The following is a 144,179-nucleotide window of genomic DNA, read 5'->3' as shown; positions in this document are numbered from 1 at the left end:
GTAGAGCTCTCAGTTCCACTGAAGGCAAAACTTAGGTCAGCCTTCCTGAACCTGGCACCCTCCAGATGTGTCAGACTACAACCCCCAGCATCCTCAGCCAGCTGGCTGAGATGCTGGGAGTTGTAGTCCAACATATCTGGAGGGTAGCAGGTTCCGGAAGGCTGCTTTAGCTAGAATAGAGGCCATATTAATCCAAGCAGCTGTCTCTAGCATCCTTTCCCGTCCTGGCACCATCCAGATGTTTTGGACTACAGCTCCCATCAGCCCCAGCCAGCAAAGCCAATGGCCAGGAATGCTGGGAGCTATCATTCAAACAGCTGGAAGGCACTAGGATGGGGAAGGCTGGTCTATAGTAAAAGCCTGTAGAATATATTGAGTGCACCTATAGAAGGACACAAATAAGACTGCCACTTGGGGCTTAGCCATAATTAAAGACTACATCGGAAAAGAGAAATTGTCTGGGCTCAGTCCAGGGGTCCACTCCCTCCCTCCTTGTGAACACTGGCATTGCTGGTATAATCCTACCCTTAGGCTATGATCCTATACATACTTAGCTGGGAGTGAGAGTTAGCCAACTCAATGAGACTTGTTTTTGAGTAGACATGTATAGGATTGCATTGTCTGGAGTGGTTGGGGAGGTGAAAAAAGAGGAAGACAAAGATAACAAGGAAAAGACTGAGGTGGGAGCTAGGAGGAACAAGAGGCAACTCATAGAATCATAGAATAGTAGGGTTGGAAGGGGCCTAAAAGACCACAGAGTCCAACCCCTTGCTCAATGCAGGAATGTAAGTCAAAGCATCCCTGACAGATGGCTGTCCAGCCTAGACTTGAATGCCTCCAGTGTGGGAGAGCCCATCACCTCCCTAGGTATTCGGTTCCACTGTCATATTGCTCTAACAGTCAGGAAGTTTTTCCTGATGTTCAGCCGGAATCTGGCTTCCTGTCACTTGAGCCCATTATTCCATGTCCTGCACGCTGGGATGATCGAGAAGAGATCCTGGCCTTCCTCTCTGTGACAACCTTTCCAGTACTTGAAGAGCGCTATCATACCTCCCCTCAGTCTTCTCTTCTCAGGGAAGTCTTCTCTTCTAACTCCATAGTTAGGACTTGGCAGGCTTCCCACTGGAGGATTCCTAGTGCTACATTTGAGAGCAGACTAGTTATTGTGGTTGTGGTGGTGGTAGTGTCTGCCTTCAAAGCAACAAAAGTTTGAGAGCAGACTAGTTATTGTGGTAGTGGTGGTGGTGTCTCCCCCCCCCCAGTTTTTGTCCCCAAATTCCACCCCCTGCAAGGGGTTTTAAAAAAGCCTTCATTGGAGGCTTTTTTTTTTTCTTCTTTTTTGAACCCTACAGGGAGAGTTGGAATTTCCAGACAAATACCAGGAATAAGGTTTAACCACCACCCCTCTCCCAGAGCATTGTGGTCCCAGTCTGAATCAGGGCCATGCATGCTTATACAAATGTAAATTAAACTACTCCCCGCCCCCAGCCGGATGGCTTCTCTCATCTCCATGACTCTGTCGCTCTGGGAACTGGAACAGCTGAGCCGCGCTGTTGGAAAGGTGAGGGAAAGTCTGGCTGTGGCTGTTCCTTCTCTCTTCGGCCTCTCTCTGGATCTTCCGCACTGCACAGGCTCAGTCTTTCTAAAAGACAACAACACTGACTGGGCATTGGCTTCCTCGCTGCCCATCATGATAAGAAAGGAATAAAAGCCACCCTGGGTGGCTCTCCCATCAAGTCCTTTGCTCCCAGCCAGGGAGTACTTTTGAAAATGGTCTGGCTTTCGGGGGGCAATCAACAGGCCACCCCTGCCTAAAATCCAATCCCCTAGTCTGTGCAAGTGAATGTTCACCATTACAAAAATAACCAAAAAAATCCACACACAGTATTTGTTAGGGGGATCATCCTGAGCAGGTGCAGCTATTGTGCATGCTCAGAATGATCCTTTTGCGAGCAACCGAGAGAAAAGAAGAGGAATTGTTGCTTCTGCATTTGCAAAGAGACTTGGGGAGGTAGAGAAAGAAGGTAGCAGGGAATGAGTCAGTACCCCACTAGCCCCCACCAGCCAGCCATGATTGGTTGCTGGTGATCAACAGTGGGAGAGACTATTGCCCTTTTGTGCTGTTTGTGGGCTTCCCATAGTCATCTGGTTGGCCACTGGAGTAGATAGGCCTTTGGTCTGATTCAGCAGGGCTTTTCTTGTGTTCTTATATGTGTGTATAATCAATATTTAGTTTTAAATTTGAAATGTTTGAAGGGATACTGCTGCATTTATCCCACAAGAGATCCTTTCAACCCTGTCTGCACACAGTTCCTGATTAGCTAGAGATAAATACAGAAAAGCCAGCTTTTACACACATGTATCTCCTAGATGGATTGTTCTGAACCTGTAAGACTATCATTGTACATTGCACACCTTTGTGGCTTATCCATTGTGCTGCAGGAAAAGGGTGGCTCGTAGGCTTCTCCAGAGCAGCTGCCCACCCTCTTTCTCAGTCTGAGGACCCCCTCAGAATGATACAGAGGGTGATGGGCTCTCCAGAGCATCTGCCCATCCTCTGGCTTGCTGTCAAGGGGTCCACAGAGTGAAACAGAGGATGGGTGATGCTGAGAGGGCCCTTCCTCAGAGCCAGGCATTATGGAAGGGGTGTCCCAGGAGATCACCTGTGCTGCATGTGTTCTTCCAGGACACCTCTCCTACAATGCCTGGCTCTGCGGAAGGACCTCAGAGCCAGGCATTTGGGCTTGGCTGATTCTCTGAAGATTCGTGCTGACCGCATTCTCTGGCTGATGCATCAGCTGGAGAGTGGGATTCTCAGAGTGAGCCAGAAGGCAAATGGCAGCAGCAGTGTTGGGGAGTAATGGGGGGGACAAGGCAGTGGCAGCACCACCTGTATTTTCCTGCCTCGGGTGTTAAGAGAGCTTGCTCTGTCATTGTCCAACAACTAGCTATTCTCATTGGACTGAAATCTCCATTTTCTACATGGGCCGATAGAACAGGAGTAGACATTTGATGATACTTGGTATGCAAAGATTCTTAACAACCCTTGGCCATCAGCAGCTGTAACTCATTGCAACACCCCTAGGCAAAGATGATATTATAAACAGCACGGGTCCTGACTCAAGCATTTCCTTCAAAATACAGAGAGATTTGTTGTTTGGGGTTTTTTATTTTTTAAAAGTCCCATTTTTATTCCTCCCACACTTGGCACTTTCAAGACCCTTCCTTGTTTTTTTAGTAAGTTCTACAAAGACACTTTTTCCATTTAGAAATGGCATTTTTACCTAAAAGTAGGTATTATTTTTCTTAAGTTTTAATAGCTTTTCTTTTCACAGTTTGTTCCATTAGATTCCCACATTGTGAATATCTAATGTACACAGACCTCACACTTACCTTGGAACAAAATAAGAGGCGCTGGTTGAAAAATATACATGTGATCAATGTTTTTTTAGAATGAGTAATTTCCATATAGCCATTGTTAGCTCTTCACATCTGGATGTAAAAACAGCCTACATGAAGCTCCTGCAGAGATAAAATGTTTCAAGTGACCCTACTTTGCCATCCCCTAAGTCACCGAGCATCCCATTTTCAGTAGTTAATTGTTGTAATATGTTAATGGAACTTACTCACCATCATTTAGGTAATCTATCAAATTTACAAGTTAACATCAAACAGTAGTTTAGTCAGGGCTGGTGCACATATTACAAACTTTATCCCACAATGTTGAATGTGGTTACACACTTCTTTTTTTCCCTGCATAGAGCCTTGACAGGAAGACACAACACATACACAAGACAGAAAGCTGCAAACGGCTCCCCACTAGATATTCATCATTAAAAAAAAAAATACATAGCTGCTTCAAAATGAGTTACACCAGCCTTCCTCAATCTGGGATGTGTTGGGTCTACAGCTCCCATCACTCCCAACCAGCATGGTCAGTTACGGGAGTTGTAGTCCAGGGCACCAAGTTGAGGAAGAATGGGTTATATCATGGCTGCTTTCAGCCAGATAGCTCCTAGCACTACCCAATCATTGCTCTTCTCTTGCAGAACTGCAATTGACTTCCCACACTATTGAAAGTATTACACTTTTTCTATGTGTACATCCCACTGTATTTCATACACATCAGTGGGCATGACACAGCTGCTGTGGGTGGGGCCATTGGAAGCTCAGCACATTCATTTTAACCCTTGTAGTGGGCACCTTTCTAAGTCCCTGTTTATTTACTTTTAATCAATATTTTAATTAGCGCTAACACACTGTTCCGGCTATGTATTCTTTTTTCATGAAAGAGTGAGATAGTAGTATATAACAACATAAGGCTATAATATTATGTTTTTTATAATGGTGTTGTGGTGCTATAACAGTGTAATATAATAATACTAATTTTATTTTATTGCGGGGGAGGATTTAAATGTTCGGATCATTGACATTTTAGCAACATGCTGATAGTGGTGACTGAAAAGGCTCTCTAAAAATCAATTTTTAAAGTTAACATTATAGCATTGTAGTGCTATAGCCGTAGAACTGAGAAACAGAGCTGTGTGTCACTTTAGCCCAAACCTCTGGATGGCATCTCCCAGTGTCTTCATGTAGATGTTAAAAAGCATGGGGGACAAGATGGGACCCTGAGGAACCCAAAGACCAGTGACCACGAAGCAGAACAGGAGTACCCCAGCATCACTTCTGGGTTCAAACCTCCAAAAAGGGCTAGAGGCACTCTAACACCGTCTTCCCCACCCCCAGTCCCACCACAGCTAGCCAACCCAGAACACAACATGGTAGATAGTATTGAAGACCACTGACAGATCCAGGGTCACTAACAAGATTGCACTCCCCCTATCCATTCCCTGGCAGAAGTTATTCACCAGGGTGCCCAAGGCTGTTTCTGCCCCCAAACCAGGCCAGGAAACAGATTCAAATGAATCAAAATAATCAGCATCATCCAAGACTACCTCAAGTTGCAAGGTCACCACCCCTTCCAGTATCTTATTCAAGATACAATAAATCAGGGGTGGGCAACTTCTGCAAGGTCAAGGGCCATTTTTATGTTAGTCAACTGCCATACATCTGAAGGGGGAGTGGTCAGAGCAAGAGTGGGCGTGGCCTGAAACAAAAGGGGTGGGGGCTTGTTGGGGGCATTGTGAGCAAGATCTTCCAACAGAGGAGGTCAACTCAATTTTGTTCTCAGGTTAATAACAACAACAACAACAACAACAACAACTCTTTTTTCTTTCTCATTTCAATGCAATCCTTCATCAGTTGCATATAAACCATCTGTTTCGGACCCATTTATTCAGAAAAACTGATATTATAAAACAAGAAGATGGGTGAGTGAACATTCACTGCAAGTAACTAGGATTAACTTGCAAACATAAAAGCTAAGACTGATTTAGAGTGCCAGCATGTAAAGCATCTAGGAACATTATCTCAACTCACCTTAAATAATGAAGGCTTCTAACACTGAATATTATTGTTGGGGTTTTTATTTAATTAAAAACTCTACCCTTTGTGGCTGAGGTAAATCAGGGATTTCCATGATCAATGCAGCAATGTCAGAAGAGTCCTGGTGTCCTTTAAAGCAAGGCCTGTATCAAAGGTTTCACATGAGCCAGAACTCATCAGCTCTGAGCTTTCCAAATCCAGTTTTCCCTATCTCAGCCCAGCACTGGAACAGAAGAAGTAATGTTAAGACTGTACCCTGTGCACGCATAAACTCTGTGCACAAGGTCTGATGAACACATGGAAATCAGTGGGGGCAGAGGTCACAGTCCAGACCTCTGTGTGCTTAGTGAGCATAGATAAGTCACATGTGAAGAGGGCTTGGGAAGCCACACCAAGAAGTTGCTTAGCACCTTGCAAAGGGCTTGTCCTTCAGATGCAGCAGCCCTTAGGCTCCACATCCGTGTAGTAGGATCAGAGGAGGATTTGTGAGCCCAGAAACACTGCACCACTAGAATCCATCCTTAACACATTGGTCCAGACTTAGCTGGGACATCCAAGGTGTTATAAGTGAGTTACAAGGCCACCTTACAGGAATGCTGGTGAGAAGCTTTACCAAGGCAGAAGTTGTCAAGCCATATGATAAAATACTCATAAAGCCATAGCATTGCACTTTTGTACTCTAGCTAATGAATCTGAACTAAGCCCCTGATTTTATACTCCTAATCACTGTTGAGGATTGTGAAGAAGACTGTGTACCCACAAACATACAGTGAAAAGGGGGGGGGGAATCCATCCTTTTCTTATTTTGATCCGACACTAACAACATCATTAAAAGATGTAAAGAGGAAACTAATGCATCTACCAAATTCTCAAGTGGTCGCTGTAGCAGTGGAGTTAAGAGCAGCTTTATCTACAGACATTAATTGGGCCTGATCGCATGTAACAACAAGCCACCATGGATTAATTTACCCATGGGGCTTGTTGTCATGCACTGGCCACGATTTTTAAAATGCAAGCCACAGCAGGGGCACACCGCAGCTTCTTGTGTCATGCGAAGCCAGCCAGGGTGAGTTGTTGCCATGGTTAACAAACAACCCACAACCCTAAAACAGCCCATGGGCCACCATCTGCTGAAGACACGCAAGGGTGTTTCCTTTCCTGCTTTTCTGCTACCTAACCTCTAGGTGGTGCTGTGGTACACCAGAATAGTGCAAATACACCAGCAGGAATTCCCCTTCCTTTCACTTTCACAATTAACTGCAGTGTTTTCCTTTCTACTAAGGGACTCACTGAAAGTGCTCATTAGACACAGAAGCAAAACTAAAGGGTAACAATGTCTTGTAAAGAACCCATAAACAACCATTAGTAGATAATGACAAACACATGATAAATGCCTCATGTAGAAAAGCCCACAACTTCAGGCCAGGCCATTTCTTCTGGTCAGTTGGAACCACTAGGAAATAATATTGAATATCTACTCTAAACCCAATTCCTCTCCTTCCTGCTGAAGCTATTTGATTTGTTGGCGTGGCACCTTCTCCTTAGTGTTCAAGCTCTCTGCTTGTGATATGCTGTGTTTTGGTAGATTAGTGGCAGTGGAGTAGAGCTGGTGTGTAGATGGGGCCACTTTTGATGAGGGGCCTTCTGGGTTGCTTCTGGCTCCAGGATTCAAGCCTGTAACCTCCCCTGGTCTTTTTTGCAATCTGCAAGATCTTTGGGTGGGGAATTAGGATTTTCACCACAACTGAACTAGGAAAAGGTGGTTATCTTATTTCCTTTACTTCAGAAAAACTCTTGCCAGAGTCTAGAACCCCGTCCTCTTTTCTACTGGATTATAGTTGGCATTCCGGCAGAATACCACGCATCTAGCATATTTAAGGTTCTCAAAAAGTCAGACCCTCTATCCCAAAGGTTTGCAGCAAAACAATGCAGATTACTTTCCTTCATATTAAATAGGTGCAGAGGGCGACCTCCTGCGAGCTGAATATTTATGAAGATGCGTCAGCAGCCGAGGGCAAGGACCTCTGAAGGGAGAAATCAGAGAGCTTTCTACATGTTGCTTGAGCTGTTTGCAGAGAGTTTAACGTACACTGAGGGCCATCTGAACTTGTTTTTGTTGGCATCTCTTGGCACAATACAGAACTGTACTTGGAGCTTAGGGACACACAACCGCATACCACAAATTATGCAGTCGAGTTTCCCGCATTTGGGGAAATCGCAGAGGTCAGCATGGGGAGGGGAAACTTAGTTCACTAGCACAAAGTGTAAACTCTTTCCAAATGAGGTGACTCAGGTAGATGGGATGGGGAGTAATTTTAATCACTTTGAAGAGTTCTCTGACCATGAACCATGTTCGTTTTCAAAGAACAGGAAGACGATGGAAGAGAAAATGTACCTGTTGCATTGCTGCCTTTCAAGAAGCTTTCTAAGGTACAGGAGTCCTCCAGGTAAGAAGGATGGCACCCCTACATAGGGACAGCTGGTTTCCCAATGATCACTGGGGTTTAGTGGCTCTGCACACCTGTATTTGAGGGTTAGTGGCCAACAGGGGTCCTCTTTCTCTAAACTGCATACTTACGCTGAGCCCTTTTGGTAAGAGATAATGCTAAAGCAGGGGTGGGGAATCTCAGGCCTGGGACCAAATCCGGCCCTCTGGGTTTCCCCAGAGGCCAAACACCCTTCTTCTGGCCTCACCCCCTTTCCACCAACCATTAATCTTTTGGTGGTTTCCCAGCTTTTGTACAGTTTTTCCCCATTCCAAAAGGTTGAAATGCCTCTCCTCAGTTAGTGGCAGTAAGAGATTTAAGCTAAAATATGCTTTTGTATTTTGGGGGGTGGGGGTGGGGGGTGCTTTTACCGCCTCCTTGCACATGTTCACTCCCCCCCCTCTCCTTCCCACCCCCATCCCCCAGCATGCTCTCTTCCTTACTCTTTCTCTACCCCTGCCCCATGCTCACTCTCCCTGCTTTACCAGACAATGGCACCTTTTCTTTCTTTCCCTTCCTTTCAGAAAAGTTCGCGCACACTGCAGGACGAAGCTGCAGTCCGGCCCAGCCTCTTCATTTCCCCAGAGTGCCTCAGGCCCTTTATGGGGGCACCTGCAGGACTTCTGAAGAAATGAAGGTGCTGGGCATGACTGCAGTTCCACTCCACAGTGTGCCCGACCTCTTCTGGAAAGAAGACATGTCAACTGCATTGGGGGGCTGTCTGGGCTGTTGGGCTCCAGACCTGCCCTCGGTGGTCCAGCCCTAGCAGCCACTCTGCCAGCAGAAGGGGAGAGGGCACGCCCCAAGGATACGTAAGGTGTTCATGAAGCTGGCCAGTGCCATGATCTTCCCCCACCAAACACCAACTCCAATCCACCCATGTCTCCCCTTGCACCAGCAGCTGGTGTCGCACTTACCCTGTCTGAAGGTTACATAGTTGTGTGTAACATCATTGCTGCAGTGTGACATGGAGTTACGCCACCTTTAGGGATTTAGTAGCAATCCCATGTCATCCAGGCCACGTAATTCATGGACAGGACTGCACTGTATATTCTACCCCTCACAGCTGTGAAAAGTAGCAGGGAGTTTATATGCAAAGCCCAAACTACCTGATCTGTAATTATTCTTTTTTCCATCCAAACCATCGTGAAATCAGCTCTGGGAACAGCTCAGGCCACAGGTCGTTAGGAAAGGTTGCCATGCTCCTCATTATCAAGAAAGAGCAACCACAATTTTTTAACATTATGGTAATGGCATAGCATTACTTCATAAGGTCATCAGTTAGAAATGGAGACAATATCGTAATTAAATTAAGATTTGCAGTGCACTCCCACACATGTCCGTTCAGAAGTAAACCCCACCGAATTCAATGGGACTTACTCCCAGTAAGTGCAGATACAGGATAGCACCCTTAATGATTTAGGGAGTAAAGAGCTGGATATGCCTGATCTCAGAAGCTAAGCAGGGTCAGCCCTGGTTAGTACTTGGATGGGAGACCGCCTGGGAATCAAGCTTCCTGCATTGAGCGGTGGTTGGACTCAATGGTCTTGTAGGCCCCTTCCAACCCTATGATTCTATGTATAACATGTTACCTTAACTGCATAGTTCTGGCCTTGGGTACAGGGTTTTGTTTTCACAAATTGCCAGTGTGGGGGCCTGATGTGGGTCAGGACCCTAGTGTGGGGGAAGTGGGATTTAAAGGATCTATCGAAACAAATGGATCTTTTTTTGATGAAGTACATTGCAGGTATATATACCCCTGTATGAAGGAAGGAGAGGGGTGATCCAGACTGGGGCCATAGAGGTGCCAACGGGTTAAAAAAAAAAACCTACCCCTCTGCTCACATAGCAGAGTCCTGATCTTGATCACCATCTTCCCCATTCTGGTAATTTGTAAACAACAACACCCACCGTGCATTCAAGACCAAAACTATGCAGAAAAGGTAACGTGCAGTTTAGCCCTTAGTCCATCTATACTTAAGGAAGAGCCCCACTATTCCTTTCTTAGGGTTTTCCAGAATCATATCTGTGACTTCCAACTTGTCACGGGCTTTTCCCCAGGTAAAATATTATCTGACATAGAAAACAAGCAAGTGGATCTCTCCCCCATGCCAAAGTGTATGTTATTTAACAACTTCAATCTGGAGAACTGGGATTTGTGTTTAATATAAGCAGCCATCTTCTCCAGTTATTGTGTACTCTATCATCCTTTTCCCCACTCTTTTTCATAACTGATAAAGTCCATGGGAGGCTAGACTTCCAACAGCAAAGATCGTTTCTAGATATCCAAACATTCTTATTTATAATGTATTCGAGAATGTCCACAAGGAAGTTTCCCACATGGCTAGTGTGGCACTTTAGCACCGACAGGGACTCTATGGCTTCAGTCTAAGGCTCGGACCTAGCTTAGTGAGCTACCCAGGACTCTGCATGCTCAGGCCTTGGAGTCTGCATCAGGTTCAGAAGAGAATTATAGAGGTGTACAACACCAGCTCCTATGATAGGTATGCAGTCAAAGTTAAAGCCTTTGCATTAGCTAGGTCTGATCTAAGTACCAGGAACCTGGCCTTTTGCTCTTGCCTGGACAACACAGACCAAAAGCTTCTGTCTACTGCACTTCACATTCCACCATAAAGCCCAGTTCTGGTGCCAGCAACTTTAAACTTACCTCCAGAATCCTGATTTGGAGAACACCCAGACCTAGATTCAGGAATGGCTGCCCATGGCCTGGGCCGGTACCTGATAAGTACCAACAGAAATTGTGGGGGAAAGTACTAGCAGAATTGGGGCACTGTGTTGCATGGAATTTAAGCAACTCTTAAATTTCTTCTGTGTAACCTGTGCCACCTGCACCAGTCCCCTAGATATTTAGGCCTTCTATGTGGACTACCAAAGAAATCGGCAAAGCATAGCTGCTGTGTGGCTGTGAAGGTATCGGCTACACCAAATCATAATCTAGAGTGGCCATGTGTCCTACTGCACAGAGGACACTCCTCTGTTTGAAGGTATCCTCTCTTTGAAGGGCTGTGCAGTCCAAGACCATTTTAAAGATAAAGAACCATCAGAAGGGAGAGCCGAGCCTTGATGTTGCCCATCAACAGCACCTGGACAGCAGACAGAATAGGCAGGCACACAGGTCACCTGGAACATCTCTACACAAGCCTGAAATCCTGCATTAAAATCGGGGCTTTCTGCTTCCATTTTAAATGTAGGATCACAACAACTCCTTTTTCACGCACTTCCTTTCCTCCCCTCCCCCTTCCCCCTCCTTCTCCCTGTAGCTGAGTTTTCCATTATCTTTCATTGATCTCCTCTTCTTGCTACTTTTCCTCTTTTCACAGAGGGAACTCAAGCAGAACAGAACGGAGTAATTTCATGGCTCATTATCTGCAATCTAGTTAAAAAAACTTTTAAACTGTGATCTTTTAAATTGTTTCTATTATTGTACATCATCCAGAGTGGCTGGGTGACCAGCCAGATGGGCGATTAATAAATTTAATTGATTGATTGATTGATTGATTAATTAATTAATGGAACAAAAGGCATTTAGTGCAGGAGACGCCCTGGAGGTTCACGGCATCATCTAAAGAGCCCGCAAACGTCTGTGATTGAGCCGTCCCAATATCAGGATGAAAGCTGATCCATACTTCAGTCCCTTAGCCACTCTACTACACCTGCCCTGTCTTTCTCCAAATTCACCCCACCCCACCCCACAACATCCTGACCCTTTTCAAGTCCATTTCATATGTCAAGTGACAAGCAATTTATTTCCTTCTGACGTAAATTAGTTCTTTTCCAAGTTTAACTGCTGCACATAGTGCTCTGTCCCACAAGTTGATATTGTCAGCAGTATTTATCAGTCACTGAAAACATTATGATTAGAGACATTCCCACTTAGAAGAAAAATTGCAGCCTTTTTTATAATGTCAATATGTTGAAAGAATTCGTTTTACTTTAACTACTTCTAATTGCACATTTTAACTCTTTCAAAAGTATCAGGTTTCTTTTGAAGTCCTCTGATTAAATCAAGCAGGGATTCCACATCTCACTCCATGCACAACCCTCTGCTATCATCTGCTTCCACTTTTTCTAATCCCATTGACACCTTGAGGAATCCCTACAAATTCTTGAGGCCATGGTGTGGTGATGGTGGAGAATTCTGCCATGGACTCCAATGAGGCCGGATTCTAAAGAATCTGCCCCCCGGAGTCCGTGGCGGAATGGACCACTCACCTCCACCTCCCTGCGGGATCCATCCAGGTTGGATCCCTGTCCACGTCAAACCTGCGGAGCCGTAAATGGCTGCATTTAGGCTAATCAACCAGCTTTATGGCCGCAGATAGCACCCACTACGCCATTTGCATCTGGGAGACTGACTTAGATAGAGATATGGCATGGCAATGGCTGCCGGCCATATTAACTTTCTCCAGCCCTGCGGAGCTGGTGGCCGGCTCCGCAGGTTCCATGCAGAGCCAGCCTGGACGGATTCCAGGGGGGAAGGAATGGATTGCCTCCCGCCCGTTGAGGATTCCGGGGGGAGGAACGGATCACCTCCCCCCCCGGCGGGCCCCCCCACGGATGGCAGGTAAGGGGATTCATACATCCCTGCCATGGTGCGCCTTCATTTGAGCTATTTTACAAGATACTCTACATATTTGAATGCCTTTCCTTGGATGCTTTTGCAGTGGAGTAGTAGTAAATTTTGAAGTTCAGGCACTGATCACAACAATCTCCATAGCCACAGCACCAAGTAGAGTCCAAACATTCAGACTGTTGTGTTGATCCATGGGTGGGTTTGAACGTCATGCTAAGCCAACCTGAGAATAAGCCGCCATGGGTTCATTGTTCACTTGCTAACATGACAGATGATTGGATGCTCTATAGCTTGCCCTGGCCCTCTCAGGCCTCCTGCTGGTGCCGGCATGTATCCCAAGAGTCTTTGCAGCAGAACTCATTTCCTCAGTCATCATGTCAGCAACCTTTCTGCAATTGGACTTGGGTTGCCAGCTCTTGAGAGAAACTCCCCTCTCCCCTGAGATCACAAAATGGAATTAATTTTTGGAGCCCTTATGAACATGGTAATGCATTCTCAACCTTAAAAAAAAATCATGGTTTTGCGCTCTTGCACAAGAGTGCCTCTCCGACATTTAGCCCAGCATACTGATATCCCCTTCTTGTCAATGTCCTTATCGATTTCATCTTCCATTTTGGTGCTTCTTGAAAACCTTTTCTTTGAAGGTTGCTTGATGTTATACTGAAGTAAGAACACCCACCCCTAAATCTCCTTTTCTCCTACAGCCATCAGCTGCTTTCAGCTCCCACACACACACATCAGATCTCAAAAAGGAAATAATTTTGCAGGCCCTTATGGATGCAAGAATGCATTCATCAGCTTTTGGGTTTGTTGTTTTGTTTCAGGGTCTTGCACTCTCACACAAGACTGCCTGTCTGATATTTAGCCAAGCATATCCGTATCCCCCACTTGTCAATGTCATCTCCTTCAGGGCTTCGCTTGCTAGTGAACACCTTTTCTTAAAAAAAGGGAAAAAAAGACTGCTTCACATTACATTGAAGTAGGAACACCCACCCCCAAATCCCATCTCTCCCACACCCTCCAGCCACTTTCAGCTCTCCCCCGCCTTCATTCTTCTCAACTCCGTCTACTGGTCTCTGTTGCTAGCTGTCACATATACATATGGGTTACAGAGCAGTGAGCCGGATCGCTAAGCATATGCCAATGTCATGGCAAAGCAGTAACATGGAGGGGAGAATTGCACACATCTCAAGGCAGAGCAGTAACACAGAGGGGGAAATTGCACAAATCTCATAGGGGAGCAGTAAAAGGGGGGATTTATGCAAACATCCTAGGAGCAGATATTTCATAGAATAGTATGGTTGGAAGGGGCCTCTAAGGTTATCGAGTCCAACCATTGCACAGGACTGAAAAGAGATAGACAGACAGACAGATGATAGATAGGTAGATAGAATAAAATGTGAGTGCGTTTGAGACATTTGTCAGTGTCCTTCTTCAAGAACCCTGTGAAGAAACATTAAAATTCCATCCTGGGGCTGAGAAGAGATGAGGGACAAAGGCAGCAACACTAGTGAGATTGTGAAGTACAGCAGGGGATTTTGCTGCTCTTGCTGGGCAGCTTTCTAGCCATTCCCAACAACCCATGATGAAGTTGCCCTGCCAGGTTCAGATGACATGAGAAGCCACCATGGGTATGAACAACCCTAAAACAAGCCATGGGTTCTCAGGGTGGCTTGTTCATGAAAAATAAACCATCCTGCAGAAATCATGCTGGGTTTACACAACATGATTTCTGTCTCCAAGCTGAGCAGAGCAGAAGACGCTGCTCCAGGTGGTTTAGGGGCTATACAAGCAAGCAAGCTCCCAGAGAGTGAGCGATCAGAGCAAGCAAATGGAGAGCAAACAGGAGTTTGGTTGGGGAGTTAGGCAGGAGAGGTCAAGGGGGAGGCCCCTAACCATTTTTTAAAATAATTCTTTTTCTTGTAACACACTTCCATACCAGTGGAACTCTGTTGTTAACCTCCAGTGAATAGAGGACAAAGCACAGGCTATCCCAGTACAATAGAAAAGCTAGAAACATAAACGGAATAGAGACTATGGAAGGAAAAGACTCTCCAGTGGTGGTGACCTGCAAGGTCTGTGCAGTGTTTGTTTTCTTGCCTGAGATCAACACGGCCTACATGTGCAACAAGTGCAAGTTGATTACACTGTTGGAAGAAAAGGTAAGAGGACTGGAGTGGCGAGTGGCAACCCTCCAGGGAATAAGAGAAGATGAAGAGTTTTTAGACAGAATGATGGAACTGCAGCAGCAAAGCGAAGTACAGAAGCTAGAAGAGCAACAGCAAGCTGAGGCAAAAACGGAAAATGCTGAGGCGAGGAAAAATGAAGTAGAGGATACTCCTTGGAAAAGGGTAACAGTTAGGAGCAGAAGAACTAGAAGCCACTCTGCACCAGTGGAAGCAGTGGAACTATGGGACTGTTTTCAGGTACTTGAGGATGAGACTGGAGGACTGCCTGCAGAGTGCAGACGAAGAATTACCAGGGAACCTGCATGAGAGCAAGCAAGAGGCTGAAGGTCGGTCAAGCAGAGGCGATGATACCAAGGCCTACAACAGCAAGAAGAGTAGTAGCTGTGGGATACTCCTTGCTGCATGGGATCGAAACCCAAGTATGTCGTGAAGACCCATGGATGCACCAGGTATGCTGTCTCCCAGGAGGATGGTTTAGAGACATGACTGAAGGTCATAAAGCCCACTGTCAGGTATCCTTTCTTCTCATCCATGTGGGAATCAATGATACCACCAAGTGGAGCTATGAAGAAATCATGCCAGACTTTGAAGCTTTGGGAAGGAAACCCAAGAACTTTGGGGCCCAGATAGTTTTCTCATCCATCCTTCCAGTAGTTAGAAGAGGGACCGAAAGGGAAAGAAAAATACTCCGGGTGAATGACTGGCTATGAAGGTGGTCCTGGTGTGAGAGATTTGGATTCTGGGACCACGGGCTATACTTCCTGGAAGATGGACTGTTGGCAAGGGATGGGTTGCACCTCACAAAGGCTGGGAAGAATGTGTTTGGCCACAGCATGAAGAACTTCATCAGGAGGGCTTTAAACTGAATCCTATGTGGGAGGGAGACATGAAGTTGGGGAAAACAATGGACAAGGGCTCATGCACCGCAACGGAGAGAACAGCTCTAATAGCACCCAATAACAGTCTTCAAAAACATGTAGGAAGAAAGGCAGACAATAAAGCACAAGGTCTTCAATGTCTATATACTAATGTCCAGAGTATGGGAAAGAAACAGAACAAACTTGAACTCTTAATATGGGAGGAAAATTATGACTTGATAGGTGTAACTGAAACTTGGTGGGATGACTCCCATGACTGGAATACAGTAATTGAAGGATATAACTTGTTCAAAAAGAACAGAAGGAACAGAAAGGGAGCTGGAGTTGCACTATATGTTAAAAATACATATCTCTGCACAGAAATACAGGAGGATGAGCTTGGTAGCCCCATCGAGAACATCTGGGTTAAAATAAATTGAGCAAAGAATAAAAGGAACATGGTGGTCAGAGTCTACTACCAGCACCCCAATCAAGAAGATGAGGATGAAACTTTTGAAAAGCAAATAGCCAATGTTTCAAGGAAGCATGATGTAGTAGTAAAGGGGGGCTTCAATTTCCCTGGTATTTGTTGGGAGACAAATTCTGCAAAACATGGCCCCTCCAAGAAATTCCTGACTTCTGTTGTGGATAACTTTCTCCTACAGAAAGTGGAGGAAGGAACTAGAGGATCAGCTATCCTTGACTTGATCCTAACCAACAGAGATGACGTAGTGGATAAAGTAGCAGTTACGGGAACTCTGGGGGAAAGTGACCATGTTATACTTGAGTTCTTGGCTCTAAAGGAAGCAAAAGCCAAGTGTAGCCAAAGATGTACCCTGGATTTTAGGAAAGCCAATTTTAATAAACTCAGAACTGATTAGTAAGGTCCCATGACAAGTGACTTTAATGAGAAAAGGAGTCCAAGATGGGTGGGAGTTTTTAAAAAAGGAAATTCTCAAGGCACTATTACAATTCCAACAAGAAAAAAGGCAGAAGGCAACAGAAGAAGCAAATGTGGCTTCACAAAAAGCTTAGAGATGACCTGAAAACAAAAAAGGACACATATAGAAAGCAGAAGGAAAGCCAAGCTACAAAGGAGGGTAGAGGCAGGTAGCACAGAATTGCAGGGATAGCGTCAGGAAGGCTAAAGCTGAGAACAAGCTGAGGTTAGCTAAAAGCAACAAAAAGGCTTTCTTCAGATACATGCATACTAAAAGACAGCGGAAAGAAATGGTGGTTCAAATATTAAATAAGGATGACAAAATGATAACAGATGACAAAGGCAGAAGTGCTCAATTCCTACTTTGGCTCAGTCTTCTCCCAAAAGAGGGTCTATGACCACCCTGGCTAAGGCGAAGTACAGGTTGAAGGGACAGGATTGCAGCTTGAGATCGATAAGCATATGGTCAAGGAACACCTAATTAGTTTGAATGAGTTCAAATCTCCAGAGCCAGATGAACTGCACCCTAGAGTAATAAAGGAACTGGTAGAAGAGCTCTCAGAACCACTATTTTTGAGAAATCATGGAGGACAGGTGAAGTGCCAGATGACTGGAGGAGAGCTAATGTTTTTCCTATCTTCAAAAAAGGGCAAAAGGAGGAACCTGGAGGAACCTGGGAACTACAGACCAGTCAGTCTGACATCAATCCCTGGGAAAATTCTGGAGCAGATTATAAAGCGATCAATGTGCAACCACCTTGATAACAATGCACCTTGAAAAAAATCCACCTTGAAAAAAATCCTCGAAGCCAACATGGATTTGTCAAGAACAAATCTTGCCAGATGAACCTGATCTCATTTTTGATCAGCTAACCTCCCTTGTGGACTGTGGGAATATTGTGGACATAATATACCTCGACTTCAACAAAGCTTTAGACAAACTACCTGATGATATCCTGATTAGTAAACTAGCTAAAAGTGGGCTAGGTGAAACAACGACTAGGTGGATCCACAGTTGGCTACAGAATCGGACTCAAAGAGTGCTTATCAATGGGATCTTCTCAAACTGGGGAGAGGTAATGAATGGGGTACCCCAGGGCTCAGTCCTGGGCCCAGTGCTCTTCAACATTTTTATGAATGACTTGGATGAGGAGGTTCAGGGAATACTTATCAAATTTGCAGATGACACAAAATTGGGCAGGATAGCTAATACCTTGGAAGACAGAGGGCCGATCTACACTTATATTTTTTACACTTCCAATGAGGTTTCGTCCCCTGTCTTTCACATTACGCCGTCCCTGCTTCGTATTGGAACCGCAATTTCCCGCTTCCCTGCTACCGCTTTCAATACCCTGATGATCCAGTATTTCCCATTCATGTGCTCTGCTCTTCTCTGTTTGTCACCATGTAAGGTCGTAGTCCCCTCCCATGCCTGCCCATATATGGCGGTGTTTGTATTTCCCTCCTGTCCAATCACAGCTCTCAACGCCCCCATGCGGTCTTCCAGCTACTAATTGCATAGCTTCCTCAGCACTCAAAGTTTCATCACCAACAAGCAAAGGGCTGGATGTGTGTGTGCTTGTCTGATCTCAGAAGCTCAGCAGGGTCAGCCCTGGTCAGTACTTGGATGGGAGACTGCCTGGGAATCAGGCTTCCTGCATTGATCAGGGGGTTGTTCTATCCCTTCAAATGATGCTAAGTTTTACCTCCTTCTATCCCCTGCTTTGGCTTCTTTTTTAAAAAAATTAAGGCATTATCTTCTAATCTTTGAAGCATAGTAGCTTCTCCAGCCTGATTTCTCTGCACACTTGCCTGGGCAAGCCCAGGCAAGCATAATTTTTTTCACAGTCCCCTCCATGCTCACAGCACAGAAAGAAACGCACACACATATCTAGGCAGACAGTCATCACTATTCATGGACTAACATCAATAAAAATGTCAATGGACAATTTCAACATCATCTCATGAGCGGCGGACAAAAACAGGGCAGTCTTCGAAGCTTTGAAACTTTGAAGATGCTAGCAGCCCCGCCCCCAAACCTGAGCGCTGGGTGCTGCTGCCGCTGCCCCTCTTCCTCACGCCGGCTGTCAAGGGCTGGTGTGGGGAAAAGTGCCTTGGCAGACACCCCCCAGCCTCTCGCCCTGGCCTCCAGCAGGTGGGGAGGGGGAGAAGAGATTAGGTGCCTCCTTCTTCCCTCCACCCCCACCTGCTACAGCAGTGGCGGCAAGGGACAAGCTGGTCATTTTCCCTAAGGCCAGGAGAACTTATGGGAAACGACCAGCCTCTCCCATGCCACTGCCTCTGTAGCAATGATGGGGGGAGGACGAGAGGTGCTGCCTTCCTCCCCTCTTCATGCTGAGGGAACTGGTGTCCAAGGGCAGGGGGCAGAGTGGCAACTTCTCACTGGGCTTCGAGCCCCAAGAGGATGCTCGCGCCATCCCTACACACACACACACACACACACACACACACAGGGATAGAGGAAGAGAGGGATGGTGGGTGGGGAATCAGCAGAAACAGGAAGAATTTCTGATCCTCTAATGAGAGCCGCCTTCTTTAAGAGCAGGAAAACAGCACAGTGCTCAAGTGTGAACCATGCTTGCACATACAATAAAGTACTGGACCAGGGAAACGGTGAGTGTGATTAATCATGTTTTAATGCGATGGCATTTAACTCGCCCCTCTACCGAATTCAATGCACTAGTAGACACAATGTAGAACCTCCCAGAAACAAAATTCAAAGTGATCTTGATAGACTGGAGCGCTGGGCAGAAAACAACAGAATGAAATTTAACAGGGATAAATGCCAAGTTCTGCACCTAGGAAAAAGAAACCAAATGCACAGTTACAAGATGGGGAAGACTTGGCTCAACAATACTACAAGTGAGAAGGATCTTGGAATTGTTGTCGCTCACAAGCTAAATATGAGTCAACAATGTGATGTGGTTGCAAAAAAGGCAAATGCTATTCTGGGCTGCATTAATAGAAGTATAGCTTCCAAATCCCATGAAGTAATAGGTCCCCTCTACTCAGCACTGGTTAGGCCTTATCTGGAGTACTGTGTCCAGTTCTGGGCACCACACTTTAAGAAGGATGCAGGCAAACTGGAGAGGGTTCAGAGGAGGGCAACAAAGATGACCAGGAGACTGGAAACAAAGCCCTGTGAGGAGAAACTGAAAGACCTGGACATGTTTGGCCTTGAGAAGAGAAGACAGGGGAGATATGATAGCACTCTTCAAGTACTTGAAAGGCTGTCAAAGAGAGGAAGGCAAGGATCTCTTATCGATCACCCCAGAATGCAGGACATAATGGAATAATGGGCTCAAGTGACAGGAAGCCAGATTCCGGCTGAACATCAGGAAAAACTTCCTGACTGTTACAGCAATACGACAATGGAACCAATGACCAAGGGAGGTGGTGGGCTCTCCCACACTGGAGGCATTCAAGATGAAGCTGGACAGCCATCTGTCAGGGATGCTCTGACTTACAATCCTGCACTGAGCAGGGGGTTGGACTCGATGGTCTTTTAGGCCCCTTCCAACCCTATGATTCTATGATAACCCACCATGGCTGAGCAGCCATGGCAGGTTGTCATGTGAAACAGGTCCATGTGTCAACTAAATGCGTAGAATGGGAGGGGAACCACACACATGCTGACCCCATTCCCCAACCGCATTTATTAGCAGCAGAGTCTGAATGCCTGTTTGGATGATTTCTTGAAGTGCTGAAGTAGCCCACTGTGTGTTGCTGGTGAGCCATCCCTGGCCATCCATACAGGAACAGACTATTCCAATATGGCTACGCACCTTTGGTTGAAGCATGTGATTGATCCCGATATTTTTATCTGGGAACTAACCATGCGATTGAGGCATATGTACATACAAGTTTATGCATGTAGACTGTATATGGGCAGGCCATTCCTGTCTCTATGGCTGGAGATGGAGTGGGCCAGCTCAACTCTTCAAAAGTCCATGCTAGCCAAAAGGGGCACCTACGTCCATAGAGCTGGAGGCAATGTGCGCTCCTTTCAGACCTTCTGCCTCACACATGGAGGTTGCCCCATGTGTGGGGTCCTGTTGCCCCACCCCCACCCCACCCGACACATTTACATGTGGAAAAAACAACTGAAGGGAGCTAAATCTCCTGGGAGGGGGCAGAGACACCTATCAATCAGTAAAGGTTTTTTTGCCTGAATATTCCTTTTGTCCCCAAACTGCAATTATTGTTAAATGATTCTAATAGTCACCTTCAGGTCTCTGTTAAAACTGCTAGACCAGTATCCCCAATCCAGGGCTGCTGTTTGGTTCATAAACTGCAATGGCCCTGCAGAGAGATCAAATTATTTCATCCATAACAGTTTCTTCAAATGGCTGATAAATGTTTTGGAATTCAACAGCTCGCCTGCTACTATTGCTAGTCAAATGAAACCTTGGATGAACGGTAGATAGTGTCCTGTCATTTACACTTTCTAGAATATTTTGACTTCAGCGCTGACAGGGAATTCAGCCAGCCTTCTCCATTCTGCTCAACACTCTCAGCACTTCAGATTTACAGTCAATTGGGATAGGTTTAACTCCAATGGCAGGGCCGACCCTACCATTAGACAGAGTGAGGCAGCCAGTGTTGGCAGGCGAGGAGTGGCAGCAAGGTGTGGGAAGACAGAGCTGTATGTGCCAGGCAGCCTGCCCTGCATTCCCTAAGCTGGTCTGCTGCCCGAGATCCAGTAGAGGACTGTGTCCCCTCACCAAGGTCAAATCAGAATGGCCATATACCATGGGAAGAGAATACTGATGGCCATGGCAATGAGTTGTGCCTCTTCTCCTAATCTGATTTCACCTGTCATTCCCCCTTCAAATCCCTCCCTGTAAGGATTTCCATCAAGCATTTATATTAACCCCTTAGTCCTTATCCCAAAACAAAATGAAGGATACATAACTGCACCTGCTCAAATTCAGGCCCTGTTTCTCTTCTTGCATATCTTCCCTTGACAGCTTCTCCACTAGGCATGCTGACATTGACACCATTTGATTCTGGTGAATCCAGATTATGTCATCCCCACATCACTTCTTTCCTGTATTTTCTTTGTCATCATTCTACTCTACTCTCCCCATCCTCATTTCTGCCAGTTAGCTTCAAATGGGTTTGCAGTGCAGTCCTTGCATATGTGAGTAGGGATGTCAGAGAAATCTGCAACAGATTCAAATGAGTTCAGATTTCTATGAATTTGACCTACTGATTCCACAGTGGATCACCTTTTCCTGAGTTGCACGGATTCTGTTTTTTAACTTTTGGCATGCGGGGGGGGGGGATTTGCACAAATTCACTAATGTGCACTTGTGCAAGTGGAACAAAATTCTTGTATATCCCTAAAAAAAAACCTGTTTCCTTTCCGTCAATAAGTAGACAATGGAATGAAAGATGCCTGACAATCCACGAAACAAAGATGAAACAGATATAACATTTGTACATCCCTGCACAGGGACTGTTGTAGCACTATTGACTTGACTTCTATGGAGGAGTGTTCAGTGTTGTGGTTGGTGATGGTATCTTTTTCTCCCACCCTAATCCAGCTCCCTGCTCAGTTCAGGAAATCTAGAGCTAGAGTATCCCCAAGATGGCTGACCATATGTTTTTTCCAGATTTTTTTATAATATACATACATAGATTTGTATATATCCATAGCAATGAATATATATGAAATGCATACATATGAAAATACAACTTTCTAGCAACTATACATAAGTTTCAACAAAAGCAGACCAGATATCTAAATAAGTATCCATTTGAAGGTGGCATCTATATGCCACCCATTCAAATACTGAAAGCGTTGCAAGGTCTTCAATCCATTGCATTATAGGAGGTAAGTGTTTATCCTTGCAGTGTTATAATATCAGCCTTTTGGCTGTCAAAAGGGTGTGGCATATCCATTTGCGCTGACTATTCCTTGATTTCCAAGAAGCAGGTAATTTAAAAACATAACAAAACATGTACATCAGCAAATATTAAAGACTGTTCCAGTACAAAATTTATCTGTACAATAACCTCCTCCCAAAAAGAAGCAACATTGCCAAAACATATGTTTAAAAGAAGTATTAGCTGCATTGCACTGCCAGCAATTAGCTGAATTAGACAAACCCTTACTAAAGAGACATTGCAACATCCAGTAGACATCAAACAAAAGGTTTTGCTGAATCAAACACAGCCTAAGATCCACAGACACAACAGGTATAGACACCAAAGTGGTGATCCATTGATTTGGCAAAATGGGACAATTCAGTTCCCTATTCCATTCTTGCTTAAAACCCTGTACATATCATTTATTCACCAATATCAAGAATTTACAGACAGGGCTTGAGAGTCACTTTGTGTGACCAGCTTCAATAAATGTTTCCAGTAACGACAAAGACTCTGATGCTGTAAAAGCAGCTGGGCAAAACCTAGATACTAACAAATGCTGCAACTGGAAGCATTGCCATTCAACTATAGCTGGCCACTTGAAGGCTTTCAGCCCACCAGCCTCCTTGGTAATTAGTTCCATTGCCAAATCGCTCTTTCAGTTAAAACATTTCTTCTCGTGTTCAGCCAAAATTTACCCTCCCGTGACTTAAGATCCTTAGATCTAATCTATGCCCTGTTCTAAGTGGCAGTCCTTCAGGTATTTGAAGGGTGTTATCATGTCCCCATCTCAGGCTTTTCTCATCTCCAGGCTAAATATATTGGGCACCTGCACTCTTTCTTCCTAGGACTTGTTTTTCATAACCCTGACCTCCTCTGAACCCATTCCAATTTGTCTACATCCTTCTTAAAAGTGTGGCACCAAGAACTAGACATATACATAGTGATGGTATACATGCCTATCTCATTACTAGTCACAGCTTCTCGGTACTGGTACACATAGAGATACATGTGCAACTGTCACGTGTCTATCTACACACTTTTCTCTACATTAAGTACTGTCTGTGGGCTAAGCTAAACATTTACTTACTTGAGTGCAAGCACACATGGCCCTGATTCGGATCAGGCCCATGGCTTGGGAGGAGAGATTTAAGCTTCCCCCTCATGTTTTCATCCCAAGATTCCACCCCTGCCCATGCGGGGGGGTTGTTAAAAAAAGAAAAGATGTCCCCATTGGAATCAGTGGTCCTGTGCAATAAATTAATAATTCTTGAAAAGTGTCTTAGATGCTGAACTAGCTCTCTAACAACACTCTTCGAGTAGCAAAATCAACTAACAGCAGCATATCCAGGTACTGATCATTCTGTTTGATTTCTGGTTGCTTCCATTATTGAATTTCTTCTCACTGTGAAAGATCCATTCTGTTGCCCAGTATAAAACTCTATAAAAACAAGTGTGTCTCAAAACACAACCAGTTTGTTATTTCTAAGACTTTGGCTTGCCACTCTGTCCAGTTTCAGTTCTGGCAAATTTCTCCAAGCTTGGAATGAAACATTTCAAAATGACAGCAGTAATTTGCCTTTGCTAACCTGGTTTATAAAATTCTGCATGCTGCTTTATTTAGAAGCCTATGGGCCGAAACAGAAATTACTTTAAATCCATATCTAGCAACTCAGTCTTTATTTTAAATTTATTTTTACTCTAGAGTAGATGCAAGGAGTCTGGTCCAGATTGGAACCCTAGTGTGGAGGGTAGGGAGGCTTTTAAGTTCTGGAGTAGCCCCCTTACACCTACTGTAGAGTAAAAAAAGAAGAAAAAAAGACATAGCTGATAGATATGGATTTAAAGCAACATCTGTGTTGGCCACAGTCTATAAAGTGCTTTGTCTTTAAGTCCTCACGCACAGGCCTATGTAGTCTAACTTTTAAGCATGTACTGTGTTAACCTAAGTGACTCTCATATAGAAAACCCTGAAAATTGCAAATAATTTCTAGCAGAGCATAAAAGAAAAATTGATTTAAAAAACTAAACACACATTTTCCCCCACCCACTTTTAAATTATAGCTGGACAATTACTTGCAAGACCCAAAAGGACAATGCATTTCTCATATCTCTTTTTGGCATTACCTTAAAAAAAAAAAATTATAAATATACTTGATAGTAGAGAGGAAAAGTGGAAGGAGCATTTAACTCCACAGGCTGTAGGTGTTACCTGTAACTAAAATTTTATATCACTTATTTTCAAGAATATTCTGAATCTGGATACATTTAAAATGTCTGAATTTTTGAGAATTGCAAGTCTAGTACTTAGATGTTTCTCGAGCAAAATTGCCAGTCTCGTGTGACTGAACCATCTTTTAGTTCTCACTTCTCATTCGATTGCAGTACACTTATATCCCACCTTTAATGAAACTCTATATCTGGGGTTCCTGGGTGGTCTCCCATATGACCTGCCCAGACCCAGATCTGCTTAGGTTTAGCAAGGTGGTTGCATCCTGTGGCTTCAAACTGTAGCCAGGGACAAAATGTCCAAAAACAATGGAAAATTATTAACCTATTAAGGGCGCAATCCTACGGCCGCTAGACAGTGGCTAGACGGCCATAGGATTATTCGGTTTTCTGGGAACTGACCTTGGAGTCAGCACTCCAAGGTCGGTTCCCAGAAAACCACCTCCCCAGCCCCGCGCTTGTAAGAGCGGCATGGAGCAGGGGAAAGGGGTCGTTCCTGGGGGTGGGGAGGTGAGGGGAGAGTGGAAGTATTGTTATGATGCTTCCTATGCACCGTCTGGCCTCCCCCGCCCCCACCCACCAAAATCGGCCATCTAGCCACTAATGCAGGGCAGCCGGAGTGCAGAGGAGAAGATCCCCACTGCACTCCACTCTCCTTGCATTGGATAGTCAGTCACCTCTGAGTTCGGAGGCAGCCAACTATCCCCATTGGATTGTACCCTAAGTCTACTTGACAGATATCATATGTGGTGAACGAGTGTGGTGCAGTGGTTAGTGTTGGACTGGGTCTCAGGAAATCCTGGTTCTTGACCCCACTTGGTCATGAAGCTCACTGAGTGATTTTGGACCAGTCATAATTCTCAGCGTAACCTACCTCACAGAGTTGTTGTGAGGATAAAATGGGGAAGAGGAGGACCATGTGAGCCACCTTGGGTTCCTTGCAAGAGGGAAAAAGTTGGGATAGAAATGTAATATAATAAATATGCTTTGGTAAGGGATATCAGGATACAATTTTCCAGGAAATTAACCAATGAAGGTAACATATTTTGGATACATTATTGGCTGGAATAAATGAGCATGAAAGGTTTGGCAACAGGTTGGAAATTAGGATCTCTCACTCACTCACACATGCATATGGGGAGATCTGTACAAGAGGAGTTTTAAGTGGAGAGACCATCATTTAGTGCAGGGGTGACCTTCCAGATGATGCTGAACTCTAATTTCCATCAATTCCAACCAACATAGCCAATAGACAAGGATGATGGGAGTTGCAGTCCAACATCATCTGGAGGGCCACAGGTCCTCCCCCCTTGATTTAGTGATGGGACTCTTGCTCTATCAGTAGAAGATTCCAAGTCTAATCCCTGGTATTCTCCAATAAAGAAACATTCAGGTGGAGGGCTAAGAAAGAGCCTCTGGTTAAAACCTTGGAGAGCAACTGCAACTCAGAATAGACCAACTGTCCCCAACCTGGTGTGTGCCAGATGTTTTGGATTCCAACTCCAATCAGCCCCAGCCAGCATGGTCAATGGTTGGGATGCTTGGAACTGAAGTTCAAAACATCTGGAGGGCATCAGGTTAGGAAAGGCTGGAGTAGATAATGCACAGCTAGGCAGATCAACAGGCAAGATTATGTTTTTGTCAGTGTACAACCAATGTAAAAAAGACAACTTGGTGTCTTACTTACTTACAAAAAAAAGGACTTTTTAAAAAGACAGTGTCTTACTTTCTTGCAGTAATTATATGCCGCCCAATATCTTGGGTTCTCTGGTCATTTTACAACAAAAAACAAAACCAATAAATATAATCATCAGTCCATAAAATCTAATGAAACATAAAACCAGCAGAAGAACATAAAAATCAACAGAACAAAATTCACAACAGCATCAAAATATCACATATCTTCAAACTCCAGGAATATCCAAAAGATCTAGGAATCGCTAAAAGGTTTTAAGATGGAAAATAAAAAGGGTTTCTCTTAGCACACAACATGGGTGCCGGACTAACCTTTTTGAGGAGGGCATTCTATAACCAGGCCACCACCACTGTAAAGCCCCTCTCTTCTGTAGCCATCTGTGGCACCTCATCTGGTGGGAGCACAGAAGGGCCTCAGCAGATATCCTGGGGGTCAAGGCAGGTATACAGTATGTGGGGCAATAATCCTGGCCCCTTGGAAACAAAAAACATGTCTGTTGTATTGGATTTGGTTTTGGAAGAATGGCGAGGAGTCAGATGTGAACATACACAGAGTCATATTCAGTGTCTACTGGCATATGTATACTTATTTAGTAGAGCAGTTGGCAACTGTTACGAAATCAGAGTTGGTTTTCATAGCTGTACTCACATACAGTGAAGGACAGTGCTTTTTGCTACTAACGTAAGTCAGATAGTACACAGTAGCTGTCTTGTACAGTCTATACCTTCTGTCTGATAAGAACACTCCTTTCTTTGCTGTGAGAACCTTTCTTTCCTGACAAGAAATTAGGGGAGGGGGGCGACTTAAGACAGTCTTTGACTCAGGGAGACAGGCCCTATAAAATCATGGGCAGACTGGCCTGCTACCTGTTCTCACCTGAGGGGGGGGCATGCCACCTGCTCAGGAAAACAGCCCTGGAACGATGCCCCACTGCATGCAGGGAACCAATGCAACACCATGTCAAGGGCTCCTTGGAGGGCTCTCAGTGACTCTGTCTAATCCAGTAGCCAAGTCCAGACACAGACAAAGGGATTCTTTTCAAAGCTTTATTCTTCTTTTACAACTTAACAGCTCTACAGGTAGCAACTAGATCTGAGCAGCAGCATCCCTATGCCCTAAGTTAGAACAGTTGGTCCCCGTTTGAAGGGCAATTACTGGCAGACCCCTGAATATAAGGACTAGGGAGAATCCCTCCCCTTTTCCCTTGGATCCTCTGGGCGCAACTGTTCTTTGTGCGCGAACCATTTGGCGCCACTCTCTGCGTCTGCGCCGCACATCCCCCCTGGTCTGCTATCTGTGCTGAGTCACTCCCTGGACTGCTTTCTAAACTAGGAATGTGGGTGGGAGGAAGCTCCGTCAGCTGTTGGTCCTGGGAAAAAAGGAGCGCGCTCCTCTCCCGAAGGAGCGACTGCTCTTCCTCAGCATCAGAACTACTCTGGGATTCTATGGGCTCAGTGTCCACCCTGACACACCAATTGAGGGGATTGTGATCTACCAATAGAGGTGTGTGTAACACACCTTTCTTTGCTTTTATTATCTGCATCTATTTTCTATCAATAAACTATATCGTCCTTTCACACAAATGGGCATGAGTCATATTGGTACCTTTGAATCTGTTTAGTGTGGGCCCTGGCTGGATCAGGTCCCAGGTTTAAGACATGTAGATTAAATACTATCATTATTGTGTAACAGCAGTTACCCATAGTAGTCAATCACATGGTGACATGATCTTGACAGTCCTGCACCTGAGGATTATGGTGTGTTGTCCTCATCAAATGGCTTGCACCTGTGTGAGGCTCTCCTACGCTTGACGGAGTCTGAGTGGCTCTTCTGTTAAAGAAGAGCCAGGAAGACAAAGTAGTTCTGTGCCAGATGGCATTAGAATCTCTAGTGAAAAGCAAAGCTTTCAAAAATAATTATGTTGCAGTGACTGCTTTATGGTTTTTCTAGCCTTGGATTCACTGGCTGTTGGACAAATGCAATTTGGCTCACAGGTTGTGATCCAGTGATGGAATGTGTTAGCTAAAGCAGCGTCAGCCCTAGTTAGTACTTGGATGGGAGACCGCCTGGAAATCAGGCTTCCTGCACTGAGCAGGGAGTTGGACTCGATGGTCTTGTAGGCCCCTTCCAACCCTATGATTCTATGAGATCTATGAACATACCAATTCCAATTAACTTATTAAAGATCTTAATAATCTTAAAACACATATAAGACTGACTGACCCGCTTGTACTGGCTGCCTATGTGGTTCTGAGCTCAATTCAAAGTGCTGGTTTTAACCTACAAAGCCTTACATTGGCTTGGGACCACAATACCTGATGGAGTGCCTCTCCCGAAACAAACCTACATTCAACATCTAAGGTCTTCCTCTGGGTGCCTCCTCCAAGGGAAGCTCAGAGGGCGGCAACAAGGGAGAGGGCCTTCTCAGTTGTGGCCCCCACCTGTGGAACAATCTCCCTGATGAGGCCCACTTGACTCCAACATTATTGTCTTTTCAGCACCAGGTTAAGACCTTCCTTTTCTCTCAGGCATTTGGCAGCACAAGATGAGTTTTTAATGGGTCCTGGATTTGTCTTTGGTTATGACTAATGATTCAAAGTTGTTTTTAGTCATACTTTGTCTTTGTGTATATTGTCTGTATGTTTTATGTAAATGGCTTTTAAACTTTGTATATTGTATTTTAATGTTTTAATTTCTGTAAACCACCCAGAAAGCTTCAGCTATGGGGCAGTATACAAATGTTATTGTTGTTATTTTTATTATTGTTGTTGTTATTTATTATTGCTAACCTTTCCAGAAAAGATAATGGAATTGAGTTGTATGGATTACTCAGATTCCCTTGTATTTCTTTGGCCATTATTCTAGAATGCTTTTAAGGAAGGAAAGTTAGGAGCTTGTTTGCTTTGAACAGTGGAGACTGGTGGCTCCGATTCTGGTCGGGCTAGAAATCCATTCTGGTTTGTCAGAACCAGCCAGAATTCCAAAGGAGCTGTACAAAGTGCTGCACCCCATCCCCAAAATAGGTTCATCACATTGGGTAGCTCCTTTAGAGTTCCAGCTGGTTCTGACTGAAACCCAGAATGGATTAACTGCCCCACCAAAATCGGAGCCACCAGCCTCCACTGGTTGAGAGAGAGAGAGAGAGAGAGAGAGGCTGACAGCTGCTGTTATGCCAGGAGTAATTAACTGCTCTGCTTGAGACCAAAGAACGTTTGCCCTGTAGGGAGCAGCAAATGTCTGTGCATGCATCCTTCCCCTGCTTGGGCCTTGCATGTGCAAAAGGATGTTGCATAGGGGGGCTGTCCCTTCATCCTACACTCAGGCTGATGTGTATGGTAAAGTTTGCTAGGTTGGGATAACATCTGCTGATGGATGCAGGGCTGTCCATGCCAATAATTACATGCTTTTGCTTGGGCCTGAGTCCAGACATCCCCTCCTCTGTCCCACCATCTGTCAAATCTGACAGCCAATTATCTGTTCAGTGGGAGAGTTCCTCCCACAAAGGTGCTTGCTAGGATCTCTAGTTCGAGCCTGTGTGTCCATCAGTATAATTAAGATTCAATTTGCAACTCTTAATACTGCCATTTCAGAATCATCCCTTCCATGATAAATTCTATAAAAGGATTGTTCCTGTAGAGTCAGAAACAGCTGCACTGTAATACAGAATGTTCAAGGACAATACCTTAGGTACAAGTTCCCCACAAATCCTAGGTTAAATGCCAAGCCAGAAATTGACTTTTTCCTTACTAACATTCAGCTGCTTTTCTGTAGCCCGCAGCAGATATATGCTGAAGATTACCACCCAGACCAGTATTCATCTACATTGTCTAAGCTAGAGGTAAGCACAGCAGATCCTTTCCACCTGACATAAAAGCTGTTCAAATTCACTGCATCACAAGGGCTCAATTTAAAGTTTAGTCAACACTATTTTAATGATAATAACCTACACTCAAGGCATGAGTCATATATTTATGATTTACTCAATGCATCTGTTAGTCTTTAAGGCAGGGCTGGACAACTTGTAGGCAAAACATCTGGAAGGCCACAACTCCCATCATCCTTCACCACTGGCTATGCTGGCAAGGGCTGATGGGAGTTGTAGGCCAAAACATCTGGAGGGCCACACGTTGCCCACCCCTGCTTTAAGGCATAGGCAACACCAGTGGGGGAATGGAGGACACAAATGAATTTCCAAGTAGCTCTTAGTCATGGCTAGGAATGGACAGTTCAGTCTATTTCTGGTCCATATCATGGTCACCTGCAGTTATTCATAAATCCATTCTGGATCTCTTCAGTTTTCTTTAAGGTTAGACTTGTTTCTAAGCTGCCCAGAGAAACTCTGTTATGGGGCAGTTATATAAATGTCGTAATACTTTTGTGCATGCATTTCACACTACAACACACATTTTTCTATGCATTTAGGCAGTTTTGAGCTGAGAACTGCAGTTTAAGATGTGCAGATCAGGTTGGGCCACTTAGGGCACAATCCTATGCATGTTTAGACAGAAAAAAAGTCCTACAAATCCCAGCATTCCCCAGTCATCATGGGAGAGAGAAAGCTTTGCGTATTGTTGCCCCCGTTGACAGGAAGAAAGACAAACAGCTTGAGATGCAGAGAGATGTATAGGGTGGTGAGAGGTAGAAAGAGTAGTGTTAGTTGCCAACCTTTCAAGTGGCCACTGTAGCTATGCCTTTAAGAGCACCTTGATGCACAGACAGCAGTGGGTGATGGTGCCTAGCTCCATGTTGTGGAAGAGTTTTACCTGCTGAGTTCTGCATACCAAGACACTGTTACAGACTGAAAAGCAGGCTACACTGGTTTTTTTACGGTCAGTTGACAACCCTAGGAAACACAGAAAGGGGGAGGGAAATGCATGGGTCTGCAAAAAGACATGTGAGTAGAGAGTAAGAGAAAAAAGATGTAACAAGTGTGCAGAGAGACCTGTAGTGATAACAAAGAGTATAAAGGGCAGCATACTATGGGGCAGGGCTGGGGAATGCGTGGCCATCCAGGCATTGTTGGGCTGCACCTCCCCTCACCACTGGCTATGCTGACTAGGGCTGATGGGAGTTGCAGTCCAACAGCATCTGGAGGCTACACATTTCCCAGACCTGCTATAGAATACAAAAAAAGAAAGGGGAACAAGAGCCATGAGGTGATGACAAGGGGTAACAGGAATACAGACAAAAAAAGAGCAAACATAGCATGAGACAGAGAAAAGTGTATGATGCGGTGAAGAGGGAGGGCCGAGGAAGTATGAAGAGGGAAGGAAGAGCATGTTTTGATGTGCAGACAAAACAAAAGGAAGTTAACAAATGCTTTTTTGCAGTTAACCGGTCCAGTCCCTTCGAGCTAATTAAAGCATCAAATGGCCCTGGGACAATTTGACTTATGCCCCCCAGACCTGTATACTAATTGGTTGTTGGCCTAAATTACTGTCTGGGTTATCAGGCAAGCAACAATCCCATCAATAGTGCCTGTGCAGCAGATTTGGAAGACTGGGTTAAGTCATATGTGCCCTGGAGTCTGTCAGCCTTAATTCATGAAATAAATAGCAGAACGAATCAGCTACCACACCTATCTGGAGAGAAGTAACTGGGCAATGTCTTCACTCTCCCAATATATAGCAAAGGATTTGGTTTGGTTTTGTAAACTGCATTAATTGGGGAGGACGCTGGTGTTGAGAAAGGGTTGCTTGCATGGGAAACATTCAGTTTTATTGTCCTCCTGTCTTCCCATAATGAACTTTTAAAACTTTGATGCAGCAGATACAGATTTTTCTGTCTAAAGAAATAAACAAGCCACGGGCACGCAGATGGTTCCTCTGCTTGCATATCTTATACTAGAGGTGCTCACCAACCACAAGATTTGACTCAGACCCCAATTTGGTGCTTTAGAAAATGGCCCGATTCTGCTTGGACTGTTTCGGAGGCTATCCACTTCGATTCAGGTACCGAACCCAAGTCAAGATTCAGGCTTCTTTCGATTCTTACAATTAAGGGAATTAAAAAGAAAAGAAAAGAATGAACAGAGTTTGCCCAAGAGTTGTTGGCAATTCACAACTGAAGAAAACATTCTGTCCTTAGGTGAATCAAGATCATTCAAAATGTGGCATTACTTGACAAACTGAGATGTAGATTCATGGTGCTGCCTGAGAAAAGCAACAGACTCTGCAATGGCCTTTTGAAAATCAGCACTCCACTCCATAGGGGAGGGGGGGGTACAAGGTCACCTATCTTTGGATAAATGGTTGCTAAAGCAACCAGCACTGGCTGTTAGGATTAACCATTTTGTTTATAATATATCTTTATGGAGTGGTAATTTCATTGATTCTCCCAAATAGACTTTGGAGTGTACACAGCTGCTTACAGGCAACAACAGACCCTTACCAGGACCTAACTTTTAATTAAGATTTAATAAGCCTTTTATCTTAACTGCAGTAATTTTGTCATACCAAGGCATCAGTTACTGAAACACAGATAACGTTGGGAAAGCCAATCAAGCTTCACAGAGCCTTGCAATAGTTTTAAAAAACACACACCAAAAACCCCAGAGGGAGGCTGATTTGGCACTTGCAAATAAATTAAAAATCAAAGTTGAACTTCTAAGTGCTACATAATGAACCTACTCCAAAAAGGCAACAAAAAAGGCCGCGTCAATAATGAATAAAAAAACTCTTGCTCTTCTTCACACTAAATTCTTTACAACAACAAAGAGTATTTTCGCAAACAGCAAGGAAGGTGCAAAGCTCAAGCACTGATTTCATTGGTTTCCCTAAGTTCTAAAGACCCTGCCCAGGGGACATTTGGATTACAACAAGCACGTTGTTTAGCATTTTTACATTGCGCAAAATTCAGTATTTAAAAAACACACCAAATATCCTAAATATTGCACAAAATCTACAGCCATAAGATCATTCAGATAAGGTCACTATTAAATTATAACAAACGAAGGGAAAGAGGCAGTACCTCACTGCAGTCTGAATGCAGAAAAGACTTTGCAGGATCGAGCATATAAAATAAGAAACCACCACAACACTGGAAATTGGAAACTGGAAAACAGAGTCTGGTGAAAACGGAATGAGGCAACTAAAAATGAGAAGTAGAGAAGTAATAGCAGATAGAAGGAAACAGGAGAATGTGATGAAGGTAGACACTTGAATTTCAACAGGAAGGAGGCTGTCTCAAATTAGGCACAATTCTTGAAAGCACCCATTACTGCCTATCATATTTCAGGATTAGTGGACAGACAATTCTTGTTCATTACTGCCATAAATGAGACCTTTATTCCACCACTATCCTTTTCAGGAGGATCTACTCATCCCGATAGTGTACCATACTGACAGGACTTGACTGCTCCATATGACACAGTCGCATCACCTTGCCTGCACTGTCTCAGGACTTACATTTAGATAGCTTATCTGAACTCTGTTGATGAAGCAGAACTGTGAAGGAGGAACTATATACCCTGTAAAGAGAGGGAGTATTTGACAAGGGTCATAACTTTGGGCACTGCTGAGCAGTAGGAGCTACAAAAGAACAGGTAACACACCAGTTAATGTTCAGACTAGCTGAAAGTGAGGAGCCATGAATAACCTTTGTAATGTTCCCAGAAAAAAGGGCAGACAATAAATGTTTGTACCCAGTACTGACTGGCTGTGTGTTAACTCCACCCACATTTCAAGCAATCCCAACCTATTGCTTGAGAATAACCATTATCAAACTGTGTGTTACAGGATATTTTCAGGAGAGGCTGGAATTAAGTGAATTCACCCACGGCCTGAAACTGAGGCTCTGATCCTATGCACACTTACTTGGGATTAGGCCCCATTTTCTTCAGTGGGACTTACTTCTGAGCAAACATGCTTAAGACAAGGCTGTAAGTAACCTATCTGCTTTGTGATTCAGTGAACTGAAGGCCAAATGGTAGCAGGACTTGTTATGAGATCAGGGCCGGCATCAAGAGTAGGCATGGTCAGGCTCCTGCCAAGGGCCTGCACCCCAGCAGGGGCCCACTGACAAGAGTCCTGTAGACTTTCCTTCTCCTCCTCACCATTGCAATTTGTGTGTTCGCCTGCCCCTTGCTCTGGCCCAGACAACAGTGGTGGTGAGAAGGAGGGGCAATAGATACCCCTGCCTACTTGCTCACTGGGTCTCTGCCTACCAAGCAAGAAAGTGGTGGCACTGAGGAGAAAGAAGATGAGTAGCAATAGCAGCTAGGGACAAGAGAAAGGGGGCCCATTGAAGGAACCTCGCCCAGGGGGCTCAAAAACCTCGAACCGGCATTGTAGATCTCCCACTTCAAAAAGCAGTTCAGTAAGTGCAGTTGAACAAAAAATATTGGTTATTGGGCAGATTTTTAAAATAAACAAAATAAATAAATAATAGTTGCAGAGGGGTGTGTGTGTGTGTGGGGGGGAGAGAATTAGGATCTCAGCTGCGCTGCTTTTCCCCTGCACTATTTTCCCCAAACACAATTATCCCCACCCAGAACTGCTTTAGTTGTTTGTGCTCCAATTTACTTATACTTTAGCTTATCAGTGAGAGCCAGTGAGTGGTTAGAGTGTCAGACTGGGACTCAGGAGATCTGGGTTCTAGTCCCCACTTGGCCATGAAACTTACTGGGGGCCATTGGGCCAGTCCCTGATGCTCAGCCTAACCTACCTACAGGGTTGTTGTGGGGATAATATGGAGAGGAGGTAGGCCATATAAGCTGCCTTGGGTTCCTTGCAAGAGGAAAAAAGAAGGCATATAAATGTAATAATAATAATGACAACATGTACCATCAGTTGATCGCATCTCTTAATGCTAAAGCTTAAACATGCGTATCAGATTCTATCTTGCTTTCCTGCTGCATCAGGTGAAAGACAAAACATCCGCTACTGTTTAAGCTTTTCCCAAAGTCTAATTACATAATTATGGAACTGGAATGAGAGTTTCTGGCCAGCAGAATATCCTGAATATGAATGTATTGATTCTGAGATAGACATGTTGTTAATTGGCTGTCTAATGATATAGCCTATACTAAACTGACAACAACTTTGGAAAGACAAGATAAAATAAAATGGATGAAACAAGGCAGTTAATGGATCTTATTATATATGCTTACTGACTGAAACTTTTAAATGAAAATGCCTATTGCATCCCTAAGTAGACCTTGTGTTCAGAATTTAGCGGTCATGGTAATGGCAAAAATCTGTAGCAGAATGCCCCTTGTTTTGTCATTTCGATTTATATAAGGCATAGCATAACATGATGACTATCTCAGAGACAGCTTTATTTGCACTGACAACTTTCTGTGAATTAGAATCTGCCTACTCAAAGTTTCATTTAGTGTGCATGCATCCCACAGCATCTACTGCCACAGTTTTAATTCTGAAAACCAGGTCTGGAATAAAGGGCTAACATTTTACCAGTCTAGTTTACGATGGAACGGAATGTGCACAAAAATGTCACATAGGGCCCTAAGGACCAAAACAAACATTACTTTAAATCTGTTTCTAGCTGCTATGTCTTTTTCATTTTTTCTCTAGAGTAGGAAGAGGGGCTCCAATCCAGATCTTAAATGTTCTCCTATCCCCCACCCCCATACTAAGGCCCCAATCCAGATTGGAGGCCCTGCACCCCCTCTAGAATACATATTGGGGGGAGGGGGGAGAGACAGAGGTGCTAGACAGAGGTGCTCTGTTAATGTTTGTTTTGGCTCTGAGTCTGCCATCTTAGCTGATGAGGTCATGTCTCTGTAGTCTCCTTTTTCCAATTTGTTGCTTTTATTCACTCCTCCACTACAAAATGGTGACATCTGTACTGAGCTTCTCTCACCTTTTTTATGACTTCCTCCACTCCTCTACTTGTTATACATTTCTCTACTTGTTATAAATTTGTTCTACTTGTTATACATATGTTATACATCTCCTCATTTGTTATACAACTTTACATCCTGGTCAATTTTATGACAAGACTGAGATCATGTTTCGATGATACTCTCTGGGTACATGAAGCGGTGAAAGCTAATGATGGGTGAGAATTTAGTTTTTGATCAGAATTTATCAAAATTTGCACATTTCTTCATGTTCAGGACAGAAACAACCTGGGATTTTTAAAATAATGAATGTGGCAGAAACTGAAATCCAGATTTTTCCATCCAGGCCCAGGGCTTTGATTGGTTAGCTCTTCAGAGACTAGGTTTGAATCCCTGTGCATTCAATACTGCTTTACCAAAATGTTCTTCCACATTATTTTAAATCACTCATCCAATTTGTTAGAAATTACTTTTGAAAAAAATGTTTAAGAATAACATTTCAAATACATTCTCATGGTTGGGGTTTGGGGTTCTTCTGCTTGTTTACGAGGTGGCCAAGGAGCATGTGAGTGTCCTGTCTTTCATTGAACAATAATCTCTCTGGCAGCCTCCCCATCTTTCTGCACTTCAGTTAAAGCCCACCAGAAGGGAAAGACATCATGAGAGAACTCCAGCCCCACAGGGCTTTTTCAGAGCAGGAAACATGGGCAGCCAGGGAGTCTGCAGAATGATGGTGAGATATGAGAGAGAGAGAGAGAGAGAAAGGAAGGAAGGAAGGAAGGAAGGAGGGAGGGAGGGAGGGACGGAGGGACACACAGCACCCTCAGCCACCTTACAATAATAAGGCAAGCTCAAAAACACCACCAAAATGGTGGCAGCACAAAAAAGAGAAAAACCATAGGAAAAAAAGCTGGCTACAACCACTGCTAATGGTGAGCCCACTTCAAGAAACTGTTGGAGAATTTCTGATCTCCCTGGAGAAATTTGGTGAACCCCCCCCCCCCCAATTTCTCTGCCCACAAATAAAGTGGAGAATTTTGAGGGGCCATTTATGCACAGCTGTAGTTTTCAACCATGTTTGTGATACTGAATTAGAGTTGCCACCATTTTTTCTGCCAGGCTCATTTTTAACATCTGTATCGAAGGCAGGTACAATTCTAGCTCTACCTGTTGAATTTGGCCAGCACAGATGGGTGAGAGTTTTCATTTATTTTGATAAGAATTTACCAAAATCCACAAATCTCTTTATATTTGGAGATTTCAAAAATTCAAATCCAGGAGAAATCGAAACTGGCAGATTTGTCTATTCCTAGCAATAGCCAGAGCTTAGTTGGGAGACAAAACAGTGATTGTTAAGGAAACATCAAGAGAAAATCCATACCCTGAGCACTAATGTATATATTGGGCAACAAGTGCAGAACCAATAAATCCCCTCTTCACCTCTGTCACGAACTTACTTGATAGCCTTTGGATAAATCACTATTCACAACCCCAACAACCCCCCTCCCTCCCCAAAGCTGCAATAGTGGGATGATGGTAATAGTGAGCCACCATCCAGCGTTGAAAGAACTGAAATAATGTGAGTGCTCAAACTCATACGAATAATAAATGGTAGTATTGTTCATTATTATGCATGCCAAGGGACAGACCAGCCATTTCATAACAACGCCCTAGAATGAGAGTCAGAAATAAACAACGCCCTAGAATGAGAGTCAGAAATAAACCTTAAGTGGCGTGTTGTGAGGAGTCTTTTGCATTTGGAGGGCATAGAAAGAGGTATTATACTTATGTAAAAAGGCTTTCTGCAAAAAGCTTATTTTCTGACATTTCTTGTTCAATTATACTTAATGCAAACTTCAACATAGCATTCTTTCATTAGACAACAGTGTAGGTTTTCTACTGTTCATTTTACTTTCATAGTATTTGTAGTTATTTGGTGGAATCATGAAAAAAAAGGAAAGGTTCCTCCTGTGCATGCACCAGGTCACTGCTGACCCCTAGAAGGACGCTGCTTACGCTGGCGTTTTCATGGCAGACTATAGCAGGGTGGTTTGCCATTGCCTTAGCAGACCTGGTGTTGTTTTCCTTCCTTTTGTGCAGCCAGCTTCAAGCAACATTAAACATGAGGTTTTATTATTCTAAAAGGGTGCCTTTGTAGAACTGACAGCCATCTTTGTTGGAAGGTCTTTTAACAGCACATTGTTGCCCAATAACAATGGGAGCAATAAGGAGCTGGTAATTTGAGCAGTTAAGGTTGCACTAAATGTGTTTCAAAGGAGGGAAATCCAGAGCATGTGGAAGGAGCTATATTGCAAGTGTTCATATTTAATATATTTACCTAATGGTTGAGACAGACAGCTTGGGAGAGGGGGAGGGCATGAGGAATGCTTTTATGGAGCGTCTACCTGACTCTTTGTATAAAGGATTCCTGGACTGGGGCTTTTTGTACAGATTTCAAAGTGGAGAATGTCAGCTAGCAGGTCTCCTTGCTGTAACTCAAATATGGCAGGTAATTTTATCCATCACATGTTCATCTCACCTTCATCCAGTCAGCTCAGAGTGGTGTATGTGGGATGCTCTCCTGTGTCATACCATACAGCTATGTTAGGGGGCTGATTAGGCTGAGATATGATTAGTTGCCTTGAACTACCCAGTGAGCTTCATGGTGCCTGCTCCTGACAGAGCAGGGGTGTCAGCTTGTGGCCCTCCAGATATTCTGGCTTACAACTCCCAGCAACCCTCCCCATTGGCTATCCTGGCTAGGGCTCATGGGAGTTGTAGGCCAGAACATTTGAAGGGTCGTAAGTTGTCCACCCTGCCATTGAGATCCTTTAGTCTCTTCATATCACATTCCTCCATTTCAAGTCCAACATAGGCCAAGTATTGCAGCAGGTGAGATCTGTCTGCCCCCTGGGCAGTGCTCCAGAGACACCATGACCCACCACACCTGGGAATGAGCTCTACTCCCCACCCAGCACATCCCACTCTGCAGTGCCTTTTCCAGTGGTAACCACTGAAAATTGGTGTCACAGCTGGAGGAGGAGGAGCATTCCAAGACCTGGTAGTGAAGATCCATCTACTTCCTGGGCAGAGCTCCACAGAAGCAGCCATCAATCCCACTCACCTTTACAGCACATTTAGCAGGTGGCTGCCTACAAAAGCATTGTCTTTTGGATGGCTTTTAGACTGGTCATTAGACTGGTGCTCCAGGTGTTTTGCTTTTATTTGGCTTTTTAAATAGAAATGTTACGTTTACATTTCCATTTCATTTGGCCTATTATCCCCCAAACCATTTGATCGCCCTAGATTGTGAATCCCTAAGGCAGCCTTCCCCAATTTGATGCCCTCCAGATGTTTTTGACTATGACTCCCAGAATTCCTGACCATTGGCCATGCTGGCTGGGGCTGCTGAGAGTTGTAGTCCAAAAAATCTGGAGAACGCTAAGTTGGGGAAGGCTGCCCTAGGCAGGGTTAGAGAACATGCAGCCCTCCAGAGGTTGCTGGACTGCAACTCCCATCAGCCCCAGCCAATGGTGAAATAGGATGAGAGTTGCAGTCCAACATCCTCTGGAGGGCTACACATTCCCCATCCCTGCTCTAGGCAGATAGTTCTATCAACTTTGATGAGAAATTACCAAGAGAGTCCATGGGACAGAGCAAAATAAAAACAAACAACTGGACAAATAAAACTGTGTATTTTCACAAACTGATCAGAATCCAGCCAATATTAGATCATCAAATTTCTACAGCCACCCAAAGGAATCCTTATATGCACAAGCTACAAATGGTTGTTTTATATAGTACCATCATTATATATGGTATTTTCAAAAACCATAGAAACAAAGATGGCCTTGCCCCAAGGAGTTTGCCATCTAAATTAGATGAGAGCTTCGGCTACTGGGCGGTATAGAAATGTAATAAATAAATAAGCCCTATATTTAACACCTTGTCCGATAGCCCTAGATGCAACCAGGACTTCCATGCAGGCATGTGAGCGAGCTGGTTCTGGTGGAGGGATGGAACTCCCTCTTCTGCCAGCCCACTTAGTTTCTGTGCTTGCTACAGAGGAAGGAAAGACACTTCGTTTGTGACCAGCGTAGAAGCCAAGCAGACTGACAGAGGGAGGAGGGATCACTCCCTGCATTTCCATCCTAGCTGCAAAGGAAGGAGCTTGTACTGACATAAAGCTGATTTAACCTAGTGCCTAAAACAGGTATGGGCAACTTAATACCCTTGAGATGTTTTGGCCTACAACCCCCATCAGCCCTTGTCAGCATAGCCAGCTAGGTGAGGGATGATGGGAGTTGTAGGCCAAAACATCTGAAGGGCCACAAGTTGCCCACCCCCGGCCTAAAAGATAGACAAGATTAAGTAACATAAATTTCTCTTGGGAGGGAATTCAAGTCTGGGTGACACAGGAGAAAAGACCCATATATGGTCACCACTTGGCTAGCCTCTGATGGGAGGGACACCCGGAGGAAGACTTCTATTGATAATTGTTCACACATGGCTAGGTTGAAATGGGAAGAGATCGCATGTCCGATAGCCTACATCCAAACTAGTTTGTTATAGGGTTTTACCCATTTTATAGGTCAAGACCAGTCCTTAGAACAGTGCCTGGAAAACCAGTGCACATCTTTAAGCAGCCCAGCTCCTGCATTTGTACAAAGTTGTAGCTTCCAAATGCTTTTCAATGGCAGCCCCATGTAGAGAACAGGTTGGTTTTCTCATTTGTTTGAGACATCTAGCATTCTCTAGCAGTTACTTTGTATCATACATGTAAGCAGTTCAGTCTTTTCTTACAATGGGAGCAAATCAAAACCTTGCTGCCGTGCTTATTATATTGCTGTAAAGTTGATTAAAACAGCACATTACCTGTTTGACTGCACATTAACTACACTGATAGCCCAGTGTATCTGGTTAAAAAAGTCTTAATACACACTTGGGCTGCAACGCCTAGCAAGGTTTCGATTAACAGTTTAACAATGAAAGCAGTAAAGCTTGAGCATTTGTTCTCTTCTCTCTTTTGATACGCCCTTATCACAGCCAACCAATATCCCAGAATGACCAAGAAACGAGAAGAGAGATGGTAGCTCCAGAGCAATGTGCCTGCTTATATCACCAGCAAACTGATTTTACCGTAAATCTCGACATTGTCATTTGTCAAGAGAACAACTCATATTTTATATTTCTGAAGCTTAGCTTGTGTCACATTATAGATTTTAGAAAACCAGTGCTTTTGCACATTGCATTAGAGTGGGTTAACAAGCACCAAAATGTCAGCAGGGGCTTTGTGGCTACATCAGTGTCCCCTATAGCCATTCCTTCTAAAAGCAAAGAGGCTGGCCCTGCAGCAGGGATTGGCAACACTGACTGCTCTGAAATAAGCTGATGCTGCCTTAGATGGCAGAGTGGGAACATGGACTGATAAAACACCCCACAGCCCTGGGGCTGGGGGAGTGCATGGTAAAGGGGTGGTGATGGTAGAGACGACATGAAGCTTGCAAGGGAGTGTTTGTAGAGCAAGTGAGTGGACAGCAGAGTGAGGGAGGAGAGAGGAACGGGAGGTGGAAAGTGAGACCCCAAGGAAAACACATGGGGATGTGTCAGATGGAGAGCTAGTGTGAGGGATAAAAGGAAATAAGGGAAGAGAAAAAAGCCAGAGAACACTCCCTTCCCATCTCCCCTGTTTCTGAACACTCCCTCCCTCACCCTCATTTGTGGACAGGGCCTAATGAAGCCTCTGATTTTAGAGGGGAAACAACACATCAGCAACCATCAGAAGAAACAGTGGCAACAGCAGTACCCCACCCCTTAACCCAGGGTATGGAGATGTGTGTCCATTCAAGGAACACCAAAAAAACAAGGTTGAAGTTGTTTGATGTGAACATCACAGAATCTCTGGGACATAAAGTCCCTGTCATTCTGTCAAGGAAGTGAAACCACATAGCCACTCTCCCATAATCGTTTCTCCTACACTGATGGGGAAGTTAGTGGGTTACCTTCTTACCACAAGAGTAACTTACCCAAAGCTATGCAAAGCTGATTAAATCCACTGGTGATGAGTCCTAGTATCTTGGGGACAGCAACTTTAGCAATTACTGCATAGTGGAACCTCTTTGGAATTGCTCCTTTGAAATCAGTCCATAGTGTCATTTTTTGCTGCTTGTTGAAAAAGCCCTATTGCCTCATATGAGGGATACCTTTGTAGTCATATTTCACACTTCACTGAAGGAAACAGTGACATCATCATTATTATACATTTTGGGGAAATTGAAGGGGTGGCTGGCGAGGGAGAAGAAAAGCCATCCTTATCTATCTGGATTGATGAGAATTTTTAAAACAAGTAGTTTCAAAATAAAGTTTCTTGCTACACATTTCTAGGCCTCAACATGCCACCAAAACACAAAACAATCCCATACAAGCATTAGCAATTGTGAGGGCCCCTACAGATTAATGAAAATACATGAGTGAACTACTATGTAGTGAAGTGGCTAGATCACAAACCTTTCTGTGATGTTCTAAATACGGCTGCTACTCTATTACCAGAGCTAATGTAAACTAGCATTATTCTATCAGGCAGACCCAAAAAAAGAAAAAAGAGATGGACTCCAGAAATACGGATCAAACGATTCTATGTGCAAAGCACTTTTCATACCTCTCGTTCATCCTCAAAAGCCAGAGAGGTAGGCAATTGTATGTCCCCGTTTTTTTTAGTAGAGACTGATGCTGAGAATTTGCTCATGTCAGCACAGTGCAGAGTTTGAACAAGCTACAGCCCCCACTCTACAAAGTATATACCTCATCATAAGTTTTTGTAAGCACAAGCACAACAGATTCGGACTGCAGACTCAGGTTAACCCAGTTAGCTCCTCTCAAGTTGTTTAGGTATCATTTGCCTTAGAAACTTCTGCATTCAGTGTAGGATTGCCAGCTTCGCAAGTTGACCAGGTCTCCATGTTGATGCCACTGTGATCTCTCACACTCAGTGTGGTCCAGTATGGTCAGTGGATGCAAAAAAAATTTTAAAAGGCAAACTCAGAACAAAAATATTTGTCTAAAAATACTTTATTAGAGCAAGTTTCCCAGGAAACAAATTTGATACATAAGATGACACCCAATGCATAAAACTTTGCCATTTAGGTCTTATGTGGAAAAAACAAACACACACAGGTGACAAATCATCCGATTCACAGAAGCACCATAGCCAAGACCATGCTGCTTTGGTTAAAGTCATGGCTTTAAGGGCCTGACACACCAATTCACCAAGTTTTGAAGAAAAATGTTTACAGAGTAACCATCGTTTCATATGTTTTGTTGTGTTCATTCATGCTCAGCTCACAAAGATAAAACCCTTTGAAGATAGGAAAACAAATGGTTTCAGCATTAGATGCCAAAACATACAGAAATCTTAATACTAATTTACAACATAATACAACATTTTTTATTTTTATTGTTTACAAAAGGTTTTCAGGCTTCCTATTCAGGCAAGATGCTACATAGGGCTAAAACATTTTCAAAGGATGTGTAGAACATTGACCACATTAGAGGAATGCTTTGTCCTGACTGCAGAGGATGACCGTTTTTAAAGGCTTGTCCTATGGCTCAACATTCAATGACACCAATAAAATTATAACTGGAAATAGACACTTCTGTTCTACAGGTTATTTACAAACTTCAAACCAGTAAAAAGTTTTAAAAGGGGCGGGGGAACCAACACAAGAAGCACATAATAAAAGTTCCACAAAACTGAAAATCAAAGGGGTGTTTCATTTTGAATTTCCATTCTATCCCATCAGCTTGATTCTGGTAGTTATGATTACAACAAAGTAACAAATTGGAATTTGACTGATCTATAACAGCATAGTCAGAAGCCAGCCCAAATGCAAACTCTTCTCAAAGATACTCAGGCTCATAGCAAGGCTCCAAGGGAAGGAAGCTTAATGGCTATGGGCCACTGAATACACCATGAATACTTCTGTGTCCTTGTTGTCTGGGCATACTATATGGATAAACTCAAGAGGGCACAAAGGTTAACTATATGGCCTTTCTGGTCAGACAACTACTGCATTACTCAGACACAATCTTGCACAACCCCCCTAAAATGTAACCCTTCAGCTACAGCAAAAACTTATTGTGGGCTTTAGTTGGTGAACCTTCACATTTGTTTGCTATTGGCCTATCTCTAAACCAGAGGAAAAAGGACACCAAAAAAGCATTTGGCCTCCTGGGAGCAAGTGGGTCCCTGGTCATCATTACCAACCTGTTATTCTGTAGTCCCCAAAACATGTTCCCTTGCTCAACACATAAGTATGTTCTGAAAGTAACCAGGGGGAGGGACCTAGGTTTTTAACCATCCAAAAGGGTGATTTACAGAAGAGTAAGAATTTCTAATCAGTGTTGGGCTTACATTAACTGGGGAGAGCACAGCAACAGGTATCCTACTTCCAGATATTCACCACCACCAGCAGCAGCAGCCCAAATGACATCCATGGAGCAACTGAAGGTATGGTGTTGTATGCACCCAACTCTGGTCCTCACTCAACATAGTCATTTCAACATCAGGATGGCTCCTTGTGAACAATGTCCTCAAGGGCAACTGAAGTCAGATGAATGGAGTGCTCTCTTGGAGCATATGTCAACTATGCTAATATAATTCTAGCAGTATGACTGTATACTCGTTCATGACAATCAGTGACTGAGAACTTTATGTGCAAATATATATTTATGGACATGGGATGGGATGACACCACCCACTGCTTACATTAACCATCTTCATGGGGAATGAAACCACTAAATGTTACGCTACAACTGGCCCTTCGGAGTCCATTATTTCTGAAGCAAATCAAAGGTTCTCCTAGCAGAGTCTGCTTAAAAGTTATACCTCCCCTCACATAATATTTTTCATCACATCTTGTTCAAACCACAAGCCAAGAACATCCAAGGAATTTTTAAAGTTAAAAAATACTGGTGAATCCTGGGGTCTATGATTCATAAAGAGTGGTCTTTTCCATTTCTGCAAGGAATTCTCAACTAATTTAATAAAGCAGAGAGGGCTTCATTTACACAGCAAAAGGAAAAAAGGATAACCTATGTAAAAATAGAACAGATTTTTCATGCCACACCTACAGGTACATTTTGTTAAAGTGACGCATCCATTTATGACCAAAGTAAGAATCCAGATTTTTCTATCAATGTCAAAAGGGTTTTGACATTGTAAGGCTTTTACATATTTTGTTCCTTTTGCTAAACCAGCTTTTCAAGTATATTTTTTATTATTTAATATAATGCTTTCACATTCACACCATAGAGACATCTCTTGAGTCCAACTTAATGACATTTTAAACTGTGTAAGGTTCTCTGTGGACCACATAAGCTAAGCGGGGCCAGTGCCCGATAGTGAAGAAGGCATGCAAAAGTTTCCCCTCCACAGCATTCCTTGGGCACAAGACTTACATTAAATACTCATTCAAGCTGGGCTTCTCCTGAGCGCTAACTTCTCAGCACAGCTGCATCCAGTTTGGCTTTATTGACTCAGTGGGAAACTCATCCACAGAGGAGAGAGGATCCCCTAGGTATCTCCACATGCATGGTGCTTCTTCACAGAGAACACATGAAAAAATAGCACCTTGTTATTAGCTTCTGATTCAAGAACAGAAATAGAAAGCCAGGATCCAAAGTCATCACTTATGAGGTACATATTGCTGCAGATAAACTGATACCCATAATGCAGTGCAAACTACTGCAGATTAATAAAAACTTATGTTCAAGCTTTAACAGAGTTGAGATTAAAAAAACAACTTTATGTGTGAATGAAATATGCAATTCCACTTGCCTTCTGAAATGGTACAAGCAATGAGTGTAAAAAATTGACTTCAAGTACCTTGCTGCCCAGAGGTAAGTTGCAAGTACAAGCAAAGTTTCAGCCAAACTCTTACATCTATCAGAGCAGCCCAATACCAAAGTATTCCATGAACTTATTACTTAAAACCAGAGCAAGCATCTCTCTGTACTGCCACAAGCCAACACAGCAGACATGAGTGGACAAACTGGCCCACAATATCTTGCCAAATCCTTCAACTGTTGTGTACTAGCCTTTCAACTCTGAATAGAAATCACATGCTGGTATGGCATTCTGTTTAATTCTCTGCAATCACTACCAGAGCCAGCAAAACAGAATCAATGTTTAGATTTGTGTTAATACTTCTTGTGTGGGAGGGAACAGGGAAAAATTACAGGTTTCAAGCTTATTTTCCTAAATGTAATCAAGGGAAGTAGGAAGATCTTGTAACTTTGCAGCATGTGTAACCAAATCACAGTTTAGGAGACTTTTTGTGGTCTGTAAAGCAGAGGGGGCTGAACGGATGAACTATATCTGGAATGTAAGGGGTCTGTCGCATGAGATCGACTCTTGGAGGCAAACTGTTTTGCAGAAAGAAATACTGCCATGTCATCATTGTTTATTGAGCAAAAATTTTGGACAACTCCTAATGGGCACAGACTTTTAACTCAGCAATGTTCACACATTGAAAAAAAGTGCAAAAGTTTCTTTCAGAGGAAGCTGCTCTTTTTGGCTACCAAGTTTTAGTAAGCAATTATCTTTTTTTTAAAACAAAAAAGGAATATTCCTCACAGGATTGCCAAAGAAGAACTTGTCAAGACCGGTCACATTGTTCCAAGTTAGCCCCAAAATAGCAGCAAACAGACATTTTATTACATGGCAAGAAATAAGTCCAAACTCCTCTTCTAGGTATAGTTTGCATCAAAGAACCTGAGTATCAGTAGAGCCGACCCGAGCCTCAGGATACCCTCTCTTCCAACTCCGCTCCAGTGTCCACTCCTATTGGGAATAACATACTTCTAGTATAGTCACTATCTGCATCCTCTTGAGCTTGCACATGATGATGAGCCATCTGAAAAAGTCAAGGGAGAACTATTTAAATCTTTTTTAATACATTTTATTTATTTTATCTTTATAAATGAAATAAACAATACCAAAATTACCAACAACCTGATCAATACTACAATTTCCCAACAATACAATATTCTGATGAGGACACCACAATAACAAAAAGAGAAGGAAAAAGAGAAGAAGAAAAAAAGGAAAAGGGAGGAGGAAAGGAAGTGAAGAAAAATGAAGATTCTTTTCCCTTCCCTCCGCCTCTCTCTCCCCTTTAAAGAATTAAGTTTAAACTCCAATACCCCCCGGCCTCTGAAGCCATTCTATTTTAAAAACTATATCTATAACCTTCATTCTATTTTAAAAACTATATCTGTAACCTTAACTATCTTACAATTTAATAAACAACCTTACATTTCAATATCTTATCATCAATCTTATATCAAAGAAACAGGTCTACAGTTCATTCCCAGTAGCCTAGAAGAAGAAGAAGAAGAAGAAGAAGAAGAAGAAGAAGAAGAAGAAGAAGAAATATAGTGTTATATAATAATAAAACTTAAAATAAACCTTCAACAATCAGTAATATATTTTATATATAAATGCATGTGTACAATTACCCTCAAACAATAAATTTAAATACAGCATATCATATCTATTTTGAAATAAAAAATATAAAGAAAAGCAAGAAAAAAAGAAAGATGAAAGAGAATAAACGAATGTATGTATAATCATTTTTCTTCTGACCTAGCCTGGATCATGTAGACTAAACACAAGCAGTTAAGAAAGCTTGTTTGAAGATTCCCGTTCATGAGGTTGTAACAGAATTCTCACGCATTTTTACGTTCAGCCATGCCGCCGCCATTTCATGATTTAGAAACTTCTTCATCTGACCTTCTGACACAATACAAAGTGTAGCAGCATATTTTAAGTAATATTGTAAGTTCATCTGTTTTGCCATATTTTTTGCTTTGATAAATTGCCTTCTTTTATTCGCCACCTCTTTGATGTAGTCTGGAAATAACATAACTTTATCTTGGTTCCAGGAAAGGCTTCCACCCTCTCTTGCCAAACGCAGGATATAATTCTTTGTGGAGACTTTTGCAAATTGGACTATGATCGTGTAATCAGTCCCTTTAGCATTTGGTGCACGAAATGCCTGCTCAATATCAAGTAAATAATCAGATGGGATAGGAAGTATCTCATGCAAAAGTTTATCCACAAAAATAGGCAATTTTACATCATTAGACAGATTTTTAATCCCAATAATACGTACATTGGATCTCCTCGTGAAGGCCTCCAGTTGAGAAATTCTATCAGAGGCATTTTTTAAAAAAAATTGTGTCGTATTTTCATTTCCTGCCACTCGGTCTTCGAGCTCATTAATTTTCGTCTCCATTTTTGCCATGACGCATTAATTAAATCTACAGCTCCTTGCAAGGCGGTGATGGAATTTTGGATTAAATCCAGTCTTTTGGCTTGCTCCGTAAATTGCGAAGATAAAGTCTTTATCAGAGTAAATAATTCCCCTATATCTTCTGTTCTCGAAACTTTTGACACAGGGGGTGCGGGGGGAATTGATGCCGGCTCCTTTCTTCTCCTCGGCGCAGACATGTTTCTCTCAAACAGGTCTTGCAGGTCCTCAGATGTTCTCAAATATTGTTAACATTTCTTAAATCATCCCTCAGAAGTTGTTGACATTTCTTAAAGCATATATTATTATGGAACACGTCAGCCCTGTTTTCTCCTATAAAATAGGAGCCTTCAGTACAACTTTTTGCGTTGGTAAAGCTCTGGAGAGATAATCCTGGAATCCAGCCCCCCCGCCCACTATCTTGAGGAGGATAATTTTCTCCAAGATATTATCCAGATGTTGCCTTGCCCCCCCTTTAATTCCAGGGGAATTAAAAGGTTTTTCAACCTTTTAAAAAGCTGTTTGAGAAAGCTCCCATGTGAGTGCCCGTGGGATGCTACCAGAGCGACATTGGTTCCAACCGGAAGTCCAAGGGAGAACTATTTAAATCGTCCTCTTCCTCAGAGCCCTCCCACCGTGCCCTATATTTCTAAAAACACAACATCCCATCCACCCTACTATGTGTACACATGCCCTAAGAAACTGAAGACACATCCCCCCATGGGCCAAAAGCGGTACGTAGATTACAGCTGCACCATACATCCCCAAAAGCCACATTGCACAACATGTTGAAATAGTTTCATAGGTTAGAGGCAGCAAGGACTGGCCATCCAGCTGTTCAGTACAAGGGACCTGAAAGCTCATTTGGCCACTTTGGTATCTTGGGTTCACCATTAACAGGGCATCCATTCCCTGGTACCACACCACTAAATGGATCATTTCAACCATCCCATACTAAGTTAAGGTTAGAACTCCTTGAATAATGTCTTGGTCATGCTTGGAGATCTCACTAAGGGGAGTCATACCACACACCCAAGTGTTACAACGGCCTTCCCCAACCTGGCACCTTCCAGATGTTTTGGACTACAATATTTTATATGTAAACTGCTTAGAGATTATATTAAGACGTCTATAAGTATACAAAACAAACAAAATGACTCCCAGTATTCCTGACTGTTGCCTACCCTGGCAGAGGCTGATCCCCAACTTCTGAGGGATGATTTAAGAAATGTTAAGTCCAAAACATCTAGAGGGCCCCAGGTTGGGGAAGGCTGTGTTATGGGTTAAGACTACTAGTGATGTTGAGGGAAGTGGTATGTTGGAAAACTGGTTTTTCATACAAAGTTCTATTTTGAACCTAACCCCGCTGCAACTTTTCTGTAATCCAGGTTCCAAGTTGCTATACTCAAGGCATCAGAGATTTACTTCGCAGTAGTTGTCAAGACGCAGCTACATGCCTCACTGTACAAAAGAGTGTACCGTGGTTAAAATAAATTTACTTTGGCTGTTTACTTACTGTACGTTAATTCTTCTCCAGCTCTTTTACGTGACTGGTCACCTCTAAAAAAAAAGGCAGGGGGGGAGGAATTACAGAAAGTTAGCATGAAGCCTGATGTCAGCCTAGACTCCAAAAACCACACAGCTTAGAATACTTCTTACTAATCTCCATATGGGCCTTCAAGAGCAGCAATTCAAGGAAAATGGGTATCATAAATAAATGTATCCTGCATAAAGACAAGCCTTGGCTCTACTGTTCAGGGACGGTTCTTGCATCACCTATGAGGAAGAATGCCATTTCTGTACAGTCAGATTTTACCAGACACTAGTAATGTTTGAAGTGAGGAATCGCATAGGATAGGCAAATGATATAGTTACTTCCAATGCTAGCACCACATCTCCCTGCAGATGGTAACACTGGCATGGGAAGCAGTGACATAATCTATCCATCCCATGTGAACTCCTCACTTCAAAGGTTACCAGTGCAGTGTGGGATTTGTCTATGAAGTAGCAGCAATCCCTCCAAAAACATAAACTGGATGTCTATGGCAGCTTCATTCCAGAGGTGGATAGCAGCTTCAGAGAGGGAATATCTTCATGAGAATCACAGCAAGGAGAGAAAGGGTTTAAAGCACATGGTCCAAAATCCTGCCATTAGGCACAGTGAGGCAGCCTTCTTCAGAAGCAAAGTTTGAGATACCGTTAAAGGGAAACAAATGCTCAACTATGTAGTATATTAACTATATTTTGCCATTTCCCCCTACTAGTGCCAACTGGTCTGATAGTTTTGATTACCAAGACAACTGCCTGTTTCCATTCCATGTGTTATCAGTGGATGGCAAAATAAATATTATTCTGATAAACTCATGAATCATAGTTAAAACTATTCTCTATTATAAGTGACCTTATAGTACTGCAGACAAATTATCTCCCTGGAATGTTGCCAGTGCTAAATCCCAACCCCAAGGCTTAATCTACCACGGGTCACTGGGGAAAAGCAATTTAGAATTCTAAATTAAAATGAAACAAACCACTTAATCATATTTCAAGATTTGAGTGATTAGGTGTAATTTCAAATATTTGTACTGGCAAGCAAGAAACCTACAGTCATCTGGCAAGGCTGGAAGAGTTAAAAATAAAACCTTTTAAGGAGTGTACTGAAAGAGAGAATCTGGTAACAAGGGACAGTTTGACAACACAAAGAAGTTACAGTTGCCACCCACTCCTCCATCAACCTATTGCTAATTTTCTTTATACAGAAACTATTGGTCATATCTGGACCATCAAGTAAATCTCTATGTTTCCTTACTAATATAAAGAGACAGTGCTGTGGCACCTTGGGGATCAGCTGGTATTAAACATGAAATGAAAGTTTTACACTTGTATTATTAATATGTGGACTAAAAGAATTTTTTAAAAATAAGGAATTGTAAACTTTTGGCAAATGGCTGGTGCAGGGACAACATGCGTGTCTGAAAAAAATCTGTATTTTTTTATGCATTGTGGCATGAAAAAGCCTCTGTAACATAGCATCCAACTGCAAAATTCTTTGATTAGGAGGCAAACAGAAACATAAGTTTCCTAGAAGTTGTTAAAAATGGAAACTTGCCACATTCCTATGAACTGTAGTGTAATAATTGCAGTAGCTGCAGCCAACTGTTCAAACACTACAGCTGTGGGCAGACTCTGTTCTGCATTTTTAATATTTGGTAATATGCTTCGTTTGTGGTTTTTAGGCACCATATAAATTAGATAATTGACTTATTTGTAGATGAGCTGTTTGGCTGCACAAACCTCCTAATGATAACTCTAACAAATGTCAGAAAAACTCTCACTGCTTAACTTTTCTGCTTTGCATACAGTAGGCATGGGTTCCCTATTCAGCCTGCCAGCTTCTTCCCCTGCCCCCTCTCCCCTCAAGGGGAATGCTCTTATCTTTGACCAGCAGCTGACTGGAGATAAGAGTTTTCCCCTGCTGAACACTGAAAAGGTTTTGTGATGTCTATCTAGTGCATAATCTATAGACCCTGCCCCCATCCTCGCCACCAGCATTAATTTGAGACACATACTGAAAAAACCTCGACCTAAATCTTAAAATGGTAGGGATATTACCTGGAAAATCCTTCCTGAATAAGTTCTTGTTGAAGTTTCTGGTCTTGAGCAGCATATTCCTCAAGTTCAGCTTCTACAGCAGGAGGGAGGATGTTTGGGATAAATTTAGAAAACAAAGCTGGTGCCATCTGAACCCATTCTGTGTGGAAATGGAAAGCAATAGCAATGAAATAAACTCAATTTAACAGGAGTTAAAGTCTGTGTGTCTGTCTGTCTGTCTCTCTCTCTCTCTCTCTCTCTCTCTCACACACACACACACACACACACACACTCACTTAGCCATTAGATTATATGGCAGTTCTATGAAATCCTAGTACAAGCTTTGGCATGAGAAATATATTTAAATAGAAGAGTGAAATGTAACATACTAATTATGTTACATTTAATAAGCTGAATAAGCTGAAGCTGAACCCTGACAAGACCGAGGTACTTTTGATGGGAGACAAGAGGAGGCTGGGAGATGCTGACCTGGTGTTGAATGGGGTATGGCTACCCTTGAAAGACCAGGTCCGCAGCCTGGGGGTCATTTTGGATTCCCAGCTGTCCATGGAGGCTCAGGTGTCAGCTGTGAGCCGGACAGCGCTGTATCAACTCCATCTGATACGGCGGCTGCGCCCCTTCCTTCCCGACCATCTGCTCCCATCGGTAGTACATGCCCTGGTCTCCTCTCGTTTAGACTACTGAACAACAACAATGCACTCTATGTGGGGTTACCCTTGAAGACGGTTCGGAAGCTGCAGCTGGTACAGAACGCGGCGGCTTGCCTGATTAAAGGCAGCCGCCGGCGAGATCACATCACTCCAGTGCTGAAGGAGTTGCACTGGTTACCAGTTGTTTTCCGGGCCAAATTCAAGGTGTTGGTTTTGACCTTTAAAACCCTATATGGTTCCGGCCCAGCCTATCTTAAGGAGCGCCTCCAGCAGCACCAGACAAGCCACTTAACAAGATCAGCCTCGGATGGCCTTCTCTCTGTCCCATCAGCCAGGATGGCTAGACTGGTGGGACGAGGGAGAGGGCCTTTTCTGTGGTGGCCCCCACTCTGTGGAACTCCCTCCCTAGGGAACTCCACCATGCCCCCTCTTTAATGAGCTGCCGCCATGCATTAAAAACGTGGTTGTTCAGGCAGGCATTTGGGGTGGGTTAGGGTATTTTAGAAAATGTTTTTATTGTAGAATTTTATTGTTTTAAACTGTTTTATTGTACGTTGTACATCGCCCAGAGTGGCTGGGTGACCAGCCAGATGGGCGAGTAATAAATTTAATAATAAATAAATAAAGTATTAAATTAAAATGCTACAGAAGATTACCTGGAATCATCATGAAAGAGGCTCCAGATCACTTGATTTAGTGCAATAATAGATATTAAATATTCAAGGAGCAAGATGGTGGTTGGGTGGCATCCTGGTGGGAACTATTGCCAATGGCTGGGTAGCAAACATTATCACAAGTGCCACAGAGTTTAATATTTACATCTTGAAATTAATGACTCTGATCTAGGGCTCCATATGGAATTCCAGCATCTCTCTAAAATATCTGGTGTAAATGGACCTGAGCACAAACCCACGTATGTCTTTCTAGCAGACTTTGTTATGGAGATATGTCCCAAAGATACAGCTCCTGGGAGAGTTCAGAGGAAAGCCCTTACATTGTGGCCTACATACATCCTGGACCAAGGTGTCAACAGCAAAGAGATCAGACATAAAAACATAAGAAAAGCCATGCTGGATGAGATCAAGGGCCTATTTAGTCCAGCATTCTGTTCACACAGTGGCGAACCAGCAGACAACGGAACAAATCCTACAGCCAGATTTTGCCTGGACTTTCTCATCCCACAAATTACATAGCAACCAGTGCTGTATTCTGTGTGTAAGTGATTCTAACCACCTAATTAAGGTTGTCTCAGATACTGTGAGACAGCTGCTCAAATTATTTTATCTCCAATTGATTACAAACATATCAGCATTTCACACGACCACATTTAAGATCTTTTTACTAGAAGTCTACTCAGTGTAGGGAGAGAGCAGGAGCACAGCAATACTTTGTAAATATCAAAATGTACAAAATGGTATCACCCTGTTTGTTGAATAAATGTCTTATTAAACACTATCCCCGTAAACAAATCAATTCAAAAATATTATCAAAATGAATGTACTTTAATCTTTTTCCTTTTTGCAACATACACCAAAAGGAAACAATAAGGAAAACGTATGGGTTTTAACTAGAAATCCTTTAGCATAAAAGATCAAAACTCACTTTTACTATAGGATAAGTTATCACATGTTACTGTAGAAATCTTTTCTGTCACCACTATTTCACCAGAGGAAAATATCTGACAAATTGCAGAAATATTTCAGCACTTGTTTTGGTTCACTGTTTAAACTTACAATGGTAGAGGTGTGTGTGCGTGTGTGTGTGCGTGTGTGTGTGTATAAAATTGATCATGTTGAACTTGGGAGATTTACCAGGTGGATTTAAGGCAAGCCTCAGCCATAGCCCCAGACTGGTAAAAATGAGAATAAAATGGCAAGTTTCACATGAGAGTTTTGAAGAAAAAAAAAATAGAGTACTGTTGTATTTTTTGGGCACATTATATAAAAAAGAATAAACTATATCCTCTTCAGGCAGATCAAATCCCTAATACCAATGTCAACAAACAAGGCTGCATGCTTAAGCACAACATTTAATTATTTGTTTTACCCTTAAAGGTGGCCTAAAAATAATTTTAAATAAATAAAACAAAATTTAAATTAATCAATTAACTAATTATTCATACTCCATTGGCACTGTATTTTGTGTCACTATGTAAGCACAGCTGGTGCTCAACTCCAACCCTAGAACTTAACTAAAGTACACGTCCAGGACTCTGATTTTACGATTTGTTGCATTAGCACATAGAACATGGACTTGCAACGTATATCTGACATCTTCAAGGAATTACATGTAGATTTTGGCAAGACTAGCAGAAGCCTTGTTACAACTTTCCACTGATGTTTCACCATGTGATGCACTCAAAGTATCTGACACGCAAAGTATCAGGTTTCCAGGAATATCTGGTACCACAATATAAATTATAGACTATTCAGAAAAGGATAATTTACCTGGCCTAAGCATATACAATCCTTTCACAACGTTTGCCATAGTGGAAGGGTTTATCCAAAACGGCGTAGACTGGGCTTCTAAAAGTAAAGCTGAAATGAGAAGAGAAATTCATTTACAAATTAATTATATGCCAAGTATTCATTTGACCAATATTTAACACTTTGTAGCATGGACTAATAAAAGCAAAAAATTATTGTTCTAGTCTACCAAGTGGTTCTACGCCAAACAACTCAGTATAAATTATTCTTAAAGACTTGCAGAACCTTTCAACTTATTTCTGCAGATATTTGTCCTCCTGAATACTAGTGCTACATTTTGGGGATATTGTTTTCCTAAAGCAGATATGCAATTCTAACAGTTTCCAAATAATTACCACGAATCGTTGGTCACTTGCATGTTGCTCCCCATTCAAAAACATTAGACCTACACAATATAATTTCTATCTGAATTATAGTTGCGCATCACAATGTCAGTGCTCCCCTCCCCTGTGCCGCCAATTCATTAATACTATTAGCAACCCTGCTATCTGGGACACTTAGCTCCAAAAGTCAGACATGGGCAACACCTCTATCCTTTTTCACCATCCCTGCGGTACCCAACTCGCCGCTGTTGCACCACTGAATTGCCACAGAGTTTCATCATTTGCAGGGACAGCAAGAAAAAAAAAAGCCACATTTCCGCTTTGAAAAAAAGGTGTGCTGGGAGCATGCGCCTTGCTATAATGCAAAATCAAGTTCTCCCATGGCTTCCAGGAGCACAATGTTGCATTAAAACAAGGTGCGTGCTCCCTATGTAACATGTTCCAAAGTGGAAGTATGCCATTTTTCTCACCACTGAACTCTCACTGAAATTCAGCAGCGGCAGTAGGGGATGTGGCCCTCAGTAGGTTCACAGGGTGGAAATTGGCCCCTGGACCCGCCAAAGCTGCACGCTCCTGCCATAAATGAAAGTGTCATTATCTCACTGAGAATGAAAATCACAGATATTCCCGGCACTGCTACTGCCCTGTAAAGATGTGGTTATGTTGCTAAAAATACAACATATTCCTTGGTAAACTGCTTTCAGCTACTTGGGTGTGATAGTCTATAATCATCTAAACTGGGGGAAGGGAGAAGATGGATAGGGCAAGCTGTTCCCCTCAGGTGAGAGATAAGATGGAGGTAGCTGTTGTTGACTTGCAAGCTTCTCGGTAGCAAGGTGATGACAGTTAAGAGTGTATGGCTGGTTTTCCGCAAGACTGAAGTGTGTAACATTGCTTCAAATAATCAGCTAGGAAGCACTACAGTAATCTAAAAAAAATCTTAGCCTATAAAGGATATTCAGGACAATTCCTCCAGCAAGGATGTCTGGGAAGGATAAACACACATTTAAAGGTGTACTGACCACCCTGCTGTGCAGTCGACATCCTAATCAAGCCTGTCTAATTTGTCTAGGTTAGTATTATAAGAACAGCTCCCACCTACCCTAGTACTCTGCTAGAATGGGACCAATGAAACCTGTAGGGCTGAACTACTAGGTTTGTTTGTGTGTGTTAATGAAAGAAACTTCTGAATATATAACTTATATGGTCACAATAAGAGGAACCAAAAAAGGAAATAAAAACAAAATTGTTTAAATTAATGTAGATCACTGTTTACAGGAGCCTTTCAAGAGTACTAATGGCCTGTCCAAATGTACTTTTCCAGAGGGGAATATGAGTAGCAACAGTTCCAGGACTCCTTGTAACCCTGGAGAGTTCATAAACTACAGGAAGGTATCAGGCATCTAATCAAGTTAATACTACACTCTGGTGTTACGTTGGAACCATAACATTAGGGGTGAGAAAAGCAGTCTTCCAAGTTGTGTCCAATTCTCAGCTGACTGGTTTTATGTGGACAAGCACCTAGCAAATTGTAATCCTTTATAACGAACTTTTGATGTATATCTATGAGCTATGTCCAAACCACAAATAAGCTTTTCTCTATTAACACATTCCAACTGGCCAACTTTGTGCGATCCCCCCGCCCCCCCCCCCCCACGGTTCATTCCATATCACAAGAGCAGAAAATGTTAAAACCAGTGTGTGTGTTTTGCATGCCCAAACATTACTATTCCAAGACTTCTCATTTATTTCCCTTTAGTTGATTTCATCTCACTGTGGTTATAGCTAAAGTGATCATGAGCTGAGAATACCAACTCTGCCAACAACCTGTGATAATTTACTCACACCATGAACAATTAATTTGAAATCATCATGCATGAACATCTGAGACTTAATTCCATGAAATTTTGAGAATAGGTCCAGGGTTTGCCTTTTATATATTTATTTAATTTCTATACCACCCAAAAGCTGAAGCTCGCTGGGTGGTTCACAAAAACTAAAATCACAGAGTGCAGCATAAAACAATATAGTTAATTCACTATCATAACGGGTTTCACAAAGCCATTAAGTTATCTGGAAATTCCACATCAACATGCTGCTGTGGGCACAGATACAGGAAGAACTCTATCTACTTAAGAGCTCTGTCAGAATATACGAAGCTGCCTTATATTACAGAGCCAGATCACTGATCCACCTTGCTCAGTAATGCCTACTTTGACGGGTAACAGCTCTCCAAGACCTTTCACGTCACCTGCTAGCCAAGACCCTGTAACTGGAAATGCTGGGGAATGAACCTGGGATCTTCTGCTTGCAAGGTATGTGCTCTATTACTGACCTGTCCCCTCTTCCACATGAATGAAATTACAAACGCTTGTAACTTGAACTTTATGCCAAGTGACAAATATTTCTTCTTGTGACTGGGATCAAAGAGTTTGGGCACAAGCACTAGGCAAGTTTGTAGAGAACAGATGGGCACAGAGTAGAAGTCAAAACCGTTGGAATATATGTAGACTCCTTACAGTTACCGTTTCTATAAAATAGAGACAATACATGCTGAATTAGGTGCAATGATCATAAAGGCAGATGCTCTCAAGTTAGCCTTGTTTTAGTTGAAGCTTATTTTCAGAGAGGCATCTGAATTTACACTGGCTGCAGATGAGATGGGCTCAACTTCATGGAAGCAAAAGATCCTCCTGATTAATTTGACTATGGGGCTTTCTACATCCTTCTTACTACCCCTACGCCAAGTGTGTATTGTTACAACAGCTGAGGGATACTGAGAGACAGTCTCAAATAGCCAAGATTGCATGTTGTACATCTAAACAGTTATATGCCTATTTAACTCCTTCCCAGCTTATATTTCCAAAGTACTTGGCTGATTTACCTAATACTAAAATGAAAGTAGCTTTTTCTTGGGCACAATTGTCCTTCCCTTGGCAGGTTAGGAAAGACCTCTCAAGGGTATCCCTAAGGAGGGTGTTGTTTGTTTTTGCAATTTGTTACGCATCAAAGATATTATTTATTTTGTCATTGAATGCAGTACTTATCATGACTTAAGGTATATCTTACCCTTGTTGGATTCGGTGAAGGGAACATTTTCCCTTGCAAAAACGTGTTTTAACTGAATGATGTCAATAAATATGTAACATTTAGAACCGCAAAATTCCTTGTGTTAGCCCTCCAGTTAAGGAGGGTTAACACTTATGTTTTTATGTTTCCCTGCAGTGCTACTGTATGTTCCCTGTTAGTATTAATGTCTGGTGTATAATGGCTGATTGCTACTTTACAATAAATCTGACTAGGACTTTGGAATACAAGGGATGAAGACTGGCACACTGAACAGGGGGAGGGAGGTAGTCTAACTACTCAAGTTTGAGAGCTCCCGCAGAGATGCCAAAAGGGAGCTGACTATAATGCCCAAGACTTCCAAGGATGCCATTTCATTTGTGCAAAGGTAAGCCATAGAATTTCCTGCTTCCTCGGAGGCAGCCAGTCTGAGCCTGAGTTATTACATTTCCAATAGCTGAAGCTGTCTGGGTGGTTCAGTTAAAGTGATTGTATACATTTATATGGCTCCACCTTATGTATGCATGAGGACCTATTATGAAAAATACAGATATGCGCTCTTCTTTGCATCCTCCATCTTGTAAAGTAGGGGTGGGCAGCAAGTAGATCTCCAAATGTTTTAGACAGCATTCCTGACCATTGGCCATCCTGTCAGGGGCTTCAGGGGGTTGAAGTCCCAAATATCTGGAGATCTACCATTTGCCCAGCATACTCAAAACTGGTAACTCCTAAAGATAATAGCTCGCTTCAACATTCATGAGCCAGGATTGGAAGAGTAGAAGGTGCCTGACCTTCCATTAGGAATGTTGAAGCTAAGTATGCAGGAAAACTGAGAAAGCAGCACTATTATATCAGTGTTGGTATGCAAGATGCTGGGATAAAGGCTCTATTCATACAGCTCATGCAACTATTACTTTCATCCTCTTACAGACTAGATATGTAAAATAGACACACACAAAGATACAGTCAGGACCAGAAATATTCGAACAAGGATAACTGTTTTGGCAGTTGGCCTCTGTACACCACCACACTGAAGTTGAAAGGAAACACAACCAGATGGGAGCGAAGGCAGGACTTCCAGCTGTAATTCAAGGGGTTTGACAAAAGTGGGGCACTAACCATTCAGGAAGTACAGCCAGTGGTATACACCCACACACACCCATCATTGATGGCTCATAATTTAGAAAAACCAACATAATTTAAAACTGAAGGATCGCCTTTAATACCTGGATGAAAATCCTTTGCAGTCAATGACTGCCTGAAGTCTGGAACCCATGGACATGACCAAATGCTGAGTTTCCTCCCTCGAGATGCTTGGCCAGGCCTTTACTGCAGCTGCCTTCAGCTGCTGCTTGTTTGTGGGACTTTCTGCCTTCAGTCTTGTCTTCAGTAAGTGAAAAGCATGCTCTATTGGGTTGAGATCAGGTGACTGACTTGGCCACTGAAGAACATCCCACGTCTTTGCCTTGAGAAACACTTGGGTAGCTTCTGCTGTATGTTTTGGGTCATTATCCATCTGCAATATGAAGCGGCGTCCTATCAGTTTGGCAGCATTTGGCTGAATCTGAACAGAAAGTATATCCTATACACTTCAGAATTCATCCTGCTGCTTTTATCAGCAGTCAGGTCATCAATAAACACCAGTGACCCGGTTCCATTGGCAGCCATACATGCCCATGCCTCAAGACTGCCTCCACCATGTTTGACAGATGTGGTATGCTTTGGATCATAAGCTGTTCCTTTCCTTCTCCATACTTTTCTCTTCCCATCATTCTGGTACAAGTTAATCTTGGTTTCATCAGTCCAAAGAATCTTATTCCAGAACTGGGCAGGCTTTTTTAGGTGTTTGCTGGCAAAGGCTAATCTTGCCTGTCTGTTCTTGAGCATTACCAGTGGTTTGCACCTTGTTGTGAAGCCTCCGTATTTACATTCATAAAGCCGTCTCTTGACTGTAGATGTTGACAATGACATGCCTACCTCCACAAGAGCATTCTTGACCTGGCTAGATGGTGTGAAAGAATTCCTCTTCACCCTGAGCAGAATTCTGCTGTCATCCACTTTAGTTGTCTTCCATGATCTTCTAGGCCTTTTGCTGTTGCTGAGCTTGCCAGTTAATTCCTTCTTTTTCAGGATGTTCCAAATGGTTGTACTGGCCACTCCCACTGTTTTTGCTATCTCTCTGATGGATTTATTTTGTTTCCTCAGCCTAATAATGGCCTCCTTCACTCCCATGGACACCTCTTTGGACCTCATGTTGGGAGTTCCAGTGAACAGCTACCAAATGCAAATGTAACATTCAGAACTACCACCACCACCACCACCACACCTTTCATCTGCTTGATTGGTCATGGGGTACCCAGGAAACAGGCCACACCTGGCCATGCAGGTGTGTCAGCCATTCGTTCCACTACTTATGAGCCACCAACGATGGGGGTGTGTGTATGCCACTGTCTGTATTTCCTGAATGGTTAGTGCTCCTCTTTTGTCAAACCCCTTGAATTATAGCTGAAAGTCCTGACTTCGCTCCCATCTAGGTGTGTTTCCTTTCAACTTCAATGTGGTGGTTTACAGAGGCCAACTGCCAAAACAGTTATCCTTGTTCCGATATTTCTGGCCCTGACTGTATATATGCATGCTATTACAAAACTAAGACTGGGATCCCAAGAGTCCCATGCACAAGCAGACACAGCCTCTGCTTGTACACAGGTGTGGAGGGAGAGAGTACCAATTCTCTTTTCTGAATGTTGCTCCTCGTAGTGTATCAAATGCTTTTGTGAAGGGCTCTGCAACATCCAGAAACAACTTGCCCGGCCCACAAACAGAGGCAGTAGGGAGTCCAGAAAAGCACTGTGCATGTGTAGAACACGGCACACGGACCTTTTGCTTTGATGTTCCTTTTCAATAAGACAGAATATGCCTGCAGCATCCCAGCCTTTTATGATGATATCTCCACAATATATGCACAAAGAGTTTACAGTATTTCCATTTCATTGATGGGGATCATTGGGGAGCACAGCAAGGAATTTACCTTTTGTGATCTTGCTTTTCAAATCTCATGAGCTATGGAAATTAATATGGGTCTTCCAGACAGCATTCAGCATGTCTCTTTGCTCCAACTGCTCACCTGGAATCATGCCAAATTTATGATAACTCTATCAGGGTTTTTACTAAATATACCAACCTTTGGCAAAGAGCACTTCTGGTCCTTTCTGCTCTCTATTTCTGATCTGGCTAATCTCTTAAGTGGTTAGGTTTGGGGTATCCAATCTCAGTGAAAGTAGGTTGAATTAGATGAGTCATAAAATTGAAGGGTTAAGTTCAGCCATTAATATCACTGAGGAAATGTCACTCTTACTTCTCATAGCCATTTTGTAGTGCAAATTTATTTACTTTCAAATACTCATACTCCTTCCCAAGGGAATGTGAAATATGAATTTCATCTCCTGGCCTTCCAAAGAAGAAGACTCCAGTGAATGAGAAATATTAATTAATTTAGACTTTAAAATGTAAAATAAGATATTCATATCCTAATCTACACTAGGAGTGGGCAGAAGGTAGATCTGAATCTACTGGTACATCTCTGGTCGATTGGCAGCAGATCAGCAAGTTCCTAATTCTTTTAACAACAGAAGCAACAAAATGACTCCCACCTTCCACCTCCAACACCTCACTCTAAAGTATACTGCTGAAGTGAAGAAAGCTTTGAATAACCAGAAGTGGATGTTTATGTGGAAGGCTGGTGAGCTCTATTCAGTTCTGGTCCTCAAAACAAATTATTCAGCTTAGAGTTCTTTAATTCCAAGTGTATATCTTTGAACCAGACCTCAGTTGAACTCTCAAGGTTCTAGAAAAAAACTCTTTTATTCCAACAGATATAGGCTTGTTTTATAGATATCTGGCCACTTCAACACTTTAATAAAATATGGTCAACTTTTGTGTGTTGACATTTCAGCTTGAAAACACAAGTTTTAAAATGTAGAATTAAATTGAAAAATTGACTTCATTCCCTAAAATATTTATGTGTTGTGGGTAACTTGTTAAACAGTACAAATATACATTCTTTCTGAGCGGCAATAGCAAGTAATGCTGCCATACAAATAACCTTTTCAGAATTCAGAACTGTATGAACTATAGATCGCTAGTTCAGTACTGAAGAATGGTCTATTTTCCAACAACTTTTTCAAATATGCAGTTACTTTGTCACCTTAAAAAATTACTATGTAAAGATATTGACAATGATATGAAAATATTGGCTCCTACCAATGACTACTGATATACCACGTGACACAGCAGGAACCTTAAAGCTCGTCAAAAACTTCAAGATTTTAATTAAGATTATGAAAATATTTTAATCCTTAAAAAAATCAAATTAGATAAGAAGTTTCATTAAAATTGCATCAGAGGAAAAAGGCATTAAAAAAATTATACAACGAGACGCTAAACAGAACAACTGAAGGCTAGTCTGGAGTCCTATGCAGCAACTTGGTAGGCTCTCCACTTTCTGCAGTATTGTGTTTATCTCTTCATCTTCTCATGCAAGTTATACCTAAGTTCTCTCTTATGTAACAAGAGAGAGGAGAAAATGCAAACTTCTCCAATCTGAAGGCCTACTGGATCACACCAAGGGTTTGTTGAGTTTTCAGCAGTGGCCAGCAAGATGCTTACAAGAAGCAGGGCATGAAAGCAACAGCCTTCCCCCGTTTAGCCTCAGAATCAGAGGCTGGCAACTTCTGAACATGGAGGTTCCACTTAACTATTATTTATGTACAGCATGTTTACCCCACTCTTCAGCCAAGAAAGGTTCCCAGAGAGGCTTTCAACAATGAATAAGGCAGTCCCTGTCCTCAGGCTTACAATCTAAAAGACACAACACAAAAGGAAAAGGGATTGGGAGGCAGGAGGAAAAACGCAGAACTCAGGCACCAGTTCTTAAATTCAAAGTTGTCAAAGGTGTTTTTATGGCAGGGAAGGCCGAAACAAGCTCCCTGCAGCTGTTTCTTCTCATGGCAAAGGGGAAACCAACCTGGTCCTATACATCAGCCACAGAGGGAACTGCTGCAGGGAGCTCACTCCACCCCTCCCTGCTCCATGCAGCTCCAACTGACAGTTCCCATCAGCCAGAGAACCAAGGGCCACTGGGAAGCTATACTCCCTGTCTCCTAGAAAGAGCATTATGGCAAGGGGGAGGCCAACCTAGCCCAATATATGGGTCAGCAATGTATTTGCTTTCTTTCCCCTCCTCAAAGGGGAAAAGTCAAAGGGGTCAAAGACGCATAGCAAAAGATGCACACAACAGAGGCATCTGGGGAGGGACACTGTGTATAGGTGTTTCTATGCAAATGCTAGAAGCCTCCAAGACAAAATGGGAGTGGGTGTGCTTGGTTTTAAAGGAGAACCTTCATATAGCGGGCATTACAGAAACCTGGTGGAACGGAGAGAACCAGTGGGATACAGTCATCTCTGGATATAAACTCTATAGGAAGGGCGTACTGGGGGAGGTGTTGCCCTGTACATCAAAGAGATCATAGTGTCAAGCAGAGTAAAACACCTAAAGGGGGTAGGCCCTTCCACAGAAGTCAAGGACGAAGGTGCTTTCCACGTCTGTTGGACTGCACTCAGCAGGGCTGGAAGAAAAGGGATGGCCACTGGTGTGGACAGGGCCATTGCTACGGCATCAAATACTGGATCGTGAATCTGTTGGGGAGGTTGTTGGACCCTGATGCCCAATGACTGCGCCATCCTCAGCACTTGTTTGGAGAAGTGGCCCACGTCTTCAGAGGGCAAGGCTCTATCTTGTGTCCCAACGACATCACCTGGTGATGAGAGAGATGGAGGAACCGAAGAATATGAGGAGGGGTCAGACTGGCAGTCCTCGCCAGATTCCTGTGATTGAGTAGGTCGTTGAACCACAGTGGAAGCATGAGGTGGAACAGGAGGTGCCGGAGCTTGATGGTCCCGACTGGATTGGTGTACCGCTAGGCTAGGGACGTCGAACGCCTCGGTACCAGAGGAGGAGGGCAGAAAACGTCCTGGGTGTTGAAGCCAGAGCATTTTCCAGACTGAAAAGGAGCATGCGATGGTAAAGTAGCTCCTAGGTCGCGGGAGCAATCAAGGAAGAGATTGCGGTCCCTACGGAGTCTCCAATCCACATCTGAACGCTGTCGGGGAAGGAAACGATGAGGCCGAAAAACAGTCCCAATCTCGGGATGGAGAACATGAGCAATCATGGTCGTATTGTCCCGTCCAATTATCCCGATGGTATCGATCCAGAGATCGGTACCAAGAAGGCTATCGAGGGGAAAGCGCGGGTCAATATCGAGGTGACTCGATGTCATAACGACACAGTGTTGGAGGCCTGGATCTCCGTCCCCTGGCTGTCTGAGTTGGACAGGGTAGTGGGGTTGGTGTATCACTCAACTCACCCTCTGAGAATGTAGAGGCAGGTTCCAGAGTAGTCGTGTGTGTGGTGGGCACAACACGAATAGGAGAATCCAGTAAAGAAGGAGGAGGTGGGAGATCCTGCTCCTTCTCCTGTTGTTCAGAGGATTTCTTTTTCCTCTTCTTTTCCGGTGCATCTGCCAGCGATTTAGGGCGTTTTGCCTGTTTTGAGAGCTTTTTTGCTGCTGAAATGGCCAAGCTCCTTCCCGGAGTAGGTGGGTCTACTCACACGGGCTCAGTGGTGAGTGGGGGGGAAGACTGGGTCGCAATGACCACTTCAGTACTTGTAGAAGGGGCCGCAGAGGGCTGGTCCCTGGGTGTTTGTGCCTTAAGCATGTCAACCGCCTGAAGGGCCTGTTGCCACAGGATCGCTTTCAGTCGATCGGACCTGTTCTTGCGAGCCTGTTTTGATAGCAGTTGGCAGCGGTGGCAAGTTTCAACATTGTGGGGTTCCCCCAAACAAAGAAGACATAAGGAGCGGCCGCCTGAAGAGGTCACCTTACTGCCACAGGCCGTACACCTTCTAAATGGAGGCTTTGGGGCCACAGGCCGAGGAAGAAAAACAAAACAAAACGCGATGTTGCTGAGGCGAAAGACATTCCCCAACACCACCGACAATCTCCATCTCTCTCCTCTCTCTCTGCTCTCTCTCACTCTCTCTTATTTTGAAGATAAAGAAGACAAACAAGATGAAGAAATGATAAGATAGAAATACAGCATGACAGAACGTTGACAGCAGTTCCCCATGAAGTAACGCTAAGGCAGTCGACAAGGAACTGAGGGGAAGGCGGGAACCCACGTTATATATGCCAGAGACAGTGGGGAAGGGGTTCCTGCCAAAAACCTATGCAGCTTGGAAGTTTCCTGAATGAGTCTCCATGCAGGAGCAGATCCCATATGTGTGATGCACAGAGACCACCAAGAAGAATGTGCTATCGTCACCCAGACCAGAATGCTCAGAGTGACCTTGAGAGGAAAACAAAATCAGGGAGGCCTCCAAACAAGGAAGTGTTGCAATAATGGGCAACTTCAATTACCCTCACATTGACTAGATAAATGCATGTTCCAGTCATGACAAAGAGGTTAAATTTCTTGATGCCTTAAACAATTGTGCCCTAGAACAGTTGGTCATGGACCCAACCAGAGGGGAGGCGGCCTTGGATTTAATCCTAAGTGGTGTGGTCCAAGACCTAGTACGAGATGTAAACGTTGTTGAACCAACTAGAAACAATGACCACAGTGCTATCAGATTGAATATATATTTAAGTGGAAAATTGCTCAGGAAGTCCAACACAGTCACATTTGACTTCAAAAGAGGAAACTTCTCTAGAATGAGGGAACTGGTGAAAAGGAAGTTGAAAGGGGGAGTCAAGAGGATTAAATCCCTTCAAAATGCTTGGCGATTACTCAAAAGCACAATAATAGAAGCCTAGCTAAAATGTATATCACAGGTAAGGAAACGTAGCACCAAGTCCAAGAGGTCGCCAGCATGGTTAATGAGCAGTGTTAAGGGAGCTATTAGAGAAAAGAGAGCTTCCTTCAGAAAATGGAAGTCTTGCCCAAGTGAGGAAAACAAAAGGGAGCACAAGCTTGCACAAAGGCAATGCAAGCAGACAATAAGAGATGTAAAAAAGCATTTTGAAGAGCCTATCACTAACACTATCAAGGCCAACAATAAAGAATTTTTTAAATATAGAAGCAGAAAAACAGTTAGGGATACAATTGGACCACTGGATGACACTGGAGTTAAAGGAGCACTGAAGGAGGACGAGAGGATTACAGAGAAGCTCAGTGAATTCTTTTCATCCATCTTCACTGCAGAAGATATAGAACAGAAACCTCTGCCTGAACTGATGCTTTCAGGAAGGGAGTCAGAGGAGCTGAGGCAAATAGGGGTAACAAAAATTACTTTCTCAACCTTACGGATAAAATGAAAGCAAATAAATCACCGGGCCTGGATGGTACCCATCCTAGAGTTCTCATATGAAGCTGCTGATCTTATTTATTTATTGCATTTATATCCCTCCTTTTTCCTCCAAGGAACCCAAGGCGGCATACATAATCCTCCTCCCCTCCATTTTATCCTCACAACAACAACCCTGTGAAGTAGGCTGGGCTGAGAATCTGTGACTGGCCCAAAGTTACCCAGTGAGTTTCCATGGCCGAGTGGAGACTACAACCTGGATGTCCCTGCTCCCAGTCCAACACTCTAACCACTACACCACACTGGCTCTCTAACCAAAATATGCAACATGTCCCTAAGATCAGCCTCTATACTAGAGGACTGGAAGATCACCAAAGTAACACCATTTTTCAAAAAGGGATGGGGGGGGGGGTTCCGGGAAATTACAGGCTGGTTAGTTTAACGTCTCTTCTGGGTAAATTGGTTGAAGGCGTTATTAAAAATAAAATTAGTAAGCATATAGAAGGACAAGCCTGCTGAAAAAGAATCAGCACGGCTTCTGCAAAGGTACGTCCTGTCTCACTAAACTTTTAGAGTTCTTTAAGAGTGTCAGTAAACATGTAAACAGGGGCGATCCAGTAGACATTGTTTATCTGGACTTATTTTGACAAAGTCCCTCACCAAAGACTCCTGAGCAAACTTAGCAGTCAAGGAATAAGAGGACAGGTCCTCTTATGGATCAGTAAATTATTAAAGAAAAGAAAGAAGGGAGTAGGATTCTCCCAACGGAGGGAAGTAAAAAGTGGGGTCCCAGAAGGATCTGTATTAGGACCAATGGTTTTCAACCTGTTCATAAATGATCTGGAATTAGGAGTGCGCAGTGAAGTGGCCAAGTTTGCGGATGACACCAAATTATTTAGGGTGGTTAAAACAAAAAGGGATTGTGAAGAGCTCCAAAAGGATCTCTCCAAACTGCGAGGATGGGCATCTACATGGCAATGCAGTTCAGTGTAAGCAAGTGTAAAGTGAGGCATATTGGGGCAAAAAAACCCAACTTCAAGTATAATCTGATGGGATCAGAGCTAGTGGTGACTGACCAAAAAAGAGATCTTGGAGTTGTGGTGGACAGCTTGATGGAAATGTCAACCCAGTGTGTGGCTGCTGTAAAAAGGCAAACTCCGTTTAGGCATAATTAGAGAAGGAATTGAGAATAAAACTGCCAATATCATACTGCCCTTATACAAATCTATGGTGCAACCACACTTGGAATACTGTGTACAGTTCTGGTCACACCTAAAAAAAGATATTGTAGAGCTGGAAAAATTACAGAAAAGGGCAACTGAAATAATCAAGGGGCTGGAGCATCTCCCCAATGAGAGAAGGTTACAACAGCTGGGATTGTTTAGCTTGGAAAAAAAGGAGGGTGAGGGGAGACATAAGAGAGGTCTACAGAATTATGCATGGTGTGGAGAATGTGGATAGGGAGACATTTTTCTCCCTCTCTCAAAATACCAGAACCTGGGGTCATCCTATGAAGCTGATTGGTGGGAGATTCAGGACAGATAAAAGGAAGTAATTCTTTACAACTCGCATAATTAAACTATGGAATTTGCTATCACAGGATGTAATGATGGCCACCAATTTGGATGGCTTTAAAAGGGGGTTCGACAAATTCCTGGAGGAAACAGCAATCAGTGGCTACTGGTCTTGATGGCTGTGTGCTACCTCTGGTACCAGAGGCAGTGAACCTATATACACCAGTTGCTGGGGAGCATGGGTGCTGTTGCGCTTGTGTCCTGCTTGTGGATTCCTGGTTGACAGCTGATTAGCCACTGTGTGGACAGGGTGCTGGACTGGATGGACCCTTGGTCTGATCCAGCATGGCTCATCTGAAGTTCACACATTTTTACTTAACATGGAAAACGGCTCTGTACTGTTCCATAGGCTATCAATCACATGACTAGCAACTGCACTTTTACAAAGACAAATCACTGTGAAAACTGGCAACATTGTTTCAGGCAAATGTCTGAAGGACAGAAGTTCTACTATGAAGTCCAATTACTAAACAAGCTATTGCAATGGAGACTAAAATCAACATAAAAGTGTTTTTATTTTGTTACTCTTGTAAATTCCCATGCAAAGATTGCACTTTTGTCAATGTCAGCATTGGCATCTCTGAACAGGATCTCTGGCATTTAAAGCAAAAACTATGTAAAAGGTAACAAAAGACAGGATGTTGTGGTAAGAACAAACAGTGGTCTCAGTTAGGTGCAGCAGTTTTTTCCACTGATGCAAAGGTGATCATACTGTAACAAAACATAATGCTGGCAGAGATATGCGCTTCATACCTCTCCTCAACCGATTACTGTATTTAGGGAGCAATCCTATGGCTGCTAAAGAGCGGCTAGACATCCATAGGATATGGTGTTTTCTGGAAAGCAACCTCGGACCTGCGCTCCAAGGTTGGTTCCCAGAGAACCGACTTCCTCCCACTTCTGCGCTGACTCAGAGGCAGCGCAGAACAGCCCTGTTCTCCGTGCTCACAAGAGGAGAGCGGAGTGGCAGGAAAGGGGCGTGGCTGGGGGCGTTCCGGGGCAGGCGGAACTGCCTGTATGTAGGGACGTTAGAGAAATCCTTCACAGATTCAAATGAATCCGGAATCCGCAGCAGATTGGCCCCACTTACCTCAGCTCCGCAAGGATTCTGCGTGGGACAGCACTTGGCAGCTTGCTCAGCCGCAGCTGTTCTCCTTCACGCCGATCACCTTTTTTTTTTTTTTAAAGGCGATCAGCAGGATGTGCCCATAGACTTATACGCAAATGCGATCGGCATGGAGGAGAACAGCTCCGGCCATCCAGGTAAGTGGCCCTCAAGCCGGGCAGTTCCACGGAATCTGAGCAGAGCCACTCCGGAGGATTCCGGGGGAGGGGTGGAACAGATCGCCTCCACCCACCCTGGGCGGATTCCCCACCGGAACCGACAGTGGGGAATCCGTACATACCTACCTGTACAACACAACCCATGTGTCATACAGTAGCCTTCTTCCCCACTCCATGTTCCTGTGGCTAGACAGCCAACAGTGGCTGTCTAGCCAAAAATGCAGGGCAGTAGGAGGGCGGAGGGAAGGATCTCCTTCTGCTCCCCTGCTTTGGATAGGTGGTCGCCTCCAAGTTCGGAGGTGGCCGCCTATCTCGATAGGATTGCGCCCTTAGTTAAATAAATACTTAAGTTATACTGCATTTCTTCCCAAAGGACCAAAAATAACCTTCAACCATCATCTGGCCTTTAAATCCTATTTTGAATTAAGCTTCTTTGAAATGGTATTTGGTCTTAGTATGCCTTTCTACCTGTTCAACTTTCCCATTAACACCCACACTTCAGCATTTTGAAACTCCACAACATAAAGAATCAAATTGCCCTTGTATTTTGGAAAAAGAAAGTTTAAAAAACTTTACTCACGCATCAGGCTGTAAATGTGCTTTTCTGCAACATGCTCCGTAAACAGTTTTATAAGGTCATTTCGTAAGTCTCGGTTAAGCTTGGTTTCTATGTAAAACTTATTCTGAAAAAAAGAGAGCAGGTTAAAAGTGTTTTTGAATTACACCAGCACAAGAAATGACCTGCAAAAATTCTCAGAAAAGCGTCATTATTCACACTCTTATCCCTGTCCCATCTCACCATCAGAAAGCATTCATTTGTTGTGTAAAAGCACAAATGAATAATGAAGCAAGTACAGCAAGAAGGTTGGAGAGAGGCAGTGGACAATTTCTAAAGAGATTTTGGGACTCAAAAACCCAACTAAAGTCCTGCTCCTTAATCCAGATATGGATAGAGTATAGTTACTGAGCAGTAAGGAAAATGCACTCTGTCATGCTCTTCATTATTCCATTACACATTGCTGGATGAAGTGGTGCTATGAAAATCAGCAGTCCAACACTGCCCTCCCTTACCATACAGCAGGAGTGCACAACCCACAGCCTTCAGGTGGCCTCTCAAGCGCTGTTGTGCAGCCCTGTCAAGATCCCCTACCACTGTGTGAAACACTGCTGCCCAAAAAACACAGCACGGTACTGAACCAGGACTGAGGTCATGGGAAAGAGGCTGCCTCCTCCCTCCCACACAACCCCAAAGAGCCCAAATCGTTGCTTTACTGCTGCTAATTGTGCTGGCAAAGCAAAAGTCACAGAGGGGGCTTTAGCCTCCTTCCCTCCCCCAGCAACCTGGATCACTGCTTGGCCACCCTTGGGCACATGTCAGTGTGGGAAAACTTAGTGGATAAACTAGACATTCATGAATACTGCTAACAGAAACTCCTGCGATTGTGGCAGCATTTCCCTGATCAACACCCTTCAGAAGGACTTTTCCCAGTTTAGATTGTGTAATCCATTTTATCTCAGTGCCCTTTAAAATCTAGAATGTCTTTTAATTTAATCTGGAAGGTGTTCCTCTTCTTCCTGGAGAGTGTGACGAGTCCCAGCCCTCCTTCTGAGTGTAGAGCTGGCAAGGGGGAATATCCCTACAGTAATGCTGTGCTTCTGAAGTGCTCTGAGCAATGTTGCTCAATGTAACATCAAGTACAAGGCTGCATTCCTCCCCATGGTGGGGTAGCAGGTCCTCACTATCAGTGACGTACCAAATTTGCCCACTCCTGCAAAAATCCATATATTCAGTGTTATTGCAATGCTTTATATCTGTAGCTGACAGCTTTTATTTTAAGGCACTGTATACAAAATACCTAGTAAACAACCTACATCTCCAACTTTAAGAATTTGGAGGGAATATTATTTTAGTTGCTTCTGTTTAGACAGAAGCAAGATTGCAATAATAATTTAGGAAGAAGCCTTCTTTGAAACTTCTATCCATTTTGGCTGACAGGAATTACACAGAGAGTGATAAAATGGTTCAGTTCCAATCCATGACATTAAAGGATGGTAGAGTTCTGTTGTTGTTCAGTCGTTCAGTCGTGTCCGACTCTTCGTGACCCCATGGACCATAGCACGCCAGGCCTTCCTGTCCTGCGCTCTCTCCCGGAGCGTGCTCAAGTTCATATTCATTGCATCCGTGATGCTATCTAGCCATCTCATCCTCTGCCGTCCCCTTCTCCTTTTGCCTTCAGTCTTTCCCAGCATCAGGGTCTTTTCCAGGGAGTTTTCTCTTCGCATTAGGTGGCCAAAATATTGGAGCTTCAGCTTCATTATCTGTCCTTCCAATGAGCACTCAGGGTTGATTCCCTTTAGGATGGACTGATTTGACCTCCTTGCAGTCCAGGGGACTCGTAAGAGTCTTCTCCAGCACCACAGTTCGAAAGCATCAATTCTTCGGCGCTCAGCCTTCCTTATAGTCCAGCTCTCACAGCCATACATTACTACTGGGAAAACCATAGCTTTGATTAGACGGACCTTTGTCGGCAAGGTGATGTCTCTGCTTCTTACTATGCTGTCTAGGTTGGCCATAGCTTTCCTCCCAAGGAGCAAGCGTCTTTTAATTTCATGGCTACAGTCACCGTCTGCGGTGATCTTGGAGCCCAAGAAAGTAAAATCTGTCACTGCTTCCATTTCTTCCCCTTTGATATGCCAGGAAGTGATGGGGCCAGATGCCATGATCTTAGTTTTTTTAATGTTGAGTTTCAAACCAGCTTTTGCACTCTCCTCTTTCACCCTCAACAAGAGGCTCTTTAGATCCTCTTCGCTTTCTGCCATTAGGGTGGTATAGTATAGCAAGTAGATTTTTCCTCAGAAGCCATGGTCTGCTAATACACATCACTACTGTTTCCTGATACCGCACATTTCAAAAACATTTATTGCCTTCTAGATGACGGATACCTGTCAAACATCAGAATTACCTGTCTCCTCTATATACTACCACAATCAACTGCAACCCAACAGATGTGCCAGAGCTTCTAAGGCAATGACAAATTTTAAAAACACCCAACACACCATATCCTCAAGGCAACAGAGTCCTGTTATGAAAACAACAAAAATAGAGGGCTAATATTTTTTTAAGCCTACAAAGCTGTTCAAAACTGGACTGGTACACACTACTTCAAAACATGAATTTGCCCTGGAACTCTAAATGCTGTAAAGTACACAAGAGGAATAAAGTGAATAGTAGTTAAAACCCTGTGCATTTTCTGGAAAGAACTATCCCCTGCCTTCCGTTGAGACACTACCGAAATCTTTCCATCATTAACAGAACAGGCATGATGGGCATATCTCCTCGCTTTATTCAAGCTGGACAAGCGAATCCTGCAAAATGTTGCATTGTGGAGTGCTGTTTCCCAGCGTTCCAGTCAGCCATTCCTTCTTTTGTGATATTCCATTCCCCCTCCCACCTGGTTTTCTCTTTTCTCCCCCTCAACAATTCCATGGAAGACACTCTGTTCCCATTGGGCTGTTTTTGCCCCCCCCCCCAATTTTTTTTTTCTTCCTAAAGACCTTTGTTATATTGCTGCACATCTTGAAGTTTCCTCAAGCCTGCCGATACCTACCTCTCATCCACTGGATGGTGCTGTTTTAGCTAAACAATGACACCAACTTCTGAGCTTCAGAAATAGAGGGAGTGATGTCCAGCTTCACTATCAACTTTCTGGTGGGAGTAGCTCTTCATCCTTTTTTCCACCCCAAGGAAGCAGCACTACTCACAGTCAACCTGCTCAAATGGCCCTGGCTATGCACTTATAGCTATAAGGAAATTGGAGGCATTGGAAAGTGGGCCACTGCTCAACTGCAATACAGCTGGCTGTACACTGCATAGAATCTGCCCAGAGACTTAGGGCACAATCCTATGGCCGCTAGACAGCGTCTAGACAGCCATAGGATTTTTCAGTTTCTGGGAAGCGAGCTCGGACCTAGGGCTCCGAGCTTGGTTCCCAGAAACTCGACTCCTCCCCCACCCACCCCGCCAGCACCCCTTTGTAAAAATCAAGTCTTGACAGGAACAAGTCTTGGTAAGGATCAGGGACAATTAACAGTCAGTGTCTAGTCTTCCATTTTTGATCAAGGGGTTGCAGTAGGTGGAAGTCTTCCAATGCAGGTAGTGTTGGAGGAAACGGAGTATCTGGATTTATTCCAATCTGGTTTCAAGATGGGAACAACACTTGTTGCTTTGGGGAATAAATTATACTAGGGAATGGAGAGGGGAAGTGCAGCCCTATTATTTATTTTATTTTATTACATTTATATCTGCCTTTTTTCCTCCTTAAGGAACTCAAGGCAGCTTACATAATCTTCCTTCTCCATTTTATCTTCAGAACAACCCAGTGAGGTGGGTTGGGCTGAGAGTCTGTGACTGGCCCAATGTCACCCAGTGCGCTTCCATGGCCGAGTGGGGACTAGAACTTGGATCTCCTGACTCTAAGTGTTCCTTGGATCCAACACTCTAGTCACTACACCACACTGGCTCTCATTATTAGTCCTTCTGAACCTCTCAGGGGCATTTGATATCAGCGATCATGGTATCCTTCTGCGGTACTTGGCTGGTTTAGGCACAGCTCTGTCTTTCCTGGAGGGGCGGTCTCAAAAGCCAGGGCCAGGGGAATTCTGCTCAGTTCCATGACCTTTGGCATGTACTGTATGCAGCAGGATTCCCCCTTGTTAAGGAATGGGAGACATCTACATGAAACTGCTAAGGACATCATCCAGAGATCTGGACTGCAGTGGCAGCAATATGTTGCTGACACACAACTCTACTATGTGCTTTCCACCTGTACATCCCAGGGAGGCTGCAGAACCCTTAAACAGGTGGTCTGGATGCAGTTTGGGGATGAAATCTAATTCAGAGATGTATTGGCCCCAAGAGCATAACCAAGTCACCTGTAGCGTTAGAGGGGCCTAGAGATCCATAATGCTTGCTTAAGTTCATTATTGGTGCAATCCCCTTGCTAGCAGGCCTCTGAGCATGTTGAGATGAGTCAAAGGCCGATATCAAGATGTGCCTGGAAAGCGAAGTTTGTTTGTCTTAAAGCTGCAGGTGGCTGTGCTGAGAACCAAACACTTCTAGTTTATGCTGGGAACGAACGCTAGGTGGCGCTTGCTGCTGTCATGCTGCCTCATTGCTAATACGTATGGTATAAAACCCATTGTACTCCATGGCTCTGGGTTCAGAGAAGCTGTCTGATCCAACCATTGGGTACGCCTGTGTGCTGTAAGTTACTCAATAAAGTACTCCTTGTAAGTAAACCTGGATCTGATTTATCACTACTTGGCACCTCTAAATTAAGAGCTCAAAGCCTACAGCCAGCGCAATACAAGAGAAGACAGAGTTGTTGTAGGTAGTGAAACCAGCTGATCTGGGTAGAGGGGTGCAACCAGTTCTGAATGGGCTGCACTCCACCTGAAGGACCAAGGTTACAGTTTGTGGATTCTTTTGGACTCGGAACTGTCTGTGAAAGCAAACGTGGCGATAGTAGCCAGGACTGCCTTTTACGATCTTAGGCTGGTACTCCAGCTGTGACCCTACTCAGAGAAAGTAGAGCTAGTTTTGGTCATGCATGTACTAGTCACATCCAGACTAGACTACAATAATGTGCCTGCCTTTAAAGCACCTGCCTTTGAAGATAACCTGGAAACTTCGGCTGCTGCAAAATGTGGACACTCATGTGCTTGTTGGGGCCAGATAGTCAAAATATATTACACTGATTCTGTATCACTCACACTGGTCAGTGGTGCATTTCTGGACCCAATTCTTAGTGCTGATTTTGGCATTTAAAGTCCTAAACGGTTTGGGGCCAGGTTATATGAAAGACCGCCCATGCTTGTGCTTCAAGATCAGCCTATTTGTTCGCCTGCCTTTAAGACCAGTTACAGTGGTAGGCACTAGGGACAGAGCCTTCTCATGGTGGTCCCAGCATTAATGGAACACCCATCCAAGGGATGGGTGCTTGGCTGCATCAGCTGCAGTATTTCAAAAGGCTTTGAATATCTTTTTCAAATGGTTTTTAATTTATGTTCTATTGGTCATGTTGCTTTTTAAAAAAATTAACGTGGCTCTGAAAATGTTTTGTATTTTAATAGAAGAACATAATAATGGAACAAGAGCCATGCTGGATTGGACAAAAGGCCTATCTAGTCCAGGCCTATCCTAGTTCAGACAAAAGGCCTATTGTAGTTTACACAGTGGCCAACCAGATGCTGCCCATTGAAGGCCCACAAGCTGGACATGAGTGCAATAGCATCTTCCTGCTCATGTTCCCCAAAAACATGATGTACATAGGCCTACTGCCTTAGATACTGGAGGTAATGTATAGCCATCATGACTAAGAGCCAATGATAGCCTCCCACATGAAACTGTCTAATCCACTTTTGGGCTTTTTTTAAGTGTATTCCTGGTTTGGTTTTTCAACTTTAAAGTTTATTTCATTACCTTTTTTAATATTTGTATTTTGTCGCCTTGGATGGACTTAGTGGACTTCACTTAGTGAAGAAAGGTGGCTAATAAATAAAAATAGTGGCAACCCATTTGTGGAATACTTATGGGCACCCACTCTGATCTCCTTTCAGTACAAGGTAGAGACCTGGGAACTTTTAATCCCTATGATTGGCTTTGTGGTGCTCTTTTTATTTACTGTTCGTAGTTTTAGTGTTTATTTTATTGTACGATATTATATTATGTATTTTTCCATTGCTGCTATATGCTGCCCTGGGAAAGCATTTTTACTTTCTGGATGGGTGGGATTCAAATACTTAAAAGTAATATAAATAAAGCCACACAGCTCAGATTATTAAGTCAGGGACTACTGGCATTGAGCATGTGAAAGGAATCAATGCCAGGGAGACCAAGACATTCTACAATCAGTTCAAAGGCTTGAGAGAACTTTGTGTCCTGTTCAAATTTTTAGATCTAGCTAGGATAATGTTCACCTCTAAGTGCTCGCATTACATCCTATATGTCACAAGAGCACTCTAGCATGATTTGTACCGTGTGTTTTTCCCTCCCAGTTTGAATCAACAGCCCACATAGATACTAGAGGCAGGAAAGACAAGATAGGTTATTAGGACAGCATGTTTATCCAGCAAAGAACAAAAGTTAGATAAAATCTTCTAAGCAGGTGGATGATCGGTAGGTAGACAGGTGGAATATCTCCCTACTGGTATTACTAGACCTCTCAGTGGCTTTTGATACTTGAACGTACAGCCAGAGGTTTTGTCTTCCCACAAATCTGCAGTAATGAGCCCTTTGCCTCCTTCCTCGTTATTGTAGATCTGCCGGAAGACAAAAGCCCGCAAAGAAGGAATTGTATTTCCGAAATGCTTTGGGTGCAATAAATGTTTCAGACACTTTGAGCATAACTTCTTTCTTTGTTTTGTGCAACATCTCGTGCCTTTCCCTTTTGTTGATTTTTTATAACCCTTAGTACCCAATATACTTTAACAGCCAAGTATAATGAACATGCACTTCCTAATAAATGCACCAAGACAACATGTTCCCACACCTCATGGAGGATAGCACCACAGCTATATTGGCATGAGCCAATATAGCTTCTCATCATCACGGTTCATTTACAAAAAGCTTGAGTTGCTTTCTTAACTTACGTACGCACTTAGACAAAAATGTCAATATCCATTAAAGCAGTAATTTTATGAAATGCTGGACAGCAAATTATGAGAACAATTGTCAGCAACAACTTAAAAAGACAGGACATTAACAGGAAGCAGTAAGAGCTATTGAAAATAAAAAAAAAACATTTGAATAGGGGACTGTGAAGGTTTGAGGCCTACAGAGGCAAGGAAAGGAAAAAGGTCAGGCCTAGAGGCCTGAAGTTTTTGTTGGGAGGGGGTATCCCTGAAAGGATTAGTTTCACTTCCCCAGTTAAGTTTCATTTCTTCAGGTTTGAAGCAGTACTTCCAGTTTTGGGGGAAGAGGATATAAAAAGAGTCAGAAAGACCAGAGGAGTAAGAGCAGAACTGGGGAGACCAGAGCCTGAAGAAGGAGCAGGAAGAAGAAGCCTGGAGAAGTCTTAAGTACAGCTAGCATAAAGGAACTTGCATTTTGCAACTTTTATCTTCTCCTAATGCCTTTTGTATCACTCAGCCCTATTGTGTAAATAGCTTTAGTTGTGATTTGCTTGCTTTAATTTACCAATAAACTGTTGTGATTAAACCTTGTGTCTGCGGTGTCAATCGCCCCACATCTACAGCCTAAACCCCACATTATTGGAAAGGGCAAGGTAAATGAAGGAAAGTGGGACTCTTAAGTAGGCAAAAGATCCTTAAGGAGTTGCTCAGGGGATCCAGGTCATGGGGGAACCCTGACAGGGACCAAAGTTATCAAGCCAATGAATTCCAAAAGGATGGGTGCTAAAACTGAACAGGCTTGGCCCCATGCCCTTGCAAATGTCACTGCAGTGAATGATGGAACTCAGAGAAAGGCTTCCTTTGCTGACCTCAGGGTACAAGGAGGTGCTAACGGGCACAGGCACTCCTGAAGTTGTGGTAAAGCCAAGCAGCTAAGGGCGTTGAATGCCCTACACCAGCACCTACAACGGGCCCAGAAACAAATCAGAAGTCAGTACAGTGATCTCTCTCCTAGACACACCTACCAGGAGGTGGGTGAGCCATTCTGCACTATTTATTACAATTATTTATATCCTGCCTTTCAGGATACAAATGTTTTCAAGGTAGCTTACAAGCAACATCGGACTATATTAAACACACAATGAACACTATCAACATACAGAAAAACCAGTTTTTCCCCCATAAGAGCCAGCCCAGGTTTTAAGAACTTTGCAGGGGAGGCCTTTCTCTTGGTACCGCTACCATCGGAGGCATGTTTAGTGGGGATGCAATACAGGGCCTTCTCTGGCCATTCCCAGGCTCTGGAACTCCCTACCATGGGAGGTTAGGTTAGCTCCCTCTCTGTTGCCCTTCTGTTGGTAGGCTAAGATGTTTTTATTCAAGCAGGTTTTTCACATGTAAGCTGGTCCATTGCTAAAGGGGTTTTTAATGTCTTTGGTGTAATTTATTTCTTTTATAGTTGTGTTTTAAATTTATTTTTATGTTATGCTTTAATTAAGATTTAGTTTTTAATCTAGACTTTAATATTAGCCATCACCACTTTGAGGTGGAGAGGCAGGATATTAAATTAATTAATAAATAATATTGGGAATCTTCCCAAAGAGCAGCTGGTTGTTGCTGAATTGTCACTTTTATTTAAGAAAATGTTTACCCTATCTTTTGGCCCCCAAAATGGCCTCAAGGCAACTTCCAGATTAAAACACATATAAAAATACAATGTATCAATTAAATCATTAAAACAGTAGCACAAGAGGGGCATAAAACTGGGTCAGTTTAAAAATACATTGTTACAGGTGAAGAGTAAAAGGTTAAAGCATAGCAAAATAATAAAAAAAAAATGTGCCATGCTGCTAAAACACAAGGGAGAGAGGATCAACTGAATGTCTTTTGGGAGGGAGTTCCATAATCTGTGTGCCATTCCGAAGAAGGCCCTGTTCTCATGTCCCCAAACACACCTAGGAAGGTGGCAGAACACAGAACAGAGCCTCAGATGTTGAACACAGTGCACAGTCATCTATGACAGGCACATATAACAGATATCGTTAGATTCCTACCAGCAGGCAACTAACGAGCTTCCGTCACGCAAATAATGCATTCACTGCATTAGAGGTATAAACTTGGAAATCATCAGAACTATTTACTTGGGAAGTTCCTTTGAAGAAAAAATAAACACTACTCCATTACTGCCCTGGCCTTTCAAATTTAAGCTTAGAAAAAAGTAAACACTACTCCATTACTGCTCTGGCCTTTTGCATTTAGGTTTAGAGCAAGTAAGAGTTAGTAAAATGAGGAAGCTAATAATGTAAAAAAGCCTCACACTTAAGGCTTCTATCAGCAATATCCCTATCAGCATTTAACAATGTTCTAGTAAGACAGACACTTCTGATATTTACCTGACACTCTCTTTTCTTAGCATTTTTCAGACCTATTAAGAATGAATTATAACTCTGCTTTTCTTTTGAGGATAGTGTGTACCAGGCAGTATCCAATGCTGGCAGTCCACCAGCACTAAACTTGTTACACTACCAGAAACTAACGCTAGTGCGATGGGGAAGCACAACTCTAGAAACTAGCCCAAACTAACATTTCTGGAACAGGACAAGTCAGCAGACCACCCTTACACGAGATCCACTTACCCCATTCCAAAAGTACTAATTTGGGCTAGTTTCCAGTTGTCCTAACTCCCTGTAGCACTAGCGTTAGTTTCTGCTAGCCCTGCAGCAGTGTTGGATACTGCTGAGCAAACATCCCAGAATGCACCGGGTAGCTCTTCTAGACCACTGAAAAGACAGTAGGCACATTTCTGTCCAGCTACTTCTCTCCGATTGCTTTTGAGATCCAGAAATGGGGAATGTGGTAAAAGGGGCTTAAGTACTATGCATATAGGTCATCATAGGGAAGAAATACAGGCTCTCAAAATTTTCAGAGATAATTTAAAGTCACAGCATATAGTAGCGAACCTGTAAAGAAGTTATTCATACCATGTTTTTAGCCAGTTGTGCAATCGTGTTTTCTGAGCAAGAATAAAATCAACAATCTGAGCTTACTGAGCTTCTAGGAAGCAAGGTGACAGTATCATTCTTGAAATGCTCAGCTTAGCAGTTAGCTACCTGTAAGATAATGTCTGCTTTGCTTTAGACTCTGCTGACATAATTTTGCTTTTAAAGTGAACATAAGTCCCAATAGTATCCAGAGTACTGTGTGTACACAGAAAAAAAAAAGATGGGGAAGGGTAGACAGTAATCTAGACTGATCTGATCAAATTAATAACTGTATACAGTATCAGCAGCAAAATATAAATTCAATTTCAGATAAAATTCAAGATTTTCCCCCATGAACTTTTTTTAAGTGAAGGAAACACATTTTTATTTCACTCAGTTCTCCTAAATAAGGCCTGATATATAGAAGATTTTTACATGACCAAACACATACCTAAATTATTGAAAAACGTAACACTGTATGAACAGGCTGAATATTGTTACAGCTGAAATTGTTGATAAAGCTTATCAACATTACCCTAGTTTTCACCCAGGGGGCAGGCCAATACATTAGTATCCTTTCTCCTGTGCAGAGAAAAGCAACAGGGCAGGGGGCAGTGAAGTATGGCAGAAAATTTTCCAGCACTTTTTTCCTGTGGAAATTTTTCTATTTCATAAGTTCATTAATAAAAATGAATGTATGCCAGATGCAAATACAATATTAGGCAAGCTTGGCAGTTTTAAAGTTGCAATTTATGTTTTTCAGGTGATTATAATTATCAACTATATGACAAAATATTATATGTCATTGAAATATGTATATGTCTCAGACTGAAATGGAACTTAAATAGTGACAGCAAAACAAAAGGTGCCACAACAAACTTAATGGAAGAGAACTCTGAACTCTGCTGAAATAGATGAGTGGTTGTCAGCATATCATGTACAGTTCTCTGGGTTGCTAAAATCAGTGTGCCAACCATTTTCAGTAACTTTTTTTCTCTTGATTTAAACAAAGACATGCTATTATCTTTAAATTTTTACAAGTATTGCAATTAAAATTTCTACATAATATAACACCTAAATCACATTAAGCATGCTGTATTTTTTCCCCTTCAAATATTTCAGGTCAAATCCTTGTTAATTTTTTGTCCAAATACACCACAGAGTACTTTTTTTTTAGCTTTGTTTACTAAATACAAGTAAAATGAACGTGCTAAATTAGATCTCTCTAGGACAGGGGTGGGTAATTTGTGGCCCTCCAGAAGTTTTGGCCTACAGTTCCCATCATCTCTAGCCAGGATAACCAATAGTGAGAGATGATGGGAGTTGCAAGCCAAAACTTCTGGAGGGTCACAAGACAGCCACCCTTGCTCTAGGACTTCAGAACATTTTCTGATGCAAACTGTAAAATTTCCTATGCAAATTAACTTTATTTGCATTGAAAGGTTTTCCAGAAAACCCATCTCACTGGCAGGGGAGAGGGGAAGAGATGGTTTTTAAAGGGAAAAATAGGACAACAGTAAAGAGAATAAAGGAGTCAGTCTTCCCCCTCTCCCACTGGTCCTCAGTTGCAATTTAAAGCTGAAGCAGCTGCTCAGGGTAATGGGGGGGGGGGGTTTGCAACTGTCCTGCAACCCTGATGTGATAACCATGTATCTGACTGTACTACTTCAGATTACAGGCGGGAGCTCCCACAGTTGTATGGTGGAGCATTCAAAAAACTCCCTGCGCACAGAAAAACAGTCATATCAGAGAGAAAAAGAATTAAAGCTCAGCCTTCTCCCTGACATGCTAGTTATCCATATGTAGGGAACATTTTTGTATAAAGAAGCATTCAATCACATGAGCCCCCACCTGCAATCTGGAGTAGTATAGCCAAGATATTGGATTACTACTTCAGTGAGAATTAGGCCTCTACTGCCAGGTTTCTCACAGTCTTTTAATGCTCAGCTAATAAAGCTTCAAGCAAGTCAGGAGAGATGGTTATGTATCATTATCCTTCCATGCTAGCTATATCCCTCAGAATATACACCAAACATGAAGTATTCATATTATAATGACTTTAATGCTATCTCCAAACAAATAAAGTCAAAACATTAACCACATAATGCAATAATTATACAGGTTTTTACACTATAACAAAGAGAATTTGGTTGTAAAGAATCTGCCATTATCTTCTTCCTTGCCCAGTTACAAACCTTTTCTGACCCTCTAGGTTTTACCATAGAGCATATATACAATCCATGAAAGCTGAATTTCTACATACAGCACACACTACAGTGAAAAGCTGGTCATAATCAAGCCAGTAGATCAATTATCCAATTCACCAACCCCTTTCTCACCAGTCTCCAGAAGACTAGGGTGGTTATTCCAATGACCCAACTTACCAGAGGTAGAAGAGCAAAACATACAGAAGGACCGGAAGCATGAAGATAAAGAGTAGAGTTCAGCAGTACCACAAGACACTGGGCAAGACCCTATTATGGCCACAACTGTAACTAGGGTCAGGGCCTCCTGAATGAGGGTTAACAGACCTCTGAAGGGAGTCAAAGTGAGCAGAGGGAGGAAGACTGTGGCTCTGGAAGCAGATTTGGCCTATCACTTCCTACTTCACTCAGAACATAAACTGCAGGAATAACCACAACTATACCTTGACCCGATCAGTTCCTTTCTTCCAGATCCTGTACTATTGGAAAAGTTGTTCTAAGTACTTACCATATATATGAAAAGAGGCACAATGCTCTGTAATGCTCCCATATACTGCCCAAGTGCTATGTTAAACCTTTCAATGTAGAGATCTGGAGGGCTGGCCTGCAAGAGAAAAAAAATAGATGCCTTACTAAAATGAAGAGAACCTCTATCTTGGAGTAATCAGGTTGGACTTGCAGGTAATAAAGAAGAAGAAATTCAGCTTAAGTCTCAGGACTAACCCACTCAGGAGGGGTGGGTTTTTCCCCGTTTTGCTGCCAAACCAACACATTTTGGCAGCAAACAGCAGTTTGCTTTCCCTTTAGTACAAGGGAAAATCAACCCTTCTTGGCTGCAGCACAACCAAACTTCAGCAGCAATTCAGTGGTGGTAGTGCCACAAAAAAAGGCTGGGGGTGGTACATGCAGCAAGTGGGTTGTGTGTTGCCTAACCCTGATCTAGTGCATACAATCAATAACACTTCTAATTTCTCCTATCAAACCTCCCCAGCTTACCTGGAGCAAGAGCCACTTCACAAACACTACAAAAAAGATGCCAGACTGCCACAGTACCTGCTGATATCCTATGTACTAAAAGCAAACTCATTCTCCAACTGTGGATCCTTAGGGAGCCAAAATGACACCACCCATGCACAAGAGCAGGTTTGGGAGAACCCCTGGGTTTGCAGAAATACAAATCTTAAGGGAAAAAAAAACTAACCTGGGACAGAGTACCCAAACAAAGCCCATTAAGAACTGAGCACGTTCAGTGGTTACAGAATACCAAGTGTCTGTTGGAGGGGGGGAAAATGGGGTGGGGGGATGGAGTATCTATGGTGTGCAACCTTCAAGAGTGCTGCACACTGCAATATTTTGTTACAGGTTTTACTTGTAGCATTCAGAACATCAGTATCTACATTTCATTACATCAGTTTGAAAATCGCACGTACATTAACATTTAGCTCTAGCAAAAGAATCTGTGTAAATATCCTATTGTTTAAAAAAGGTAAAGGTGTCCCCAGCCAGTCGTGTCCGACTCTAGGGTGCGGTGCTCATCCCGGTTTCTAAGCCGAAGAGCCAGCGCTGTCCGAAGACGCTTCCGTGGTCATGTGGCCGGCATGACTGAACACAGAGGTGCACGGAACGCTGTTACCTTTCCCGCCGAAGCGGTACCTATTTATCTACTTGCAATTTCTTGCTTTCGAACTGCTAGGTTGGCAGAAGCTGGGACTGAAGACGGGAGCTCACTCCGTCACGCAGCACTCGGGTCTCGAACTGCTGACCTGCCGACCTTCCAGTCTGCAGTTCAGCGTCTTAACCACTAAGCCACCGCGGCCCTATCCTATTGTTTACTGCAGAGTATATAAGAAACTTTGTTTTAAGGAGTTATCTTTTCTTTACATTCTATTCTGCATTCACATTACAATTACTGATCCTCTTATTGACCTAAAAATGTTTTTAGCCATTACAATTTGGCCTTGCTAGATCCCTTCATGAGACAGGCACTTGGTCAGAACATTAAAGCAAACGGAGTCAGTTTAATGTAAATATCTTAAATATTCTGAAGAGGTACAGCTTTTGCTCCTCCCCTTGTAACTGAATATATATATATCAAAACCTTTGAGTAATTCTCTTAAACAGATAACAGGTGTCAAAAAATTCCAAGTCACATATGACATTCAGGGAGGAAAGCTGGTCTAGAACAAGCTATTGTCAAGACACTACAATTTGGCTTAACCATGGCTCTGCTATCATGATCTAACACTCGACATAGGAAGCCTCACCAACAACATGGTGCAACACAATACCACATGATTGAGGGCTGCAGACAAACCACTATGTTGCAGTATTAACTGTTATCAGGCTCCCTTTAAATTCCTTAACCCCAGCACCCATTTTTGTAGACCCTAGGACATGAGTGGGCAACTTGTGGCCATCGAGATATTGTTCAACTCCCATCATCCTTCACCTCTGGCTATGCTGGCTAGGGCTGATGGGAGCTGCAGTCTAACAACATCTGGAGGACGACAACTTGCCCAGCCCTGGAAGTTGGTAATTTGCCAACTAGGCTGTACATCTACCCCTTTAAAGACAGATGACCTGCATGAGTAAGGTAACCCTGGCAATTAATGATGTTTCAAAACAAGCTGCAGAATGTCAATGGAAACAGAATTACAGCTATTCAGATACAGCTTAGTTTGGAATCTCATCTTTGCAGAATCCTTTGCTTCAAAAAAAACAAAATCCCCCTCTATCAACTGTTGTAGAAAAGGCTCCCAGAAACTTTAAGCACATATGATAGGGACAATATTGTAGCATAAGAGAAAAATGTGACATTTTATCACAGTATCTTCTTTTAATCTTCTCCTTTATAATAAAATGTGATTTTGAGAGACTAAATTAAAAATTGACAGATACTGTTAAGAGAGTTCTAAGATGCCTAGAGAGTTCTTATATATAATTAAATGCAGAGCTCACTGCTGATGGAACCATAGGAATGCGCCAAATAATCATGAGGTTAATAATCATGAGAATAAGCAAGGAACAACTGCAACTAAGTGATTTCAGTAAATGCATTGTTCATGAGAGGTTTTTTAAGGAGTACAGAGTTAAATGAATAAATAAAATAATTTAAAACATTTGTATCCCGCCCTATATCATTAAGATCTCAGGGCAGCGTACAGATAAAATCAATTTAAACAGCATAACACAATAATTTAAACAGCTAAAAACATATTAAACCATTAAACAAGCTAATATCAATTAAAATCTAAAACAGTTAAAAAACAGTGTGCTACTTAGGGAATGCATTTAGCCCTCAATGACTGAGCCTTAAGGATGATTTTGGCTTCCTTTAGGCTGGTTAGCCCACCTCCACACTAATTAAGGCTTTCTCTCTTAAAGGGGTTGTTCTGTTTTAGCCACTTAAGGCATGCTGTGGCATGATTAGGTCTTCATGGCTGGAGTCCAAGGATGGCAATGTGACCTCTTCCAGACACAAGGGGACAGATCCCTGAGGTTTTCCTGGTGAACCAGATCTTAAGGTGGAAGTCTCATGATGCCTTTCTGAAGCCCTCTCTCTGAATCGTTAACACAGAAGCCTCCTCTTATGAGGACATGAGGTCACGATCCTCTGGGGATGGGTATTTGAAGCTGGAGGGAGTTGGAGGTTTGCTTTGGCTCTGAGCTAGAGAGGGATGCAGAGGCAGTGGCTTGTTTTCGCTCTGTGCTTGCACCCAGCAAGCACAGAGCCAAAACAAATCAGCCCAACTTTGGGGCTGGAGCTGAGATCATCTCTGTCTCCTGCAGTGCCATGGTTGGAAGAAGCCTTGGGCTCGAACTCGGCAGAGACTGGCTAAGCAGTCACCATGGCGACCAAGACCGAGCTCTGTGTTTGTGTATATTTTCACACAATTTATGTTCAATTGGCTATATGTGCATAACCAAGTGGAAGAAATTTATCTTTTAATTTTGCCTTAGAGAAAATGTCTCCAAGAGAAAGCAAGCACAGATTATGCAACAGACACATAATCAAATGCAAAGTAAATTCAAGAAACCACCTTCATTTGTTTTTTTCTTATGAATAAAGTAACCCCTATGTACAAAAGCAGTAAAAAATAATAAAAATGAATACATAAACAAGACAGACCAGTGTTACTATCCATTACTATGTAACATTTGAGTGAAATGTTGAGTAGACCTATTATTTAATATTATTATTATTATTTACACTGAGAGCCAGTGTAGTGTGGTGGTGAGAGTGTTGGACTGGGAGCCGGGAGATCCGGGTTCTAATCCCCACTTGGCCATGGAAGCTCACTAGGTGACTTTGGGCCAGTCACAGACTCTCAGCCCAACCTACCTCACAGGGTTGTTGTTGTGAGGATAAAACGGAGAGGAGGATAATGTAAGCCACCTTGGGTTCCTTGCAAGAGGAAAAAAGGCGGGATATAAATGCAATAAATAAATAATAAATAAATTTAACTGTAGGTGGGGGTCGGAGGAGAGAAAAAGATTTGAAATATCCAATCCACAGAAGATGAATAGAAAATCAATTGCCAATGGCAGGGTTTCACTCCAGTACCTTTTTGATTAAGTAGAGCGGTCCACATAGACAACCACTTCCCAAGCAGTATAGTATATCTTAGTACACTCTACAAATCTATTTGGCAAGCCAGTCATCTAACGTCCCACTACATGGTGATGAAATGCATGACACTTCTGTACCCGACCAGAAATCCAGGAAAGCGTAGAAATAAGATTTTCCCAATGCTTGGCTTCATGATAAAACAATCATCTTACCATGCTGACTACGCTAAAGCCTTTGATTGTGTGGATCACAACAAACTGTGGCAAATTCTTAAAGTGATGGGAATACCAGACCACCTTACCTGTCTCCTAAGAAACCTGTACGAGGGTCAAGAAGCAACAGTAAGAACCAGACATGGAACAACCGATTGGTTCAAAATTGGGAAAGGAGTACGACAAGGCTGCATATTGTCACCCTGCTTATTTAACTTATATGCAGAGTACATCATGAGAAACGCCGGGTTGGATGAATCACAGGTCGGAATTAAGATTGCCGGGAGAATTATCAACAACCTCAGATATGCAGACGATACCACCCTAATGGCAGAAAACGAAGAGGATCTCAAGAGCCTCTTGCTGAGGGTGAAAGAGGAGAGTGCAAAAGCTGGTTTGAAACTCAACATTAAAACTACTACGATCATGGCATCTGGCCCCATCACTTCCTGGCGTATAGAAGGGGAAGAAATGGAAGCAGTGACAGATTTTCTTTTCTTGGGCTCCACGATCACCGCAGACGGTGACTGTAGCCATGAAATTAAAAGACGCTTACTCCTTGGGAGGAAAGCTATGGCCAACCTAGACAGCATAGTAAGAAGCAGAGACATCACCTTGCCGACAAAGGTCCGTCTAATCAAAGCTATGGTTTTCCCAGTAGTAATGTATGGCTGTGAGAGCTGGACTACAAGGAAGGCCGAGCGCCGAAGAATTGATGCTTTCGAACTGTGGTGCTGGAGAAGACTCTTACGAGTCCCCTGGACTGCAAGGAGGTCAAATCAGTCCATCCTAAAGGAAATCAACCCTGAGTGCTCATTGGAAGGACAGATACTGAGGCTGAAGCTCAAATATTTTGGCCACCTAATGCGAAGAGAAATCTCCCTGGAAAAGACCCTGATGCTGGGAAAGACTGAAGGCAAAAGGAGAAGGGGACAGCAGAGGATGAGGTGGCTAGATAGCATCACCGATGCAATGAATATGAACTTGAGCACGCTCCGGGAGAGAGCACAGGACAGGAAGGCCTGGCGTGCTATGGTCCATGGGGTCACGAAGAGTCGGACACGACTGAACGACTGAACAACAACAACAAAAGTGCACACTGCAAAGTTACCATTAAGTTGTAATGATTAATCCTATGGTGAATCTATATTTACACTAGAATTCAAACTAAAACCATAGTAGCTTGACATCGTTCAAGGTATTACTTTAAAAATACACTCTTTCATATCACAGTTCTGAAACTGTTTGAGAGCTTAACTTATGAAACATGTGTCAATATGAGCATGTTTGTGAGTGTTCAACACCTTAAATGTTAAAGGAGTTTCTGTACAAAAGCAAATAACTAAAGAGCTTCAATTACTTCCAGGTCTTAAGAAGTGACCCATACTAGGAGAGATTTCCTTCTCCAGGTACTATCAAAGAGATGACAAAGAAATAACAAAATGGACACCTATGACCTTATTGAGCTTGGGTTATGGTCTGACAAAGCCAATAATTCAGTACAGTACACCTTACCTGTTACATAAAAAGTCTGAAGAGGAAAAAAGCTGCAAAGCTCAAGTTAGCAACTACAATTTTAAAGTGCGGCTTTAAAAACTGGTTTAGAAGAGAAAGCCTACCTGTAGTATAATTATATGGCTACAAATGGAAATTATTCCAGAATAAAATTAATTTATCCTAGCTTTAGATTCAGAAATGTAGGCTGGGAATGAAAAAAAAACCCAAGAAGCTGGATCTTTACACATACTAGAACTTGTCAGGTTCTCCTCCCCACTACAGTGCCCCCACCCCCCAGCAATACCCTCCTAAAATCCATTCAGGAGAATTAGAGGGGTCCCTAATGCACATATAAAGCACATACGGTAGTGCTTCAACTTCCATTAATACCCATTACAATACAGTAACCTCAGTGGACTTCTGCATTCCTTTTCTGTGACATTTACACAACTGATTGGCATCCATCCTTTTGCCCTAGACTTGGTGAATATTTACTTACTCACAATTAAGTCTAACATTGGAGTTCCTACCTAGAACTGGCCTAAAAAAATTTTTTAATTTATTTTTTTTAAAAATTCTAGTAGTTGCAACTTGGTTTATAAAGGGATAATGTATGCATAAACTGTATTTTGTGCAATGCATGTAGGAAAATGCAAGGAAGGAGGTAAACAATGTAAAAAAGTGTCAGTATGGGGCTATGCCTTGAGATTGGAAAACCCATGCAACATAACAAGAGGAGAAAGAACTATGAAGTTTGCATATCAATTTATCCTCTACCTTTATTCTACAGTTTGGATGGTTTGATTTTTGGAAAATACAGTATTCTGTCAGTGAAAGCATTCTGCTGCCACCTACAGTACAGCATACAAAATAGAAAAGTGGATTTTTTTTCCTGAAATGATAGAGGATATATAGACTACACCATTAATTCAGGCTGTTCTTTGGGGGCTAAGATCAACTGGCACTCAAGAGCTTTCTTAATTCAAAACAGAAAACAAATTAGTACTTCATTGCTCAAGTTTATAAGTGTTAGGAATTAGAAATAATAGTTTGTTTACTTAACTTACTTCAATGTTGTGTTCAGTGTGTGATGATGTAACTTTTTGATTAAAGTAGTTAAGAACATAAGAAGAGCCATGCTGGATTGGACCTAAGTCCTCTCTAATCCAGCCTTGTGTTCCCATAGTTGCCAATCAGATGCCTGTTGGAAACCTATAAGTAGGACAAGAGTGCAATGTAACCTCCTGCTTGTGTTCTCTAGCAACTGGCATTCACAAGCATAGTGCCTCTGATATTGGAGGTAATACATAGCCATCATGACTAGGATCCACTGTTTGCCTTTTCATCCATGAGTTCGTCTAATAGCCTTTTAAAGCCATCAAAGATGGTGCCCCTCTTAAGGTAATTTAACTATATGCTCTGTGAAGGAGTACTTCCATTTATCTGTCCTGAATCTCCTGCCATTTAGCTTCACTGGATAACCCCAGGTTCTAGTATTATGAGAAAGGGATAAAAGCTTCTCCCTATCCATGTACTCCACACCATGCATACATTTTATACACCTCTGTCATGTCACCCATTACTCGTGTGGATTCTGCAGACCAGTTTTACACGGGGAGGGGGGGAGATTTGCGCTAATTTGCACTTGTGCCAATGCACAGTGCACTCCTAGGGTGCCAGGTTAAAGGAGAGGGTTAAGGACTCTCTGAAGGATCCCAAGTCACACAGTGATAGGACAGGACACGCCTTTGCAACTGCAACACAGCCAAGCTTGTGCCATCCTATGGGAGGCAAACCAATGTAGCTCAGCCCTGCTTGTCCCCACCCTCTCTTTCCAGCAAATCCTTGCTCCAGTTTCATCAGCACAATACTGCACCAGTAGTGGAAAAGCAATTCCACCCCCACTTTAGATATTGAGCAACTGACTCTTGGGAGCATTCAGTTTCCCTCCATCCTCAAGCAGGCCCTTGCAGAATTCAACTGCAGCCACCAGTACTGGAGATGCAATGACCCGCACTTGGTCATTCATTCCTGCCAACTTGTCTAATAACCACCCATGTTGCCTCAGCCGCCAATTGAACTGGTGCTAATTCTTCCCCTGTAGCCCTAGAAAATCCGTCGATGGCAGCCTCGAGCACTCCAACTAACTAAAAATTGTAATAGTCATGTGCAGTTATATTCTGACTCAGAAAAATTGGCCTTAACAATGTCACTAGTTGGGGTTCCAGGTTTAGCCTTGGCTGATGGTCTAGAGATCAACCGGTTAGCTTGCAGCTTAGCCAAAAGCATAAATGCCACCTCACGAGCATTGTCATTGTTAAATAAAGAGTTGCGTGATCTAAGAGGTGCAGTTCTAGAAAATAGAGCTAGTATAGATTACCTCTTCCTTCTTCATCATTTAAGTTGTGAGACACACCAAAAGCTCTGTTGTTTTAACTTAACTGATAATGGCAATGCTGTAGATGAACAGATCAACAAGCTGCACAATATAGTAGCTAACAAAACAATAAGACAAAACAATTAGCTAAATTAGTTAACCCCTTGGCTTCCAGATCTTAGCTGGTTTAAAGCATTGTTCATCCTAATTCTACCAGTGTTGATCATAGAGATACTGTTATGTCTCTGCGTTCCTTGTCTTATGCGCTGTTTAACCAATCTGTTTTATGTCTCAGCTAGTAAAACTGCTGCCCTCTATGCTCTAATAGCCCAACAAGAGGCTAAGTAATATGTATGTCACAAAAAGCTTTGTATGGTTATCAGAAATGCTATAATTGTAATGAAATTATGCATTTAAGGGGGGAATGTAGCAGCCATATCGGGGGTCAGACTAAGTAGCCTCATACAGTCTCATGCTTCATGTTCTTGCTGAGCTCTTTCTCCCTTGAATATATTGTTGTAAACTGACGAGACACAGGAATTCCTTATCTTGTCAAAGGTCATACAATTGTATATCTTGTTCTCTGCTGTTCTCTTCTGTTCTCTCCTTATCATGGCTACCCTATAACCCAGTTCTTGTATTATAAACAATAGTGCTAGGAGAAGAAATGTTGAGGACTGCAACCCCACGCGGGAGGGGGAGGAGGAGCCGTTTCATATGTGTCACAATGTCTATAAAAACAATGTGCTGATGTATTTCGGGGCTTCTGGCTCTTTGGAAATGATTCCAGCCTTAAGCCCGCGCGTTAAATAAAGAATCTCTTTTTCCTTCACTCCGTGGTCTCTCTGACTCTGGGTTCTGCAACATAAACAGATTTACAAAACAGCAAAAAGCAGAGCCAAAACCCAAACACCAACAAGGGAAAGCGAACAGCCACAACAACACTTAGCTGTTCACACATCTGGTAATGCTTTTGGACCTCTTTCCACACAATCATTCCACAGCTTGTTCATGCCTGGTGATATTTCAGGCCAAAACTAAATGTTCAGGTAAGCATGAATAGTGGAGCTATGCATGCTAACTTTTCTCCTGTAAGCATGAGTGGCGCCAATTCAGACTGGGACCATCATGCTCCAGGAGGGGTGGTTAAAACTTTCCTCCCCACCTGTTTTTGTCATGGAATTCCATGGGCAGGGTATTAATTAAGTCTCTATTGGCAACACTGCCAAGTTCATTTCCCACCCTCACAGCACATCATGGCAACGAAGGGAATGCATCCAGTCTTGCTGCATGGGCGGGTGTTGAGACCACCCTCATGGTGCAGAAAGATGAAGAACAATGCCAGGCTGCCTCAGCAATGTGGGCACATGCCCCCTCTACTGAGCAGTCCTACTGGATCAGAACAAAGGGTCTATCTCATCCAGCATCCCATTTCCAACCATGACCAAGCAATTTCTTCCAGGAAGCCCACAAGGGCATACAGCCCCCACCCTGCTGTTGGTACTTCCCAAGTTGGAATTCAGAGGCATACTGTGCCATCTAGCAATAGGGCTTTTTCTGTTTTTTAGCAAGCAAGCAGAAGAGCTTCCTTTTTGTTCTGGCAGGCAATCTTTATACATGAACTTCTCAGATCAATGGAACAATTATTACAATATACAGGTGAAATATTGAGGTGTTTCTTAAATCATTTATTCTTGCAAAAGCAAAAACAATTATGTGTAAATTATAACATTCATTACAGAAGCTTAAGAGTTGGGAGGAGATTATGTTTGTCCTCCCATTTCCCGTAAGGACAGAGGAAACATTAGATTTGAAGAGACCAGGGAGAAGCTAGCCTTTCCTCTAGCAACTGCCTGCTTCTTCTTAAGAAGACCCACCTCATACTTTTCTGTTCCCCTGCTAGCCATGGCCATTCCACTCTAGATACAACTCTGCATGGCAGTATTTCCCAACCAAGAGCCCTCTAGATGTTTTGGACTACAACTCCCAGCATTCCTGACTATTGCCCTTGCTGACTGGGGCTGGTGAGAGTTGAAGTTCAAAACATCCGGAAAGCACCAGAGTGGGGGAGGCTGCTGTATGGGAATATTAATTTCAACAATAAAAACAGATATGATAGCAGTTTTTATACTTTCAACCAGGGGTGAGCAGACCTCAGGCTTGCAGGGTCCACTTTTTGCCAGTCCTCTGCATTCCACCAATTGAAGTCAAAGTAGTGTCTCTGGGAGGGGCACAGCCAGTTGCAATTATATGTTGTATGCCGTGAGTCACACACTAGGGTGACCTGCCTTTACAAGTTACTACATAGAGATTTTAACATCAGTTCCTAAAAATGTTATGTGAAGGCTAATATTCCAAAAAATATAAATATAAATAATCAATATAAAAATCCTAAGGCATATCAATCTCAGCATCCTCTTCTTTCCATATCCATGTCCACCTGAGCTAGCCTCATAGTGAATGGGAAAGTTCAAGACCTTAACATAAAGCAAGCAAGCATGAAGTTGCATCACATCTGCAAGTTAAGCAATTTACACTGCAATCCTATACTCACTTACCTGGGAGTAAGCCCCATTAAAATCAACAGGGCTTACCTCTGACTAGATATATACGGGATTGCACTGTTAGTGTAGAACTGATGACGGCTAAACTCAAACATGAATCCAAGTATTCAACTGTGAAACTGAAGCAAGATTTGATCTTGGATATTCAGAGCAGAAAATACAGATTCATAGGAGATAATCAGAAAGATTAAAATACATTCAAAGCCAGAAGTAGGCAGAGACTGAGAAGAGGTGGTGGTGGTGGTGGTGGTGATGGCTGTAGAGGAGGAAAGTGCAATGGACCATATCTATACCAAAGCAGGCTGGCCTCACACTATTGGTGGGAGCTGCATGTAGACATTTCTCCCCTCTCAGCTAACACAAGCAAACGGGACAAGTCGTGGTAACAGTAGATTAAGGTGAACACTGGCAGAAATGGCTACTTTCTCCTCCATACAAACCCTGAATTCCACTTGAAGACCAGTAAATATGTAGGTAATCCAAGCAGCTGCTCTCACTTGTCTGCACTACAAGCCCCTGGGCCTACTCAGATGCACACAAGGGGAGGGTGGTTAGAGTAACTGTAGGGGACGGGGTAGCGAAACCACGATGCACGCACCCGTCACACAACTGGGAACCACCCCCCTCCGTAGTTACCTTAACCATTCTCCTGCCACCGCCATTCCAATGCGTCAGCAACCAAAGAGAAAGTCCATGCCAGCTAGAGGATCGGCAGAAATAGCAATGCTCTAGGCCACCATCTCTATGGTCGTGGTCTGTAAGCCCACCGGAGGCCATTTTACCCACCGGGGAGCATGACAGAGGTCACGGTAAGCCACCCTGGGGCCCCTTAACCCTGCTGCAGGGGGGTGGTAAGCCAGGGTGGTTCTGGAACTGCGGTTTGCATTTTTTTCTCTCCCCCGCTCCCATGATACACCAAGTCACCGTGGTTAGCACAAATTCCCCAACCATCATGGCTTCACGGTACATGTGAACAGGGCCCTTGTCTCCATACTAAACTATGCTGATCTTTCTTCCATAGATCAGTGCTCTATCCTGCTAAACAGAGGCTGCAAGTTTTAAGATGGTGCATATCATGCACAGCAATGAGACTATGCTCCAAATGGCAAGGACAGAATATGGGGGAGTGTAGGATATGACATCAACACAATCAAGGCTGATGTTCTACCAGCCCTCCCTCTAGATCAGGGCTAGGGAACCTGTGACCCTCCAGATGTTGCTGAACCCCAAATCCCAGTGGTCCCATCCCACATGGCCAATGGTGATGGAGGTAAGGTCCAACATCATCTGGAAGGCCACAAGTTCCCCAGCCCTGCTCTAAATTAAGACATACTGGTGATAATTTGAGGAACTTACATTCAAGCATTTACAAGCAACATCAAATTGTTCTAATGTAACCTTAGGAACAACATCCTCGTTTCCTTATCCAGGTTACCGGATTAGCCTATGGACTAATTTGTTGCAGTGGAATGTAATGAAAACCCCATCAGCCATGAACTTCACTTGCTGGCCTTAGTTTGATGCCATAGGCTTGGCACTCACACCACCCTCCTTCCTGATTTTCAATTTAGCAGCAAACCATAGTTTGCCCAGTTTGGATGCAATGACAAATTATGCTTTGCTGCTACAGTGGAAGGCAGGTATGGAAGAGCAAGTGCATGAACCTCACTCATTCATGTATCTCCAAGCCATGCTTTGGTATTAAATCTGAACCAAGCCGTTCTCTCAACGAGCTGTCATAAGGTTGTAGAAAAATTAAGAATTGTAAAACACACTTTGTACATGGAAAAACACTAAAGAAGCTATTGGTTACTGTCTGTTCATTTGCGCTCTTGCCAAAACTTTAAAGGAAATTTTAAGTTGACTACATATGTGAAACATTCAACAGAAAGACACAGAGTGACAGAATTTCTCCTTCATCCCATTACTGTACTTTCCAAAAAGACAAAAGTGCAGAAGCCCAATTTCAAGTGCTGCTTTGACTTTTAAAGCCTTAAATGGTTTGGGACCAGCTACTTAAAGGACCACTTTCACTTATATCACCCTTCCCACACTTCAAGATCAGCAAGAAAAGCCCTTCTCATCTGCCCACCTTTGAGAGCAGTTAGATGGGTGAGTACACGAGAGAGGGCTTTTTCTGCAGTGGCCCCCACACCTCACAAATAAGTTGCCATCAGGGGTCTGCCAGGCCCCATCACTGCAGGCTTTCAGAAAGGCCCTGAAAACATACTACTTTAATTTATTATGATTATGTTTTATCTGACTGCATTGTAGCTGCAATTGTGAGTTGTAGGTTTTGTCTTATGCTGGGGTTTGTTGTCTTTTAGAATGTTTGCTGTTTTTATTACCACACCAGTTTTTACTCTGAATTTTACTGTTGTGAGCTGCCTTTGGAATGCTCCTGCTCTGAAAGGGGGCCAAGAAATGCTTAAAATAAATTTAAATAAATAAAGGCAAGGCACAAAGAAACAATTGCAATGCAGACTGCCCACCCACCCCCGCCACCAGAGGGAGATAGCACATCTCAATTGTGAATTTAAATTCTTCTACAAATGCTACTGGTGAAATGACACATGGAGAGAGAGGCCTATTGCAGGCAACTGAAATGGGGGATTTACCAACAGAAAGTTAAGACAAAGACGCTTCTAAGGACTTCCTGATGTAAGAAAGGAGAGAACAACTGGGCTATAAAGCAAAGCAACTTTCCTTGAAATCTTATTTGTTGACATAATGTGAAGGATTTGAAGGTAAAGCTAGATCTTTCACAAACACACACACTAGAAGTTGACTACAACTAACAAAAGCAGAGCAGGACTTGAACATGAAACTACATTTCCAGGACTTAACAAGAAATTGACTAACGAAATTTCTATTTACCTCTTCACTTTTACTGGTCGTCAGTGTACTTCCCATTTCCTTGGTATCATGTTGCCTAACCTTTAACCAGGAATGTAAGCTGCTGTACACATTTTAGACTGGCACAGCAGTGCCCGAATACTTGTAGCTCAGTATTCAGATCAGGTTGTAAGTAAATGCTTACCCCATCACTTAAGTTAAGAAACAATTACATTTAAATGACCAGGCAGAAAACTTCTGTGAAATAAGAGAAGTGGGGAGGAGGAAGCATCCTCTTAAGCTGGCAATGTGGTCACAAATGACTAACACAAGCATGTTTGACCAGACTGGATAAGTAAAAACAAATCTGTATTGATAGTCTTACATATAAGTTAACTCAGATGATGAAAATACAATGGATTCAGGGTCAATCCCAAAAGAGAGAGGAATTTAGATGTATCCAGGCAAAACTCTAGTAATGCCTGCTCCCTTTGGGGTGGCGCTGACAAAATCATAGTGAATAATGCACTTCGTGTTAAACAAGAACAAGTCACTAAGTGCCGAAGAGGACACGACTAAAAATATCCAGTCAATTCAATAAATCCCTTTTCAAAATCACACACATCAGTCATTGTCCTGGATTTTGCTTACTTTTACAGTATCCCAGGCTCATCCAGATGTGCCAAGAATTCAGAACTGGCCCACTATGTATATTTTAACTTTTGGTTCATGACAGTTTTTGAAATATATGACCTAAATACAAGGAAACTTGATTTTCCTAAAAACATCCAAGGACTAATGCTCTACACTCCCTCATTACACATCAGGTTTTACTAAGTTCTACATAGGTAACAGCTGTGATAACAATACTTTCAAATTATCATTAGTGTGCTACACGCAGTAAAATGCCAAATCTCAGGAAAACAAAATTGTGCAGCTTACCTGCAGCTCCTTTGAGACTCTCTCTAAGTGGTTAGTTATCTTTTTTATTAGGTCACTATACATCTGTTCCGAATGCTGCTGGCACACACATTTATACACACAACTGCAGAAATAAATACAGGAACAGTGATGAATTGACAACAGTTTGCAGCAGAGGGGGGAAAACAAGAAATATTAAGCCAGTAAAAATTCAGCTTAAAAACATTAAAATGAAACTTCAGCAATATGTATCTAAACAAAGACCCCATTGTGGCAGAAGATCTGTGTTTCCCACAGAGAATCTATAGACTTTGAAAAATTAAGGCTGCCTCTCAAATAATGATTGCAACTATTATAGGTTGGCTCTGAAATTACTAAGAAAGAACATAGATGAATTACTTCATCACATGATAATATTCCCTATTAACACAGGCCAGTTTATAAAGTAATATTCGTTTCAACAATAGCTTCATCCAATTATGCAATTCTTCCAGCTTTAATGCTATCTTGAAGGAGATTCTACATATTTATTGACAGCCAATGTGGTGTATTGGTTAGAGTATTGGACTAGGACTCGGGAGACCTGAATTCTAATCCCCAGTTGGCCATGAAGCCCACTGGGTGTCTTTGAGCCAGTCACTGACTCTCAATCTAACCTACCCCACAGGGCTACTGTGAGGATAAAATAAAGAGTATCATGTACACCACCTTGGGCTCCTTGGAAGAAAGGTGGGATATAAATGTAACAAATAAAACAACAAATAGGAACTTTAGTTCAGGCACTGCACTTAACTTACCATATTAACTACTCACCGATATTCCCTCCAAGGACAGACTTATTATTAACAGCTAGATCCAAAGTTAGCCATGTATTAGCCCCTCTGAAATCAATGGGACGTTACTCATGACTAACTTAAATCCCACTGACGTATGCTCAGTTAGCTTAACTAGCCAAGTCTAGAGCTAATCCTATGTTTTATATAATAACTAAAAGAAAACCAACTTCTAGCTCACAGCTTTCCTAAGAATGGTAGCTGCAAACCAGAAACAAAGTAAGTACCCCAGAGATACCTGCCAGCTCAGGGATCTGGAAACACCATCTCTGAATAGCAGTTAACTGTTCTCCTACCTCCATCTCCTAAGACAACCAATAACAGTAGAAAGGGTTCCACCTTGAGCACTTATCTCTGTCACATATGCACATTGACCTCTCACTATTAAGAACTGGCTGAAATTCCTTCAAAATCACACGATATAACAAACATAAAACTGGCCCTCTGTCCTGAACTAGAAAGTACTACAGATCAATCAATGTGATCATGATCAAATCTGTACTTCTGCATTAAGAGTATAATACAAACAATAATATCTCAGGTCTTCATTACCAAATATTTCAGCATTTTAAGAACTTCCCATAAATAAAACATATCTGCAAAACGCTACACAATTATATCTGACCAAATAATAATAATACATAAAACCCCCATAGCTTAACAGAAGCAATGGTAAAAGGAAAATAAACTTACCTTTACCAAATATCTTGTGCTATCATTTATACAGGTAGATGTGTAAAAAGCCCCATTTTTAATGTCTTTCTGTAATTAATATCTAACAAGTATCGTAAGTCCCAAATACAAGGGCATCATCAAAACCATCTTTCTGTTTTGACTGCTCAGTATTCACCTGTGGGTAGTATTATTATCACTAAAGACGTATACACCATGTGCACAATCATTAAGTTAGTCATCTCTAAGACTCAGTGAAAGTAATGGAATGGAATTGTCTTTCATTTCCATGATACTAAGCCACAACTAACTTTTGCTGCATAGTGTCATAGGCAGTGAAGATACACGGTCTCTCTCTGAACCAGTCCATGCTAGGATTTCCAGTGCAACAGAGGAAGTGAAAGCAGGTGCATCGCATTCCTTGGATTTCTATAATATACACTAGCACACTGGCCCAGATAAAACATGCAGCAGATCTCCTTCCTACTTGATGAGGAAAGCAGAAAGCAATGAACAAAAATTGTAATACCGATGGTATTCTGCCTGCATTAGAATGTCTGCTCATGGGGTCCTCCAGCATATTATTATACAGTGGTCCTCGTCCATTTCTTTTGAAGGTTCAACTGGTGAAAATGGAAGATTCTAAAGCTCGCATCCCCGCCCGCCCCCTATGCCACAGCAAGCATTGCCATGAAACCATATTTACTATTAGAATCAAAATTTAAGGGGCTAGGTAGTCCAATCTCTGCCTTTGACAGATTACTGTGCCTCCCCCATCAAGCACAGATCTCCTCTTGCCTTCTCACTTTATCTCCCTTGATCAGTCATTATTCTTTATTGAAGCAGTGCTTAGATGTTCCCCCAAACTTCTAAAATGATGGATGATCCAGCAACAATCTTTAAGACATTTCCTTAGCTCAAATACCGAGCTTGTTAAAGTAGTACAGGTTGTATCTTTTAAGTATTCTTACTGCATTCCTTAAAACTTCTAAGATCACCAGGCAATAGCCATTACCAAGATGACAATTTACACATGACCAGACAACCACCCTGATAAGATACCTGAAATGTGTACCGATTATTCTATGCAATTCCTTCTTTCCAATGCAGTGCTTCTGAGCAGCATCTACAAACTGCATCAGATGTACCTAGCACATGATTTATGTTAATTAGATGTTTGGAGAAGATAACAGCTTTCTACAAATTCAATAATGCTGATAACTCCAGTTGTAAATTAACTGTAATTCAACCACACCTTGTTAAAATAGAGTTCCTAAATCCATTATAGCCCATTCACCTGATTCTGATGACACAGCAGCCCACTGTGGATTAATGAAGCCTCGGGACGCCATGGCACATGCCATCCACCATTATGAATATGCCAGCCTCAGCCAGTGGTTGCCGTGGCTTGTTGGGTGAACCCGGGAGGCAGAGGTTATTTGAGGCAGAGGTTATTAACAACCCTCGCATAACCCACAGTCTGTTTTACGGTTATGTGATGGTTGCTTAACCCTCAAATTACCTCTACTGGCCGGGGTCGCACAACACAACAAGCCACAGCAACCCCCAGGCTGGGGACAGCATATTCATAATGGCGACCAGCACACAACACAGCTCCTCACGGCTGTTGCGTCATGTGAGCTGGCCCACTGAATAATTTAAAGGTTTAAGGATGTATTAAAATCAACCTTTTACATGTTAGATGTCACATGATAATAAACACAACCAACTCTTTTACTTCTAACCAGCAAAAGTTATGAGCACATAGGTTAGAATATGAAGGGGCCCCAACAGCCATCTGCCTCCAGTGTTTCCACTCCTGAGTGAGATACTCTGCACACAACAACGCTCCCATTCAGAGAAGCATGAAGCTGGAGTCAGCTCTCAACCATGTATGAACAGCTATGGACATAGCAGCAGAAAGTTAAGCAAAGCTCTGCAGAGAACAGAATCCATGCTGACTAGCCATGCTTGGCTTTTTACTAATAGCCGAGACAAGGCTGTGGTGAGTGCTCCTGACTGCCTCATGACCTATGCTCACCACTACCAGAAAACTACTTCCTGTACTTTTAAAGAAAAAGAGGAATCCAGAATTTCTAGATTATGCAAGTCTTTACAACACAGGTTTTCATTACATAGATTACTGTTTTAGACTTAAAATTTCTAATCAGATTTGGATTAATGACTGCAAATTCCAGAAACATCATCTCCATGTCTAACCAGTATGTGCTTTTTTTTACTGTCTTCAGTGCTACTATCCAGACATAATATTTTGGTCATAGCTGAGTATGAGCAGAAAGGGACAATTCTGTTTCGCTTTTTGTAAAGTATGCATTTTTTCAAGCACAAGTACATTCTGTCCTATTTCTGTATCAGTTAGCAATTTTTTAAGTCCACAGAAACATTCATTTGCATTTTGGATTGCAAATTTCCCTCATATACACATTTTTTGCGTAACTTTCCCTCAATATTCCCCTTTGTACACTATTTTCCCTTATGTAAGCATTTCTGTACAGTTTTCCCTAATGTATGCATTTCTGGATCAGAGAACTAAATGGCAAAATTCAGAGAAGCACAAAAAAAATGAAGGACAATTGTATTCTGTTTCACATATCAGCTTGGAAAGTGTGGATTAAGACACTTTGTATTAAAATGTGACCCAAAAACTGTTTGCCCCCATCCCAAGGTGCGAGTAGCACCTTTTCCCATATGTGGCTTCATTAAAAGTGATGAAGCCAACCACAAGAATGCAGCTGTTCAGGTGCTTATTGGGGCTAGACGGTCAGAACGCGTTCCACCAAATGCTATATAAGCTGCACTAGTGCATTTCCGGGGCCAATTCAAAGCATTGGTTTTGACCTTTCAAGACCTGAACAGTTTGGGTACACGTTATTTTAAGGGCTGCTTGTGCCCATATAAACCTGCTTGAGCCTTGAGACAGGCATCAAAGGCCCACCTTTAAGTTCAATTAGATTGAAAAGGCCCTCTAGCTAATGCCTGCCAGCGGTGACCCCTAATTTGTGGAACTCTCTCCCAAGAGATGTATGGGAGAGAGGCCTTGCCAGTCTAGGCATTCAAAGGGCTTTGAAGACCCATTTGTTTCAAATGCCATTCAACTGATGTGATTTTACTGGATACACTACTGATTTACTGCTGTGGTTTGTGATAACTGTTTTGTGCTAGCTTCTTTTATTTCTCATGTAATGTTTCTTATTGCATTTTAAGGTTTTGTATTTGTTGTTAAGCTGTCTTGAGAAGACTTTGTCCGGAAAAGCAGCCAAAAACATTAAAACAAGAACACTGACTGGTTTTATTGTAATTGCAATTTCTTGTAAACTGTCCTGTTGAAGGGTGGGGTGTAAATCCTGAATGGTGCAATCCTATGCATGTTTAAACAGATAAAAGTCCTTCAACTCCTAGCACGCTAGGGGTTGAAAGTCATTTTTCTGCCTAAACATGCATAGAATTGCACCCTAATAGAATTACAGTAATGCTTGAAAGTACTTGGTTTTGTTGGTGAAACCTCAGGGGTGCCTACAATTGTACGATATGAACATATGTAAATAAGCCCATTATGTTCTATGCTACAACAGAGGGAAACGCAAAATTGGTTCTTGCTTAAAACACTAATTTAGAATTCATGCATATATTTTCCCAACAAGAGTGAAGACATGTTAATTCAAATTTACTTACTTTCCTGTAAATGAAGGTCTTTAAAAATCTTAGGCACAAGGTCTTTAAAAGTCCCAGGTTCATTTATTTATTATATTTATATCCTGCCTTTCAACCTTAAATCATCAGGGTCTTAGCACTGAAGAACCTAAGGCCTGAACCAGTATGGGTGCATATGAATTTAATACCGGCTCACTAAATAGCCACTGCCATCTAGGCATACAACTATTACAGGGCAAGGTTTAAATGTAGAATCGTTTATTACGGAGCTATACAAACCTTATAAGGTATCTTTACCTGTATATTTGTTCATAGGAAATGGGGATGTAGTCACCAGGACTCTGAGTTAAAAGCTGATCTATGGCACTATCCAACTTTGGCCAATATGTGCTCTTGTAATCTTCTATCGTTATAACATTCATTACTACAAGAGAAAATAAAATATTATCTTAGCATACTCAGAATGCAACTAAAGGAATGATAAACGAATGGCATCATCATGATTAACGACATCCATAAAACTTTCTTAAACACAAATCAAACTCCTACCATACTCTTAAGAGATGTGAAAAATATTGCCAAGTTGTTTCCTGATCCATGTAGAACATTTGTGTATTCCACTTTAGAACCCAATTCTATGTAAGTATACTGAAGTCGGAGGCTGCTGAGTATCCAATGTAGAGCGGCTGTAGCATGCCTGTATGCTCTGGCTGCCCTGCATTTTTAGCTAGACAGCCAATTTCAGTTCTCTAGCCACAGCTTCAGGGAGGGAGAGGGAAGGAGGCCATGTGGCACACAGGAAGCTGTGCAAAGCTACCTCCCCTCCCCCAGGATTGCCCCTTTTCCCCTGTCTCCGTAGTCCATTTCCAAGTGAGAACCGCACCAGCTACTTGGGGGGGGGGGGGGAATGAGAAGAACAGTTTCAGGGACCTGAGGTCAGAGCCCTGACTCTGAACCAAAAAATTCTATGGTCCTCTACACAGTGTCTAGTGGCCATAGGATTGCTCCCCACAGACCTGTTCTTAAAAGGGTAACTGAAATAGTAATAGCAATAGCAAACATGGGTAAACAATTACTAATTTGAAATGGAAGGAATCAGCTTTGAGAAGTAGAGCCTTCCTTTTTTCCATATACATATTCCTCCAACTCTGAAGGTTTCAAGACTGAAGAAAAATAGATCATTCATACACCTCACAGAATACCCATGTATTGGAGTGAGCCAGATGTTTGCAGAGCCATTTCCCCAACACACGTACTTATCTATGTTTAAAAAAAAAATGTAAGAGACAATATTATCTACATTCACATATGTGCACACATGGAAAGGTACATGCACACGTACATGCACATTATAGCATTTTATGTTGTATGGGATTAACTGCTCTGCCTTTAAAAGGCAATCTTACTCAGCATGGTTGGCGCGAGCTGAAAGATGTAGGCATGTTTATCTCTAAACATGCATAGGATTGCACCCAAAATTATTTTGTTGATCTGCCACTAATCATCTATATCCTGCCTTTACCCCCTTGCAAGAAACCCAAGGCAACTTATGTGGTCCTCCTCCTCTTCATTTTATTTTCACAGAGTTCTCCTGAGTACCAGTCCAACACTAACCACTACATCTGACCATGTTATACTCAAGTTCTTGGTTCTAAAGGAAGCAAAATCCAAGTGCAGCCAAACACGTACCCTGGATTTTAGGAAAGCTGATTTTCATAAACTCAGAACAATGATACGTAAGGTCCCATGGCAAGCGACTCTAATGAGAAAAGGAGTCCCAAGATGGGTGGGAGTTTTTTAAAAAGGAAATTCTCAAGGCACAATTACAAACCATACCAACAAGACAAAAAGGTGGAAGCCAACAGAAGAAGCCAATGTGGCTTCACAAAAAGCTTAGAGATGACCGGAAAACAAAAAAGGACACATATAGGAAGTGGAAAGAAGGTCAAGCAACAATGGAAGAGTACAAGCAGGTAGCACAGAATTTCAGGGATGGCATGAGGAAGGCTAAAGCTGAGAACGAGCTGAGGTTAGCGAGGGATGCTAAAAACAACAAAAAGGCTTTCTTCAGCTACGTGCATAGTAAAAGACAGAGGAAAGAAATGGTGGTTCAGCTATTAAATAAGGATGGCAAAATGATAACAGATGACAAGGAAAAAGCAGAAGTGCTCAATTCCTACTTTGGCTCAGTCTTCTCCCAAAAGAGGGTCTATGACCCCCCCCGGCAAAGGCAAAGTACAGGCTGAAGGGACAGGATTGCAGCTTGAGATTGATAGGCATATGGTCAAGAAACACCTAATTACTTTGAATGAGTTCAAATCTCCAGGGCCAGATGAACTGCATCCTAGAGTAATAAAGGAACTAGCAGAAGAGCTCTCAGAATCACTGTCTATTCTCTTTGAGAAATCATGGAGGATGGGTGAAGTGCCAGATGATTGGAGGGCTAATGTTGTCCCTATCTTCCAAAAGGGCAAAAAGGAGGAACCTGGGAACTACAGACCAGTCAGTCTGACATCAATCCCTGGGAAAATTCTGGAGCAAATGATAAAGCAATCCATCTGTAAACACCTTGAAAACAATGCAGTGGTTACTCAAAGCCAGCATGGATTTGTCAAGAACAAATCCTGCCAGATGAATCTGATCTCATTTTTTGATCAGGTAACCTCCCTTGTGGACTGTGGGAATGCTGTGGACATAATATACCTCGACTTCAGCACAGCTTTCGACAAAGTACCCCATGATATCCTGATGAGCAAACTAGCTCAAAGTGGGCTAGATGAAACAATGATCAGTTGGATCCACAGTTGGCTACAGAATCAGACTCAAAGAGTGCTTATCAATGGGATCTTCCCAAACTGGGGAGAGGTAACAAGCAGGGTACTGCAAGGCTCAGTCCTGGACTCTTCAACATTTTTATGAATGACTTGGAGGAGGTGCAGGGAATGCTGATCAAATTTGCAGATGACACAAAATTGGGTGGGATAGCTAATACCCTGGAAGACAGAAACAGAATTCAAAGTGATCTTGATAGGCTGGAGTGCTGGGCAGAAAACAGAATGAAATTTAACAGGGATAAATGTCAAGTTCTGCACCTAGGAAAAAGAAACCAGTTACAGTTTCAAGATGGGGGAGACTTGGCTCGACAATACTGCAAGTGAGAAGGTTCTCGGAATTGTGGTAGATCACAAGCTGAATATGAGCCAACAATGTGATGTGGCTGCAAAAAAGGCAAATGCTATTTGGGGCTGCATCAGTAGAAGTATTCCCCTCTACTCAGCACTGGTTAGGCCTCATCTGGAGTATTGTGTCCAGTTCTGGGCACCACACTTTAAGAAGGATGCAGGCAAACTGGAGAGGGTTCAGAGGAGGGCAACAAAGATGATCAGGGGACTGGAAACAAAGCCCTATGAAGAGAGACTGGAAGAACTGGGCATGTTTAGCCTTGAGAAGAGAAGACTGAGGGGAGATATGATAGCACTCTTCAAGTACTTGAAAGGCTGTCACAGAGAGGAAGGCCAGGATCTCTTCTTGATCATCCCAGAGTGCAGGACATGGACTAATGGGCTCAAGTGACAGGAAGCCAGATTCCAGCTGAACATCAGGAAAAAATTCCAGACTGTCAGAGCAATACGACAATGGAACCAATGACCAAGGGAGGTGGTGGGCTCTCCCACACTGGAGGCATTCAAGACGAGGCTGGACAGCCATGTGTCAGGGATGTTTGACTTAGATTCCTGCATTGAGCAGGGTGTTGGGACTCAATGATCTTATAGGCCCCTTCCAACCCTACTATTCTATGATTTCTATGATCACACTGGCGCTCTCTCACAAATTATCAACACAATCCTTTCAACCACACTGCAAAATAAGCCAGATTGGGCGCTGAGTCTAAGAGGGTGTGTTTTTTTTTTTGTTATTTTTAGCATAACCCCAACCCAACAACCTGCATGGGTTCCTGCCACCCTTATACAGAGGGGCTCAACTTGCCTATTTCCAATGTAATTCTGAAGCAAACTCTTTGATTGTCCCGCTTACTTTATGTTTCTCCCCCAAACATACAGAGGGGCCAGTTTGTGTTTTAGAATAATCAGCACAGCCACCAAAGCAATACTTACATGCGCATCCAGATTTGGGGGGTGGGGGGAGAGAGGTTGAACCATTATCACAAAGGCTGCAGTCAGTAGTTAAAGCAGCAAGAGTGCCATCCTCAGCTAAATACTTTGTAGTAGAATTGCGTCCTGCATGTAACAGGGGTCTCCCAGGTGCATATGCATGCACGCGCGCGCACACACACACACACACACACTCTCTCTCTCTCTCTCTCACACACACACACACACATTTCACAAGAGATCAGGCAGACCCCTAACTCTCAGCATTTTCATGGGCAGGGTTTTGCAGCAGACCTACGAGCCCACCACCACCACCACAAGAATTGGGGAGCAACTTACACAGTAAGACTAAACCCATTGTTGAAGACCAAAGTAGCACTAGCCCCCCAACACACATACACTTTTTAGCATGGATGCAACTGGAGAACACAGGATGAAATCCACCATAACTATGAGGAATAGCAGCAGTTATGTCTCCCTGCCCCCATTCCCTTACCAAGCAAGAGAGATATAAGAAGAGAGCTGCTGCACAATTCAAGAGAGTCAACGCGATGTAGTATTGGACCTGGGACTCCAGAGATCTGGGTTCCAGTCCCCACTGGGCCATGAAGCTCACTGGGTGACTTTGGGCCAGTCACTCACTCTCACCTTAACCTACTTCACAGGGTTGCTGTGAGGATAATAAAATGGGAGAGGACCACAAAAGCCGCGTTGGGTTCCGTGCAAGAGGAGAAAACGCAGGATATAAAAATAAGTAACGTTTTTATCAAATGTTAGTCTAATTAAGCCCCATTCATTTCAATGAGTCTGCTCTAAGTAGAACACTGGATACAATCCAAGGGCCATAAACTGCTAAAAAAACAAACAAAAAAACCCTGGCCGCCGGGGAGGGGGAGCTGGGCTCAGTAGCCCTCCTCCTCAGTTGCTGAGGAGGAGGGCTACTCAGTAAGCTGGGGGCGGGGAGGGCGCAAGGAATCTCCGCTCATTTGCCACACCGGGGGTGGGGGAGACGGGGTGAGGCAGGCGGGCGGGCGGGCGGACGCGTGGGCCGGGACCGCGGGGTCTCACTCACAGAACTTGGAGGCCGAGGCGTTGATGTTGAGGTTGATGCTGGCGGCGGCCGCTCCTTTGCCCGGCGCGTCGCAGCCCTTCCCCTGCCTGGTGGCGGCCTCGGACATCATGTGGATCTCCAGCTCCTCCTGGGCCGGCAGCGAGCACGCACTGCGGAGCTCCCCGGGGCGAGGGGAGGAGGGAGGCCGCGGCGGCTGTCCGTAACTTCCCGCTCCTGCCGCCGCCTCCCAGTTGTTGTGGTTCTGGTCGTCCATTAAGGCCTCGTAGCTGCTGCTGCTGCTGAGGCTGCCGCCGCCGCCGCCGCCCCCCTCCTCCTCCATGCTCTCCTCCTCCATCCCGACGACAGGCCTGGAGGGGCCCGCTCTGCCCGGGCACGGGAGGAGGGGGCGGGCAGGGAGCGACGGGAATGTCACAATCGGCTTCCTCCCATCGCAGGGCGGCAGGCGCCACGTCTCCGGGCGACACGGAACGACGGCCGCCGACGGCTTCGCAGAGGGCTGCCACCGGAAGCGGACCCGGGCCTGCAGCCGTAAAGCAGCCCCGCAGAGCGCGGCTTTTCGAAAGGAAAGGTCTCTCTCCCCGCGCCGCCCTTTACGGCTTCGGCGGGGCGGAGCTTGCTGCTGTGGCGCGGGGTGGTGGGGGCTGTAGTTGTGCACCCTCTTCCCGTCAGCTGGTGGGAGGGGAAGGACGGCCGCCAGGGCGCTACAGGCGGAGGTTGAAAAGGCCCCGCTGTTTAGCCACGTGGTGGGCCCTGTTTTACAGGTCTGCCGATCCTTCATGGCTTCTCAGTCTAAGCATCGCATCGTCCTCTGGCGTCTCTTGGGACATCTAATACGCAAGGATATAATCGCTGGGCAGAAAGCAACAGAATGACATTTCACAGGGATAAACGCCAAGTTCTGCACCTAGGAAAAAGAAACCAAAGGCACAGTTACAGGATGGGGGATACGTGGCTCAACAACACTACACGCGAGAAGGGTCTTGGGATTGTGGTAGATCACAAGCTGAATATGAGCCAACAATGTGATGTGGCTGCAAAAAAGGCAAATGCTATTTGGGGCTGCATTCATAGAAGCATCGCTTCCAAATCCTGGGAGGTACTAGTTCCCCTCTACTCAGCACTGGTTAGGCCTCATCTGGAGTACTGTGTCCAGTTCTGGGCACCACACTTTAAGAAGAATGCAGACAAACTGGGGAGGGTTCAGAGGAGGGCAACAGAGATGATCAGGGGACTGGGAACAAAGCCCTATGAAGAGAGACTGGAAGAACTGGGCATATTTAGCCTTGAGAAGAGAAGACTGAGAGGAGATATGATAGCACTCTTCAAGTACTTGAAAGGTTGTCACAGAGAGGAAGGCCAGGATCTCTTCTTGATCATCCCAGAATACAGGTCACAGAATAATGGGCTTGAGTTACAGGAAGCCAGATTCCGGCTGAACATCAGGAAAAACTTCCTGACTGTTAGAGCATTACGACAATGGAACCAATGACCTAGGGAGGTGGTGGGCTCTCCCACACTGGAGGCCTTCAAGGTGAAGCTGGACAGCCATCTGTCAGGGATGCTCTGACTTGGATTCCTGCACTGAGCAGGGGGTTGGACTCGATGGTCTTATAGTCCCCTTCCAACCCTATTATTCCATGATTCTTTTCTATGATTCTATGACTTTGATATGAATTTTTGATATGAATTGTTCACAACATTGCAGTGTATCCCCACCCTATTAAGAGGAGTGTTCCTATTCAGGGGGTCCAGAGAACCTGAAGCGCTCTTAGAGTGGCCACTTATGAATCACCCAGAAAGAGGATAAAATATATGCTAATTTATATGTCCGGATGCAAATGTAGAAATGATTATGATAATTTAAACAGAAATACAGTACATCTCACTATTATGTGGAAGTGAGCCGTGAGCCTTGCTCAGTCTGCTGTCCAGCAGCTGTTGATGGGCAACTGCAAGGCCCAGCTCTTCCTTCTGATGGTTCTTGATCGTTAAACTGGAATTGGATAGGATAGCCCTTTGAACAGAGGAATGTGCTCTGGCAGCCCCTTCAAATAGAGCACTGTCCTCTGTAAAAGAGGACAGATGGCCACCCTGCTGTACTCTACAGTGCTAGAAGGCTGCAAGCCCCAAACCTGAACATGTGGGAGGGGGGGATAAAGTTCTGGAGAGTGAGGAAGGAAGTCTCTTTCCCTGACACATAAAGAGGCCAGGTGGGGTGGCCTCATGGGCCTAAACTGGTTTGGAGGTTCCCCACTCCTGCTTAATGTCCTGCTCCTCCATACTCTTTATAAGCTCAACTGCCACTAACATTGTATAGTTTGGAGGCTCAACAGTCCCTATTAAGCCACTGTGGGTTTGTTTTTAATGTATTTTGCTTTTAATATACAAATGTATATACTTCTGGATACCTAGGGAGTCTCGCAAGTATGTAGAATCCACTGCCTTGTTTTGGGGTGGCCTATTTTGCTTCCGCACTTGAATTCCTGAAGGGTGCTTCCAGATTAGGCTTTTAATGTGCAATTGTCCTGCCTCATTCATGGAATTTTATGGGAGGCCAGATTACATTGTCACCCACTTGTAATCCTCTCATGTTTTCCCACCACTTCCATCTTTTTTCTTATGGCAGAAAATCCATTAAGAAAAAAAAGATAGAATTGCTGCACAATGCCTTCTTATAGTTCGTGCTAGGATCGCTCCACCTTGTAGCACGCAGAATTATTGACAATGATTTATTTTAACTTTTGTTTTTGCAAGTCAAGCTGTATGGATCCCTGTGGTGGAATATGGTTTTAACACTAACACAACATGATTAAACTTGCTGTACACTCATAAGGGCAGAGAGAGCCTAATATGTTTCTCCTTGAGGTGTTAAGTTTCTGGTCATTTGAAAGCAAAAAAGGAAAATACCTTGCTGGCAGAGATTCATTTATCAAGCCATATTTTGAAACATCTCCATCTAGTGGTGTAAGATTTCAGTGAGTGAAATGAAATATCAAATTTTCCCCATCTACTTAAAATCAACATAATTCGTTTTAAGCAACCTAGAACAGTTCTAAACCACTTAGCAACTTACAAAGACATCTGGGGTTTTAGAAACCTTTTGACATTTTCTTTGTATCAAATTCCCCTTTACTATTCCTGTTACTTTGTAGAAAACATTGTGCAAACAATTGCAACGTGTAAGAGGAGTTGGGAGTTGCAAGATGCAAGGCCACTTATTAAGCACAGGATTGGGCTGTACAAGTGCTACAGTTATTATTAAGGAAAAACTTTAAAAATCGTATCATACCTGGGTTCTAGTCAGCAATGCACAAGGAATTCCATCAAACACCAGAGACTATATGCAACCCCAAATCTCATTCCAAGAAATGTTTGGGTAGCCCATAAGTTCTTTTAACGGCTGACTTCCAAACTGGATGTGACCTTAATAACAAGAATGCAATAGGATGCATATATTTTGTAATGCAAATAGCTGCTTTAGGAGAGGGATTGTCATTAAGAATGTGTCAGGGGGAGGATTAAGTCCCCCTTCCTACAAGCAGGTGCCATTTATATTATCAAAAACATGTTTGGCCATGACAATGCTGGATTCCATGTAACAAGTTTCTAGGTCTCCTTATGGCAGTGAAATGTTCAAGAATGTATTGGCTCTATTCCTCTCACAAGGATTAGAAACACTGAAACAAGGTATACAAATCACTGAAGCACCATCCTTCAACTCTCTTAAGTTCTAACAACATTTCTCAAACAGTAGTTTTCACTGGAATTTCAGAACAAGGGTAAGACTTTTAGGAATAAAATTAGAATAATGGCAATTGGTGTCTACCAACTGTAGTTTGGCTTCTGCCCTAGTCATGAAAATGATAGGCAAATTATGATAATTATATGCAAATCATTATATAGTTCTAGTGTGGTCCCTCAGTGTGATACCATTTGCCTTCTCTCCCAGCTGCAAGGCAAGAAATAAAAAGGCATGTAAGCCTGAATTCCCTCAGGCTGCTGCATAATCATATTGCTATAATACCACTGATTTCTGTGGAGCCACAAATACTAGTACACAATCCAAGGGTGTATGGTGATTAGTGCATCCATGTGATCAGAAGCTCTTACAATGTACACTGTGTATGCATATTCATAAAAGCCATAGCATCACATTCTGTTTCCTCTTCTCATAGGGATAAATCCACAAAATATTTCATCAGCATGGCACATTAATTTGCTGCATCTCCTGTGGCTAGCCTTTATTGATGTCCTGCTACCCCTGACTTGAGCAGAGGAAAAAGAAACAGAGGGTTAATTTATTGCCTTTGTCTAGTATTAGCTTCACATCACTGCTCTCTTAGTACACCAGGTGGTTTGCTGTTTTTAGCATCACTGGAGCCCATTAGTATGGATATAAAACTCTGGAACTTCAACTGAGAAGCCATTTCTAACAATTTCTAGCCCCTGCAAAGCCCCATATGTGAATCTCCACATCATTCTGGACAGCTATTGAAAAGCATTTGATGTTATTCACCTGCAGGGAAAGCAATCACACCACCATACTGCTAACCTGACAGTCAGTCTTAGTGCCTCACTACTGTCAGGTGTTTAAAATAGGTAGACATAAGGAACACCAGAAGACTTTTCTCCCCCTTTCTGTATCCTGCTTTTTAGGAAATTGTTTCATTTGCAGTCCTCAAATCAGTCACTCAGCCATGAGCTGCTGAGTTTCTCAAAATAATGAATGACATGGACATTAAAAAACAAACAGTTTAAGAACATAATACATTGACCCAGTTTCAACCTAATGGTGGAAATGCACATAATTAATTAAACCATGATTTGCCGTGGCACATGCTGGGTGCATTCCGTAGCCATTTTGAATATTCAACCACAGTCTACGGGTGTTGTGTGACTTCTGAACCTGAACACTATAGGTTAATCATGGGTTAAACAACCCACAGTTAACTACTAATTGTAGGTTATCTATGTGTTGTTAATGAAGCCAGGATTTGCCACCATTACATGCAAACCAGGTCAATTAGTAGTTAGGTTAACTGTGGGTTGTTTACCCCATGATTAACCTATAATGTCTGGGTTTGGATGTCATGTAGCAACTGCCAATCAGCCCAATCAGGGGTTAAATATTCAAAAAGGCTGTGGAATGCACTTGGCATATATTATAGCAATTCTTGTGTTAATTAATTCACAATTTGCCACCACTATGTGTGAACAGCCCTATTTCCTCTTTATGGGTGCTTCCAAATGAGGCTTTTAGGCTGCAATTCTAGATGAGGTTTTCATCCTGGATATGGCAGGTGTCCGTCTGGTAACAATGAGGAAAAGGGCCTTTTCTGTTCTGGTTCCCATTCTCTTGAATACCCTCCCACCCATAATAAATCATGGGCCAACCCTGATGCAGTTTAGGTGCATGTTGAAGACTTTTATTTGCCTTGACATTTGATGATTTGTGATGCCTATCATTCTGATTTTTAGCTGGCTATGTTTTAGTATGTTTTTGTTATTTTTGTATATTTATATTGCATGTTTGTATGGTTTTATTGCTGTATACTGCCTGGACATAACTGGCAGTATAGAAATATTTTTCACTGAATAAATAAATAAAATTGCCCTGCCTCAAACTTGAAATTTTATGAGGGGCGCAGATGATATTGTCTTCCATTTGTAGCCCCCTGTGTTTTCCCACAGCATCTTTCCTCTTTTTTCTTACCAGAAAATAATCCGTTAAGTAGTGCCTTTTGATTTGTAGCACTAAGAGCATCTCTGTTGTTGTTCAGTCGTGTCCGACTCTTCGTGGCCCCATGGACCATAGCACGCCAGGCCTTCCTGTCCTGCGCTCTCTCCCGTAGTGTGCTCAAGGCCATATTCATTGCATCAGTGATGCTATCCAGCCTAAAATCCCACATTTAAAATGGGGCTTTCTGCTTCTGTTTAAATGCAGGATCACATGCCTCCCAGCCCCCCCCCCGCCTCCTTCCCCTGCCCTTTTCACCCTTTTCTGAGTCTTCCATATGTTTCATTATACAACCACTAGATGGTGCTGTGATCTGGCTCCTCTTATTGCAGGTTTTCTGTTTTCATAGAAGGAACTCAAGCAGAATTTGATAGCTCCTTATCTATGTTCTTTTAAAAAATGGAATAAAGGTCACTTAGTGCGGGAGATACCCTGAAGGTTGACGATGTCATCTAAAGCAGTGATCCCCAACCATTTGGGGACCAGGGACTGGTCCGTGGAAGACAATTTTTCCATGGACTGTGGGGGGGGATGGGACCAGGCCACAGTAGGGGTGTGGGAACCCCCCTTACCTTAGGTCCACAGGGGGGGCGATCCATCCCTCCTCCCCCCTCCCTGAATCCTCATTGGCCCTGGACTCGCCACGGAGCTGCCAGCCGACTCCGGCCGGGGGAGGACTTCCGGCCGCTGGGACACAAATGGCGTTCACGTAGTGGACACCATTTACGTCCCTGTTCTTTGCAGTAATAGGCTATTACTGCAAAGAATGGGGCTGGAGCCAGCTGGCAGTTCTGCAGACTCGCCGCGGAGTGGAGCCAGCCAGGGCCAGCAAGGATTCCAGGGCGGGGGGGAGGGACGGATTGCCTCCCCCCCCCCCCGCAGACCCAAGGTAAGGGGGGTTCCCAGGCCCCTACTGCGGCCTGGTCCCTAAAAGGCCACGATCTAAAGGATCCGCATAGTTCCTTGAGTAACCAATCTCAGTAGCAGGATAAAAGCTCTATATGGAGAAGCCCTAAGAGCCCTCTGTCTGGAAGCACCCTATATGTCTCCTGGTTGAGAGACACACACAGAACCACACCCTGATATTCTTTTTTGCAAGTACAGGAAGAGCTAGAAATTCTCTAAAAATGAATGTATTTCTCAGGTGTCTAACAGAGGTCAAAGAAATGTGTTGTCCTGCCTGATCCTGTGCTTCTTTGCTCAGAAGGAAACCAACTGGGTTCATTGGGACTTACTTCCCAAATAAGTGTGCTTGGAAGTGTCCAACTCTGGATGGTATATTACAGGTCTCTTTAAAAAAAAAATAACAGGACTACCCCTTTCCACCAAACCTGGAAGGATATAACAGAACATTTAAAAAGGGCAGTTAAAACAATAAGAATCAAAATACAGTTAAGGAGCAGCATTAGAACAAGATCAAGAATGAAATTAGCAACAGATGACACTATCTTTCAGACCAAGGCCTAGGAAAATTAATTAGCCTTTACCTGACACCTAAAGGATAACAGCATAGGCTCCAAGTACACAGTTCTGGGAACGGTGTTCCAGAGATGAGGCATAACCACAAAAAAGGCCCTTTCCCCAAGTCATCACCACAATTGTTCCTGCAACTCCAGGGCAACAGGTTTTAAAAGATTGGGGGAAATGAGAGAATTACAAATAATGAAAAGGGGATGGAAATGGAAACAAATGAGCAAGGGTTGGGGGCTGCTGCCCCCTGCACACACCCATAATTACTCTCACACCCTCAGAATGCAAGAATGAGATTGGTCGGGGGCATCCTTCAGAGCTGCCCCAATTTATAACAAAAGCTGTGTCCTTGTCAGGAGCACCCTAGCTGCCTCTTGCAGTCCCCAACAATGGCCAACCCAGGACACAGACGACGAGGAATTCTTTCCGAGACTTTATTCCTTTATTACGTTATGACTCTTTCAGAATACTAATCTCTAGCGACAAAGCAAGGAACAGCACAGGGGAAAGATAGCAGAGTAGCCTAAGCTCCAGGTAAGGCAGTTGGTCCCCATTTGAAGGAGAATCATGGGAAGACCCTGAACTTATGGGCTAGGGAGAGATCCTCCCTCTTTCCCTTGGGTCCTTGGGACGCAACCGTTGTTTGCGCGCCAAACAAGCGCTATGCCTCCTTTCTGCATCCTCCATCTGTCATCGCTCCCTGCGTCTGCACCAAGCACCCAGCAAGCCCCCCTCCAGCACTCCCTCACTGCCAGGGTCACTATCTATCCCAGGAATGCTGGCAGGAGGAATCTCTGCCAGCTGCTGTGCTTGTGAGAGATGAGCGAGCTCCTCTCCTACCGATTGCTGTTCCTCCTCAGAATCAGAACTGCTCTGGGGCTCTATTGGCTCAGTTTCCACCCTGACAGTCCTGAGTTGATCACAGTGAAGCTGGGGGAAATCAGCCTGAGCAGTCCACCCAAGTGCCCTGCCCTAGCCATTAGGATCAGAGTGAGTTTTGGTTTACTTTTTGTTTTCCTAGAGCTGAGCAGTGGCTGTGTGCAAAAGGCAATGAGAAGGTGATACAGGCAAGGAGAGGAAGAGAAAAGGGGGAGAGAGAGGTATGTGTAGCCAAGGCAGCAAAAAAGAGCAGAATCTAGCTGCAAACATGCATGTTTTTGCACAGGCTCATGGGCAGTCAAGGAAGGGAGGTCATGGGAGAGAGAGTGTGCTCTGGCTGGGGGGGGGGGGCAGGATTCTCTGGCAGGTGGGAGGGCACCATCCTGCCCACCCCTGGTTTGTTCCCTTTCTACCATCCCCTAGCAACAAAAACACAACACGTATGGCAATGACAAAGCCTGTATTGAACAACATTCAAGATGGAATGGATCCTGAAAAGGGAAAACACATCAGTGGGGTTGCCAACTATTCCCCCTTGGCAGGGAGCCTGTGGCTTGACAGATGGCAGGGTCATAGGTGAAGTGTCACTCATGGCGCCCGCTCCATGCTGGGAACACCTTCACCTGTGGCATAACTGTGTGTCCTGGATCTTGCAAGGGCATGGGGGGAGCATCCTGGTCATGGGGTGGGCCTCCCTCACATTCAGCATGAAACAGGGTGTGAGAGGGACCTTGAGGAGAGCAGCTTGTGGACAGCAAGAAGGAGGGGAGCAATAGTCGGCAGCTGGAGCACATAGACCAGGGGTGGGCAACCTCTTTCAGCCCAAGGGCCAAATTACATTTTGAAGAAGCTCTCAGGACCATATTCTGATCATGGGCAGGTCCAAATGCAAACAGAGCAGGGCCAAAATACCCCCAAAATACCAACATATTTTAGCTTAATACTGCCAGTAACTAAGCCTTTTACAATGGTGGAGAAACTGCAAATGCTGGGAAACCACCAAATGATCCATGGCTGGGGGAAAGGGGGTGGGACCAGAGGAAGGTGGCCTGGCCATTTGGGGAAGCCTGGCAGGCCAGAATGGAGCCCCAGGAGGGTCAGATTTCACCCAGAGGCCTGAGGTTCCCCACCTCTGACACAGACCCTGAACCCGGATACACAGTCGACACTTATGAAGCAGTGAGAGTTAAGAGCAAGTGGTGCCATCTAAGTGCTCTGCCAGTGTTCATGTTAATTGAGGGTTAGAACAAGGCTACACAGGTGTAGTGGCAGGGCTGTGCAGTCAGGCCCGGGCTTTGTTTTCAATCCTGGGCTCTTCAGGGGCAGGGAAAAGATTGATGTCACCTAGAGCATTTCTACACCAGGCTTTTATTGCACACTTGTGATTGGTCACTCATGGAAGTTTGCAGGTCCTTTACACAACATTGTCAACCTCCAGGTAATCTCCCATGCTTTCTGACCCTTGTCCCAGTTTTTTAAAGATTAGGGATAATGCAGTAAATGGCAATCCACTTTAATGGCCATGTGAAATTGCCTAGTTCCACTATATCTCCACTATATCACAGCACCATCTAGTGACTGTATAATGAAACATGTAGAACTTGTGGACAAAGGAAATCCCAGAAAAAAAGCCTGTGTCAGCCCATGTAAGGAATTGATCTTAATATTTCAAATAATCCAGAAGCAGGAGCCCCGGTAAGTTGTGGGATAAAGTGTCTGGTGTGGAGAAGCCCTTCATGTTGTCTCTGAATGCATTCCTTTACTTTCTCCCATATATGTGAATGGTTGATGTTCACTTCAGAGGTTGGGCATGGGGGACTAAAACCATTATCATAATGCTGCATGAAAAATTCAGCATTCAGATTACCTCCAGTATCTTCCAGTAGCTGAGACAGTATTTGTATACCAGATGCTGAGGGGCATGAGCAGGATGGTGCTATTGCACTCATGTCCTGCTTGTGGGTTTCCCACAGGCATCTGGTTGGCCAGTGCGTACAGATTGCTGGCCTAGATGGACCTTGGTCTGATGGTCTTCCATCCCTATATCTGATTAGCAACTGACTTGATGTCTACTTGAAAACTCATGTAATTACAGTACACCAGTCAGAACACTTCTCACCATCATCACTGATCATCACCAACCAAAGCACTGTTGTACCCTCTATATGTTCTCAATCTAGCCCTTTTGCTAATCTCTACAGTAAAAATTGCCCAAAAGATGTTTTGTATTTTGATGTGACAGACTAACATAGGCACATCTCCAGATAAGAAGAGGGATTTATAATTGTTTAAGGGCACAATCCTATTTAGAGAGGGAAAAAAGCCTACAACACCCAGCATGCCCCAGCCATAGCTGGCTGGGGCATGCTGGGAATGGTAGGACTTTTTCTGTCTAAACATGCATAGGATTGCCCTCTAAATATAGTAAATTAGATCAGCCTTCCCCATCCTGTTAGATCAGCCTTCCCCAACCTGATGCCTTCCAGATGTGTTGGATGCAGCTCGCACCACTGGCCATGTTGGCTGGGGATGATGTGAGTTGTAATCCAACACTCATGGAGAGCACCAGGAAGGCTGCGCTAGATCACTTCTGGCACTTTTTCAGATAGCAGGAATTGTTCAGGGCATTTTTCTAACCATTTGTCAACAGCTTCTTCTTGTCTTTTTTACCCAATTAAAGACAAAGTATCAAGTCTAAATGCACAGACTCTCTCAAGGTTGCTTCATAACCTTGTGGGCTGCTTCACAGCCAAAGAGGCTTATAAAAGGGGAAATGTATTCTATTTCCTGTTCGCTGTTGACAGTAATATTCCTGTTATTTTGCCCACTGTGTGGAGAACCTGAAAATATGATTTTGATAAAAAGCAAGCAGGGGTGAAGATGAGATAGTCTAAGGCCTCAAAATACATGTAGAAAATGCAAGCAGTTTATGCATTTGTTAAATACAATGATTGACAAGGGAATTGTTCCTGAACACATAATACAATTGAAAGTCTGACTGTAAAGCAATATGAGTGATCTTGATTTGAAGTTAAGAGGATTAAAAGAGTGTAAATAATTCAAGTCCCAGGGGCTGCATTTAAAGATTATTTTTTTTCTTACAATTTATACATGCATCCACTCGGGGGAGTACTTTCAATTTGATATTCTTTTTCATGTGTGTACGTTTCTGCTCAGTGCTTCTTTCCCTGATCAGAATGTCAGCTTTCTATTCAGCAGAGAGAGAGGGAGATAAGGAATAGTCAGGGAAAGAAATGTAACAAATAAGAATTAGAGGAGCAGTCCTGGGAGTGTTGATGCTGCCTCAAGAATTATTATCAGCAAAGGTGACTCTCCAGAAGCTGTAAGAAAGGATGAAAGATGGCATGAAGGTGCAGTAGTCATTTAGCACTTAATTTGAAAGTGCATAATGGAAGCTAAATGTGGTTGCCACTTCATCTTGCCAATGGAACATTATGAACCTGCATAAAAAAACAGTGGTGTGGGGCCAAAGGTTGAGATGCAGGTGCCCTTTGTAACAGTCCCTATAGCCACACCCCCAAGGAAAGTCCGAAAATGCAGGCAGCTGCATTGTTTCATATCAACAAGGAGTTTTCATCTGCTAGAAGCAGGCCTTTTGTAAAGCTAATGGGTCTTGATTGCCCATTTAAGACCAAGCCACCCCAAAACAAGGAGCAATATATTGTTGTTGGGAAAATTCATCCCCTGAGCCCCCGCCCTCCCCTCTGCCAGCTCCTTTGAGGATTTCAGCTAACCTCGGAGGAACAGGGGATGCTGGTGCTGCATTCCTGTGATCCCTGGCTCCACTACACCACCACAGACAACCTTGCATCCCATATAGGTATCCATATCCTATTAAAATTGTTCTCATTTTCATGGAATACTGTGCATATTACATCACTGCTAACTAGAGCTGTAATTAATAAAAATATTTTAGATGTAATAGTTACAATTTCTGCTATTACTAGTCATATACTGCTGTCATTACTAATTATATGTGGCATGTCAGTGTGTTACCTGATGTACTGAACAGAGACGTTCTGCTCAAAATAGCTCATAATGCAATTCAGAGAGCAGAAAGGTGACAGGAGAAACAAGGGCTTGATCAGAAGTAGTGTTGTTTGCTGCCACTGATCAGTTAAGCACCTTTCATTCCAACCTATAGTGCCTCTTGAATTATTATGATTTACATTGTAACATGGAAAAACAATTATGTTCTGGCAGGTTGTAGGGGTGTTTGGTTACATTGCTAAAGTGATCAGAACCCTGGACAGCTCTTGCCACCTTGGAAACACGTAGGGAGCACCCAAATGAGGATTAACTGTACAAGAAGCTGTCTTGCAATGATTTCATAGAGTAAAAACAAGATGACTGAGAAAGGATTCATTTTAATGGATAAGATTAATCAGTCGCACACTGTGGTTTTATATCTAAATAACTCAAAGATGAGTTATTTAGATATAAAATTACAGTGTCATTTTTAAAGAGACTGCCATGTGCCTTTTTCTAAAGATTCACATGATTATATCTTGTTCTTAAAGGTCTATGTAGCTGTATCAGTGTAGCTGAGTAGTGTGCAGCTGTGTCAGAGTGTCATGCCCTAAAAATGCAACACTGACATTTGATATAAGAAAATGTCAATATAGTTATCGTCAGGGTCTGACCTGACATGTAGGAGCTCTCCATGTGCATATCTGTTTGACTCCTAGCAGCTGTTTGATTTCACTTATTGCTTCATCTTTAGTTCTGGCCTACTTTTACCACTTTGTTTCTTCAGTCAACTCTTGCCTCACTTTATCTGTTGATCTTCTGCCATTTTGTCAATAAAATCTAAAAACCACAGCTATAAACTCTACTAACAGTGACAAATTAGTCACTGCAGGCATGCTCAGTTTATTTATTTTAAAAAATAGAAGGAATATCATACCTACATACCTATCAGTCTTAAAGAAAGATACCTTTATACATTTCAGCAGTGGCATGGAAGCCACCTTTCCATGGGTTTGTCCCAGTGGTGCAGTTGCAGTGTTTAAGGACCTGCAGTTACATGGCTAGGGCCAATTGCACAAGTCTTTACGTCAAAATCCTCACCCCTGATCCTAGCAGAGAAGGACTCTGCAACAAGCCCTGCACACGTGGTGGTGGGCCATTAAATATTACATTAGCACCAAGAGAACACAGAAAAGCAGCCCTCACACTGCTGCTATAATATATAAAGTGGGGGTATAGCATTAGTTTAAAGTGGAAGGCCAAACCATCACCCATAAGCCCTCCAGGAGCCAGATCAGAGATAACAGCAGGTATTTCTCCAGTGGACAGGACTTGGAGGCCAAGCCCCACCCCCTAGAGGAACCCAAGGAGGTTCTGCAGTCCAGATGTGGAACCCCCATGGGCCACATTAGGCCAGAGGTTTCTCATCCCTAATATAAATGGTACCCACAAGAGGATACTACAAGGGACACCATGTTTTATTTATTTATTTAGTACATTTCTATGCTGCCCAATAGCCAAAGCTCTCTGGATGGTTTGCAAAACAGTGTACCCATAAAGCTGAGGCAGGGAACCTTTTTCTGTCAGCATTACCTCAGTTGAAAACTGTCAGACTCCGTATACTACCAATGGGCATAGCCTGGGCCAAAAGTAGGTGGAGCTCTGGAAGTTACTCTTGCCTTTGTTTAGTATGCAATGGGAAGGGGAAGAGAGACATCTGCATCCAGGCATTCTCCTTTCCCAACTTGTGCAAGGTTCCCGCCATCATCTTTGTACTGGGGGGACTGAGCAGGATGGAGTAAATAATATCAATAACCCAGAGTGAGGCGAGTAAAGGACATGGCCTGGAGAGAGTCTGGAGGACCATACTGAGAGGCCGAGGGGTCTGCATTTGGCCCACAGGCAGAGGTTCCTCACCCCTGCCATAAAGTGATCAAAGCTGTCAAACAAACCCTTTTGAAAGAGACCCAGCTGCTGCTGATGTCCCCTTTCCTTGCCTCGTAAGTATCACACCACATGTGATGGACCTTTATCAAGTGAATATCAAGAAGTGCAGGTTCCAATATATCTCAGTGTGCTGGAAATTACAAACATAATCAAACCTTTCTGTGCTCAGATACACTGACTGATTCTCAAGAAAGAGAAAAATCCTCATGGTATATATTTCATTGTGTATCTCCCCCCACCACACACACACACACACTTTTTTTCCCCCACTAGGCCTTTATTTCTCAAAAGTTTTTTTCCAGCATTAAAGCAGTTATATTATGCTGTTTGCACTGATGCTCCATTGGAATCAGCAGCTCTAAACCCCAGCCTGCTGTAAGTTTCTCATTTAGATTTCCACTCTACCAGGCTAGCTATCTGCCTGTCAGAAACTTGGCTTAGACATACTCCTGCCTGAACAAAATGAGTTGGCTCACTTCCCCTGCATAATGCACAGCACCTGTGTTCTGGAGGAATGGATTGGCACCCATTTGTTTTCATTGAGGCTTACCTACATCTTTATGTCATTTCAGCCCTTTGCATCACAAGTTCATGAGAGCATGGCCAGTTTGCTATGGTAACGTGTTCCCACTAAAGATGCTAATTCAAAAATCCCAAATGGTTTTTAGTTACAACGTAGACAAAAACTCTTCACTAGACCAGCAGGTCAGTTGCCTACTGGCACAGAGACTAGGACTGCACTCAATATTCATCTTTCTTTTTGGCTTGGCTTGCGTGGTTGCGGGCTGAATCAAAACTAGGGATTTTGATTCAACGGAAATTTCTCCTAAAAAAAAAAAACAACCCTTGGATCTGGACTTTCCAACCTGCTGCCCATGGACACCTCTCTTGGTGGCACCCACCAGGCTCTATGCCCCTATTGATTTTTTTTTAAAAAAAAGAAAAAAGTTTTTTTAACTGGGAGGCTGGCATGCTGCGAAATTAAGTGCTGGCCTCCTGCACCATTTCCCAGAATGCTTCTGGGCCCCAGAAGAATTATTAGAAGATAAAAAAGATGGGTGGTTGCAGCCCAGTGTGCCTAGCCAGCCATAAAAAGAAAAAGGGGGAAATTGGGGTGGTAGGGAGGGGCAACGGCTAGAAGGGATGGCACAGAACATCCTGGGGCACTAGGGGGGGATGAAGAGCAAGAAGAGAGTCTCTGCTTGTGCCTTTTGTGTATCTGTAGTGTGTGTGTTTCCCTGGGGTTTGTGTGTGCATTTCAGGTTGTGTGTGTATTTTGCACAATTTTTTTGGTTTGGGTGGGTGGCTCAGTGTTTTGCCTCAGCCTGTGTGCGTTTTTCTGGGCATCACCAATTTCCTTTCTATGAAATGGGCATTTTGTTGTGCTTTGTGGCAACAAATATGTAATTTGGCATTTGCAGTTTATACCCCACATCTGCCCTGTACTTAGTCCTTGGGGGGGGGGGATGTTTGTATCTGAGCCTCATCAGTTTGCCTTCTGTGAAATGAAGCAGAAAAGTGTGGATTCAGAAGAGTTGTTTTGTGTTTTAGAGCTCAGAGCCCACTTCTGCCTTGAACCTAGGTCCTTAGGCAAGTTATTTTTCTTTTAAGGCTTTTTCACATGGGGCTTTTATCCTGCTAGGGAGATTGCTTACTCACAGAAGTTTGCAGGTCCTGTACATGACACAACCCTCCTCCAGGGAACCTCCCGCTCTTTGTAAGCTCCGTTGTGTTGTTTTCCATGATGACAAAACTCCAGCATTCTCCCTCCTTCCACCATGGAGTTGATATATATGAGGGTATATATACTCTCCCATACTCTCCCTGGTTTGCCCTCTGGGAAATGGGTGTTTTGTGAGCCACCACACCCCATAACAGCCATTTTCTGAGAGTGTCGATGATACTCTCTCAAAATTCCAAAAGCACCCACTAACCCAAAAAGATTGGGGACCCCTGACTTAGATTGTACAAAGTTTAATTTCTTCCTTCACCCCCTTTCTTCTTAATCCCTGTTTTGGTGCCCCCTCCTGCTCTACAGTTTCTTCCTCATTCCTAGATTAGTCACATGAGTGATTCCACCCAATCAGTACCATGTTGTGAATGGGATGATGTCAAAAGGCTGCATATCCAATCAGATTTGGCTACATGAGGACATCACTGAGGGCAACTAATGGTGACAGCAAGTGGAGGCTATTTAAATACGTGAACAAATTGCAGTAAGCACAAAAATGAGGGATTTTTGGCACTGCTGAAAATGTTTGCAAAGAAGAGTGAGTAATTTTGGCTCAGTGCTGGTGGAATCCATAAGCATTATACTCAGGCCATCATGGTAGAGGTAGCTTATTTTAGACACAAGAAAGAAGGGTGACCAAAGCAATGTGCAGATTCCTGCTGCTTCATCATTCTCTATAATGTGACCTGCTCCATTATTTCCTGGTAAACTTTCTTGCCATTATGAACCCTGCATTTATTCAACCAGACTATTGTGAGCTTTCAAAAGGTCCACCATTTATTACTCAAGTCTTCCTTGATTAAAAACTTAAAGGAAACTGAAGCCTTTGGGAGGAAGGAAAAGTAGTTTGCTCCTTGGTATCTTTAAGTCCTTCATTTCTTTCTCACAGTTGCTTATAATAAAGGATGTGGAAGCCTAGAACTGTTCCAGCCAGAAATTCCAATGTTGGAGAAATCATCTTTAAAGATCTGAATATGAAATTTCATATTTGTCATAACAATCTGCCGATGTGGCTTTCTCAAACTTCTTCAAACTGCATTCTTTAGGAACAACATAGCGACTGAAATGATGCCTGCATAAAGGCATAAACCTCTGTGATCTTATTTGGTTTCATTTATTTAACTGTGTTTAAAGGAGCGAGAACTGCTGACAAAGTCCAGAATAGCGGGGTCCAGTCACTAGATTTTGTTTTGGAGACTGGGTGAAATTCACAGATTCCAAACTAGGCCTGGAAAATTCCTATGTGCCTTGAGCCTTCCTCAAAGCCCACACTCACTGACATAACTGGGTGGATGAAGGGGCTTTAGGGCCTCTCAAAACTCATATTAGGCCTATTCTGTCCATCATTAATCCAGGAAAAGACATACACATTTTCAGATTCTAGAAGACAGACAGGTAATTTAATCTGCCTTTCAGGGATAAGAGGAAGGGGCAAGACAGAGTAAGATGTAGATCATCATTCATAAGGAGAGAGAAGCAATGTGGTGTAGTGGTTACAGTGTTGGACTAGAACCAGGAGACCCAGCTTCTAGTCCCCACTTAGCCATGATATTCACTGGGTGACTTTGGCCCAGTCACTCACTCTCAGCCTAACCTACCTCACAGGCTTGTTGTGAAGATCAAATGGAAAGGAGGACAATCATGTACACCGCCATGTGCTCTTTGGAGGAAAGGTGGGATATAAATGTAATAAATAAATAACTGATGTACACAATAAATGCTGGTGGTTAAGAAGCAATGGGAGGATCTGGAAAATAGAGCCTGAAATGGTGATGCTGCTGAACATTTTCTGAGCATAGCTTGGAACTCAAACCTGTCAGGCAATGCAGTGAGGAGGGATGCTGAACCTTCATAAATAATTGTGGGAGGGATCAGACCTTGCCATGCTCTCTATAACATAACTGGGGGTGGGGGGGTAATATTTTCTAGTGTTGTGCCAAAAAATTCTGCCACATTTTTTGACCATTCTCATTCAATTTGATAGAAGAGAAATTCTTTCGAAAAGAAATTCAATGGTGAAGAAATTTTGGAGAAATTCTCATGGGTTGGGTTTGGGTTTCTTGGGCTTACCTTGCTTAGGAGATGGCTGAGGAATGAGCACAAGTGTGTCCTGTTTTTCATTGTACAATCATCTCTCTGGCAGCCTGTAGCCTCCTTAGCTTCCTACACTTCAATTAAAGCTCAGTTTAAGGCACCATGAGGTAACTCCTCCCATAGGGCTTTTTCACATCAGGACATGCAGGAAGCCTGGGAGCCTAGCTGTGATTAGGTAAGCTCAAAAACACCACAAAAATCAATTATAGAACATCCTGGATGAGGCAGAACAATAGAAGCCTCTTTCATGGGGGGAGGAAACTTTCAGGAAACTGGAGGACAGATTTTGGCAGAGCACTAACTCCACCTCATCCCTGGAGCTAGACACAATGCTACCCCAACCTGCATTGGGGTGGATGCAAATTGGGGGCTAGCCTGCCAAGATGGTTGATGCTGTTTAGGCACAAAACCCACAAAACTCTTAGAAAAAAGAAAGAAGCTGCGCTACAAGCCCTGCCAATGGGGAGCCGTACTTGGGAGAAACTGTTGAAGAAGTTTCTGGAGAAATTTGGTGAAATTGTCTTCCAAATTTCTCTGCCCACAAGTAAGGTGGAGAATTTCAAGAAGCCACTTGCTCACAGCTCTAGTATTTTCCAAGTTGTAGGGGGCATCGTTTATTTTCTCCAAGCTTGTTTGTCCCTGGAAGATGACCCCTAGAACTGAAGAACCATTTGCTTGGACTGGGGGGGGGGGCATGTTTAAGGGGGGAAATATTTAAAATAGCAACAGAGAAAGACATTTTCATCGTATTTTGTTATTTCAATAAGAATAAGAATTTGTTGTTTTCAATCTCCATTGAAACGTTTTTCCCTGCCATGCTGAGCAAAACACTATTGATCAGGTTCCTGAGAGACAGGGAAAAGAAATAGCCTAATCTAGTTTCATTTTCCAAGAGGAATGTAAATACACAGCGTAAATTACAGACTATATTACATTTGTCAAGCTGTGTGCAGTTTCATTTTCTTCTACAGCCCAGCACTGATCATGGTTATGAAATGAAGTTTTTAAAAAGGGTAGTTCTCATGCCGATAATACAACTCATTTTAAAAATGAGGCTTTGCAATATTCTTATGTTCTTAATCACAGCGTTTTTCCCTTCAAAAGGCTTCTACTCTCACTCACACTAACCTGATGGCTGTGGTGGCAGAGATGACATTCTGTGCCAAATTCTGCCAGATCCAGATGAGTGATGGATGGCTGAACCTCACCTGAGATGCAGAGGCTCAGAACTGGGCTTGGAGAAAATAAACTATGCCCACCAAACTGTCAGGGTTGGATCGGAGCCCAGAGAGCCCCAAAGCAGTTCTGATTCCGAGGAAGAGTGAGAAGCTGCGGGAGAGGAACCCGTGCGCGTTTCAGAGGAGCAGCCAGGGGGAGAGCCCCTCCCAGTACACTTCCTGAGAGTGATAGTGACCCTGGCAGGGAAAGGGCGGAGCAACAGCAGTTTCTGGACGCTAGGCGCTGGCGCACCCTCAAGCGTGAGATGGTGGACGCTGAGAGGCGGCGCTCAGCCCGCTTGACGCGACAGCAACAGCGGTGCCCCGATACCCCACGGGAAAGGGGAGGACTCTCTCCTCCTAGTTCATAAGTACAGCGGTTTCCCGTTTTCCCCTCCAAACAGAGATCAACTGATTTCAAAGGTTAGAACCCCCGAGTAGGCAGCTCTCTTAAGTCTCACTCGTAGGATCAAGCAATTAGCATCTGTAAGCGTCATTAGGTTGAATGGAAATAAAGCCTTGGAAAAGAGCCCTATTGTCTGCGTGTTGATTCTGGCTACCTGAGGATTTCAGAAAGCAGCAGGGGCGACCTCCCGACACGAACTTGGAAAATAGCATAAATAAATACATAAATACATAAATACATAAATAAATAAAGGTGTGATCCTATGCATGTTTAGACAGAAAAAACGTCCTACAGCTCTCAGCATTCCCCAGCCAGTATGGCTGGCTGGGGAATGCTTGGAGTTGTAGGACTTTTTTCTGTCTAAACATGCATAGGATTGCACTCTAAAAAACCAATTCCAATCCTGTTTCAGAGTCTGTCAAGCCCCTGGGAGCCTGACGGGGTCTGATCCACAGCTCCCTATGAAGCTCTGACACCCCTCCTCAATATATTACCTGCCAAATTCAATTTCCAATCTGTGCTCAGCCGCATCACTATTTCAGACTCTATTTTTCCAGCCACTCCCATTCCTTCTTAACCTTTGAAAATTATTTTGTTCATTTTTACTTCACTTTGCACCCCCAAATTCAGCCACGACTCCTTCAGTTCTAACAGTTTATGATAACTTTGAAAGCTCTGAATGGTTCTTGTTTCTTTTTCTTTCTTTTTTTAAAAAAAGTTATAGTAGCTTCTGCATAAAACACAAACCCAGGCAGTTTTTGACATGGACACTGCCATCAATAAAACCAACAGTTTTACTGGAGGGTACTATAAATAGAAACAGTTACCATAAACAGGAATAATTTAATCTGCCAGACAGCTACATTATTTATACAAAAACTTTCTACCCAGCCCTAATGAGGCATATTGTTGGGTAAGTTCTTATAATGTGGGCCAAATCAATATTCCAGCAACAAGTATCCATAGCGAAGGTCCCTAACCACTTTGGGTTAGTAGGCACATTTGAAATGTTGATAGAGTGTCATGGGCACTATCACAAAATGGCTGCCAGAGGCTTGCTCATTCATAAAATGGCTGCCATGGTGGGCATGGCCAGTCATCAAATACTTATTTTCTGGAAGGCAAACTGGTGAGACTAAAAGAAAAGTAATTTGCCCAAGAACGTATGTAAAAGGTAAAGGTGGGGTCTGAGCTCCAAAACCCAAAACCACTCTTCTGAACCCAAATAAAGATGGCAGTGAAGGGCACTTTGCTATGTAGAATGGCAACCTCTCCATTTTATATATATAATTTTTATTTGCAAATATGGCAATAACAAACAATAACAACAAACAAAAACAAAAGGAGGGAACCACAAAAGAGACAGTGTGGGGAAGAAGAAGGGAAAAGGAAGAAAAACATATTTTAAAATAAATTTAAAATCAGGAGGGGCAGGAAGCCTGCTGGGTGTCAAGAGAGGTATCTATGGGCCCATTGGTCAGTATCCAGTTATGGCCTTCTGCAGGCAGTCCAGACCCGCTGGCCTTGGTACACTTGCGGCCACTCCACTGCCGATGATTGCATGGGCCCAAATGCTGGCGGCCGCGATGTAGCACTTCTGGGGGCAAGCACCAAAATGAGCAGAAACACTAATTTCTGGAAGGGGCAGTCATGCCCCTTCCAGAAACAAGCATTTCCACTCATTTTGGCACTTGCCCCCAGAAACGCTACATGGCGGCCACCAGTGGGACTAGCCTCACATACACTGAGACTTGCAGGCCTAGGCCACCCACTGAAGGCCACAGTTGGATACTGCCCATTGGTGCCCACAGGCAACATGTTGGAGACCCCAGATATATAGGTTAGATTCAAAGGTATAGGAACTTATGTGGAAGGCCTCTTCCTGCCACTCATAGAATGGAATCCAAAAGTGTTCTCCTAGGTGTGCAATAGCTTGCTCAACCTCTTCTGCAAGTGGATGCATGGGACCTGTTATAGAACTTGCCTGCTATAGTACACTGTGCAAACTCTTACATTAGCTCATACGCAAGTATTTGTGGAATAGCAATAGTGGCCATTTTCCTTCTGCTTATGGTACTTTGCATCCAATCCATTATATTTAAATCTAAAGTAAATGAGCAAACAAAAATTTAAAAATTAAATCATGGATAAGAACAGAAGATTCTTTTTTTTTTTAAAGTATGGATGGAGGAGGAGAGAGATCATGGCCCCAATCCAGCCAAGGTTAGTTGTTAGGCCAATTAAAACTAATGAAGCGAGTTAATCATTTAGTGGGATTTCGTCATGACTAATGTTAGCTGTATTGGGACCCACCCAACCAGAGTAGATAATACTTTCAGTGTCCAAGTGACTCTTCTTCAAAACCCAGTTTGGAAAATTATTATGATTTTCTTCCTTCCACTTAATTTCCTCGTGTCCAAACAAATGAACTGTAATAATTACATAAGTTAGATAACTCCATTCCACCATTCTTGATGGACAGCTGCAATTTAGTGTATGCTATGCATGGTTTTCCTGAAACAGCCCACAAAAGTGTCCTATATACTTGATGTATTTTAAAAAATCAACCATGGGGGGAATATGAATCAATTGTGTGTGTGTGTGTGTGTGTGTGTGTGTGTAGAGAGAGAGAGCGGGGACACTCAATTTTTAATTAGGTGGACCTTTCCTTATAATGAGAGTTTGAGCACCTGCCATTGATTTAAATCTGTGACAATATTTGGCATGATTATAGCAAATATTATGGCATGACATTTGATATTTGGTATGATTAACCATGTTCTAGAAACTTTTTGTGATAGAATCCAAGTGTTTTCCTTCCATCTGAAGACTGAAGTGCAATTCTTAAACAGATGTTTAAAAAAATTGTACCTGCTTATCCATGCCAATGGCACCTATTGCTCAGACTCATGATGTTCGTAGTCTGAGAAGAGCCCCAAGTTTCAATGGGATTTTCCCATTTTGAGCTCCTGCATGGGCATCACCCATGAGGCATCCTAGACATAGTGAAGAAGGGTGGGAAATGAGCCCCCCAGAATCCAGATGTACCCTACAATATGTTCTGGAAGTGAGGCAACACCTTAGAGATATATCCCAGAGGGCCACCACCCATTTCCATCAAGCTCAAAAATAGCAGTCCTGCTATTATAATCACAAGGTGAGGCCCTGGGAGTTCAAGCCAGGGCAGTGGGTGTTGTTACTCCTTCCAACAGGTAGTGGTAAACACTTTGCCCAGTGAAGTAGTGCATCAAGTTGGGCCTGTAGATTATGAAATACGTTTGACCAACAGAAGGAATTCTACTCAAATATTTCATATCAACTTTCTGAAGGAGTGGAAGAAAAGGAAACACCAGGGGGCAACTGCTAAATGTACTGAAGAATGGATGGGCCCCAAATTGAGGGTAGTACACCAAAAACCCACTTTATCACTAGGTACTCATCTGTCAATCCCACAGATAGAACAGGTAAGAGAACTAGAAGAAGCTTTTTTAGATTTTTTTTCAGAATTATCAGGTCACACTCAGGTATTGTCCCATCACATTGACATATAACCCAGGACTATAGTGAGGGTCCCAGCATGCCCATGTCCTCATAAGCTAAAACAAATGGTGATAGAAGAGGTCAAAAATATGCTCCGGCTGGGGGTAATAGAAGAGACAATCTGTCCTTGGAGGAGCCTACCTGTATTAGTTCCCAAACCTGATGGAAGTGTTCGCCTTTGTATTGATTTCCAAAAAGTTAATTCTGTTTCTAAATTTGACACATACCCCATTCCTTGAGTGGAAGGATTGTTAGAATTATTAGGACAGGCTGCCTTTATATCTACTTTGGATCTTACCAAAGGGTACTGGCAAATACCATGGACACCCTCCTCCAAAGAAAAGACTGCTTTCCCTACTCCCCTAGGGCTGTTTCAATTCAAGTGCATGCCATTTGGATTACATGAGGCTGCCACCACATTCCAATGACTCATGGATAAAGTGTTGGGACACTTACGTTATTGTGCCCCTGCATACATTGATGATATAATTTTATTTATTTATTTATTTATTTATTTATTTATTACATTTCTATACCACCCCAGAGCCACCACATAACAGTGTTCAGTCAAACTTGGAAGGAGCATCTTACCCATATATTTCAGGTCCTGTTAGCACTAAGATGGGCAGACGGAACAGCAAATCCCAAAAAGTGTAGGCTAACCTATAAAGAAGTCCAATATCTGGGACTTGTAGTCAGGGAAGGTTGTATTCAGCCTGTACCAGAGAAAATTGAAGCCCTTAGTCAATGGCCTAGACCCAAGACTAACAGGGAAGTACAATAATTCCTGGTCTTAGCCAGTTATTATCTGAGATTCATTCCCCATTTTTCATCTAGAGCTGCCCCCTTGACTGATTTAACTAAAAAGAACCTACCTCATCAGCTAAATTGGTCACAAGAAGCAGAACTAGCCTTCAAGGATCTGAAGGCTTGTATACTTGAATCACCATTTGTTTTACAAAGAGATGCCTCCTGTGTTGGTTTAGAGGCTGTGTTCGCACAAGGGGAGGTTGATAAGATATATCCTATATTGTATCTAAGTCGAAAATTGAATCCCCATGAGCAAAATAATTCTACCATTGAAAGAGAAGCTCTAGCAGTCAAATGGGCAGTGTTAACACTCTGTCACTATCTCTGGGGTAACTCCTTTGTACTAGTGACTAACCATGCCCTCTTAAAGCAGCTAAATCGCATGAAAGGTGACAATCCCTGTTTGACCCACTGGTATTTAGCACTGCAACCTTTTGCCTTCATGGTACAATACAGACATGATTTGCATCATGCTAATGCGGATTTCTTTTCCTGTCAGGGCATGTGGTACAGTGGGCAAGACGACAACCCCTTCTTGGGCTGGAGGATATGTGAGGGATTGGCGGGACTCACCATCTCTTACCCAGCATCATTCAGACCCATCATGGTATTTCCAGGACACCTGGCACCCTTCCATGTGCTGGAATCAAGGAGATTGGCTATGCCAGGGCAGTGGCAAGTGGCAGCAGTGCAGATGAAGAAAAAGTGGGAAAAGGAGATAGAGGAGGAGGTGGAGGGGAAGAATAGATGCAGACAAACATAGACCCAGACAGCAGAATAGAGAGACACAAGCCAGGAGCGAGGAACACCTTTTTACCTGGGAAATGACAAACTCCGCTCCTCAGAAGCTGCTTAATCTGTAGGGGAGAGAACAGACCTACCCTTCTTCCTCCACTGCCCCTTTAAGAGCAAGCTCAAAAAAGGCTGCACTGGACTTCCCTGCTTAAGACTGGAGGATTCAGCATTTTCCCCAGGAAAGGTACCAGGAGGAAACAGCAGAGAAAGATGATTTAGCAGCTGTGGGCACTGTTGCTTCTCATGCATTTGGCAGAGACAAACTGTGGGGGGATCATTTACCTGCCTGGCATCCATTCCTGCTGTAGGTGAAGGTGGAGAGAATTCTCATAATGAATGAGCGATTCCCCAATTGTTTTATGTTCTGTTTGAAGGCTACTAGTATTGTAACTAAGAGAGTCATTCTTATTAAACCTTTGAGTTAAAGCCTATTTCTAGCTGCTGTGTCTCTGATGGAGTCAATGGACCAAGGAGGTTTTGATGTGCCTTTGCCACAAGACATGCTAGCATACATGCTAGCATAAATTGCATAAATTGTTGTGAACCCTCTTACAGAATTCTTTGCATATTTTTCTGCATAACGGGGGGGGGGGATTGAATCCGTCTCTGAACAGACACCAGAATGAATGACACTGCACAATCCATGAAATACACATGGGATGGATGTCACAAAATCCAGACATCTCTGGTCATAGCCCCAAACTCTAACCACTGCATCACACTGGCTGTAATTAATTAATTTCTAAGAAACCAGAGAATGATTGTTCTGGATGTGAAAGACTGAGAAGGTGTCATCCACATAAAGGGTATCTGTTCTCTCCCCCTCCATTCTTAATACCCTGAATTACAAGCTGGGGGTCCTAGTGCAATATTAAATGTGAAGGGGCAATGGTGACAACCTTGTCTCCTACCTCTTTCTGAAGCAAATGGTGAGAAGCAAAAGGTTGATGCCTTTAGGAAACAGTGATCCAATTAGGAAAGTATTGCAGTGTAGTAATTTTTTTTAAGAGTGCACAGTAAGTAAATCCAATTAACTCTGTCAAAGGCCTTTTTGGCATCAAGTGACAAGTCTGCTAATGGGCCAGAATGCTTCTCGACTCCTACAATATATCCACTAACCTTTCACATGGTCTGATCCATGGCGGCTTTTATCAAACCTCCCCTGTTCTTTGCAGAAGAGTTGAAGTAATGCTTGGTATTGTCTGCTAACTAGGGCCTTGGATATAATTTTTGTATCAACAGAGATCAAAGAAATGGAGGTACACCTTGATATTTCTATGGGATCTTTGCCTCATTTTGAAAGTGCTAAAATGTTTGCTATATTCATTCAATTTGGCAAGGTTCCCTCTCTTTCTCTCTCTCTCTCTCTCTCAATGACATCATGGCAAGTAGATAACAGTGTTGTAACCAATTCATCAGGAAAGGTGGCAAGCTGTCAGGACCTGTTTCTTTGCCTTTACTAATGGATTCAGTTGCAAATTATAATTCATGTTCTGTAAATAGCGCTTCTAACAACTCAATATGCACTTGTTTCAGGGTTGGGCCCACCTCTACTCTGCCCTCAATACTGAATACAAACACAAATATACAATGACATTTTTATAGGCACACATTCACACACAAATATTCTATGTACAGGGGATTTCCTAAGGAAAACGTAAAACTGCACAGTAGGGATTTGATCTTCATGCATGTGCTACAGCACACTTCTTCGGTTTCCTTGTGTGCATATACATTTTGTTGCTTACAGTCACATTTCATGACATTTTTGGAAGCTTACACAGAGTGGGAGAAAATACCTGGGAATCTGGCAACACTTAAATACAGAAGAGAAGCCAGTACCTTCCAGAGGTTCCATGCAGAATGTCAAATTGCATCAGAGAAAAGATCACACCTTGCAGCCCACTGTGGACCACAGAACACAGGACAGAGCATCAGCAGTCCTCCAGCACCACATTCTGAGACCTTCCCTCCAGAAAGGACTGGAACCACCACCACATGGTATCCCTCAGTTCCACCTTATCAAGATGCTCCTAAGGGTCAACAGTATCAAATTCCACTGATTTGTCTCCCAGTCTTGGAGATCAAGCATTTACTCCACAACCTGGTATCCGACAAAGCACCCGGGGAAGATATGCTCCCCCCAGAATGATTTAAATGCAATCTTGCCTGGAGGCCCCAATGCTGGCAAAGCTGCTTTCATATATTAATCTAACTGGAATCATCTGTGCCGGGGGGGGGGGCATCCAGCATTATAGTTCTGCTGCACAAAGAGGACGAAAGATCAGACCCTAAGAATTATAGGCCAATTAGCCATTTGGACATAGTTTCTAAAGTGTATAGAAGGTTCCTGTTGAATAAATTAGAAGCGGGGCAGAAGAAAACAACATTCTAGCCAATGAACAAGTGGGTTTTCAGTGGGGAAGAAGCACAATTGACCAATGTTTTGTGTTCTCCCATTTGATTTGTAAAAGTCTGAATATGTTGCCTTTGTGGACATTACTTCTGCATTTGATCAGACAGAAACCGTTTATGGGAAAAATTGTCACATACAAACACTGATAAGCAGCTGCTGATTTTGGTGCAGAAAATCCACTCTCATGCAGATCTGAAAGTTTGTACTGGTCCATCAGGAGCGCTTTCTGGAAAAGTCAACACCAGAAGAGGTGTTAGACAGGGCTGCATACTGGCCCCCTTTTTGTTCATTTTTTATGTGAAGAGTTTAGTGGCAGATTTGAGTTCCCTGGATCACTTCCCTCCATCTTTGGGACCCCAAAAGGTACAAATGTTACTTTATGCAGATGATATGGCCCTTCTCTCAACCACTCTAGTAGGTCTAAGGAGACTTTTAAACAAACTTAGTTTGGTCTGCAGACAGGAGAAGTTGGTTATCAATTATTCCAAAATCAAGGTTATGTTTTTTTCTAAAAGGAAACAACTACATAGATGGCACCTTGATGAGCATACAATCCAGCAATGTTCCAGCTTCAAATATTTGGGAGTAGAATTCTCCTCAAATGGAAACCCCGCATAGAAGCAGTAAAGCTTGCTGCCTGGAGGACAGCTAAAACAACCTTATCTTTTGGGTGGCACAACAGTGGTTCTCTGGTGGGCCCAACCGTGGAAATATATCTAGCTATAGTCCTTCCCCAACTTCTGTATGGTGTGGAGATATGGGGTCAGGGTCATGCCCCCGCAGTTGAAACCATTCAAGGTAAATTTTTAAGACAGCTGCTGGCACTCCCACTGGGGGTCCTTTCTTCCCTGCTGGAATTATGTATATCAAAGCAAGAATACCCCCCCCCCAAAAAAAACACCCATCCTTTACGGCAAAAGACTACTGAGCTCCAGTGATGGAAATCTGGCTAAACAAAGCTTTCTTGAGCAAATTGATAAGGGTGGCTGGGCCCGGCGTTGGCTAGTGCTGTCTCAGGCCTATTTTGAGGATCCCCGCAATTCCCTTACTAACTTGGATAAGCAGAGCATTAGAAACAGAATTTTCAAAGCAGATTGCCATGAAACTATTCTGGCTAGCCAAAGCCAGGCCTTCTCACCATGGTTCAGTTTTTTCAAAGGATGACAATATTTACAACAGTATTTCCAGGATTTAACTTTTGTGGCTCTCAGAAGGCTTTTACAGCTCATCATTTTCAAACCATCCCAACTGCTTATTTTTATGGGAAGTACAATGGGATGCAGATATTTATAGATGATACCACTTTGATGGCTGAAAATGAGGAGGAGCTGAGGAACCTCATGACGAAGGTGAAAGAAGAAAGTGCAAAAGCTGGGTTGCAGTTAAACCTCAAAAAAACCAAGATTATGGCAACCAGCTTGATTGATAACTGGCAAATAGAGGGAGAAAACATGGAGGCAGTGACAGACTTTGCCTTTCTAGGTGTAAAGATTACTGCAGACGCTGACTGCAGCCAGGAAATCAGAAGACATTTACTTCTTGGGAAGAGAGCAATGACAAATCTTGATAAAATAGTTAAGAGCAGAGACATCACACTGACAACAAAGGTCCGCATAGTTAAAGCAATGGTATTCCCTGTAGTAACCTATGGCTGCGAGAGCTGGACCATAAGGAAGGCTGAGTGAAGGAAGAGAGATGCTTTTGAACTGTGGTGTTGGAGGAAAATTCTGAGAGTGCCTTGGACTGCAAGAAGATCAAACCAGTCCATATTCCAGGAAATAAAGCCAGACTGCTCACTTGAGGGAATGATATTAAAGGCAAAACTGAAGTACTTTGGCCACATAATGAGAAGACAGGATATCCTGGAGAAGATGCTGATGCTAGGGAAAGTGGAAGGCAAAAGGAAGAGGGGCCGACCAAGGGCAAGATGGATGGACGACATTCTGGAGGTGACGGACTTGACCTTGGGGGAGCTGAGGGTGATGACGGCCGACTGGAAGCTCTGGCGTGGGCTGGTCCATGTCGTCATGAAGAGTCGGAAGCGACTGAATGAATAAACAATAACAACAATGGGATCCCTTTGGCTCAGCAGATCTGCATTTGTGCCTCTGGGGAAGTCAAGGATATAGTACATTATCTTCTTCATTGCCTCTTGTATGAGGAACCCGCCTTTTGGGAGACCTCCTGAAAAGCAGAGCTGGCAGGTCTTCTGTGGAAATCATCTGTGATCTACTGGCAAGCTATAACAAATGTATTACAAGGAGGGTCGCATCTTTTGCAGTAGCAGCTCAAAAAATCCATCGTAACTTTTTAATGACAACTGCTGTGAATTTCAAGGAGATCATTTATTACAACATAAAGCTGCATGAGCTTGTCCAGTTAGACGTTTGGTATATTTCTGTTATATAAAATGTTTTTTATTCTCAGTGCCCATTTTTAATGAACTTGTTTTAATGTTTGTATGGTTATTCTGCTTTATTGTGGCGTGATCTTAGCATTTTTACTTTCTTATTTTCTATTTTGTGTATAGCCCCCCAGATTCTGCTTTTAGGAACTCATTATTTGATGTTTTCGCTTTGGGCTTATGTTATATATAGCTGTATTATAACTTGTATCTGTAAAGGCCTTTTTGCTATGGACAAATAATAAACAATACACAAATATACACACACTGATCTGTCCAAGAGAATTATCAGCAGGTCACACTCCCTCTGTTGATCTCCTAGCACTAGTCATCCACCAGGGTGAACTTATTCTATAAAGCCACCATAAATTTATCTTAATTTTGTACTGAGATATTGTTATATTTTAAATCAGTTATTTATATGGATACATCTTTTAAAAGTTAGGGAGCAATCCTATCTAGATAGGCGGCCACCTCCAAACTTGGAGGCGTCCGCCTATCCAAAGCAGGGCACGAGAAGCATGGAGGGGATCATTCCCTCCATACCTCTCCTGCCCTGCTATTTTCCTCTAGACAGCCATTTTTGGCTGTCTAGCCGTGGGGAGCCGGAGTGGGGAAGGAGGCTGCCGCCCGACACATAGGGTGTGTCATACAGGCAGTTACGCTTTCGCCACCCTGGAACACCCCCAGCCACGCCCCTTTCCAGCCGCTCCATGTTGCTCTTGCAAGCGCGCGGGATGGGGCTGTTCCGCACTGCCTCCAAGGCAGCACGGAAGTGGGGGGAGGTCGGTTCTCCGGGAACCGACCTCAGAGCACAGCCTCCAAGGTCGGTTCCCAGAAAACAACATATCCTATGGCCATCTAGCCGCTGTCTAGCAGCCATAGGATTGCTCCCTAAGAGTATTTGTTGACTTTAAAACTTTTAATTGTTCAACATTTAACAAACAAAGCACTAAGGGATACTCTGACATGCAAGTGCCATTTATTCCAAAAACATTTTTTTAAAGTGGCTTTGCCCATTTATTTTGCATAAGATGTATGACAATTCATTCAGTACAACATCTTATGCAGCAGATGAAGCAAATAGAAAGATAAAGCATGCCAATCAGCTACTATAGCAGCAGGAAATCTAAATCAAATCTAATTATCTTTAATATGTTTTTCCTAAATTGTTTTCTACAGAAGTGAAATGTGAAGTATCATACAGTGTAAGTGAGCTTCTACCTGCTGCTTTATAAGATAACTGCCATGCACAAATTGCTATTATGGGTTTGATTTGCTTCGCGTAATTCAACCAAACTGTATAATTCGGCTCAATCTAGGCAGAACTATTGCTACCTTTTTATTTCGCCTTACAAAAAGGGGACATGTTGTCTTCTTCCATCCCTCCTTGTTCACTTCTCACCATGTGTCCAGTTGGAAATGGCATGCCCCAGTACCTTTTCTGGCATATGCAAGATTTTAAAACAATCTGATCCAGAGGCTCCTTTGAAATGAAGATTTATTTATTTATTTATTTATCGTATGGCACATTCATATCACGTTACAATAAAACACAGAGCATAATAAATATGAAATATAAAATATAGACAGGAAGATCACAAACGTATGTCTAGGTTACAGATATAGTTTTTTGCTTCAGTTGTCACAGCCAGGAAATCAGCAAAGTCTTCATTGTAGGCTCGAAATGAAGAAACATCAGTGAACGTTATGTGCAAAAGTGATCACCCATTATTAACTTTAATACCGGAGGTGGATATTGTGCATTCCATGGGGAGCTGCTCTTGCCTTGAAACTGAAGGGGGACATTTTTTTCATGTGAGAATTCCGTGTACTCAGAAGGAAACACACAGAGCTTGAGATCATATCTGTTTTGCTGTTGTATACAAGTGCAATATCCTCAACCAGGGAAAACTGGTTCTCATCTCTGGATCCTATTTTACTGGAGAAAACATGATCTTATAATGCTCAAAGAAAAACAAAAGCCATTGAGCAGGGGTTCCCTTCCAATAAGTATGAAATCATTGCCAATAATATGTATTTTTATCTGTATGTGCATTTGTGTGTGGGTTTTCCATCCTCAAAATAATAGGGGTGGGGAACTAATATTTGCAGCACCAGCTTCTGCTCCTTTAATTCTTCATTCAGAAGGGAGAGAGTTAAATTAAAAGGACCACTTTAGAGGCCAGCTGCCTACCAAGAAAAACAGTGAACTATCCCTTTATTCTTAGAAAAAAATTACTTGTCCCCCCCCCCCCCCGCTGATCCAAATTTGATAAGGCACCAACCAGATCTAAAGAAGGAAGAAATGAGAAGTGGATATTCCAGAAACTAAGCCAGAGGCTAAAAATACCTCCAGTTTACTGAAAGCAAATTAAACAACCCCCCCAAAAAAGGATTTGTTTTTATTCCAGCTGCTCTAAAAAGGGCCACTTTATGTTATGTTCAAACATGCAGGAAAGAAACGTTTCTGCCATGAACTTTTAAAAAGTTTTCCCAAGGTGGAAGAGAAGAAAAGATTCCATGTTGCGGGTTGGGGGCGGGAGAAAATGGCTTTTTCTGCACCTCAGTAAGGTTCACAGGAGGAGAGGGAAACTGACATGCAACTGATCCCACAAACCAATGTTAGGAAGTGTAACAACATTCTGGGTTCCAGAAAATCCTGTGCACATCAATAAAAATAAAAAGCCTACTCTGTTATCCTCTAACGGTCTTCAACGACTATCTCACAGGGTTGCCGTGAGGAGAAAATGGAGAGGAGGGGGACCACTTAAGCCACCTTGGGTTTCTTGCAAGAGGAAAGAAGGTGGGACATAAATGTAATAAGAATAAGAAAATCCTCCAGTGCCGATCTCCTACCCACGGCTTCGCAGCGCACAGCAACAGTGTTCCTCAACATGTAGGCCTGCTTCCTCCAACATCACCACCAAATTCCTGGTATGCCAACCCTCTGCATCAAAGATCAGCAGCTGGAAGCCCCAGGGCTAGTCCAGCCCAAGTAGGAGCTGCCCCCATTGCCAGCCCAGAGGCAAAGGGGATGACTGGAATAAGCCGTAGCTGTGGCAGTTGGATTTGCTAGCAATCCCTTGCTCAAAGTGGCCCTCCTATAAAACTTGTTGCTGAACAAGGATACAGGCACTGGCTGTATCCTTGTTCAGAAGGAATTCTGAAATTCCTTGTTCAGAAGTTCACAGAAGGAATGTTTCCCATCTCCTTCTTCCCCACTGCAACAAGCTGTGCTCTCCAAAAAACTTTTCTGGAAGGTCCTCCTGAACAATGTCAGACAGGATGTGGGGGACAGCCCAATGTGGAGGGAAAAGAAAGCTTTCCTTCCCTGGACTTCCTCAAGGGCACAATCTCATGCATGTTTAGGATTCCCATGCTGGCTGAGGAATGCTAGGAGTTGTAGGAATTGTTATGAAGTACCCCAAAATTCTGCTGATCTGGGAAAATGTGGCCTGTATCTGCATGGGGACTAAGGTCTTTTGGTCTTGAAGAAGGGCAGAAAAACAGATCCCATAGGATGTTAAGGCCTTGCACAACCCAAGAGGAGATGCAGACTCCTTGCATAAACTTTCTGGCCAGCCACTGTGCTCTGATTAGGGATGTACAAAAGTCACTTACCGGTTCGCGGATTATGTTGATGGTGGGGGGGGGGAGGCACTCCATTCCTCCCCCCCGGAATCCTCCGCAGCCGTCTGTGTTCCGCGGCAGCTCCGCGGAGCAGCTGGCCAGGCCCAGCCAGGCCAGAGCTGTCCGCAGCTGGATTTCCGGCCGCGGAGGGCTCTGGGTAAAAAAAACAACAACACCCGCATATGCAAATGGCGGTGGCTATGGCCGCCGCCATTTGCGTTCCTTATTTTTGCCCTCTTAATCTACGTAAATATTTACGCAGGCTAAAACGGTGAATCAAAAAGGGACGCAAATAGTGCCCGCTACGCTATTTGCGTTCCCCTTGATTTTCGCCGTCATAGTCTACGTAAATATTTACGTAGATTAAGAGGGCAAAAATAAGGACTGCAAATGGCGGCGGCCGTAGCCGCCGCCATTTGCGTACCCGGTTTTGTTTTGTTTTTTAACCCACACAGCCATGATAGCTATTTTGTTTTGTTTTTTAACCCACCCAGCTATCACGTCGTGTTTTGTTTTTAAACCTAGTCATGATAGGCTACGTAAATCTTTACGTAGCCTATCACGTCTTTCTTTTTCTTTCTTTCTTTTTTTTACAAGAGTGGAAATGGCAGTGGTGGCAGCCGGTCGGAAGACCGGCCGCCGCCGCCACCACCGGAGCCGCCGCCACCTGGAAGATCCACCCCAGGTGAGTCTCGTCCTGGGGGGGATCCGTGGGGGGGGCGGGGGGCAGGCCGTTCTGCCATGGAGTTCGGGGGGCCAAATGCACTGGCATTCGGCCTCACCATGATCCGTGGCGGAATTCTCTGCCATCCCTAGCTCTGATTGCCTTAATTCCTCAGTTAACACTTGCAAATTTCAGATCTTGCCTCAGGACAACTACAGAAGCCCCCACCATGAAAATATTTTATGCTGATTTCTAACCTTCCTGTTTAAGCCAAATAGAAAGAAAAATAAAGAATTCAATGCCTTTTAAAGCTGTAAGAAACCCAATATTGTGTAAGCAAGCATGCCTACATGGCTCTTTTGTCACCTTTGCTTAAGACCATCACCAAAATCCCCCTGGCTATCTTGCTCGCCTGGACCTGTGAAAGCCAGAGATATGCATCCATCAACTCCCATCCATTCCTCACATCAAGAAAGAAAGAGAATCCCATTGTCTTCTTTCTTCCCTTAATGTATGACATATAAAAATCCATTTTCCAACATCCTTGAGTAATCTTGAAAGAAAGACTTGTTTTGTTTTATTCTGGTTATTACATCCTGAGAGAAAAAGGGTAAAAACAGCAACCCAAATTCATAGAACAGCAGCGAGGGAAAGAAGGAAAGAGGACTCCTTCCATCCTTTCTGCTCAGAAGAGCACTGCCCTCTTTCCTCCCTTCTTTCTCCCCTTCTTTCCCAGAGAAGGAACTCAACAGAGCTTCTCATCACTTCACAAGCCAGCAGATAAAGAGAGGTAAATCTTTGCATCATCTTTTCTTCCCCTTCTCTCTTTTCTTCCCTTTTCCTAATATTCCACCCAATACCAAACTCCAAAACTCCTAGGCTTTAGCTCTTTCTCTGTCCACTTTCTCCCCAAACCCTGCAGTTGCTCTAAAACTCTCTCTCAATCCCCACAAATAGTCTGTTACTCCCCCATTCAAATCATCCCAAACTGAAAGTTACTTCCCCCCCCCGCACTTTCTCTCTCCTACACACACACACAAACACTTTTCTATGCATTCCAGTGTACTTCACTATTGACTTTAAATGCTTATCTTTAACCTTCTGAGTATTAATATATGATTCTAATTCCCCAAATGTATAGTTCTAATTCCCCGGATGTGTGATTTTAATTCATTTTAAATTCCCCTTTAATAAATCAAATAATTGCTTTCAAATACCTTGTTGTGGTCTCTGACTCTGTCAACTTTTGGGGGGTATCAGGTTTTCCTAAGCACCCCAAGTTCAATGCCAAAAGATCCCTCAGGTATGTCCTTGGTTTACATGTATGTGATATGCATGTCTATGTAAATTAAAGCATACTTGGTAACATATTTTTTCTGTCTAAACATGATACGAATATGCCCGTAGTTATCTTAAGATCCAGATTTGGGCGCTTAATTCCCCCCTTCCCTACCAACATCCTGCCCCCATTCCGCATTGCTCAGAAGGGCCCGCTGACCCCCCTCCCCATAGGGGTCTGGTGGGGGGGCATAGGGAGCTGCACGGGGGAGTAGAGGGATGGGAAACTTTTCTGAACTTCCTTAAGTTAACTTCTTTTAGAATCCAGGCCACTGCAAGTGCAGGGAAGGAGAACGAGCCAAGGCTAGGAGCAGAATTAGCACTGCACTGGTTTCCCACATTCGTTAATAGTCACTTTACAGACATAGCACAAAAGGGAGATGAAGCAGGGGGCATCTTGAAAACCCATGCAGTCACTGTGTTGAAGGAAGATCCAGTACAATGGCCTCACCTTCCTTTTCTTTGCTGTCTGCATTCAACCCATTTTTGGAAATTATTTCAATCAGAATGGTTTGAGTTAGAGTTCAGTGCATGCAAGTCCACAAAAAAGGTCAACTGATGTTGTCTTCAGAGTATTAAATAAAAATTAGAATGTGTGCACACACACACACACATGAACTCACTGAAATTTTTACAAATACACTCAAGGGTTATAGGGATGTCTTGGGGGCCACAAACATGTTGTAGTTTCTGTGTTTCTAATTCTGACATACTCACATTTGCCACTGAGTTCATTTATTTCCACATATGCCGTAGCAACCTGCAAGAGCTTTTATTTCCAGAGTCAGAGGCATTGGTCCTTTGGACCTCAAAAAGTTGGGGTGTCTCACAACCCTTGTGGCACAGGGGAGCCGCGCTGACCTCTAGCCACAGTGGTCATGGACTTCAGCAGTCACATGGATGCCAACAGCACATGTGAGAGTCACATGGATGACTGTTTGGGACTACCCTTTCGAACACTCCTGGTGGCATGCCAACACCTGAAGCCAGCTGACTTCACCACATACATGATCAGCTCTGCAATCATGGGTAGAAGGCAGCATATTCTCCCTAAAAACCATAGTTGACACATGCTCAAAGGATCATGAAAATATGCTTTCATTTTCTGAGGGCAAATTTACTCATCCCTTTTCCAGCCCTCTCATCAGTGTCACAC

At 43.2% G+C, this 144,179-nt stretch overlaps 1 protein-coding gene across 4 annotated transcripts; it reads right to left on the bottom strand.

The window, feature by feature from the left end:
• Positions 1–39,860: 39,860 nt before the first annotated feature.
• On the bottom strand, positions 39,861–110,775 carry CACUL1 (CDK2 associated cullin domain 1). 4 transcript variants are annotated; one of them, XR_014789461.1, is made up of 9 exons: positions 107,952–110,775; positions 103,065–103,191; positions 97,612–97,714; positions 83,123–83,218; positions 70,378–70,480; positions 55,150–55,239; positions 52,053–52,191; positions 47,777–50,003; positions 39,861–47,045 (listed from the first exon to the last, which is right to left on the bottom strand). XR_014789461.1 is itself a non-coding variant. In XM_084846084.1 (9 exons), the coding sequence occupies exons 1-9, from the start codon at positions 108,727–108,729 to the stop codon at positions 47,005–47,007; spliced, it is 1,521 nt and encodes a 506-aa protein (XP_084702210.1). In that variant the 5' UTR covers positions 108,730–110,775; the 3' UTR covers positions 39,861–47,004. The 4 variants fall into 4 exon arrangements, 3 of the variants coding, with proteins under 3 accessions (XP_084702210.1, XP_084702211.1, XP_084702212.1); XM_084846084.1 differs by having other exon boundaries at positions 49,960–50,003; XM_084846085.1 differs by having other exon boundaries at positions 49,960–50,003; positions 52,053–52,125.
• Between the last annotated feature and the right edge of the window lie 33,404 nt (positions 110,776–144,179).

The sequence above is a fragment of the Heloderma suspectum genome, chromosome 3, assembly GCF_057233095.1.
Source record: "Heloderma suspectum isolate Gila_16-S chromosome 3, 16-S_ref, whole genome shotgun sequence".
In the NCBI taxonomy this organism is placed as follows: Eukaryota; Metazoa; Chordata; class Lepidosauria; order Squamata; family Helodermatidae; genus Heloderma; species Heloderma suspectum.
The sequence above is the reverse complement of the archived record's forward strand: the minus strand, read 5'-3'. Positions and strand labels throughout refer to the sequence as shown.

Bases quoted from the DNA above. Each gene is read 5' to 3' on its own strand.
- CACUL1 (XM_084846084.1), bottom strand. From the start codon at position 108,729: ATGAAGGATCGGCAGACCTGTAAAACAGGGCCCACCACGTGGCTAAAC. The intron at 103,192-107,951 runs GTGAGTGAGACC...TTTCTCTTGTAG, and splicing joins CGCCTCGGCCTCCAAGTTCT to TAATGAATGTTATAACGATA. The intron at 97,715-103,064 runs GTAAAGATACCT...TTATTTCTGCAG, and splicing joins TCCTATGAACAAATATACAG to TTGTGTGTATAAATGTGTGT.